The sequence below is a fragment of the Dreissena polymorpha genome, chromosome 5 (assembly GCF_020536995.1).
Source record: "Dreissena polymorpha isolate Duluth1 chromosome 5, UMN_Dpol_1.0, whole genome shotgun sequence".
NCBI classification, from domain to species: domain Eukaryota; kingdom Metazoa; phylum Mollusca; class Bivalvia; order Myida; family Dreissenidae; genus Dreissena; species Dreissena polymorpha.
The window spans coordinates 58,184,108-58,313,009 of NC_068359.1; the positions used below are offsets into that span (position 1 = coordinate 58,184,108).

The 128,902-nt window shown below is 36.0% G+C and overlaps 3 protein-coding genes and 1 long non-coding RNA gene across 5 annotated transcripts in view; 1 reads left to right on the plus strand and 3 right to left on the minus strand.

Annotated features, from left to right (window-relative positions):
- Nucleotides 1-31,003, minus strand: part of LOC127831832 (outer dynein arm-docking complex subunit 2-like) — a 35,023-nt gene extending 4,020 nt beyond the window's left edge. The window contains exons 1-18 of one of the 2 annotated variants that reach the window (XM_052356904.1): nucleotides 30,851-31,003; nucleotides 29,820-30,083; nucleotides 28,526-28,701; nucleotides 26,406-26,481; nucleotides 25,476-25,634; nucleotides 24,630-24,736; nucleotides 23,813-23,955; nucleotides 21,787-21,915; nucleotides 20,561-20,766; nucleotides 19,376-19,577; nucleotides 17,773-17,919; nucleotides 16,596-16,805; nucleotides 15,055-15,282; nucleotides 13,072-13,182; nucleotides 11,465-11,680; nucleotides 11,025-11,206; nucleotides 10,422-10,536; nucleotides 9,243-9,431 (exon numbers count right to left, since the gene is read on the minus strand). In XM_052356904.1, coding sequence (XP_052212864.1) covers nucleotides 9,243-9,431; nucleotides 10,422-10,536; nucleotides 11,025-11,206; nucleotides 11,465-11,680; nucleotides 13,072-13,182; nucleotides 15,055-15,282; nucleotides 16,596-16,805; nucleotides 17,773-17,919; nucleotides 19,376-19,577; nucleotides 20,561-20,766; nucleotides 21,787-21,915; nucleotides 23,813-23,955; nucleotides 24,630-24,736; nucleotides 25,476-25,634; nucleotides 26,406-26,481; nucleotides 28,526-28,701; nucleotides 29,820-30,046 — 2,823 coding nt within the window. In that variant the 5' untranslated portion in view covers nucleotides 30,047-30,083; nucleotides 30,851-31,003. The remainder of the gene's footprint in view (nucleotides 1-9,242; nucleotides 9,432-10,421; nucleotides 10,537-11,024; nucleotides 11,207-11,464; nucleotides 11,681-13,071; nucleotides 13,183-15,054; nucleotides 15,283-16,595; nucleotides 16,806-17,772; nucleotides 17,920-19,375; nucleotides 19,578-20,560; nucleotides 20,767-21,786; nucleotides 21,916-23,812; nucleotides 23,956-24,629; nucleotides 24,737-25,475; nucleotides 25,635-26,405; nucleotides 26,482-28,525; nucleotides 28,702-29,819; nucleotides 30,084-30,850) is intronic. The other variant, XM_052356905.1, reaches the window with a different exon arrangement.
- A 3,454-nt stretch (nucleotides 31,004-34,457) lies between these two features.
- LOC127831851 (uncharacterized) lies at nucleotides 34,458-42,841 on the plus strand. The gene is made up of 4 exons (XM_052356934.1): nucleotides 34,458-34,603; nucleotides 36,335-36,454; nucleotides 38,262-38,440; nucleotides 38,972-42,841. The coding sequence occupies exons 1-4, from the start codon at nucleotides 34,555-34,557 to the stop codon at nucleotides 39,056-39,058; spliced, it is 435 nt and encodes a 144-aa protein (XP_052212894.1). The 5' UTR covers nucleotides 34,458-34,554; the 3' UTR covers nucleotides 39,059-42,841.
- A 10,790-nt stretch (nucleotides 42,842-53,631) lies between these two features.
- On the minus strand, nucleotides 53,632-101,399 carry LOC127831834 (ADAM 17-like protease). Its single transcript, XM_052356907.1, has 22 exons — nucleotides 101,193-101,399; nucleotides 98,045-98,180; nucleotides 94,264-94,394; nucleotides 92,751-92,842; nucleotides 89,661-89,758; nucleotides 86,995-87,071; nucleotides 86,139-86,272; nucleotides 84,690-84,785; nucleotides 79,838-79,939; nucleotides 79,069-79,207; nucleotides 76,510-76,623; nucleotides 72,713-72,837; nucleotides 71,771-71,840; nucleotides 70,814-70,952; nucleotides 68,853-68,957; nucleotides 68,310-68,375; nucleotides 67,556-67,632; nucleotides 64,665-64,783; nucleotides 63,001-63,079; nucleotides 61,634-61,722; nucleotides 58,021-58,074; nucleotides 53,632-55,523 (listed from the first exon to the last, which is right to left on the minus strand). Exons 1-22 carry the CDS (start codon nucleotides 101,245-101,247, stop codon nucleotides 55,227-55,229), a joined length of 2,394 nt encoding a protein of 797 aa, XP_052212867.1. The 5' UTR covers nucleotides 101,248-101,399; the 3' UTR covers nucleotides 53,632-55,226.
- LOC127831857 (uncharacterized) lies at nucleotides 95,340-95,957 on the minus strand. Its single transcript, XR_008026522.1, has 2 exons — nucleotides 95,721-95,957; nucleotides 95,340-95,558 (listed from the first exon to the last, which is right to left on the minus strand). It is a non-coding gene; the product is annotated as an uncharacterized LOC127831857 (long non-coding RNA).
- Nucleotides 101,400-128,902: the final 27,503 nt, after the last annotated feature.

Genomic DNA, 128,902 nt, shown 5'->3' on the forward strand with positions numbered 1-128,902 from the left:
TGACCCCGTGACCTAGTTTTTGACCCGGCAAGGCCCATGTTCGAACTAGGCCTTAAGATCATCTAGATACAACTTCTGACCAAGTTTGGTGAAGATCGGATGAAAACTACTTGAATCAGAGAGCGGACAACATGCTGAATGTTTAAAACGCACTAAGTAACCCCGTTACCTATTTTTTGACCCAGCAAGGCCCATGTTCTAACTTGGCCTACTTATCATCTAGATACAACTTCTGACCAAGTTTGGTGAAGATCCGAAAACTACTTGAATTAGAGAGCAGACAACATGCTGAATGTTTAAAACCCACTAAGTGACCCTGTGATCTAGTTTTTGAACCGGCAAGGTCCATTTTCGAACTTGGCCTAGACATCATCTAGATACAACTTCTGACCAAGATTGATGAAGGTCGGATGAAAACTACTTGAATTAGAGAGCAGCCACTAAATACAGACCGACAGACAGACCGACAGACCGACCGACGATCGACAGACAAGTTCACTCCTGTATACCCCCCTAAACTTCGTTTGTGGTGGTATAATAAACACAATAGTCACAAAGGAGTGTATTAGATATGGGACATGTATGCAATTTTGAAATAGGGAGCAGAAAACAGTCAGTTTCATGTGCATTTGATTCACATTACTTAATGTTGGAAAATGAGCTGATTTTAATCTTGTTTATCTGATTAGTATCAATGCATGAATCCTTGTACACAAAACATTTGCAATTCACTTTGCCATTAAACATCAATTTAACTTTAACGCTACACTTCATACGTAATTATAATTTCTGCCATTAAAAATCAAACCACAGAAAACTATTACTACACTGTAATATGCCGATAAACAACTTCATCAATGTTAAATTTGAATAAATGTATTTTTTAGCATCATTCAGTAAAGAAAAAATAATAAAATAAAAACACCAAACACATTTTGGACTCTAGTGCAAGTTTTTGTAATTCCAAAAGTGTTAAATCAAAACATTCAAATCCTTATGAGTCCATTAGTTAACATGGCACAAAAACTCTCTTTAAGTTAATGTTCAACAAGGGACAAAATTGTCACAAAACCAGGTTTTCATTGTGAAAAAAAAATCTGATAAAGGGAGAAAACTCAAACTGAACTTTTGAAATGACCAAAAAAAATTAACCCCCTTTGTAAGTTTTTTTTTTTTTAAATCTATTTTTAGTCGTGGTGACCTTGACATTGGAGATATTGACGTGATTCTTTCGTGGGACACACCGTCCCATGATGGTGAACAAATGTGCCAAATGATTTTAAAATCTCACAATGAATGACATAGTTATGGCCAGGACAAGCTCATTTATGGCCATTTTTGACCTTTGAACTCAAAGTGTGACCTTGACCTTGGAGATATCGACGTAATTATTTCGCGCGACACACCGTCCAATGATGGTGAACAAATGTGCCAAATGATTTTAAAATCTGACGATGAACGACATAGTTATGGCTCGGACAAGCTCATTTATGGCCATTTTTGACCTTTGAACTCAAATTGTGACCTTGACCTTGAAGATATCGACGTAATTATTTCGCGCGACACACCGTCCAATGATGGTGAACAAATGTGCCAAATGATTTTAAAATCTGACAATGAACGACATAGTTATGGCCCGGACAAGCTTATTCCGCCAGCCCGCCAGCCAGCCAGCCCGCCAGCCAGCCAGCCAGCCCGCCCGCATTCGCCAATCTAATAACCAGTTTTTTCCTTCGGAAAACCTGGTTAAAAATTTTGTTAAACAACAATAAAGAATAGTCTAAGACAAATGTAAGGTAATTATATAACTATTATGGTGCTACATAATGTGAGATTAAATGGTTGTTATAATACAAACAAGTCTTCACTCATTATCAGTTAATTTCTTTTGTAAGATATACTACAGCAAAACCCCATTATTATGCACATTTCCAGTTTCTAACAAACTGAAATGCCAGCAGTTTCAAAAGTGTACCAAAATTTTCAATGCTTTATGCATGTTTAGGGATGACAGAAAATAATTAATGTCAATAAACATCAGCTGATAAAATAAAATATCTATTGCAGTTGGTATGTCAGTCAAATAATTAATAAATCATGCAACAAAATGATTATAATTATAATTGTGTTATAAAACGCCAACAAACAAAGTCAATATTCAATATTGTAATGGCTATATAGATCATCATCTGGCGAAAGAAAAGTTTCAAGGGATTCTTTATTATTAAAAAGACATGGGATGCAATTTGATTGTTGATACAAATGACGTAGGATGAAATTTGATTGTTAAATAGAATAGAAATGGGATGTGATTCAATTGTTAAGTTGCAACCTTGATGGTAGTACGTGCTCACATCATACTTTTCAGTGTGTTCGTTTGTTTGTTGTTGTTGTTGTAGTTTTTTTCTTTTGTGTTTGTGTAAGTTTTTTTTAATCACTATAGTAAAATAAAAGTCACTGACAAACAAAAAGAAATATTCATTATTATTATGGTGAGCACACTATTGAGATTTCGCTGTATTACCTTGTTTGTTGTTTTCCCATACTATAACACATACAAAACACAATATACAATACCAACAGGTGGCACAACACAAAAAACTACTCCTACATAGTACATATGAGCAGCGTTGTGGGAAAATGGGTCTTATGCCGTATGAAGCCAGTTAAACTAAATACCAGCCTGCGCATTCCCACAGTCTGGTCTGGAGCTTCTTTTTCCACTAATGAGACCACCTACCATGCAAAATTTTAACCCATTTATGCCTAGCGTCTAGAAAAAGGCTTTGCAAACAGCGTAGACCCAGATGAGATGCCACAAGATGCGGCGTCTCATCAGGGTCTACGCTGTTTGCTTAAAGGAATTTCTGTAAGAAATATTCTTAATATATAAATAAATATACTAGACATCCCTAATTTTGGAAATAAATTAATCCAATTTAGAAGAATGGGAGAGTCCACTAGGCATAAATGGATTAACAGACAGCTAGGGTAGCTCCTTACCAGACTGCACAAATGCTGGCTGAATATGGCATAAGACCCATTTTCCCATGACACTGCGTTTTATAACAAATATAACATTAAATTGTTACAACCGATGCATATTTCACACACATATTAACATTTTTTCATGTATCCAATTTAGCTATTACTTTTACTTTACTTTTGATTTAACCCTTCACCACTTGGACACACATTTTGATGCAGTTGTGGTCCCTTCGAAAGTTAAATTTAATTAAATAAGTTTCTTACTAGATTCAAGTTTTAAAGACTTCATTTCCAACCCTCAGATACTGATAAGCAGCAAACAGCATAAAACCTGAACAGACTGCGAGTTACTCGCTGGCTGTTCTCGTTTTATGCGGTTTGCACATAGCCATTTTCACTTTGCTTCTGAGTGGGAAAGAGTTAAACAAGTAACCAAGAATGCACCACTTTACAGATAAAATGTGACACTGTACGACTGAAATAAAAACACAAAAAGTTTTCTTTCAAAGATCATATGATGGTTTCAAGACTTCAAATTCAAGAGAAAGGGCATTTTCTAGAACAAAACACATGTGATCATTCTGTCAAGCTTAAACTGAAATCATATGATATTGCACAAAAACTTTAGAGCAAAACAAATTACCATAAACTAATACCCAAAACTATATTTAAAATTGCCGCATCAGCAGTTTTGATTTACAGGTAAGATAGTGTCTTATGTAGCCAAGGTTAAATACCAATAAAACTTAAACACACTCGTGGTTCTTACAGGACATTGTGTCCCTTCAGGTGTGACAGGATTAATGTATAAAATAACATAAATGAATGGACAAAAAAAGAATCATGTGCTTCCTATATATTGTGATCACATGATATCTCAAAGCTAAAACACAGGTGTATCATTTAAGATCTTACAAAAATTTTCAGTTCTTAAAGAAGCTATAACACTTAGAAGATTATATACATTTTTTGTATTAAACTTAAAGAAAACAAGAGCTGTCTCCATTGGAAGACATATGCCCCCGAAATATGCTTTTGCGAAACGTAAACGCAGATTTCGAAACCTAAACGCGGACCCTAAGTTCAAGGTCAAGGTCAAAGGGGTCAAAATTTGTGTGCGTATGGAAAGACCTTGTCCAAATACACATGCAGACCAAATATGAAGGTTACATCTGAAGCAAAATAGAAGTTATGAGCATTTTTCGAAACCTAAACGCAAAAGTGTGACGGACAGACGGACAGTGCGATCACTATAGTATATGCCCACCTTCGGGGGCATAAAAAGACAAGCTCAACTACAAATGACAATCTCAACTTTAACCCTTTGCATGCTGGGAAATTTGTCATCTGCTAAAAAGTCGTCTGCTAAATTTATAAAATTAGCATTTTCTTCTATTTTTGTTCAAAGAATACTATCAGAATAGCAAACAGTTTGGATCCTGATGAGACGCCACGTTCTGTGGCGTCTCATCTGGATCCAAACTGTTTGCAAAGGGCTTTAAAATTTGGTTCCAGCTCTGAAAGGGTTAAATATAAAAAATACTTATCACTGACACGCCTTCACTTCTATTTCCTAAACAAAAAGACTTGGTATTTGAAACTATTTAAATTTCTGTTTTATAGGGAAGTAATAGGTCATCATTTTGTGCATCCCTGGAAGAATCTATGAGTTATTTGATACAATGTAAAGCGTAAATGCAAACACTGGAGGTAGGGTTTGAGATATAAACTGTTGAAGATCTATATGCTAAGATTTTTTTCTCAAAAACAGTAGTTAAACACTAAACAGAACATGTCAATTGTTCACATTGTATTTCCTGGATTCAAATACTCACATTTTGAGACTGACTGGTAGCTACCATATATATCTGATATTTATGTTAATGAATTTTACACCAAAATTGATGCCGATGTAAAAAAGGGTTGGGGCTGGGATCCCCATGCAATAGAAATTTTCGCTTGGTATGTTGTTGATGGATTTTGGAAGGTATTTAACACCTAAATCTCTAAATCTATTTAGAAGTTTAGCGTAAAATCAAAGATAATGCAAGTTGTTTTCATTCATGCAAGCAAAATGGGTTTAAGTCGTCTTTGCACAAATGCACACATGTCAATTTGGCTTTTAAAACGCTGAAATTTTGTAAGAACAATTTCACATTTGGAATCATTCTAATTGTAACTGAAAACAAATAATTAATTTTATACCTACATCATTTTGTCTTAATCAGTAAACAAATAACTTGTAATAATCACATGCTTGTCCCATATAGTGTCAGGCAGCAATCTACTTTGGTGTAAATCAGAAGAAATGATGACTCCAAGAAGCTAGCTAGGCATGATTACCTGCAGCTCTATATGGCAGAACGGGTAGATAAAAAAGCAATGAAAACAAGCAAATTAATTGAATTGATATCCCCCGCCATTATACTTCTGGACACAAGATATGGCTCCGGACACACAAAAAAACATTTTTTTCAAAATACAAAGGGCCATAACTCTGTTATTATTCGATGGTGTACAATGCCATTTGGTGTGCATCATCCTCTTATCCATATATATACTCATACCAAGTTTCAATGAAATCTGCCAAAGCACTTCCAAGATATGGCTGCGGACACAAAAGTGCAGGACGGACAACGCCTAAACAATATCCCTCCGCCTATGGCGGGGGATTACAAGGCAAACATTGAGCAAAAATGTATGAGTAGTCAGATCTAGGGCATTTATCTTTCAGTGCTTTGCTATCCTGATAGTATTCTTTGAAAAAAAATGAAGAAAATGCTAATTTTAGAAATTCAGCAGACAACATTTTAGCAGACGACAAATTCCCAGCATGCAAAGGGTTAAAATGATTGAATGAACTATGGCCAACAGAATGATTTCAATACAACAGAAAAAGCAACTACAGTGTATGTAAGTAGGGCAAATTAAATTAGTATGTTTATATACTTAAATTTTCATGCAAAACATTTCTAATGTTTGAGTTCATACGAGGAAAGTAATGTCCTACTGCTGATGATGGGACGATAATGAAAATGATATGGTTATTATTATTGTTGTTACGATTACGATTACATGTATTACTATTCATGTTATTTATATTATTAAAATAAATATTAGTACTCTATATTTTCATTGTTAATACAAAAGGTTGGTTATCAAATGAGAAAAAGAAAAGGTTTCTATTATAATAATAATACAGTTCTCAGTATATTAGCTAAATGTTTATGATCAGCAATCAGGGAATGGAATGCACCAGTCTTTGTTTGAAGGTCTGCATTTGAAGTACACACAGAATAGATTGAATTGGCAGCATGGTAGTTTACCATTGCAGAGAGTGATTAACATTCTAGAACATAGTTCCAGCACATGGTGCAGGGTATACATCCAAGTTTACCTCACCATTGGTAATATCAACGCAACGAAATGTGTATAACTGATGCCTTCAGTGCGAGAATATGAATTATAATGTGCATTCAGCATGGGCTTAGCATTTTTTGTGCTGACTGATTATAAATAAGACTATTCTTCGGAAGAAAAATTAATTTAATCATTGAAGCGTTTTGTAAATTTAAATGTTTAGTCTTCCCATTATTTAAACATCTTAAGATCCATCACAAAAAATGGGACGTCTTATCTGAAACGGTGTACAAGGGGCAAACAAACAGTTACATGCAATATTACAGATACTTCTGTCTACAATAACTGGTCCCACTAGTCCTGACAATGAAAATTCCAGCAGTTGGACCACAGATACCAAATAAGGAACTAGCAAACGGGACTGTCAGTCTTTAACACTGTTAAAGGAAACCAATTTAAACATGTCAACATTCAACTATATACAATGCTTGGTTTAATAATTTATTTTCAGAAACATAACTGACAATCAATCCTGCTTTTGTCCTTTAAGCAAATCTGATCCAGTTTATTCTGGGAAAGTATTATGGTGTCATTTGATAACTGTTCACGACAAAGCATTAATATTTTGTTAAATTGTCAATCAGTTGTTTATAAACAAAGACCATTTGCCATCTCATTGAATGCTTGTAACTTAAACTTTTCATCAATAAATTCTAACGAACCCCCCCCCCCCCACAGATCCTAGTTTTATAAACCTAACTTTTTTCATGCAATTGCCCTAAAAACAGAATAATTTGTTATGGCCTAAGCAAATGCAAACAATGAAGTAAAAATTTCAACAAGTTAACCCAAACCACAGTTAGAGGACAGATGCTTATGACAGTTGAAAATACTGGGTTACATGACAGTGACAGTAAAATTGTACTTGATCTCTTTGCAAAGTTTTCTTCCTTGTTTCACAAATTTCGTATGTTTCAACAGACTCCAGTCATCACATCGACAACCACAACCATTGAGTATTGAATTAATTCTTTCCCTGTCAGTTTCAATTTGTATTGAAAACGAATAATTTCATAGACGAAAGTCTTGTACAACAATACAAGATCACAATCTAAACCACTATTTATCTAAAACAAGAGATGTGTTTGTCAGAAACACAATGCCCCCTTCTACGCCGCTTTGAAGCCATAAATTTGACCTTTGACCTTGAAGGATGACCTTGACCTTTCACCACTCGAAATGTGAGTTCCATGAGATACACATGCATGCCAAATATCAAGTTGCTATCTTCAATATCTTCAATATTGCAAAAGTTATGGGCAATGTTAAAGTTTTCGGACTGACGCACAGACTGAAAGACAGATGGACTGACGGACAGTTCAACTGCTATATGCCACCATACCGGGAGCATAAAAACATCAGGAAGATAAAAACAGTTCATATAACATAGGATTAATTCATTATTGATAAAGAAAAAATATGATAAGATCAGGATAACTTGATAAGCGGCTATATTGATGGTTGTTTGCAAATGCATTTGTTTGAAAATAAAATGATAAATCTTGTAACATAAATGAATATAATGATGATTATAAAGGCTTTCAGCATGAGAGGAATGTGGAAGGAAACAATTGGTGTAACTGATGAAGAGAAAATTCAAACAAAACAACACAAAATTAACCTAACTTAAATACAACTTCTTGTCTAAACTTTCATGTGGGCTCATTTTAATTCTTTCTAATCACCTTATTATTTGGTAGATTTTGAAACCAAAGACATGATTTAAAAGTATTTTAATTGCCTACAATTCATACTTTCATACCCCGGCTTTATGATCAATACAAAGGGCCATATTACAAGCCAGAACCATAGGACAGAGCTCAATTATCCGAATACTCTATTGTTAGGGTGTCAGCTATCATCTGAGGCTTATTGATAATACAAACTTTTTTTTATTGATTATTGATCAGTGGTGGATATTAGCATGTATGCAAGTGGTAATTGGTTATGATATTATTTTCAACTATGGTAATGGGCTTAATAAGTGCTGATAAAGCAACTAAATGAGCTGCACTCTGTGAAAAAGGGGTTTAATGCATGTCCGTTAAGTGTCATCCCAGATTAGCCTGCGCAGTCCCCACAGGCTAATCAGGGACGACACTTTCCACCTTAACTTTATTTTTGCTAAGAAGAGACTTTCTTGAAATGAAAGTGCTTTTTTCTTCTTATTTTTTCCGTACGTTTTCCAACTCAATTGTTAACAATAAGCTTTCTTTTCTTTTCTCATGTATGCAAAAAACTACTAGCACTTTCATGCTAAACATACCTTAGAAACAGGAAGTTTTAGTACCCATGTTTTTCATTTAACCCTTAAAGCGCTGGAGCCGAATTTTAAAGGCCTTTGCAAACAGTTTGGATCCAGATGAGACGCCACAGAACGTGGCGTCTCATCTGGATCCAAACTGTTTGCTATTCTGATAGTATTCTTTGAAAAAAAATGAAGAAAATGCTTATTTTAGAAATTCAGCAGACGACATTTTAGCAGAAGACAAATTACCCAGCATGCAAAGGGTTAATAAAAAAAAAGATGAAACTTGATAAAGTTTTTCTTGGTTACATGTCTTTGTCAAAATTGTGTCATAACAAAAATGAATATTAAAAGTTCACCATCAAACTATAAAATATATGAAACCTTTCCATTCCAAATACAACAGCTTCAATTACAACCATGAATCTAAACACACTACACAATACGTTTACAAATTTAACAAAACATATAGAAATATAAAACTGTATAGAGACCAACAGAGAAAGTATAAAAATAAAAGCCATCTATGATAAAGACTACAAACAAAAGGCTTGAAGGGCAACGCAACAAAATACATTAAACTTACTGTGTTTGTTAATCGTGCTAGCATGGGAACCACCCCATGGTCTGTTATGACGGCGAGGTTTTCTTCGTCTTTGGCGATATTAGCGATGGCAGCACACACACTTGCAAGGACCTCTTTGTGTTCAGATTTCAGGAGACTGACTATCAGTTCTAGACCGCCCACAAATGATCGTACCATCTCTCCTGCATCCTGGAAAACAAGCAAGCGTTTGAGTCACGATCTTGGAATATATGGGGGTTGAATGCTTGAAAGTAAAGTGTCTTCCCAGATTACCCTCTGCAGTTTGTACACGCTAAGAATCTTCCTTTAAACGAAAAATACCATAAAAGCATGAATTCACTAAATGCAAATGCATCAAATGCATCAAAATTGTTTTAAAATAAAAATAAGCCTAGCTCAGGGAAAACAAAACTTGATGCAAATGCATCAAGTTTTGTTTTCCCTGAGCTAGGCTTATTTTTATTTTAAAACAATTTTGATAGAATTTTTTTAAGTACACAACTATTGATTTTATTGGTCTCTTTTTAATCTTTCATATTTACATAAATGGATTTTAATTCTTTGGATCCTAAATGAAAAAAAACCACTAGAATTTTTAACATTGGAATTGAATAGAACCCAAAGAACATATTGAAATATATGTGAAAATGATATATATTTATCATAAAGCAAGGGACATAACTTGATAATAATGTCAAATTAATCTGCCTGTGCTTAAAGGACCTTCTTGAAGTTTGACAATTTGACAGCATCATGTTTTTTAAGAAAAAAGTTCAGTACATATACAGGTCTTTAACAAAATAGAGTCGTTTTAAACTGAACAAGAGATTGCCAAGCAATATAGTCCCCTACCGGTGAAACTTCAACATTGTCAGTATTTTTTTTATATATGTGTTGCCATAGCAATCAGAATTCTTGACGTAGGAACAAAATGAAATGACGTGCATAATCTCCATATTGCCATCTATCCATGTTTCAAGTTTCATGAAAAATTATGAAGAACTTTCAAAGTTATCGCTGGATCCAGAAAAGAGTGACAGACAAACTGACTGACTGACTGGCTGACAGACTGACTGACAGACAGAGCGCAAACCACAAGTCCCCTCCGGTGTCACTGGTAGGGGACAATAAAAAACAATAAAGTCACTGATGAAGAATCTTATCCCTGAATGTTCATACTTTTGCGTTCTCTATGCATGGACATATAGCCCAAGCAGCGCTGGCCTGCACGTCTGGGTTCTGATTTTTCAGGAGGGACCATAGCAACCGCACACCATCAAGACGATCAATTATGCTGAAATAAGAAATATACCATACAATTTCAAACCCATTGAAAATTAAAATCTATTTTGTTATCGAGTATTGAAATTTGTTTTCTAAGTAGAACGATTACTTGATGTCTTAAGATATCTTGAGTATGGTCCCATTGTGTGGATTGAATATGTGATCATGTTTGCTGTTGCAAAATCAAAAGATTTGTTTACAAAACTGAAATGTATAAACAGTTGCTTTTAATTGAAATTGATAAATCTTTGCTGTCTTTAAATTGAGACTGAGTTATTTTTAATCACATCTGGTTTGGAACAATCATCAATTTTTAGTCCTGAGGGCTTCACCAACTTAGCTGTCTGTCTGTCTCTTGAAAGGCTAACTTACACCATATTCTCCAGCTGCCTAACCCTTGAAAGGCTAACTTACACCATATTCTCCAGCTGCCTAACCCTTGAAAGGCTAACTTTCACCATATTCTCCAGCTGCCTAACCCTTGAAAGGCTAACTTACACCATGTTCTCCTGCTCCTCTGCACACTGCCCTACTGCTTTGGTCACATTCACCAGCAGGGCCTGGTTGGTTCCAGTTAGTAAATTCACCAGTGGAGAGATTCCACCAGCCTTACGGATCTGGTTTCGGTTTGGCATCTCTTTTGCTAATTCTCCAAGCGCACCCACAACATTGACTAACACCTGGAGACAAATCATTGAATTTTTGTAAATCATAATAATAACAATATACTAGTAATAATATTGATAATAAAAGAAAAAAACAAACAAAAAAACCCAGCAACAACAAAAATAATAATAATTATTACTATAATTAGTTTTTTTCTGTTGTATTATTTGTAATGCTTTTTTCATAATCATTATCGTTATTACAAATTATCTTCCAATGTCTGGACAAATCTGGCATTAGTTCATTCCGCGCTAAGTCAATCCAGTTCTCACCTCTTCTGGCTGGTCGTTCAACAGCACCACAAGGAGGTCAATGGTCTTGAGCTCCTGGAACCGCTGCACGTTCTCCGTGGTGATGGCGCACTTCCAGATGGCGCCAGTGGCGGCTGCCAGCAGCTCCTTGTTGTCATTCTTCTGCAGCAGCAACACCAGCGGGTCCAGCCCACCAAACTGACGCACCAGGTCTCGAGTTTCCTTCTCCTCGGCACACTGGAGTATACAGCGCAGTTATATGAGTGACGTTCTGAGAAAACTGGGCATAATGCATGTGCGTAACGTGTCGTCCCAGATTAGCACAGTATAATAAGGGACAAAATTTTCGGCTTTTATGACATTTTTTGTTTAAATGAAGTCTCTTCTTAGCAAAAATCCAATTTAGGCGGAAAGTGTTGTCCCTGATTAGCCTGTGCGGACGGCACAGGCTAATCTGGGACGACACTTTACGCACATGCATTATGCCCAGTTTTATCAGAACAAGACACATGTTTGTAGCAATCTTAGCAGTTCAATAATTGAGTTGTTTTTTTTTAATTGAGTCTTACTCTGGAGAATTTTGCTTAACCCTTTGCATGCTGGGAAATTTGTCGTCTGCTAAAATGTTGTCTGCTGAATTTCTAAAATTAGCATTTTCTTCGATTTTTTTTCAAAGAATACTATCAGAATAGCAAACAGTTTGGATCCAGATGAGACACCACATTATGTGGTGTCTCATCTGAATCCAAACTGTTTGCAAAGGCCTTCAAAACTCGGTTCCCGCACTGAAAGGGTTAATGCACACGCATAATTTCCCAGATTAGGCTTAGCTGTCTGCACAGGCTTATCTAAGGCATTTCTTTCTGCCTAAACAGGATTTTTGCTAAGAACAGACTTTCTCTCAGTGAAAACTATCATAAAAGCCGAGTGTGTCGTTTCTGATTAACCTGTGCGGAATGCACTGGCTAGTCTTGGACGACACTTCATGCAAATGCATTAAGCCCTGTTGAACAGATTGAACCTCTCAGATTGCTTTACCCACTTTGATTTACAGTGGGCTCGGAACATTTTCTTAGCCTCAAGTATTAAAAGAACATTTTGACTTTCAAGTCAACACTAATTTTTTTTTTAATTAATGTTGACATTTCACCGTCCTTAGTGTCGCTGTCTTCTTACGAAAAAATGTACAGGAAAAAGAAAATGCTGCTTAAGGGTTAAGTGATCAGAAAATATAATGTTCGGTAGAGGCATTATGTTGGTAATCAAAAAATGTGTTGCTAGTTGATCAGAAAATGTGTTGCTATGTAAATAGACAATGTGTTGCTAGGTAACAATTTGTTAATAGGAGATCTAACAATATGTTACTAGATGATGAGACAATGTGTTACTAGGTGATCTGAGACAATACATGTATGCTGCCAGAATATCAGACACTTTGTTGCTAGGTGATAAAAATGTATTGCTAGCATGTCGTACAATGTATTGCAAGGTGATTTGACAATGTACTGCAAGATCAAACAATATGTTGCTAGGTGATCAGATAATATGTTGCTAGGCAATCAGACAATATGTTGCTAAATGATCAGACAATGTGATCATCCAACATGTAAAACTGCAATTCAGTTTACCTTAAATATAGCTGCAGCGCAGTGCATCTGCAGTTCAGGATCTGCAGATTTGAGATTCTTCACCAGGTCTTCAATCATTCCCTCTGTGCGAATGGCGAGACAATAACTTGGCTGAAAAAAAATGGATACATATCAACTTAATTAAAAAATAAAAATTCCATCCTTATGCAAAATATTGTATCAGAAAAATGTGGAAAATAGAGATATTTGAAATCTTATCTTAAAAAAATAAAACTAAATAAAAATACATAGTTTAAATTTTCCGTACTTTTTTCCATGTTTTCAGCTATGTAACCTCTAAGTGTCAGGCTGACACAAACATTTAGTTAACTTTAACCCTGTGCTGATATTAATTAAGCTCTTCAGTGAAACATTATTTTCAGTTGTTCTCATGTTTACATTTTGAGATTCAATCTCCTGTTTGAAATCCAATCTTTTCTACTAACACAATGATACAATTGTACACTTAAGAAAATTATAATCTATTAGACACAAGAGTTATCAATTGATTTATAATGGTCGCGTACTTCCATGCTGTTTACACTGTAGCTGGTGTGCAACCTATGTTAACAAATTTATCAACAGCATCACAGCTTCATCATTCTTCAAAGGGATGCAGCACTGCCCAGATAATTGTTTTTGAAATGCAATTTTAACCAAATTTTAACCCTCACCTTCACTTTTGTTGTTATTTTGTGTTTGTGTAAGTAAACTTCATTGTGATTTTCTTTTTTACTTGGTTCCTTACTTTTCAGTGTATATTATATAATATTTATTTCTTACATAATATATATGTTGATATTGGATGTCATACTATACTTCCTGCTTGAATAATATGGCATGTCAAGTTGATATATAATTATCCATATTCTCAGGACGTTGTTATTCGTCCAACTTGTTAATTATTTGTGGACATTGTTGTTCCTCCAACTTTTTGGGACTATTTTGCTCATTTGTAATGTTTTCTTTTCAATAACTGCTTTCTCAGTAGACGATTAATAAATGCCAGTTGGCGCTTCTGCCCCAGCTCTTTTCAGTCCATTTATTATTGTCAAGTTCTTTTGTCCCACAAATATACAAGGAAAGGGGAGAGCAAAAATATATATTTTATTATTTTAAGCAATAATGTTCAAGCTTTCCCTAAGGATTACGATGAAAACAGGCCACGGCTTTTTAAAATAATTTCAGAAATATAACCTGTACCTTTGATATATAGCATCAGTTTACTCTTACTTGGGGAAAAAGTTTTTAAGAAAATTTTGTATTGGTGAAATAATTTTGTTAACCAGTAAATTCCAAACAAAAACATATAACCGTAAGATCTATATTACAATTTCAAAACTCGTATTTTCTATTGTAATGAATAATCTCTATAACTTAACATCGAAAATCAAAGAATGAATTGGTAATTTTTGGACTTGATTTGTGGAAAATAACTTGTTGCAATTAGGAATATGACCCAATAATGGCCATGGAGGCTGTGGGCTAACCTCAAGTGCACACTCCTGTAGTGTTCAGAACATTTAGTTTGCTTTAACCCTGGGCTGATATTTATTAAGCTCCATAGGAAAATCTTAACTTAAAACAAGAGCTGCATTTGTGAAACACAATGCCCACTACTGAGCTTTGAAGCTGCACGGCAGCTATTTTAAAAACAAGGTTATATTTTAAATGTAAAGGTCACAGTGACCTTGACCTTTGACCTAATGACCTTAAACCATGTTTGATTGAAGATTTCAATGAGATGTGAAATTTAAAGAACGTAGACCCAAGAGTTTTCATTTTATGAGCAAGGTTAAAGTTTTGGGACAGAAAGACAGACAAACATGCCAAAAACAATATATCCCCGATCATTTGATCTGGTGGCATAAAAAGCACAGATTAGGGATAAACAATCTTTTTGCCATTTAAACTATAACCAAATAACTATTAAGAAATCAGCCCCCCCTCCCCCCCAAAAAAGCTCTGCAGCCATGGGCTTACCTCTGAAGCACACTCCTGCAGGGTCCCAACAACAGGTATGAGCATGTCCTCATGTGTGGACTTGAGGAGTTTTGCCAGCAGGGGTATGGCGCCTGCCTTACGCATGGCCTCCTTGTTCTTCTTGCTCTTGCTGCAGCTCCACAGAGCCTGCGCACCGCACCGCGCTACCTGCACGTCCTTCTCCATCTCTGAGGTCTGCTGACCTGTGGCGCAGTCCAGTAGACCCACCTGGACAAGAAGAGTGGATGAAATGGTTATAGGGAATTAGGGCTAGCATGAAATGCAATAGTTGTGGTTTGCAGTTACATTTTTTGTAAACATTTAATAATATTGTGCTTCCTCATATTTGAACTACAAATAAACATAAACAAGAGCTGTCACCATAGGATGACTTATGCCCCTATAAATGCTTGAAAGAAGTTATGAGCTTTTTTCGAAACCTAAACGCAGATTTTGAAACCTAAACGCCGACCCTAAGTTCAATGTCAAGGTCACAATGGTCAAAATGTGTGTGGGTATGGAAAGGCCTTGTCCATATACACATGCATACCAAATATGAAGGTTATATCTCAAGGGATATAGAAGAAATGAGCATTTTTCAAAACCTAAACACAGATTTTGAAACCTAAATGCGGACCCTAAGTTCAAGGTCAAGGTCACAGGGGTCAAAATTTGTGTGCGTTTAAAAAGGCCTTGTCCATATACACAAGCATGTCAAATATGTAAGTTATATCTCAAGGGACATAGAAGTTATGAGCATTTTTCGAAACCTAAATGCAGATTTTGAAACCTTAACGGAGACCCTAAGTTCAATGTCAAGGTCACAGGGGTCAAATTTTGTGTGCATATGGAAAGGCCTTGTCCATTTACACATGCATACCAAATATGAAGGTTATATCTCAAGGGACATAAAAGTTATGAGCATTTTTCGAAACCTCAACGCAAAGTCGGAAAGACAGACAGACGGACAGACAGACAGACGGACAATCCGATCACTATATGCCCCCTTTTCTTCAAAAGGGGGCATAAAAAGTCTGTAATAGCTGTTTTGCTTACTCACAACAGATAGTGATTACTTAAATTTAACATGGTACATGTAGTTTTCATTATCAAAGTTATATAAGAAGTTCAGTTTTCTGTCAATGATGGCTTTATAACATGACACAATAAATACTACAATAAATATCAAGCATAAGCAGTGATTTAAAGTGCTAGGGCATCAAACTGCTGTATGATAAACTCAATAAACCAAATGAGTTTATTTAAAAAAAATTGACTTATTTGTTGGAATTAGTGTTGTCCAAGATTAGTCCTCACATCGCAGCCTATCAGTGCCGACACATGCTGCCTTAAGTGGATCTTCACTTAGAAGAGAGTTGTCCCTGATTGATTAGCCTGTGCTGACTACACAGGCTAATCTTGGGTGACACTTTATGCACATGCATTAAGCCCAGTTTTCACAGAATAAGGCTCATGTGATACACAAACTTCAGCCTTATCAAAAAATAGTTAACCCATCTCACAGTCAAACCATCCCGTACCAGTTTTTTGATGCCTCCATGATGTCTAACGGTCCTTCGTGCCCGTCTAAACTTGGCCACGTTGGCGATGGTCTCGGCCGCAAGACACTTGAGATCCTTGTCAGCCTCACGCAAGATCTTCACCATCGTCTGTAGACCACCCAGGTCTGCTATGGCGCGGCGGATTTGGGTGTTACGGGATATCTCCTTAAGAATCTTCAGGGATCCAATCTGAAGATGACAACAATTTACATTGGGTATTGTCTCAATGTGTAAGCCTATATGAAATTTAATAGTTTTGGAGGGGATTTGTGCTTTTCATTTTCTAATTCAGTCACAACCCAAACAGTAACCAAACTTTTGGAGTGAAAATTTTCAGCTATATTGCTTTATTTTCAAGTAAAAAAATATCGCAAACGTCACATTAAATAACATTTTTTAACTGGAAAATAAAAAATTTATTGACAAGTGGTGTATTCAACATAAAATACAAGACATTAAGCATTAAAACTTCAACAATTATGGTGCCTGGGTCAGTATTTATATAACTCTTGTTATTCAGTTCTGCTTAAGTAAAAATACAGATCAAAGTTTCTACACAAAGTTCACTGTTTTCAGATTTCACAGCACTGACAGGGTTAAATTTTAGTAAGAATTACCTGACAACGTCCCAGCAGTCCTACCTAATAACTTATTTTACTTGAAAGTTTGCACTTATTTTTTTAATTAAAGCTGCAATTACCAGCTATTTGGTTATTTACTGAAAACTGTTTTTTCAGTTTGGTGTGGGAGGCCAGAGTACCTGGTTGAAATCCCACCTGTCAGGTATTGTGACAACCAAATGCTTGTAAACTCACTTGCTTCAGGGAGCAGGGATTGAACCCAGGTTGCCTTGGTGAGAAGCAATTGACCAACCACTGAGCTCACCGGACAGCCATTTGTCCATAAGAACATGAAAACACAATTCAGTAGAAGACTTTGTAATGATTTTTTTTTTTCATTTTTTTTTTTTTATTTGGGTAACATTGCACTTTGTTTAACCAGATCTACTTATCTACTTTCATTATGGAGCTGGATGGTTCCCGGCGCTTAGATAATTTCTGGATAAGATAACCCACTTTGAAAAGGTGTAGCTAATAGATAGCGGGATAGCAGGTCAGTATTTATGACATTAAAACGTCCCCTTGACCACACCAACCTTGCACTTAATTTCCTCCGTATCAAGCAGGTTGATGAGCACTTCAAGGCCCCCCACGTCCCTGATGGCCAGCTGGCAAGTCTCCTGGGCCAGGTTGAAGTCGCGCATCGAGCACAGCGCTATGATGGTAGCAGTCTGGTTGCCTCCCTTCAGAAAAACAATGAATGACACCTCTTGAGAAATATGAAAGAAAAATATTTTCACATAAATTCCTCCATTAAGAAATACGTCAAATCATCTCCCAGTAGAAAAGTAAAGAATTGCCTCACTTAAACAAAATCAGGAGTTAAAAAGTTAAAACAAGAGCTGTCACCATAGGATGACTTATGCCCCCTATAGACGCTTGATAGAAGTTATGAGATTTTTTCGAAACCTAAACGCAGATTTTGAAACCTAAACGCTGACCTTAAGTTCAAGGTCAAGGTCACAAGGGTCAAAATTTGTGTGCGTATGGAAAGGCCTTGTCCATATACACATGCATGCCAAATATGAAATTGCTATCAGAAGCGACACAGAAGTTATGAGCATTTTTCGAAACCTAAACGCAAAGTGTGACGGACAGACGGACGGACAGTCCGATCACTATATGCCCTCCTTCGGGGGCATAAAAATATGATGAATTACCTTTTTGAATCTGAAGTATTATTTTCCTTTAAAACAAGAACAATTACAAATAATAGTAACCTCCCTTTAAAGATAGATATGACAATTTTGCTATTAATTAACTGACTGTATATGTGGCTCATTTTCTAAAGGCAACGATCAAAATCAAGTATGCCTTTTTCTGCTCTAATAAGGGGTGGAACATAATATTCCCCAATTTGTTTACCTCTAAAAGGCCGCTAAAATTTGGGGTCGCTCCTTAGATTTTCTGGGAATACTCACAAGACTCCAATGTTGGGAAATCATGGCCTAAAACCGTCTCTACATTGAGATACTTATAAGTGCGCAGAAAAGTAAATATTACATTCGCACCAAGTGCCTTCAAACATCCATAATTAAATGTCTGTCTAAAAAAAGTATTCTGTGGAACATCATATTTATTTTTATAAAAATTATTGCCAGTTTATACATATTAGAATCTACCAGTGTGTCCACCCTTGCTCACTCTCATCATCATTCATTCTTGTGTATAGAATATTTTCTAGTTGCAGACATCATATCCACTAGGCCATGGCCACCTTCATTTTCTCAGGAAGCCTTGTTTTATGGAAAATGTTTTTTATGCATGTGAGTTAAGATTTTGCAAGGCTTACAGGGCCAAAACACCAACTTTGGGGAAAAGGACACAGCCTTTTTTTAAGGGGGGGGGGGGGGGGGGGGGGGAAAAATACTGAGGTAGATTGGAAATTTAGAGGTAAATGCATGATTTTAAAGAACTTTCTGTCGGGAAAGGGCCTTTTTGGTTAAGGAGAAGAAAAAGAGGCCCCTTGCGAAGAAGGTTTTTTTTGGTCCTGGCTTATAAGGGACAATTTTTTCCAGTGTTATTGTTTTTTAGTTTTAAATCTACTTAGTGAAAATCCAGTTCAGGCAGAAATGTCGTCTCTTATTTGCCTGTGCAGACAGTTTTCCCAGTGCATGGCTCGTATGAATTTTTCTCTACCTTAAGATACTTGACGAGTTTCTGTATCTGCCAGTACTCTGATGGCAGGTCAGCGTTGGTCTCGCTCCGTCTCTCTACGGCCTCCTCCTCCTCCTCACTCTCTGAGGAGCTCTCGCTGAAACTGTCCTCCGCATCGTTCGGAGTCTTGTTACGCATACGCGATGGCACCTTCTTCTTCTTCGCGAATTTTTTCTCCTGCTCCCTGTTTGACATTTAAAATATCATTTATTAAAGGGTTCCCTTAAGATCAATAGATATAAAAAAGGCATCTTGATGATATAAAAATACCCCTTGATATGATAATGTCCTTTTATATGATTCTGCAAGATACACACTTTGATGTGTGTGTAATCCTTTACAAAATCAAATTATTGATCTAGGTTTAGTTTAAATGATTGATCTTGATTCAAGTGTAAAAGGCTTGATTTCTAATACTTAGATACTGATGAGCAGCAAACAGAATAAACCTGAACAGGCTGAGAGTTACTTGTAGGCTGTTCTGGTTTTACTATAGTTGCAAATAGCAATTTTCACTTTGGTTCTGAGTGGGAAAGGTTTTTAATTTAAAATTACTTTTTTTTATACGACAATTCAGTAGATAAATATTAACTAAGTGAGCTTTCACTGTTTCAATATTTGTTTATTAAGCATTACATATCATGCTTGTATTTTTGTCATTTCGTTCAAGCTAGATAATGACAAATTGATGCAGCAGGAACTTGCACAAGTTTTTGGGAAATACTGAAATATGAAACAACATGATATTCACCAATTCAATGGTGATTAAAAAAACAAAAACACAACAACAACAACAACTTTAGCTTAAAAAAACTTTAAGAAAATGTCGCACCTGGATTTAATAAAAGCCTGTTGATATTAATACTTGGCTCCCTCGTAACATGCAAAGGCCCCTAATGAAGAAACACTACAAATCATTGATATAATAGTAAGGTCCTTGAAGTTTATATGATAAAAAGGCCCCTTCTGGTACCCTGACTTACCCTAAAGGTCCCTTTATAAAACAAAAAGGCTCCTTGATGTAATACAAAAGGCTCTGAATTTGATATGTTTCTTTAATATGATAAAAAAAAAAGGTCCCTACTTATGATACAAACAACCCGTGATATGATATAAAAAGCCCCTAAGTGTGACAAAATGCCCACAGATATGACAACAAACCCGCACCCTTCTTTGTACTCTTCCATTCCGAGAGCCTTCCAACGCGTTGATGGCTCGAGCTTTTTCTTCTTTTGAGTTTTCTTCTGTTTGTCAGAGTCTTTGGTCGTTTCACGTCCGAACGATTTGTCATGCGCCTTCTCCCTGTAATCGTCATCATCTCGATCGTGTTTCTCCATCTTCTGTACTGCCATTGGGTCATCTTGGTCTTTCGACTGAAATAGATGTGATGAATAAATAAGAAATAACCTTAACAGTAGTGAGGTATACCCCTCTTTGACCTACAGCGCAGGTTGTTATATGCAGCAAGTTGTAATAACAAAGTTTCAGAAGTTGCAGATGTTAAACAAGAGCAACGCATAACAGGTGCCACGCTCAGTTACGGTTGCAGTTTTGAATAAACAAAAGCTTGTCAGAATTTTTTTTTAAAGGTCACAGTGACCTTTGACCTATTGACCCCAAAATGGGTGTGGCGTGTAGAACTCATCAAGGTGCATCTACATATGAAGTTTCAACGTTGCAGGTGGAAGCAATTTGATTTTAGAGCCAATGTTCAAAACCTTAACAAAATGTTAAGGGTTTAGCACGAGGCGGACGTCAGACAGCAAACGTCGGACGACACGACGAGCTGGCTATGACAATACCTCGGGTTTTCTCTGAAAACGCCGAGCTAAAAAAGAGACATGTATATGCAGGAAATACAAATCATGTGAGTTTGAACATTGTTCAAGTATTTTGTCTGACATGTTAGTGTTTGGGTTACAGAGAGACAATTTAACCTCACTAGCAATTCCAAAAATCTATAAACATTTACAACCACCCCTTTATTTCATAGCAGTGGGTCAAAAACAAACACATTAAATTTTCGTTCCAAATGAAGACAGATTTTCACCAGGTCTACTGCCGGGAAAAGGTTTACAAGGTCTACATCAATAATTAAACATGCCATTATGATACCCAGAATGACAGGGGAAGTAGAGAATTAAGAAATAAGTAAGGCTTACAGTATTCCTATTGTTTTTTTCCAAGTTATGATCAAGAAGTTTATTTGTTGGACAGTTGGACACTAATTTGTGTTGGTCCTATCAGCCGATCAACTAATCAAATGCCCAACCAACTTTTTTTTGAAGACATAATACACAAAATCGACCAATTCAAAGACACACATGAATGCCAGATTGTATGTCTCCATGAAATTTCATCTCAACGAATAAACTGAATCTACAATATTTTACCTTTAAGGCGAATTCTTGGTTCTCAATCATTTCCGCAAATTTGGGGCTCTTCTCTTTGATCAGTGTCACCAGCTCCCGATATGAGTCACCTTGCTTTGTGTAGTCTAGCTCTCCCACATTGGTAGGGCCCTGGAAAAGCGTTTGACAACTGTTTATATTTGTTGTTAAACTGTTTACTGCTGAGATACGCATTTTGACTTGTTTATAGTCCATCACAGAAACTTTAATTAAATTAAAGACCTTTATAAATATGTTCTGGATTAAAGGCTTTATTTCAAACCATAAGATATTGTACTGATTAGCAAAAAACAGCAAAAACCTGCACAGACTGCGAGTTACTTGCAGGCTGCTCTGGTTTTATGCTGGTTACAAATAGCCATTAACAATTTTCATCTAAGTGGGAGAGGGTTAATAATGAAATTGGCAGTTTAATTTCAAAACTTTTGGTTCAGTTTTAACCCTATCATGAGTCACCTTTAATGAAGACAGCAGTTTGATATTCACATATACAAATGTATACACATAGAATGCAAACTAAACACTTCTTGTTAACAACCATTTTACCATAATTTTAAAGTATACGACTTAAATTTAAGTGTCATAAAATTGAATACATTCAAGTAAAAATCTGCCAGTTAGAAATCTCAAAACAAACTGAAAGTAGTAAACATCTAATTATATGACAGAAGCAGGTTTCAATAAACAATCCTTTAGTAAGTAAAGTTTCATAAATCATTTGCATTGATTTTGTAAAACATGTAACTAATACTTCTGAATTGTAACTCACAAACAAGATCTAAATGAATCATACTCATGAATGTTTAAGGTATAATCAGACTAATTTTAACCTTTTTATTTTAGCTTGATTAAATTGAAAGACTGGCTTATAGAACCATCCTCAAATCTGTTTAATAAGTTGAATAATTTCGTGTGTCTGTCTTACAAAAATGTCATGACAATGCTCCCAGTGTGGGAATCAAAATCTTGATGTGTTGATCTCAAGGCAGACACCTAAACCTTGTTCTGAAAGGGCCTATTAATGTTTGTTAAGTAAAATCCAAGATTAGTCCATGCAGTCCTCAGAGGCTTATAAGGGAAGACACACTTTCTTCTTAGACTGCTATTTAGTTTAAAATATCCTTTTTTAAAACAGAACATTCCATAATGTTAGTATCATCTCTGATTGCAGAATGCACATGTAAATTTGGGATGGCACTTCACACATGTATCAAGCCCAGGGGATGGCACTTCACACATGTATCAAGCCCATGGGGATGGCACTTCACACATGTATCAAACCCAGGGGATGGCACTTCACATATGTATCAAGCCCAGGGGATGGCACTTCACACATGTATCAAGCCCAGGGGATGGCACTTACGCACATGTATCAAGCCCAGGGGATTGCACTTACACACATGTATCAAGCCCAGGGGATGGCACTTGGGCACATGTATCAAGCCCAGGGGATGGCACTTCACACATGCATCAAGCCCAGGGGATGGCACTTCACACATGCATCAAGCCCAGGGGATGGCACTTCACACATGCATCAAGCCCAGGGGATGGCACTTCACACATGCATCAAGCCCAGGGGATGGCACTTACGCACATGTATCAAGCCCAGGGGATTGCACTTACACACATGTATAAAGCCCAGGGAATGGCACTTCACACATGTATTAAGCCCAGGGGATGGCACTTCACACATGCATCAAGCCCAGGGGATGGCACTTAGGCACATGTATCAAGCCCAGGGGATGGCACTTCACACATGTATCAAGCCCAGGGGATGGCACTTACGCACATGTATCAAGCCCAGGGGATGGCACTAACGCACATGTATCAAGCCCAGAGGATGGCACTTGAAATCACTTCTAAGCAAAAATCCAATTTAGGCGGAAAGTGTCATCCCTGATTAGCCTGTGCGGACTGCACAGGCTAATCTGGGACGACACTTTACGCACATGCATTATGCCCAGTTTTTTCAGAACATGACTCTTATGTACTAAGCCACCTGGTATACCTGATTGCAGTAGTAGCCGCTGGTGTTGGCAGTGACAAACACGAGACTGGTATCATGAGGTTTCACTGCGATGTAGCTGATGTCACCGTGCAGTTGACGCCACGGCTGTGCCCGACAACCATTTTGAAACACGTATCCATCACCTAACAGGGAAAATAGGGACATACATTTTATATCCAAGAAACAAACACAAATTCAATAAAAAAAGAACATATTTTGCAAAGAAACAGTTAAAAAAGGAACATAATTTTTGTAACTGAAGAACACAAATTATAACAAAAGAACAACAAGAGCACCGCGTAACGGGTGCCACACTCGGCTACGGGTGCAGTTTTGAATAAATGAAAGCTTGTCAGATTATTATTTTTTTTAAGGTCACAGTGACCTTGACCTTTGACCTAATGACCCAAAAATGGGTGTGGTGTGTAGAACTCATCAAGGTGCATCTAAATATGAAGTTTCAAAGTTGTAGGTGGAAGCAATTTGATTTAAGAGCCAATGTTCAAAACCTTAACAAAATGTTATAAGGTTTTAGTTCGAGCTGGCTATGACAATACCTCGGGTTTGCTCCGAAAACGCCGAGCTAAAAATAGTCAGAAAAGAAAATTTGCAATAAAACTGTATGTAAATAAATGATAAACAATTGATAATTCCATGTTTTTGCATCTGGGTGATTTCAAAACACTATGGCCTTTAATGATTCTGTCTAGGCAATTTCAAAACACTTCATAATAAAGATTCAATATGATCAATAAGACATTTTTTCTAAACAGGTCACTATTTAAACACTTGATTTCACTTTGATCACTGCCCTTACCCCAGAACTGGATTGACTCCAGGACATGTTTGTTCTCGTCCCTGCCTGACAGCTGCTTCAGAATGGACACCTCTCCGTCCACCATGGCTGGAGTTAGTCTCACGTCCCTGAATACCAAATCAAATATGTTGTATCTAATAACATGTACAGATTAAAAAAAATATTTTTTTTTTGGTTTAGCAGGATAGTACAGACAATGCAAGTCTCTGTTCTGTTCGATTGTTATACTGGTTAACTGTAGATTTGCTAGATATACTGCTTGAGCAGCTTTTGACTTTCTTGACCTATTACCAATAGATGCAAAAAGTTACATTTTTAGACTGGTTAACGAGTGATTTCCGAGATGTAATGTTTCAGCAGCTTATGACTTTCTTGACTGGTAAGCAAGGAATGCAAAGTAAGTAAGACCAAGAAATGTAAAAGGTAGGCTGGTTACCGAACAAATTAAAAAACAGAAACACAATGCCCCCTACTGCGCCACTTTGATTTATTTTTGTTTTTTACTATATCCTTTAATTTTTTTTTACTTCCCTTGTAAAAATGATCTGTACCTGCCAAATGATAAATAGAAATTATCTCTCTTTAAAGCTTATTACCTCCCTTGGATTTGTTTGTCTGACCTTTGACCTTGAAGGATGACCTTGGCCTTTCACCACTCAAAATGTGCAGCTCCATGAGATACACTTGCATGCCAAATATCAAGTTGCTATCTTCCATATTGCAAAAGTTATGGCCAATGTTAAAGTTTTCGGATGAATGGACGGACGACTGACGAACTGACAGACGGACAGTCCAATCACTATATGCCCTCCTTCGGGGGCATTAAAATAAATTTAGACTGGTTACCTGGTGATTTGCTGTATGGACTGCTGCAGCAGCTGCTGGTCCAGCCTGTTGATCTGCAGCTGCAGTTTGAGCTGTAACTTCTTCTCCTCTACCTCACCATGGCTGCCTCCGTCCTGCTTGGCCAGCTGCTCTATCTCCTTAGTGATCTCCTCTATGAACCTGACACAGACACCACACAATTAACCCATTTATGCCTAGCGTCTAGAAAAAAGGCCTTGGCGTCTCATCTGGGTCTGCGCTCTTTGCTTAAAAGAATTTCTGTAAGAAATATTCACAGACACCACACAATTGGGCTCAATGCATATGAGTAAAGTGTTAAAGTGTCATCTAATATTTACCTTTGCAATATGCACAGGCTAATCAGGGACAACACTTTCTGCTTCTTTGGAATGTTTGGTTTTAAAGAAGTATCTTCTAACAAAAATCAACTTAAGGTGCAATTTAGTGTGGTCCACCAGCAAATGGCCCCTTAAATTTACAGTTAGCCCATAGAGTTTCTGAGAAATATCATGTTTTTCATACAGGAAGTAATGAAGCAACACAGGTGGGAAACATGGAGAAACAGTTGGTTTCCATACTTGCAAAATGGAGGGCAATTTTTCTCTCTTTTGTTGTACATATATTACACAAAATGAAGCCTATTTAAAAATAATTTCAAATCAAAAAAGTTGTCTAAACTGAATTATCCATATGATTTCTTCTGAAATTTAATGATATTGTGTCTCCATTTGGCCAAACATAACACAATTTTCCAAAAATGATGCCAACAGACCCAATCCACAAGACTAAAAATACTTAAAATCAGTACAAACATCATTTTAAAGCTACATTTTTTTATGAATTCAATGCAGCATTTTCCCCTTGAATGAACCATTAATGAATGCAACTATTCTCTAAACCACATAGACAATTTTGCAGAACTAATATTACCTGTAAATTGAATTGTCATCACCTTCAACTGTTGCAAATCTGTCTCCAAGCATTTTAGCACCAGGGTCTCTGTTTGCTAAAGATAAAGATTATTCAGTTAAATAGAGAGGCTCAATAAAACAAGCAAAACTAAAATACCTTAAGATAGCGCACCTCTAATGATTTCCCGCGATTTATTTTACGATCATTGCCAATCTTAAATGATCGGTTATTTCCGAGAGATGCATTTTATTTTTTTCAAACTTCGAATTTTGATATGTGTTTACATAATTCATTTAGAATACATTATTTTCACTATAAATATTGACTTTGATCCAATTAGCATCTGAAAAATACGATTTCGCGATTTCTTCAAAGATAGACGAGCCTTTTTACCTGTTTACTTATGGATATCTAATTTAAGGTTGGACTGATGTGAAGTTGTCGTGGCCGAGTGGTTAAGGCGATGGACTAGAAATCTTTTGGGATCTTTCGGTGCAGGTTCGAATCCTGCCGACATAGCATACTTTTTGCGACACGTTTTATTTCTTTTCTAACGTAATTTGATTTATTATAGCATATAAGCTATGTTTATTGTCAAATATGTTGAAAATTGTAAGAACATCCTACAATTTTTAAAATTAAAACAACGTTATGGCTAAATTGGGTAATTTACTGCTGAAAATATGAATGATGCATGTTGCATTTTTATTTTTATTTCAAAAAGTAAACGGTAAATCTGTCTATTTCTTGGTATTTTTGCTGTATATAGTGTTTCTATACAAAAAATAGTTTAAAATATAACTTAAATGATACTATTTTGAATTTTATGACACTTTGTTTTTAACCAACACAATTTTTACTTGGCTGAAATCACTTACATTTCATGGCGCTATTCCATAGATAAAAAATTGTAAAAAATAAATGTCTGTAAAAGAATACTTATTTCATCTTGTTTAAACTTTAAACACCTTTACTGCATCTGTACACACCAACTGCATGCCCATATTTGGAAATCTGAATGAATTATGGAATTTTTATATACCCCAGGGGTGAAAATAAACTGGACAAAAGCCGAGCGTATGGGTGGGTTTGAAAAAATCGGTATATTTTTTTCAAAAGCATGGAAAGCCTACCTACAAATTTGCATGTAGTTCAGTGAAGTGATGCTGATTAGGAAAATAATTAAATTATATTTGGATATGTGCCCATTAGAGGTGCGCTACCTTAAAGTATGAAACTGACGTGTATGTACGATTTTGAAATAAATAAAGAATTCCTTAAGGTTGTTTCAAAGGTCAAAGGCAGGGATATATCAGCTTTGATCAGGGGCAAGGAAGAATTCTTTTTAATTTTGACTTAACGTGACTCTGACTGTTCTGTACCTGACATTCATTATATGTATATGTAACCTCTAATTTTGTAAAGTGCAAACATTTGTGACAAAGTGTCACAAAAATGATTCGAGCTATGATATCAAAATTGTATATGATGTTAATTGCAGTCGATTGGGAACTTCTCACTGCATCCAGAACAGCAGCCATTTGTACTGCATTAAATATTTGCTGACATTCACTAATGTGGGATATACAGTAGCTAAACCTCTACCCTGATAATTATGAATATACATTTAGTGCTATTAGACAAACAATCAATAAAAAGCATAGTTATCAAATTAGTCTAACAATATTATTATGTCAGTTAATTATTGGATTAATTGGATAATAATAGGTCAAATTATTATGTTCAAACATGTACACTATATTGAATATGCAGAATTATCAGGTGCAAAGTCAGTCAAAAATAAATGTTGGACAAGTACTTTCATTATGGCCAAATTTAATGGTTGAATATAACTTTGACCTGAGCCTTTGACGTAAGGATACATATGTTAGATGCAATTATATTTTTCTCATCGTGGACATTAGTCTTTAAAAGAAAGTTATACAAACTCCCACTAATGCTGAAAACAATTATATTTTTCAAATTTAACCAGTACCATTCTAAAAATGGCGCGAAAAAACGCTTACACATGGAAAAAAAACAATTGTAAAAAAAAACATGTCACCAAGTTCTAAATCATTATCAATGCACAGCACAGCTGTCAATACAAAGAAACACCCTTATTCTAGATTGATTACCTTCAAGGCAGCTCCTGACTTCCATAAGTTTCTGGTCGCCAGCCATTCTCAATACATTCTCACAGAACTCCAGTGACAGAACAGACACTGAGTACTCATTGGAGCTCACTTTGTGCAGGGTCAGCATTGGGTGCCCGTCCTTCTCACTGGTTTGTGAGGAAACTATGTCTTCTCCTCTATAAAGCACACCAATATATCCTATTTACATTTTGTCTTAAAACAAGTACATTTATAAAACATTGTTGAAGACTTATAGAAATACTTTGTGGTATGTATGCATTTTGAAATAACATTTCTCATATTTTATGGACTTCTGTCACATTAAAGGCAACACAAGCTGTAAGTAAGATGGACACCTAAACATATTAAATGTGTTGCATTTTATTTTGAAAACTTAATTATTATTTCAAGAATCTGTTACAAATTGACACATAATTCAATATGTTTAGATATGCAAAAATCTATCATCAAATTAACCATTGTTGAAACACTTGAACGTTATATCTGGTTGAAATAATTTAACATTATATCTGGGCCTTGAAAGATGAACATGTTTAATTGATGTTGGATTTTTTATGAATTCTGGCTGTCAGCCGTCCAGGATAATGACATCATGATTCATGCATAGTTATAAAATACATGAGTCGTGTTCTGAGAAAACTGAGCATAATGCATGTGCGTAAAGTGTCGTCCCAGATTAGCCTGTGCAGTTTGCAGTCTGGGACGACACATTCCGCTTTTATGACAGTTTTCATTTAAATGAAGTCTCTTTTTAGCAAAATTCCAATTTAGGCAGAAAGTGTCGTCCCTGATTAGCCTGTGCGGACTGGACAGGCTAATCTGGGACGACACTTTATGCACATGCATTATGCACAGTTTGCTCAGAACACGACTCACATCATCTTTGAATGCCTGCTTTCATGCCATGCCCTCTCGCTTTCAATACAAAAAAATTGGCCTTACTGACATACAACAAAAAAAGGAAATGGCAGATAAATCAATTTTGTTACAAACTCAGTTTTCTTCAGAAAAAAATAACAAAGTACAGATTTCCAAAAATCTGTAGCGTGTCAGAAAAATCTGACAAACATTACAATGTCTGACAGATATGAACATTTTTGGACACAGATAGGCAAACTTTACTTAAAAAAAGCATAAGTTCACAAGTGACAAGTAAACAGGCAGATGGGCACCTTCAAGGTTTTGTCCTACAATTGCCGCAATAAGTTTTCTTTTTATTTATTTATTAAAAAAACATTTGGCTCATGTAAATATTGAGCCGTGCAATGCATACTTCTCTGTATATCCTCCAGTCATTTTCTCAGGTCTTAAACTTGTCTTCCAAGTCAAGGGAGACTTGAAAATCAGCTTTGCTTCATCAGGGTACTTTGTTCCGAAACCATCAACGAATTTCATCACAGAGTTAAGGAGATCCTCGTTCAATTTTGTGAATTCGAGTTTACCGCCTGAACCTCCCTTGGCAGAGGTCCACTGTGCGGCGCGAGCAAGTGCCTGTCCCATGTTTGATCTCTAGCAGTGTATCAGATCTGTTAAAATTCTGGAAAATGTAAAATACTCGCTCACTAAGACTTCTAGCTATTTCAATACTTTAATGCTAACTCTTGGATTCTATATATCAACTGAATCACCGTGATGACAACGTCATGAATGTCACCGACGTCATTAAACAATAAGGAATGTTCTATAAATAGATCTCGAGGATATAACACTGGAATCATGTGATACAATGCTTACAACCAGGCAACAATGCCATAAATTGAGAGTCACAATTTTTTCTTTTTTATTATGTGGACTATGTGACCAGCGTCATGCTATACAGGTCTTATGACATGTGCGCCCAGAATATTTTAAGACCGGCTTGCAAATCAGAGCAGTAAGATCAGGAGCTTACATGTTGGCTTATGAGACTACAAAACCTTGCACAAGCGGACAGAGTAGTTCCTGACAGGATTGTGCGCTTTTCCAGTGTAGTCATTTTACAATTGTCAATGAAAATTATAGAAAATATGCAAGCATTGGTCATTTCATATGTGACTTTAAGGCATTATGACCTTTCAATGTAATAATCTTTTTGCTATCTTTCAAAACTGTCAAAAAGCTTTATTTCGGAAGTGTTTGACATATTGTTGAATTTACACAACGGACATGACGAAACAGTCAATCTTATCCTGGTCTTGAGAAATATGTTTAACTTAAACAGCAATAAAAGCATGCCTTTATACGTCAAGAATAACTTTTAATTATGATAACATAACATCAAATTGCAATTGGCATATGCATTCCAAACTTAAATAAACAACATACCTTCGGTAGCTGTCTGCAGAATGTGTACATCCGTTGCTAAGATTAGTTCGAGCATGCGCACTTGCATTAAACAATTTAAATCAGCACCGAATAGTCCAATAAAGGCTAAATTGTACTAACAACTATGTAGGTTAGATTTTGGACACTTCAAGAGGTACGACTCTCCGTGCGAGACTGTTCTTCAGAGCACGCTAGAGGAGGTCGACATCCAGACCGTCAGAAGAAAAGCCTGATGCACACTGCAAACAAGTAGACATCCCTATCAATGGATGAATTACTCTTAGCAGCACACAGCAAATATGACTAGAGGAGGATTTCCGTATAGTCGTCCCTCATTTCCCCCCAACGGCTTTTTGCCGGTCATGGGTTTGATGATAATGAATGATGAGGTCAGCAAATTCAAAAATAAATTAGCTAAAACTTTGTTATAATAATCATATATTGTCAATCTGATTTTTTTTCTACATATTCAACCCCGAAAATGGTAAACATATATTTTTTATATCAAAGCCTACCTTAATATTTCAGTTATCTATATATTCAAATTTTATATCGACCTTCATCAGTTTATAACAGCTCTCTGACGTAAATCGAAGCGGTTCCGCATTTCTACTCAACAAGATTATGAGTATTTTGAACATTACACGTGCATGTATAGGGATCAAGTGCAGTGACACGAGGATCTTTTTGCTTGGTACGTTGATCGTGCATAATATCGGCGACAATATTGGCTGCTCCGTCTTGAATTCGCTGCAGTCTGTCAATGTCATATTTTGGGATTTCAGTGAAACGTCCGTTGCAAAAGCCTAGATGAGAATGATGTGCCTTGCACAAGGACCTCTGCAGATTGTTATAAGTGCCTACGAATTTTTTTTTCAATTACACACAAGCGGGTTGACATTTTCTTTTGATGTGCTGATCAAAACATAAATTGCTTTTCATTTGTACACCAAGGTCTCGAAGATGATCTACACATTAAATATCAAAGACACCAATATTTATGCCGGAGATTTTTATTTTTGACAATTACTGTTCAGAACCGTAAATAATAATTTCAATTGTGCATTTTCAATTTAAACCGAATCATGCAGTGAATGAGTTCTCTTTAACAATTACCGACAAGTTGTAGTACTGATTCTTTATTTTGAGGATTTACAGGTTGAATTTTGAATTTAAGTTATGTGATCGTCAGCGTAACCACACAGACATGCTGGATATTTTTGAACAACCTTGTTTGGGCATCGATGTACCGCTACATGGTATCACTGGACCGGCACAGGAGCTAGCCCTGGGGAACACCGTACTTAATGGGTTCAGACTTCGAGGAAGGGTTATTCACTTCAACACTCATTGATCTTTCAGTCAGATAAGAGTCCGTCTAATTAAGTGGAGTTCATTAATCAAATCATAAATCATTTCATGGGATTGAAATTGCGGTTGGCATGTCAATTGTTTTGAAGACGCACTAAGATCAGTCATAACAACTAATGTTACTTGTGAGCACTAAGATGAGTCATAACAACTAATGTTACTTGTGAGCACTAAGATCAGTCATAACAACTAATGTTACTTGTGAGCACTAAGATGAGTCATAACAACTACCGGGTAATGTTACTTGTGAGCACTAAGATCAGTCATAACAACTAATGTTACTTGTGAGCACTAAGATGAGTCATAACAACTAATGTTACTTGTGAGCACTAAGATGAGTCATAACAACTAATGTTACTTGTGAGCATTCAGAAAGTCATGATATGCATATTAAGCATAGTTGTGAAAACACTGTCTAAACATAGCTGTCTAAACACTGTCTAAAAAAAGCTGTCTAAAAACACTGTCTAAACATAGCTGTCTAAACACTGTCTAAACATAGCTGTCTAAACACTGTCTAAACATAGCTGTCTAAACACTGGGGTATTTACGATAAGCACTTTGATATAATGGCAGTAAGATCTGTTTTCAGTTTTAATGCAACCTTTTCAATATTTTTTTGGTAAAAATGTTAGATATGAGACTGGTCGATAGTTTCATACGCATAGGGACAATCCCAGTTTCTTTAGCGATGGTTTTATTACAACACTTTTCTATTCGTTTGGAAATTTACCTGCCACCATAAATCGATTTATGATTTCTGTGATAGCTGGGCTCAAAAATAACGAATTGTCTTTTAGCTGTACTGTATTATATATAGACTGTTGAAACGCGCAACACGTAGTCTTATGGTGTTCAATCTGGCGAGTTATTGTAAAATTGGATTGTGAATTTCAAAATTACCGACTTGGTTTCCGGATGTTCCCCCCCCCCCAATACGTTTCCTCCCCCAGACGTTTCCCCTCCCCCCAAGACGTTTCCTCCCCAGACGTTTCCCCCCCCCCCAATTTTAGTTTTAGTGCAGACGTCCCCCCCCAACAAATTAATAATTGTTTGGTTGAAGTATAATCTTGATTTATTATCAAAATGATTATTTTGTTTATGAAGTCTTTAATTAACTTTATCTATGAAGCAGCTTAATTGTTTGTTTGTTTTTTGGTTTTAGAAATCTTTTTTTGTGTTAAACTGTGTAAGGAATGCATGGAAATCATTAGTAAGTGCATGTTGGTGTACTACAGTAGAATAAATGGAATATTCTCAAAATCTTACTGAGTATCTTATACATATGTTGCTTATTTGGGATTACAAATACAACCAAGCATAGTGTGTAATCAAGACCCGTTTTGAATACAAAATTAACACCTTATTTCAGTTTGAGTAAACCTGGGCAGGGGTGTGAAACTGTAGTTGTTTGTTGTTTTACATTCACTTAAATAGGGTCAATTGGTGAATTGAAAAATGGTAAAATCACATTTATATAAATTTCAAAACTGTTTTTCTTGTAACAGTTAAATATGATAAATAAATAAACTATGTTACTGTCAACAATTCTATTTTTCATGCATTCATATGTATATAATCAAATTATTGGATGTCACTGATATTTTAATTTTTACTAATATAAACTAATTAAGACTAATTAAAACAGAATTGCAATTTCCTTGTACAATTTTTTCATTATTAATAATATAATTAGCAAATGTAATAAAAACTTATTGATATTTTAATAATTTAACTCAATGATATTAATAATATTTGATAAACTATTTAAAAATGTTTTTGTATGATAATGTGAGAATCTCATCTTATGAATAGCTACGAATACGCCAAGTAATGGTTGTACCATGAAACTGACACGAAATGTCAATAAGGCTCTCGCTGCAATCGAACAAAAATGTCAATGAATTGGTTTAAACTTACCAAAAACCCCGACCTCACTTCATCCTTAAAATTAATATATAGGTGCCGATTATATATATTGTGAATTATATTATTATTATTATTATTATTATTATTATTATTATTATTATTATTATTATTATTATTATTATTATATAAATCCGGTATAATAATAATATTAATAATAATAATAATAATAATAATAATAATATATAATTCACAAAAATCAAAAATTCATTTAATAATGGCGAAATAATAATTGTTTAGAACACAATTAAAGGTGGGAGCGTTAAAAATCTTTTAAAGAAAATGGTCGTGTGTAGCCTAAATCTTACCTGTTTGGTAGTCGCGCTCAAAACTCGACGTATGTAAATCGGGAACCAGTTGATTAGCCAATATCCACCTGAACGTAAACAATTTCGTATTCGATACAAATGAATTTACTATATTTTGGAATTGTTTTAGCCGGGCTGATTAGTCTAGGTAAATTTTTATTTCTTCCTGATTTCCATATTTTTCGATTGTTTTTGTGTGGACGCTTTACGAAAAACCTCAAGTGAGACATAATTTGTACACAGGTATTTTTCAAAATGGTGGACCAATCCATTTCCTGGTCAATTAATTTTACTGTATTTGTTATCTGGTGAAATATTGCTTAACTGTCATTTTCTAATATATTAAATGGAGCTGTTGTTTTTTTTACAATATTGAGTAACTGTCATTGTGTTTTTATGAAAATAATGAAATTGCTATCTAAAATCTATGTTGTTATTTACATAATGATGCCATGTATAACCAAAGACTTATTTTATAGGTCTTTGATATAACCCAACCAATGTTTATATAAATCTTTAGAATTAATATAAATATTAGTGAAAATCATTTGCTCAAATGGGTCTTCTGAGCAATATCCAGACACTGACCATATCTAATTTAGATCTAGCAAACCAGCAAGGCTGTTTGAATTGACCTTATTTCACGGTATCGGCTCATTTCGCCCTAAAACCTGTTCGCCCTATGTTACTCTCAGTTGTTTCGCCCTGGGTAGTTTTACCCTTGCAAGTGGGTGGTTTCGCCCTTATTTTAGTTTGAATAACAATTAAAGCCGATTAATTAACATACCAATTATCTTTAATTGAATATTTAATTAAAGTATGTTGTATATAACACCTTTCACACCTCTTACACACAACTGTATTTCCCGTGAAACCACAAGTGTGAAAGAGACGTTAATTGTGACAACCATATATTCAGATAATTAAAAAAAGAATATCTGATGTGTAACACGTACTTTTAATATGTCTTGTTGCTGTTGGTAGTTAACTCAACACAATCTTATGCTTTAGAAATGTGCAATGAATGGAATAATAAACATTTTTTTCTTGTCTACACTATAAGCAGTATACTTTTAATATTGATTTTGTTCGTTTTGTATGAATCCATGACTTAAATTATTAGACACATTATTATGTTCAAATTATATGGTAAACATGGAAGGAAACAATACAGAAGATTGCCAGTTATGTGCTTCTTATTATCCCCTTATTAACAAACATTTTTAGGGTTCAAAAGGAAGTATGAATGCAGCTTGTGACAATCTAATGATAAATCCATTTGAATTGCTGTAAACTAGGGCAAAATGACCCAGGTACATGTATTAGGGCAAAACGACCCAGTGCGAATGGGTATTAGGGCGAAATGACTGAGGGGCGAACAGGTTTTTGAGCGAAAAAAAAAACGGATTCTTATTTCACAACAATCCTCGCCCACTCTATGTAAAAAACATACAATCTTTCTTCGTATAATATAATACCATGCACATTATAGTTTTTTTCCATTCGGACAGGTACAGGTTCTTTCCTTATTGGGCCAAAATTATCACTGCAAATCGATGATAGAGACTTGAAAGCTTAACTATTAAATAATAACCATTATTTTTGACAAAAGTGTAAGAGGAAGTAAGAGGGGGAAATAAATAAAGCACTATAAAGTGCTTCTAATTTTTTTGATGTTTGTTTTAAATTTTTTTTTTTTTAAAATAATATCATTAAAATTATTAAAATACTCCATGATGAAAACAGTTTTGGAGCTCTTGGAAGTTGGAAAAATAACATAACAGTATGTATATTTCAGTTTTGTTGTTTGTTATTTAAACAGCCAAGCTATGCGTTATTCTGACAAAAAATAAGGCTTCACTTTTTTACGTTGTCACAGGATCAGCCCTTGAGTGTTATGTGTGCAATGACCAGCCCAACAACCAGGACAAGTGTGTGAAGACCACAATCCAGTGTAAGAAGAATCACGACACATGCAGAACATACATCCACTGGAGACGTAAGAACCTTTACTTTCTGGTTTTGATTTCAATTGCATTGACGCAATTCTTCCTTGGAATAGGTTTTATTTAAAACAACATACAACAAAACAGTTAGTATGCAGTGATTTTTATGCTCCCGGTAGGGTGGCATATAGCAGTTGAACTGTCCGTCAGTCAGTATGTCAGTATGTGTGTATGTCAGTCTGTCCATCCGTCCGAAAAAAACTTAAACCAGGGCCCTCAATCCATTTTAGGGAAAGCGGGTCGCTACCCATAGCAGGGGGAATTTTTGCGGCGTTTCCCTTTTTGGGGGATTTTTAACTTACTCTCTTATTATTACATTTGTACATGTTTGCACTATATTCATTGCTTATTTAATAATTTAGTATGTTTGACATAATTTAAATTAAAATAGAATTGAGATATAGTAATCATGAGACATCTATCTAAAAAAAAAAATTTTTTTTAGGGGGAATTTTTCCCCCCAAAAGGGGAAAAAAGTATACTTTTCAGGGGGGGAATGCGGCCGAATTTCGTCCGTGGATTTGACAGATTGAGGGCCCTGTAAACGTTGGCCATAACTTTTTAACTATTGAAGATAACAACTTGATATTTGGCATGCATGTGTATCTCATGAAGCTGAACATTTTGAGTGGTGAAAGGTCAAGGTCATCCTTCAAGGTTAAATAAATGGCGTCTGTCCGTCCGAAAACTTTAACATTGGCCATAACTTTTTCAATATTGAAGATAGCAACTTGATATTTGGCATGCATGTGTATCTCATGAAGCTGCACATTTTGAGTGGTGAAAGGTCAAGTTCATCCTTAGTGTCAAAGGTAAAAAAACAAAATCCAAGGGAAGTAATAAGCTTTAAAGGGAGATGATTTCTATACCTGCCAAATGATAAATAGAAATTTTATTTCAAAGCAGCGTTGTAGGGGGCATTGTGATTACTTAATATTTCCCAATTTCATGGTTTATCGCATTATTTTTCCCAATTTCATGGTTTATCGCGCTAATTTTCCCAATTCAAATGGCACAGGCTGTTACAAATAAAAGCAAAAATAATCACTGGTATAAAGTTAAGTTAGATGGTTTGAAGTCATAAATGGATTGTCATTAGTAAATTTGTTTGAACTCCCCTTTTTCTGCCTGAAATTGAAAATGTGTGATTGGTGAGAGAAACATTGAATTTTATGTGAAGCCAATAGAATAAAAAGTGATTACACATTCCTTTTATAATAAGACCATTATTATTTTTGTAGGGATAATTTGATTTCCGTCTGGCTTTATAAAAACCTGGTGTAAGATAGGTACGTAAAGTATTGTCCCAGATTGTTTGCAGTATCCGCTGGCTAATCACTGGCAACACTTCCTGCTTGTATTGCATTTTTTGTTTAAAGGGAGACTCTAAGTGTAAATCCATTTTAAGTGTAAAGTGTAATCCCTAATTAGTCTGCACAGACTATTCTGGGACGACAGTTTTAGCACACACATTAAACACCTGTTTTCTCTAAGTGTGACTCAATGTTTTTATGCCCCCGGATCGATAGATCAGGGGTATATTGTTTTTGGCCTGTCTTTCTTTCTTTCTGTCTGTCATTTTGTCCTAAAACTTTAACCTTACAGTAAAGTTTTTCAATAACTTTTGAAATATTGAACATAGCAACTTGATATTTGGCATGCGTGTGTATCTCATGGAGCTGCACATTTTGAGTCGTGAAAGGTCAAGGTCATTCTACAAGGTCAAAGGTAAAAAAAAACAAGCGGCACATTAGGAGGCATTGTGTTTCTGACAAACACATCTCTTGTTTGTCCTTACAGAGCCACCATATTGGACACCTCGAAGTGAGCGCATCTTCTCAATTGACAAGTCTTGTACGACACGTCAGGAGTGTGAGAACGAACAGAGGGTGCTTGGCCTGCGCTGCTTCAGGGACTGGTACCGAGACTGGATGTGTACCGAGTGCTGCCAGGGAGACAGATGTAACTACTATGTCACGGTAAGTTAGTGTTTTGTTTTGATTGGTTTTCTATGGGAATGTCTGTATAAAAACAAGGCAAACAACTCAATCTGCCTTAACCAGGATAAATTCATTAAAGAAAGTGCAAGCTTAGGATTTTTACAAAATTAATACTTTTTCCAGTGTTATACAATTTTTTTTACGATTTTCCTGTTAAAGTTTGTTTATTGGTAAGCACCTTTATCATATAATAAGATATGTTACTCATATCATCAGAGTTTTTGTAGTAATAGTGCCTGCAAGATATAAAAAGAATGGCTCAGAACTAAATTGTGTATAAGATTTTGACATGTTTTTTTTCTTATAATGGGTCGTACTCCTAATGTGAAGTTATTTTTTTTCCAAAAAGTTCAAAATAATTGTTTGTTGACACTCAGATTATTTTAAAAAGAGCTGTAAATTTTAAAGAATAACATGCGGACTGCACAGGCTAATCGGTGACGACAGTTTACACACATGCATTAAGCCCAGTTTTCTCAGAATAAGACTCAAATGTTTAATTGGTTTCAGCTTGGAGCCTCCAGTGTACAGCTGAGTATCGGCCTGCTAGCCTCGGCCCTGCTGTTTATCCAGATGGTGTTGAACGTGCGTCGATGAACCCCAGTCTAACATCTCACAGTTGACATTAATTGGAATCACAGAATTTAACCTACAGGCAATAGAAAAACTACATGAATACAACTTGACAGTAATCGTCAGATGGACATTTTATCAATAGACATATGCGACTGAAATCTAGGCACTTTCATGTTTCTGTTACTTTTTATGCCCCCGGTAGGGTAGCATATAGCAGTTGAACTGTCCGTCAGTCAGTATGTCAGTCTGTCCGTCCCAGAAAAAAAACTTGAATGTTGGCCATAACTTTGCAATATTGAAGATAGCCACTTGATATTTGGCATGCATGTGTATCTCATAAAGCTGCACATTTTGAGTGGTGGAAGTTCAAAGTCAAGGTATTCTTTCAAGGTCAAAGGTAAAAAAAAATATAATAAAAAAATGTTTTATTTCATAGCGGCGCAGTAGGGGGCATTTTGTTTCTGACAAACACATTTCTTTTATCATAAAGTTTGTGTAAGCAATAGCTGGATATGTACATAGGCGCTTATTCCATTTGTAGATTGTACAAGTTTATTTTGAGCAATCTTTTTGAATGAAGTGACACGAATCCAGCGCAATTAACATAATTTTTTGATAAAATAAAATGTGCACTATAATCTAAAAATTTCATCTGTACATGTTGTTTACAAGCAATACACACACACAAGCTACCTATCTTTAAGTTATGTTTTGAAACAACTGAAAAAGAAATTGTTGAAAAATATAACTTCAACACAAATTCAAGTAAATTTTAGTGGCTTGTTTTTGGATATCTGAATTTTATTACAATTCTCTATCAAAAGTCATTGGCTATTTAATGCTTTCAACTAAGAATACTTCTATGTGGCTCAAAGAAACATGAAAACATTTTGATGTCAGAGTATCTGCTTATTTTATTTGAATAGAATTATGAGATTGAAAACCAAGTTTAGATGTGATTTTGTATAGCATTGTATATAATTATCTTTTTCTCATAGATCTTTAACATTGTACATAGACCATTCCTTGATAATTTCAATATGTATGAACATATCATAATTTTGTATTGAATTTCATATTAATTTTAAAAAGATCAATTTTGTATACCCCTTACCCCTTACCCATGTAGCTGACTGACGTTTACCTTAATAGCTAACATTTACCGGACTCTTACTATTTTAACTCTTTCCCACTCAGAGTCAAAGTTAAAATGGCTATGTGCAAACAGCATAAAACCAGAACAGCCTGCGAGTAACTCGCAGTCTGTCCAGGTTTTATGCTGTTTGCTGCCCATCAGTATCTAAGGGTGGGAAATGAAGCCTTTAAAACTTGAATCTATTAAGCAAGGTTTTTAATTTAATATAACTTTCTAAGGGACTACAAATGGGTCAAAATATGTATTTAAGTGGTAAAGGGTTATACAAATGAGTCGTGCTCTGTGAAAAGGGTGTTTAATGCATGTGCCTCAAGTGTCTTCCTAGATTAGCATGTGCAGTCCGCACAGACTTATCATGAACGACACTTGCATGTGCAGTCCGCACAGACTTATCATGAACGACACTTGCATGTGCAGTCCGCACAGACTTATCATGAACGACACTTGCATGTGCAGTCCGCACAGACTTATCATGAACGACACTTGCATGTGCAGTCCGCACAGACTTATCATGAACGACACTTGCATGTGCAGTCCGCACAGACTTATCATGAACGACACTTGCATGTGCAGTCCGCACAGACTTATCATGAACGACACTTGCATGTGCAGTCCGCACAGACTTATCATGAACGACACTTGCATGTGCAGTCCGCACAGACTTATCATGAACGACACTTGCATGTGCAGTCCGCACAGACTTATCATGAACGACACTTGCATGTGCAGTCCGCACAGACTTATCATGAACGACACTTGCATGTGCAGTCCGCACAGACTTATCATGAACGACACTTGCATGTGCAGTCTGCACAGACTTATCATGAACGACACTTGCATGTGCAGTCTGCACAGACTTATCATGAACGACACTTGCATGTGCAGTCCGCACAGACTTATCATGAACGACACTTGCATGTGCAGTCCGCACAGACTTATCATGAACGACACTTGCATGTGCAGTCCGCACAGACTTATCATGAACGACACTTGCATGTGCAGTCCGCACAGACTTATCATGAACGACACTTGCATGTGCAGTCCGCACAGACTTATCATGAACGACACTTGCATGTGCAGTCTGCACAGACTTATCATGAACGACACTTGCATGTGCAGTCTGCACAGACTTATCATGAACGACACTTGCATGTGCAGTCTGCACAGACTTATCATGAACGACACTTGCATGTGCAGTCCGCACAGACTTATCATGAACGACACTTGCATGTGCAGTCCGCACAGACTTATCATGAACGACACTTGCATGTGCAGTCCGCACAGACTTATCATGAACGACACTTGCATGTGCAGTCCGCACAGACTTATCATGAACGACACTTGCATGTGCAGTCCGCACAGACTTATCATGAACGACACTTGCATGTGCAGTCCGCACAGACTTATCATGAACGACACTTGCATGTGCAGTCCGCACAGACTTATCATGAACGACACTTGCATGTGCAGTCCGCACAGACTTATCATGAACGACACTTGCATGTGCAGTCCGCACAGACTTATCATGAACGACACTTGCATGTGCAGTCCGCACAGACTTATCATGAACGACACTTGCATGTGAAGTCCGCACAGACTTATCATGAACGACACTTGCATGTGCAGTCCGCACAGACTTATCATGAACGACACTTGCATGTGCAGTCCGCACAGACTTATCATGAACGACACTTGCATGTGCAGTCCGCACAGACTTATCATGAACGACACTTGCATGTGCAGTCCGCACAGACTTATCATGAACGACACTTGCATGTGCAGTCCGCACAGACTTATCATGAACGACACTTGCATGTGCAGTCCGCACAGACTTATCATGAACGACACTTGCATGTGCAGTCCGCACAGACTTATCATGAACGACACTTGCATGTGCAGTCCGCACAGACTTATCATGAACGACACTTGCATGTGCAGTCCGCACAGACTTATCATGAACGACACTTGCATGTGCAGTCCGCACAGACTTATCATGAACGACACTTGCATGTGCAGTCCGCACAGACTTATCATGAACGACACTTGCATGTGCAGTCCGCACAGACTTATCATGAACGACACTTGCATGTGCAGTCCGCACAGACTTATCATGAACGACACTTGCATGTGCAGTCCGCACAGACTTATCATGAACGACACTTGCATGTGCAGTCCGCACAGACTTATCATGAACGACACTTGCTGTGTAAACTGCATTTTTGCATGGCCCAAATATATTTAGGTATGATGATGATCAGTGTGTGACACATAATTTAAGTATTTAATTCTTGTAAAAATTCACAATACTCCGGTAAATGTTAGCATCTATTGTCAAATGTTTTAGTTAATTGCCATTTGTCAGAATATTATGTTTTTTAACTAGAAAACAGACTGTAATTAGGAGCCCAAAACTCTTTCCAATACATGTTGTTCTATTCAAATCAATGTTACTGCTAATGATTTTATGGACCAATGAAAAACTGCATTTTAGAAACACGGCTGATATTTATTTTGAATATCAATTTAGCAGGAAAAACCCTATGCATTCCAGTTTGGTTGTGAAGCTTTTTCAATCTATTTTATATGCATATAATATTTGTGTACTCTACCACTGTAAATACATCTGGAAATACATTTATAATTTTGTATCTTACTGTTTGTATTTTCTATCGTTACTATATAAAGAAGAAAAACTCCAGCTGCTGGAGCAGTATTGAATTTTTATTATACACAATAAGTTGGTCCTTTATTTAAGGCAAGTGACCGATTGCCAAAACAGTACAGAACAGAACAATACAAGACAACATAAACACATATAAGAATAAAGCTGGGGTCACCACCTTGGAACGGTCAATGCAAAGCATTGGGGGTTTATGTCATTGACTAGACAAGGCACTATAGCACCTGAAATATCCATTCATTCCCATTTCTCAGAAGGCATTGTTAGTTCGCTTAAAAGTTGCATGTATTTTAAGTAAAAAATGTGTTATGCATATATATATTGTATGTCTGAAAGAGTTAAGTCCTTATAAAGTTTAGAAAGAATATTAATAAGAGAATATAACTGTGCAATAATATAAGAAAGAGTTTAAGTTCATATGCAGTACTTTTCCCTGAAAATCAAGCTTTAAAGCTTTTATGTTTATTTGATACCTTGTGTAGTTTCATGCAATACCTGGGGCTTACAAGCACATTTAAGTAACTACTTAAGAATGGAAACAAGATTTATATGCAAACAAGATTAATGGCTTTTGAGCATTGCACCACTTTCCCAAATTGAGATCTATCTACCTATGAAGTTCATATTTTATGCCTCTTGAAGTTTTACAAATAATTCCTTGGGTTTGGCAAATTTCAGAGAAGCTTTTTATGCCCCCGGATCGATTGATTGGGGTATATTGTTTTTGGCCTGTCATTCTGTCCCAAAAACTTTAAGGTTATAGTAAAGTTTTTTTTCAATAACTTGAAATATTGAACATAGCAACTTGATATTTGGCATGCATGTGTATCTCATGGAGCTGCACATTTTGAGTGGTGAAAGGTCAAGGTCATCATTCAAGGTCAAAGGTCAAAAATCAAAAACTTTAATATATTAAAGTTTTGCAATAACTTCTGAAATATTGAACATAGCAACTTGATATTTGACATGCATGTGCATCTCATGGAGCTGCACATTTTGTGTGGTGAAAGGTCAAGGTCATCCTTCAAGGTCAAAGGTAACAAGAAATATCTTTAAAAAAGATATACAGCGTAAATAGTTTAATGAATGAGATCAAGGATAGCGAATGTCTTTTTCTGTGCAGTTCTTAGCTGCATCACACGCAGTACGGGATGTTACGGGGAGTTTTCGCGGCTTATTTTACATTATAACATATTGCTGGTCAAAAACCTATAGATACAAAACAGAAAACCAAAAGAAGAATGGAAGTGAAATTTAAACATATGAGTCAACCGGCCACACGAGAAGTATCCGTATTTATAGGCGCGTTCTTCGAACAAACCTGTTTTAGTGGTTTGTCGGGCATTGCTATTTGATTCGATTATTAACAGTATCAATTATCATCGTGCTAATGCTTAAAGTGATATTATGGGCATTTTGCACTGTAGAATTGAGCTGAAAAGAATTAACACAATTAAATTAAAACAATTTCGTGTCTTTGTGTCGTATGAACAAATCTGCACTAAAACTAAATTTAGGTTCAACTCGTAAACGCATGATGAGTTGTCAAACGAAAGTACGGTTGATATTCAAATGCATTATTTTTCTCTTTCTGGTATATTGTTTTAGTATGATGATGCTGCATTAAATAATATAAGTGTATATGAAGTAGAAACATCAAAAATAATCAACGGTTGCGATAGACACCTATAAACTGTTACATGCTCATAATATCACTTTAGTACATTAAGCAATATGGACGAATAATTATTGTTAAATTTATCAACAATAATATTTATCATTGTATTGTTGAAAACACATTAAGAATCTATTATTTACATACCATAATTATATTGCTGAATATCTTCATTTAACATATTTCTGGTCTAAAGAAAATTCCAGGTCACCTAGTTCACGGATAGCGTCTTTATTATATAACGATTATTTTACTGGCCGCCAACTCCGGTGATGACCTGTATATAAACTCTGAATGTCCGCGAATTGACCCGATATACCTCGCGGGTTGAAATGCAATGCTTTAAAGTGAGGCCTCGCTTCCATTGCTCTTTATACTTTTACATGTTAACATGTTGACAGGAATAAGGAAGTAAGTACTAAATATGAGAACATAGCCTTTTAAGTATAAACGCTCTTGCGCTGGTAATACTCTGGAAATAAAAGGTGTACGCACAAACTGTATTGATGTCAAGAATTGAGTGTAAAACTGTTCTATCTATTAAGCCTTTTCATTCGAGATAAAATTGTTTCATACAGTAAAACAGTGTTACAAAGACGCGGATATGTTTCCAATGTTCTGGCGGTATACTCAAATCAGCCAATGGAATAAATGAAGTGTATTCATTCGTACCTAGCCGCGGGAAATTTTATTGGAATTTTATTGGACACTTACAAAGGTCAGGCTAAGGTGAAAAGCTGGCTTATGCAACTTACGCCGAAAAAAAAAGCGGTGCATTAGGGGGCATTGTGTTTCTGACAAACACATCTCTTGTTTAAGTTTGTTATTAGTCATTATAAATCACGTGACCATTAGGCATGATTTAAACAAACTAAGTTGAGCACCACAAGACCTTTTGGCTGTTCACATCCCAAAAAAATAAAGCATTGACCTTTGTGCTTTAAGAAGCTTTTGCAGTTTCCATTCTTCAAATATATTTTTAGCTTGGGTGAACTGAATATACAATGAACCAGAACAATTTGAATAACTTTGAAAGAGGTTCATCCAAGAATTATATTGAAGTTTTGTTGGAGGAGAAGTCTTTAAAAGAAATATTATGCATGTACCTAAGGCCATGGACAGACAACTCAGTATCTTAAACGCTCCGCATTGAGCACTATAGCCGAAGGTGAGCTAAAAACATCCCGTTTTAAAATTGTTGTATTTCACATAAACAATAAAAGAGTGTATTGTTTTTATTAAAATACAAATACTCATTCAAAAGATGGTACACCAGATGTATTATAAAAGAAAAAATGAAAATAACATCTAAAGGCATATGGGGGTAACTGAAACATAAAAATATGTAAATATATCAAATGGAAATATTGGAACGATATAATATATGCTAGGCATATAGAATTTATGTTGATCACCATAAACAGTAAATGTTTGAAAAATAGGTATTTAAAACAAAGGAATGAATAAGTATAAATGGAAATATTGTAGATTCTAGTACTAAATCCTAAAATCTAAACAATAGTACACGAAACAATTGAGCCATGGTCTGAGAAAATTGAGCTTAATTTAATTAGCCTGTGCAGTGTACATAGCCTGTGCAGTGTACATTGGCTAGCCTGTGCAGTGTACATTGGCTAATCAGGAAAAAAACTTTCCCCTTGATTGAATTTTTGATCGAAAGGAAGTCTTTTCAAACGGAACATTCAGTTCAGTGGAAAGTGTCGTCCCTGATTAGCCTGTGTGGACTGCACTGGCCAATCTGTGACGACACTTTACGCACATACATTATGCCCAGTTTACTCAAAACACAACTCATTTATAATGAGACATGATTAAGACCTAATGAAAAACGTGCATAAGGTCAGTTTGGCATTACATGTTTGACCAGTATATATACTATACAATTCATGTAGATTGAATATGGATATATATAACATACATTTGTTCATATAAATTATACTATTGGTAGTGGTTCATATAGACTTTCTATGAGTAATAGAAAATATTCACACACTTATTAGTAAGAAAGACATTATTTCAAAGAAACTATGACAATTGACATGACGCCTTATCGATGATCGCTCAGCCCACTTAATCACTTGGCTTAGCGGTTATCAAACCTAGACAAGCTAACACCAAAATGGCTTCTTTGCCTATAGACTGCATATAGATTTACGCGATATTCCTGACGATTTTTATGGACTTTGTTAACACCCTTTACACTTGTAAAGGGATTGATATCATTAAGTTATTCTGCGAATGCAAAAAATATATGATTATAGAGAACATCAGCTATTTATAACGTGTAAATCAGTATATTAAACACGCTCTCAAATGCTTGCGCGTTTACCGAAATCGAATCCCTTATTATGTGTCATGGTGGTATTAGCAATAAATTAACACTTCACCGGTATTTACCCATGTTATTTACAAAAATATTACCGAAACATTTCCCCCTCCCTGTGTATTTGACACGAAATAGCGCTCCATTCCTGGTAATTCGGTGAAGTTTTACACGCTTTTCGACGACGAGTACTTGTGGGACATTTATCAATAACTTTAATTGAAAGCACAAAACAACACAATAAGTTTGGTCATTGTCTGATGTAAATTAGCGATGTGCGAAGGGAAATTAGGTCATGCTAATTAATAAAGCAACCAATATCAGACGCTCGAGCAGGTTCCGACTTCCACCTAGTTACCGCATTTATTGGTTAACTTTTATCAGTAATAAATAACTCTTTTACAATAGCATTTATCGATACGTCTTTATTAAAATAGTAACAAAATAGTTTTCACTTGTTTTTGACACACACAAAACTCGATCTTTAATGGGGATTTAGTTAAGTTACACGAGGTGGGTACTAAATGCTCTATTATTTTACATGCACACGTGACATAATTCATATTTAAAAATGCTTAGTTATTGCTTTTATGTTTATATTTCAAGTTTAAAAAATAAATTAATTAATGTTCTATAAGAGGGATCTCGTTAATTCTTGAAGCTTCCACTCGCTCTTGTCAAGACCGCATTTCCGCATTGGAAACGGTATAAATTTTATTCATCTAACTTATCTTTCTGGATACCAAATGTCAGATTTGCATAAACCCTATTTACACTGTTTTTGCCATATTTCATTTCCGTTTTTATCTGAACAAATTAAACGAAACTCGTTTAAAAAATGAGAACTAGGCATTCGAGCTCCAAGTGTGGATAAAAGGCGTTTATTGGTGACACCACATGTCTGCACATGTGTAGATACCGTTAATAAGATAAGATAACATGTGTCACCTTCAAATAACATGTATGATGACAATTAAGTCCATTACTATCAGAGTAATAAAACACAGCATGAATAAGGCTTCATGCTGGGTTTTATTTCTCGTAAAGTAATGCAGATGAATATTGCTGCTATTAATCACCTAGTAACTGGTTAAACTATTAAAAAACATGAACTATTATGCGATGATCAGATCGATAACATAAACTATTTAAATCTGCTAGTATATTCGATAAAAAGATATTGCAATTGTCTTTTACAGTGTTGACATTCGTGGGGACGACCGCATGCATTTATGCATCACTCACACTTCTCAAGATCTCTTTTCGGCTTTGGAAACGATATAAATTCAATGTCACCAACAAATCTTTCAGGATATCGATTGTACAAGTTACATAATCCCCATTGACACCGTTAAACCATTTTTAATCTACGTTTTAAAAGAGGAAATCAAAAGAAACTCGTTACAATAAAAGTGAACCTAGACATAGCTTGTCTAGAAAATGGCGGACAGTTCGTTGATAACTCGTGCGCCCGATTTATCGATCGCTGATTGGTAGATCAATTCTTAGATAAGGATTTGATTGACAGTTGGCGTCATGTCAATTACAAATCCATCCATAGTTGAAAGTAATTTCTTTCCATTATAAAACTTAGTTCCGTAAGATGACAATATTATTGTGATATTTGTACTATTTGAAAGAGCGAAAGTAAAATAATCAGCATTTCTTTTTATAAAGTTTGACATTTTTATAAGACAGTGAAAGCAGAAACGGGCCTTAACATTATCCATTCTAATATACATACTCAAAACTAAACAATATTTAGATATGATCTATAAATAATAGGATTTAATTGCTCTAAGCAATGGTCAGCAAGTGACAATTTTTGTACAAAATTATTGAAAGTCCAGTCTTGATTCGAGTACATACTTTGTAAACTGTGTATCAGTCAGATAGTCATATTGTGTGTTATTTTTATTCATGTTGCCAGTAATTACCGTAGTTAAATAGTTTCTAGTCATAAAACCTGAGCAAAATGTCACTCAGCTACTTACGAAATAAATGTACTAACACTTGTGCACACTATTTAATTTTAAGTTATTAAAAATATTTGAAATATATTATAAAATTTCAATGTGGCCATATATTTATTAAAAGCATTAATTTTAATTGATTTATTTGCAGATTGTGTTGTTTCATGCTTTAACAAGAGCACCGCCTTGCGGGTGCAGACCGCTCATCTATTTTCTTTTTAAAGGTGAAGGGACTCTCATTTTCAATCACAAAGGAGGGAGGGGTGGAGTGAAGAGGGGTGTATAGTGTGGGGACGTGGACATTTATTACATTATCTTCCAAAAATGCGAGAAAAAAAAATGCAAAAAAAATTCGGGGTGGGGGGGGGGGGGAGTGGGGGGGGTTTCTTGGGTGCGAAGGTTGGACGGTATTTCAAACATAAAATAATAAAAATAAATATTTGTGTTTTTAAACCGTTTAAAAATAAAATAAAAATTGGGGGTTGGGGTGTGGGGGGGAGGGGTATAGTGTGAGGGTGTGGTGGTCATTTGTGAGATGATCTTAAAAAAAAAAAAAAAAATCGGGGGGGGGGGGGGAATTCGGGTGGGGGGGGGGGAATTCGGGAGGGGGGGTATTCTTGGGTGTGATGGTTGGACAGTATTTCAAACATAAAATAATAAAAATAATTATTTGTTTTTTTTAACCGTTTCAAAAAAAAATTAAAATTGGGGGGGGGGGGGGTGGGGGGGGGGGGGGGGTATAGTATAGTGTGAGTGTGTGGTGGTCATTTGTGAGATGATCTTAAAAAAAAAAAATTGAGGGGGGGGGGTATATGGGGGGGGGGGGGGGGTATAGCATAGTGTAAGGGTGTGGTGGTCATTTGTGAGATGATCTTAAAAAAAAAATTAGGGTGGGGGGATTCGGGGAGGGGGGGGATGGGGTGGGGGGGTATAGTGTAGTGTGAGGTGGTCATTTGTGAGATGATCTTAAAAAAAAAAAAAAAAATAGGGGGGGGGGGGGATTATTCGGGGGGGGGGGGGGGGGGGGGGAGGTGGGGGGGTATTCTTGGGTGCAATGGTTGGACGGTATTTCAAACATAAAATAATAAAAATAAATATTTGTGTTTTTTAACTGTTTAAAAAAAAACAATTTGGGGGTGGGGTGGGGGCGGTATAGTATAGTGTGAGGGTGTGGTGGTCATTTGTGAGATGATCTTTAAAAAAAAAAAAAAATAGGGGGGGGGGGGATTCGGGGGTGGGGGGGGGGTGGGGGGGGGGGGAGGACACGGGGGATGGTTTGGGTGGAGTCTATTGTGGTATGTCAGGTAAGAGTAGTTTTGTCTATGTATCAATCAAATCTAATCATAAATAAAGAAGTTATGGCATTTTTAGCAAAATTTAATAATTTGACCTTGAGAGTCAAGGTCATTCAAAGGTCAAGGTAAAATTCAACTTGCCAGGTACAGTAACCTCATGATAGCATGAAAGTATTTGAAGTTTGAAAGCAATAGCCTTGATACTTTAGAAGTAAAGTGGATTGAAACACAAAATTTAACCATATATTCAAAGTTACTAAGTCAAAAAAGGGCCATAATTCGGTAAAAATGACAACCAGAGTTATGCAACTTGTCCTTTTACTGTACCCTTATGATAGTTTGCGAGTGTTCCAAGTATGAAAGCAATATCTATGATAGTTTAGGGGTAAAGTGGACCAAAACACAAAACTTAACAAAATTTTCAATTTTCTAAGTATAAAGGGCCCATAATTCCGTCCAAATGCCAGTCAGAGTTACATAACTTTGCCTGCACAGTCCCCTTATGATAGTTAATAAGTGTTGCAAGTATGAAAGCAATAGCTTTGTAGGAATAAAGTGGACCTAAACACAAAACTTAACCAAATTTTCAATTTTCTAAGTATAAAAAGGGCACATAATTCTGTCAAAATGCCAGTCAGAGTTACATTACTTTGCCTGCACAGTCCCCTTATGATAGTTAGTAAGTGTTTCAAGTATAAAAGCAATAGCTTTGATACTTAAGGAATAAAATGGACCTAAACACAAAACTTAACCAAAATTTTCAATTTTCTAAGTATAAAAAGGGCACATAATCTGTCAAAATGCATGCCAGATTTATCTAACTTTGCCTGCCCAGTCCCCTCATGATAGTAAGTTAGTGTACCAAGTTTGAATGCAATAGCATTGATACTTTCTGAGAAAAGTGGACCTAAACGCAAAACTTACAGACGCCGACGCCAACGCCAAGGTGATGACAATAGCTCATAATTTTTTTTCAAAAAATAGATGAGCTAACAAGAGATGTGTTTGTCTGAAACACAATGCCCCCTAATGCGCCGCTTTTTGTTGTTGTTGACCTTTGACCTTGAAGGATGACCTTGACCTTTCACCACTCAAAATGTGCAGCTCCATGAGATACACATGCATGCACAATATGAAGTTGCTATGTTCATTATTTCAAAAGTTATTGCAAAACTTTACTGTAAGGTTAAAGTTTTGGGACAGAATGACAGACAGAAAGAAAGACAGACAAGCCAAAAACAATATACCCCTGATCTATTGATCCGGTAGCATTAAAATATATGCTTTAGTCAGAGATAATTTCACAAATAGCTAACTATGAAATTCTGTGACTCACTAATGATAACATAGACTAAATATTTACGTACAGTGTAACCTATCCCTGTTGCTCCGAGTATGGATTATAGTATGGTGCAAACTAACTTAACTATCACACATGCAAAATACATCTAACATATTGCACATTAGATATGAGGAATATCAACCATACTGCTACGGTGTGAAACTCAAATAAGATGGTGTGCAAAACTAACCATTACACTTTTTATAACTAGGGCTTTGTCACAATGGTGGCAAATACACCTGATGTTGTACGCTGTAATATGTAGCAAGTTTTCATAATCTCGTCATAGAAATGTTAAATTGACAAGAGCATTAATTGCATAACCCGTGCCAACGCTTGGCTGTGAGTGCAGTTTTGAAGAAATGAAAGCTTGTCAGATTTTTATTTTTTTTAGAGGTCACAGTGACCTTGACCTCTGACCTAGTATCCCAAAATGGGTGTGACATGTAGAACTCATCAAGGTGCAGCTACATATGAAGTTTCAATGTTGTAGGTGGAAGCACTTTCATTTTAGAACCAATGTTCAAAAGGTTGAAAAAATGTTAATGTTTTAGGACACGACTAGCTGGCTATGACAATACCTCAGGTTTTCTCCGAAAACAGCCGAGCTAAAAATGGGGTCAACTTGAGCAATTTTAAAAAAGAATAATACAAATTGCACATGCACAATTACATGTTGTAGGGCGTACAAAACAGTTTCCAACAGCCAGACTTGCCACAATGTTTGTATAACAATCCTAATTTTTGTATTATTGGTTCAGTTTTTAGTTATAGCTTTTCCTACATTTGAAACAAGAGGGCCTGGAAGGTCCAAAGTCGCTCACCTGAGATAACAAGATATTATTGGGACAAATCTTCTGACCAAGTTTCAGGAAGATCGGAAAATAAATGTGGCCTCAAGAGTGTTAACAAGGTCTTACTATAGCCATATAAGGAAAAATGCCCTGCCCCCTGGCAGCCATGTTTTTCAACCAACCGGCATCATTTTTGAACTCGTCCAAGATATTATTGGGATGAATCTTCTGACCAAGTTTCATGAAGATCGGACAGTAAATGTTGCCTCTAGAGTGTTAACAAGATTTTACTATAGCCATATAAGAAAAAATGCCCCGCCCCCTGGCAGCCATGTTTTTCAAGCAAAGGTTACCATTTTTGAACTCATCCAAGATATTAGTAGGACAAATCTTCTGACCAAGTTTCATGAAAATCGGAAAATTAATGTGGCCTCTAGAGTGTTAACAAGGTTTTACTATAGCCATATGAGGAAAAATGCCCCGACCCCTGGGGGCCATGTTTTTCAACCAACCGGCATCATTTTTGAACTCGTCCAAGATATTATGGGGATAAATCTTCTGACCAAGTTTCATGAAGATCAGACAATAAATGTGGCCTCTAGAGTGTTAACAAGATTTTACTATACCCATATAAGGAAAAATGCCCCACCCCTTGGCAGCCATGGTTTTCAAGCAAACGTAACCATTTTCGAACTCATTCAAGATATCATTGAAACCAATCTTCTGACCAAATTTCATGAAGATTGGACAATAAATGTGGCCTCAAGAGAGTTAACAAGGCCGCAAAACGCACAACGGACGACGGACAAAAAGCGATCACAAAAGCTCACCATGGACAGATGTTCATGGTGACTCCAGTATTCTCTCTTTTACATAGCTGCGGGGGCATACAGAGAGGTGAAGTAAAAATGGCCATGTCATCCCAAAACTTCATTAAATCTCTCTTATAGCATACAGTGAGGTTACAATATTACAAGGATGTCTAGACTGAAGAAATATAAAACAAATGCTACCCACAATACATGGAAACAAAAGATCACACATTTAAAAGTACAAGAGATCAGATCAGATTTCAAATTCGTACCACATATCACTTTGAGCTGTACTCTGTGGAAAGGCGGTTTAATGCATGTACGTAAAGTGTCGTCCCAGATTAGCCTGTGACGTCCGCAAAGGTTAATCAGAAACGACACTTTCTGCTTTAATGATATTTTTCGTCTACAAAGTCTCTTCTAAGCAAAAATCCAGTTTATGTGTAAAGTGTTGTCCCTGATTAGCCTGTGCAGACTGCAAAGGCTAATCAGGGACAACACTTTACACACAGGCATTAAATTCAGCAGACGACATTTTAGCAGACTACAAATTTCCCAGCATGCAAAAGGTTAAACAATGATATTGAAAGTAAATTCACTAACATGTAAGAATTTCAACCTTTGACGATTAAGAGCATGTCTGAAATTTCGACAGTTATATTATAAATTTGGAAACATACACACTGGCATCAGAATATGTATATTGTCATGGAAGACATGGAATAAACCCAAAATTCATAACTGAATTTTTTAAATAGAAAAGTGTTTCTTTCCAATCTCTTACAGCAACATTCACAAAGCCATGTTTCGTCAAAAGATCGCTTAACAACTATAATAATATTGTGAGTTTATTCCTGTTAAGTCCTCCTGAATATGGACAGACTTCAAAATATCATAAAAAATATGTTTTTAGAGCAACATTTTGCTATCCTTTTTTTAAAAAGCACAAACTTGTCTGCATTTCACTGAAATTGACTTTTCAGTGTTTATATGCCTAATTTTTTAATATCAGATAATAAAGCTTTAAAACTTCTATAAAATCAACGAAAATATCGTAAAGTATTTCGTAAAATAAAGTTAACACCTAAAAAATTAGAGTTCCTTATAGCAATAGCCACAATTTCAACGCTAGATGTGATATGATTACATACATTTTTGTAGATACAAAATGCTCGTTTTTATTTATTTGTGACACAATTAATTCCATTTTAATTTCCCGCGAATATATCTATTCATACGACACACAAACGCCATGTTAGTGTTCATGTGTCCTATGAATAGACAACGTTGCAGGAAATTAAAATGGAATTACCGTAAGTATGCAAAACAATAATAAAAATGAGCATTTTGTATCTACAAACATCTATTTTATTAGACCACATCTGGCGTTGAAATTTCAGCAATTGCCATAAGGAACACTGATTTTTAATTGGCTAAGTTTATTTTACGAAACATTGTACGAAATGTTTGTTGATTTTGAGTAGTAATGTTACTTTAATATAAATATTGAAATTCAATATAAGTCCTTCTGAATTCCATAAAATCAATAGTTTTCTAACATTCCGAACTGCTAACAGCAAGTTCAATTAAATCTTCACCAGAAGTCAACACATGCCATCATTATTTACTTGGTACTGAACACTTACTCAATTTTTTAATTGAACTTTGTTCTCGAAACACTTAATGCTTAATGCATGCGCCTGAGGTGTCATCCAAGATAAGCCTGTGCAATCTGCCTAAGCTTGATTTTTTGTTAAAAAGAGACTTTCTCCAAAGGAAAAATTCCATAAAAGCTGAAATTGTTGTCCCTGATTAGCTTTTGCAAGACTGCACAGCCTTATATGTGGGATTACACTTTATGCACATACAGTCGGCCCAGTATTCCCAGAACCAGAATCCATTATTATACAACACTCGTATCATGGTAATGTTGTAATTACATACATCATACCAAGGTTAAAAAGCTTTCGAATAACAAGTGTCTGCAATCTCTCCGTCATGTATAACTAAAGGCCTATCACCAAAGTTTAAAATCATGTTGCATGACATCTCCTAAAAAACAAACATAAATTGCAATTGTAAAACCTTACTAAACCCTATAAAAACTATAAAAGGCCTTCATAAGATTGTCTCCTTTCCATCATCTATGCCATCTGGTGGATTAAAACCGAAATCTCTATCGCTTTGGCTGTATGTAAATTGTGGCACTACATCAAAGCCAGGCGCTTTAATCTGCAATCGTGGGCTCGTACGTAGTGGCTTTGCAACCACAGGCTCAAGAACAGGCTTATCTCCACTTGGGTTTAGATGTTCGGGCCATCTGGCTTGGTTTCGCACATACATTCTTGGACGCAGAACTGGAGTTGTAGCAGGTTTAATGTGGAAAGCGTCATCAATTGAAGTGAAGTTCGTGTTCTGAAGAAGAAATGAAAACAGGTCTATGCCAGAAGTGCTCAACTGAGTTCAAAGACTCGACCCGGTCCTCTAGATTATAATCCATTTTGAGCTTGATTCAAACATGGCTTTGATTTTATCGAGAAAAACATTGCGACCATGTTTACTTATGATTGAGTCAAAATTGTTAATTTTATTGTTGTTATACACATGTATGTGTTTTGTAAGTTTTGCCCTTGTGACCTTACTTTTAGACAAAGCATCCTGATTCAAACTTGGCTTAGATATTGTCAAGTTTAACATTTTGACCAAGTTTCATCAAGTCATAAACACGGCTTCAAGAGTGATAAAGTTCTTCTAGGATTTGACTTGATGTCCTTGTTTTGTGATATACATGTATACTAGGGATGGGGCCGAATATGCGAATATTCGAAAATCGGCATAATATTCAGATCCAAAATTCACATTCCAACAATCTATTTTTATGCACAGATACTTCTAAAAAGTTATAAGTACATGTACAAAGTCGCAGTTCAGGTTAAGTGCAGACAACTTTCCTGTATAAGTCATTGTTTTGATTACAGTTGCCATCGATGCGAGAGATGATAATTAGCAAAAGGGAGGGTATAAGGAGAGGGATCAATCGCCAATTTACTTAAAATTTATATTGATGCAATATGTACAAACTATTTTTGAATAACCAGTAGAAAATGATTATTAACTTTGTGTAACATCTATGTGTATCGATAAGCATTCAATTTGTTTGATATACCAAAGCTGTATTTTGACAGGTCTTTTAACCTCCAGTGGTATAATACACAGTATCTTTGGACTTGATTGGGCCGAAGTTGGCTTTTATTTCAGTGCGACACATCTATCAATAGCAATTAGCGTCCCATATCCTAAAACACCATGGTGTGAATGCCTGATAAAATCAATAATTTGCAGATGAATTGCTGATAAAGTGTCGTTTTACCACGGAGCGTATATTTAGATCTAAAGTCTGTGGTTTTACCAAGACAGACCTTGTTTAGCGAATTTTATTGTTAATTTACAAAACATACGTCTTATTTTACGAATATCGGGACAAATTTAATCATATCAGGACGTCGGGCCAAAACCGCACTGTCTCACTGAGCTCGAGTCGTATGGCATGTTTGTTTTGAATGCTTTATCCATATATTAAATCAATGTATATTTAATAAGAATTTAGTTACTCAAATATTAACCAATTAAAGTGTCGCTGTTCTTATTTTCAGAAAAAATAGCGAAAACAAAAGCATAAATATTATCAATCAGAAGTAATTCGAATCAATTACAAGGATTGAAATAAATCAGAATTATGGTCGGTAATGTGTTTCCTTGAAATATCTTATGTCTTATGAAAATAAACAGTATTTATTTAAAAGAAAGAACATATATCAATAATCTTTTTCCTAAATTTATTACTCTATCAAGTTTTCCAAAGCTGCACATATGATACGATGTATAGTGGTATTAGTGGCAACATGAACTAGTATGTTGCTCTGGACGGTCATAAGATCAGACATTTTAATATATGGTTTAAAAATGGAATATTCTAATATATTTTAATAATGACAAACGAATATTCAAATATCATTTTCAGTATTCCTTCCCATCCCTAATATATACATTACCCAGATTAAAACATGTCCTAGATATTGTTTACATAAACATTCTGACCAAGGTTAATAAAGATTGGAACAATGTGGCCTCAATAGTGAGCTGAAGGTTGTTTTTCAACCAACCGGCATCGTTTTCGTACTCGTCCAAGATATTATTGAGATGAATCTTCTGACCAAGTTTCATGAAGATTGGACAATAAATGTGGCCTCTAGAGTGTTAACAAGATTTTACTATAGCCATATACAGTAAGGAAAAATGCCCCTCCCCTTGGCAGCCATGTTTTTTCAAGCAAAGGTGACCATTTTTGAACTCATCCAAGATATCATTGAGACAAATCTTCTGAGCAAATTTCATGAAGATCGGAAAATAAATGTGGCCTCTAGAGTGTTAACAAGGTTTTACTAAAGCCATATAAGGAAAAATGCCCCGCCCCCTGGCGGCCATGTTTTTCAACCAACCGACATCGTTTTCTAACTCGTCCAAGATATTATTGGGATGAATATTCTGACCAAGTTTCATGAAGATCGGAAAATAAATGTGGCCTCTAGAGTGTCAACAAGATTTTACTATAGCCATATAAGGAAAAATGCCCCGCCCCTTGGCAGCCGTGTTTTTCAAGCAAACGTAACCATTTTCGAACTCATCCAAGATATCATTGAGACCAATCTTCTGACCAAATTTCATGAAGATTGGACAATAAATGTGACCTCTAGAGAGTTAACAAGGCAAATGTTGACGCCGCACAACGGACAACGGACAAAAGGCGATCACAAAAGCTCACCATGAGCATGTTGTGCTCAGGTGAGCTAAAAACAAGTTGCTTTTACCTTTTTGCTTTCAGTTTGTTATTTTCATAACAAAATATACTCACAGATTTATTCATCCAGTCTCGTCTTTCTTTCTCCTTTTTAACTACCTTCTTATCCTGAAATATGAAAGTGCAGAGTTCTCACATTGCCGTTTATAGGTATAACAAATTTTCCATATAGTATTGTGCGCCAATATTAACCTTGCACTGGCCTTTCTGCTCAAAATTATTAAAATATAATTATGAAGAATAAATCAATTTCATTTCTGGAAGCAATTGTGATTGATTTTAATAACTGCACCAAAAATGCTGTTATGGTTTCATATATCTCGCGCAAAAAGTAATAGCAAATTCATAAAACAAGAGCACTGAATAACAGGTGCCACGCTCGGCTGTGAAAGCTTGTCAGATTAAAAAAAAATAAATATTTTAAAGGTCACAGTGACCTTGACCTTTGACCTAGTGACCCAAAAATGGATGTGGCGTGTATAAGTCATCAAATTGCATGTACATATTGAAGTTTCAAAGTTGTAGGTGGAAGCACTATGATGTTTGAGGCAAAGTAACAGTTTCATAAAAGAGGTCACAGTGACCTTGACCTTTGACCTAGTGACCCTTAAATGGGTGTGGAGTGTAGAACTCATCAAGGTGCATGTACATATTAAGTTTCAAAGTTGTAGGTGGAAGCACTGTGATGTTAGAGGCAAAGTTAAAGTTTTATATTAGAGGTCACGGTGACCTTGACCTTTGACCTAGTGACCCAAAATTGGGTGTGGCGCGTAGAAGTCATCAAGGTGGATGTACATATGAAGTTTCAAAGTTGTAGGTGGAGGCACTATGATGTTAGAGGCAAAGTTAAAGTTGTATATAAGAGGTCACAGTGACCTTGACCTTTGACCTAGTGACCCAAAAATGGGTGTGGCGTTTAGAACTCATCAAGGTGCATGTACATATGAAGTTTCAGAGTTGTAAGTGGAAGCACTTAAATTTAGAGCCAATGTAAAGGTTTTAGCACGACGCCCGGACGGCGGACGACAAGGAGGCTATGACAATACCTTGGGTTTTCTCCGAAAACAGCCTAGCTAACAATGAGTACAATTGTTAGAGGGGGTAATCATGTGATAGTCAAGAAGGCGACGTCCATACCGAGACAATTATTTTTCGCCTTTTTATACCATTTATTACTTCTGTTTATTTTTTAAATGACGCTCACTTTCCAGCTATATCAATAAAAAGGTGATTAGCGTTTATTTCGTATTTGAATTGGCTTCATAACTCTACTTTACTCCCCGCAAATGTTCTTAGTGGAGCCATCATTAGGTCATCTCGCTAAGAAATTTCGCACAGAGTAAAGTCGAGATATAGAGCGAATACTACTATGAAATAAAAGCCAGTAAATTTCTTCCTTATACGGCTGGAAAGTGAGCAGAATAAAAATAATAATACAAGTAATAAAGGGTATAAAAGACGAAAAATACCTGCCTCGACATGGACGTCGCCATTTTGTTTGTCACGTGATTACCCCCTCTGAATTGTTTGTGAATTGAGTTCACGATGCCAAGTCAATGTTGTCTATCTATATCATCAGTCTGCCAAACCTATCTCAGGTTAAACACCTGTTATGTACTTATAATGATTTAACAAAAAATGTCCTTCTTAGAAATGTTAAAATATTCCATGGTTTTCCTTAAAGCGGGTATATACGATTTTGTCAAATATTTATGAATTTATATAAACTGTGTAAAAAACTTATTATATATATATTTCAATATAAATTAAAATAAAAGTTAAGAAGAACATGTGTCGAAAAATGCGAAATAAGCCAGATATTTAATTCTGAAATTGAAAACGGCTGTACAGCCGAATTCGCCAGCATGTATACCATACATGTACGATGTGCATCTAAACTTAGTTTAACGGTTTATTTGAATTCCTGCAACGATATCTATTCATACGACACACGAACACTATCTCCGATCCTAATACAAAGACGAATGCTTCTGTTATTGTAGGAAAATATGTACGTCACTATCGGCTCGGGGCGCTAATTTGTCTTTGCTGCATTTTATGAAATTCGGCTTTAATGTATAATTTTTCTTGCCTATTTTGTATTATTTTGACATATTTTATCAATATATAACAATTAAACACATATAAAAAATCGTATATACCCGCTTTAACTTTTTTTTATTTCTTTCATGTGGCTACGGGTTCCATGGGGCCATAATCTGGGCTTATTCTGTAATTCACCATTCAGCCTTTGGCTTCAAGTTCAGAAGTTTTCATGCTCTTTAAGATAAAAGGCCATAAACCAGACACTAGCCCAAAGCTGACGGACAATTTTGACGAATTACGACACAAATACGATTGTTGTGGACACACGATTTATTATTCAAGGCATAACACATTTCACAAAACATACACACACACACAAACCTCAGCAAGTCTTGTCAAAATCATTTAAGCGTTTAAAAATGGCTATAAGATCTTTTCAACTACCAGAGAAGATCACAAGAAAGTGATCGTCGCAACGGCATGCATTAAATTTGTAATTTAACTGTTTATCATAAGCTTAATAAAGCGATCGCGTCAATCACTTTTTGGTGTTACCGCACGTCTATAATAGACATTCACAGTTTGTTTTACATTCTTTAATCGGCCTTCAATAGCGCAGTAATGACTTGACACCTTTGTGGTATGTTTAATCCGATTATCGATAAATGCGCGAGCTGTGCTGACTAGGTATTGTAATTTACACGCCTCGGGAATCTTGAGATTTGGACCGTCCGGTGTATTTAACGTTAAAAATGAGGAAATTCAAGGAGATATCCGTTCGGTTTCCAGTTTTGAGAGAGTTCGGTTTATTCAACATTTTTTTACAAAGAAATAGAAGGCGAAAATACGGGAATGGCCCGACCATTCGGAATCGGGAGTTTTCCGGTATTCGGTGAGTCCGGTATTGGCAGAGTCTACTGTACCCAGGGTTGTTATTAACTCACAATGCCTTGTTTAATGATTGATAATACAAATGTTTTATACATACAAATACAAAAATTTTAATGGGTAAATATTTGGTGAAAAACAAATGCAATTAATTACATTTTGTCAATTACAAAAAATCCTAATTTGACCAGATTGCTCTCTCCCCGAATGGCCAGGAAATCACATGAAATAAGGCAATTCAACAAAGTCCACTGGGTTAAGGCCATTATGCAAAATAAATTTTAATTTTACTACAACTCTTTCTTCATAAAACCCTTGAAATCACTACATTTCAGAACAAAGAATTCATACAGAATTAATAAACATCTTGAAGATTAATTTTGCTCCAAAAAGATTTCTGCGAGCGGGATCCCCAGGTTAAGGGGGGCAACCTTTCAATAAGTGAAAGACAAGAGAGACAACTTACATGGAAGCTAATGAAGCAGCTCACTGGTATCCAGATGATAAGGGACAGAACTATGACAGAATTAGTGAAATACAAGGGAGACAACTTACATGGAAGCTAACGAAGCAGCTCACTGGTATCCAGATGATATGGGACAGAACTATGACAGAATTAGTGAAAGACAGGGGAGACAACTTACATGGAAGCTAACGAAGCAGCTCACTGGTATCCAGATGATAAGGGACAGAACTATGACAGAATTAGTGAAAGACAGGGGAGACAACTTACATGGAAGCTAATGAAGCAGCTCACTGGTATCCAGATGATTAGGGAGAGAACAATGACTGTACCCACAATGTTACTCCTCATGAAGGCAACTGAAACGGACACAAACACAACATTGGAACAATTTTAAAGACATTGAGGAAATCAACATAACAATTCAATTTACGAATGAGATTTTGATGTCGAAAGACACTTCACGATATACCATATATTAGTTATTTAGCTTCAATAAAAACTGGCAGGGTCTCCAAAAAGGGGCATGGTCAACCTCTTTAGTGAAGAATTGTTGTATTGTAAGTGTTAACATTGTAAGTGCCTTCATTGTACCGTTTTCACAAAAGTATTTAAATTCAAGTATCTATTCAGCATATATTCCATGACGTATGTACTTTATTAAAAATTGTTTGATGTTAACACCAAGTAATACTGTATTCTATAAAGCAATCAAAGCACGTAGGGCATGTCTGTATTTTAGAGAACATTGACAAATAAAAAAGGGACAAAAAAGGCTGGAACATTTTAAAATGGGTTGAATAAAACCCTGCCATTTGCTTTAGCTAAATCCCTAATACATATTAATGCACACAAATAAATACATTATAAATTCAAGTATGCCCTTGCCATAAACTTGTACTTTAATATTACGTAATGCCAATGTTCTTCACTAAATCATGCTTGATCAATCAGTAAAATATATATTGAAAGTACAAACTCTCTTAATTAAAATTTCACAAGCTATTTTTCCAATTCTATACTTTGTATTACTAAACTAAACTGGACTATATATTTGTGCATATTATATATAGGTTACATAGTATTATGCTAGCAAAAGCATACATAATAAGTTCAATTAAAATTATATATAATTGTGCATTGAAATGATTATTGGCAACAAATTCCACCAAATAAAAAAGTTTATTGCCTAAGTATCACATGCAATACATTACATGTGTTTAATGTTTTACGTTTGGTAAGATTAGGGGTTCTTAGGTAGACAAGTTTGTGTCTATGAACAGTCATCCATGGTGAATCAAGGCCCAGTGTTCACAAAACATTCAGACACCTATTTTTGATTGCTTTTGTCATTGCATTAATTTTTTCTAATTCATGTTTGCAATTTGGTGTTCACAAATTAAATTCTGTTAAAAAAGTTTTTTTAATGCCTTCATATCACGCTATACTAAATCAAAGTTATTTAAAGCTAATTTGAGTTTCACTCCAAAAAATGTCATTAAAATAAATTTTGTTATTGCAATCTAAAATTGATTCTCAACGCCAAATGAACTTTATATCAACTTGGTCACCCTCTCATTTGTTGCGCCAGTATACTCCCTGATTCTGTTGAGAATCTGATTACAATGTCTACCTACCAAACTGATCAGGTGTAATATCTTGTATGATATCAAAGAGTCGCTGGACCATATCTTGCCGCTGCTTTTTGCAGGATCCCTGAATTGAAAATACAAACATTCAAATGCTGTGAAAATGCACAGCATATGCTTGATTGAAATTGGTCAAATATTTACCTAACATTTAAATTGGTACTGATCAATTCCGAAACATTTTGTTTACTTCCTTCTGGGTTAATGAAGGCAAGTATGGCAATGAAAGTATGTTTTTTATAAGACAAAATTTAGGTCCTTAAAACTGGACAGGGTTCATACAGATTTTCTCCAATGAAATTCAAGCACTTTTTAAGCACTTTTCAAGGGAAAAAATCCAATTCAAGCACTTTTTTAGTTCAACCTACTGAAAACTGTATATTATTCTGTGTCCAATACTGACAACATTTTCGCTTAATTGGTATCTTCTTGCTTAACATTCTACGTGACTTACAACAGTTGGCACTACCCTGCTACAGTAACAACTGTTTAATCAAAAGTAAGATATTTCATTATGATATAGTATTTGACCAAAGGCATTACACATACCAAAACAAAACCTGTTATTTGTGTTGAATATGTATTCTAAATGTTCTAAATGCACTCTTCTGGTGGCTTTTCAACACGGATTCCCCCAGTACTAGCGATCTCTATATCTGTTCTGCATACTTAAAAGATGCTTTGACTTTAGAATCGGCGTTGTCAACAACCCAAGGGTACTTCAAAAGCCACCCTTTCTGAAAAATGCACTTATTTGCTGGCATATTTCAACTTGCCAGCACTGTATTATAATTTGCATAATGCGTACAAAAAAAACCCGAATTAGACCAATTGGCGGAAGATTAGTAGTAGTTGCCTCCCTTACATTCTAAAACCCGTACCGACCCGTATCGATCCAGTACCTGCCAGTACGAACAGATCAGAACCGTCATATAAAAGTGTGAAAAACCTACGACTTCGGACTAATGGTAAAGATATGAAATTATATTTTTTACCCTTGGTACTTTTTTCAAGCACTTTTGAAGCCCAAAATAAGCACTTTTCAAGCATTTTTAAGTTTTATATGCAAATAAGCACTTTTTAAGCACTCCACAGCCTTTATAAGCACTTTTCAAGGAGAACATTGAAATTCAAGCACTTTTCAAGGTCTGTGCGAACCCTGCTGGAAAGGGAGGTGTAAACTGAAAATTTTTAAAGAATGATAACTCTTTACAAAAGCAGCATATTGCTATGTTCTGTCATTATGCACAACTGGACATGGCAATGAAGAATAAGAATACAAAGCTTCATCCAAATTCAGATTGGGATCTCAGAGGAAAAGTGCATGACAAGGTGTGTTTGATTTGTATTAATTCATTTTTGTCATGCTATACCGACTATACTGACTGACATATGGTATAATCACTTAACTTGCTACTGATAAATTCTCTTAAGGAAATAACAAAGTGAAACAACATATTCTTGACAATCATTTAATTACAAACTAAATTTTACAGAATAAGCTAATATTTTGGCCACCATCAGCCAACCTTGTTCTATCAACAACTCTTGTAGAGATGACATGCAAGCTTTTTTAGAAAATCTAGGCTCCACTGAAAATTTAGAGTCTGTTGGTTACTTGGCTTCTGGTTTATTCCAAGCCTTCAGTTTACCTGCTGACATATTCCCTGGTAGCAAGGTCTCCCATCTGGTAACAGTGTTTGGTTAATACTAGTGCATTGTCCCTCCGAATGCTTGGACTTGCAGCAGCGATGACACGCCTTCTCTGGGTCTGCAATGGCCGGATTAGAGAGGCATATATAAGGATAACAGATTATATGATTATTTCTTATTTCTTAGAAAACTGGGCATATGCATGTGCCTAAAGTTTGTCCCAGATTAGCCTGTGCAACACTTTCCGCTTTTATGACATTTTTCGTTTAAATGAAGTCTCTTCTTAGCAAAAATCCAATTAAGGCGGAAAGTGTCGTCCCTGATTAGCCTGTGCAGACTACACAGGCTAATCTGGGACGACACTTTATGCACATGCATTAAGCCAAGCTTTCTCAGAACGCGACTCATATAATCCCCTTTCTGGGAAAACTGGGACTGATGCATGTGCGTGAAGTGTTGTCAACAATTAGCCTGTACAGTCTACACAGGCTTATCAGGGAAGACACTTTCTGCTTATATTGAATTTTTGGTTGAAAGGAAGTCTTTTCTTAACAAAAAAGCCGGTCTAGGCAGAAAGTGTCGTCCTTAATTAGCAGACTGCACAGCCGGTCTAGGCAGAAAGTGTCGTCCTTAATTAGCAGACTGCACAAGCCGGTCTAGGCAGAAAGTGTCGTCCTTAATTAGCAGACTGCACAGCCGGTCTAGGCAGAAAGTGTCGTCCTTAATTAGCAGACTGCACAGGTCTAGGCAGAAAGTGTCGTCCTTAATTAGCAGACTGCACAGGTCTAGGCAGAAAGTGTCGTCCTTAATTAGCAGACTGCACAGGTCTAGGCAGAAAGTGTCGTCCTTAATTAGCAGACTGCACAGGTCTAGGCAGAAAGTGTCGTCCTTAATTAGCAGACTGCACAGCCGGTCTAGGCAGAAAGTGTCGTCCTTAATTAGCAGACTGCACAGCCGGTCTAGGCAGAAAGTGTCGTCCTTAATTAGCAGACTGCACAGCGGTCTAGGCAGAAAGTGTCGTCCTTAATTAGCAGACTGCACAGGTCTAGGCAGAAAGTGTCGTCCTTAATTAGCAGACTGCACAGCCGGTCTAGGCAGAAAGTGTCGTCCTTAATTAGCAGACTGCACAGCCGGTCTAGGCAGAAAGTGTCGTCCTTAATTAGCAGACTGCACAGCCGGTCTAGGCAGAAAGTGTCGTCCTTAATTAGCAGACTGCACAGCCGGTCTAGGCAGAAAGTGTCGTCCTTAATTAGCAGACTGCACAGCCGGTCTAGGCAGAAGTGTCGTCCTTAATTAGCAGACTGCACAGGTCTAGGCAGAAAGTGTCGTCCTTAATTAGCAGACTGCACAGGTCTAGGCAGAAAGTGTCGTCCTTAATTAGCAGACTGCACAGCCGGTCTAGGCAGAAAGTGTCGTCCTTAATTAGCAGACTGCACAGGTCTAGGCAGAAAGTGTCGTCCTTAATTAGCAGACTGCACAGGTCTAGGCAGAAAGTGTCGTCCTTAATTAGCAGACTGCACAGGTCTAGGCAGAAAGTGTCGTCCTTAATTAGCAGACTGCACAGGCTTATCTGGGATCTAGGCTAATCTTTGTATTAAGCCCAGCTTTCCCAGAAAAATTCTCATATAGTGAAATGGAATTTGCAATGTTGTCATGGATACTTTATCTGTCTTGGGATTCCAGGTAAACCTTGTTTTGTTGTTTATCAAATTTGGGCCTCATTCTAAAAAGGTACAAATTGTCAGTAAGATACTTGAAAGCAAAAATCATGCCACATTCCCAAATTTATTCAAAACAACATGATTTTTTCCAATCCAAAGGGCACCTGTCCCATTCCCGAAATGTTGAAATACATCAATGCATATCTTCAAACTCAGCAGGCACTGAATGGACCTTGACTAGGACATCCAGCACTAGTTTATCCAAGAAAACAGACTTGAGAATGTATTTATCAGCACAATGCTACAGATGTACACAACCTTCAATAGGTTTAAATAAACGGTCACATTCCACAATGCGTAATACAATGATCATCTTAGTAGTGACATATAAATAAATCGTTACAAATTGTTAAAAACAACTGGGTGTTGCAATTAATGCTATTTGTAATTAATATTTTATAAACATCTGTATATACTCATACTTTTAATGTTCAATTTAATTTGGCTGCGCTATAATAACATAATCACATGTATTTCATACAATAAGCATTAACATTATGTTTTTACCCACTAACTTTTCAAAGATAATAAAACATACATAACAACGGTAGTTATTATTTGTTACTGATGTCAAAGGGTGGTTATAAAACTAAAATATTAAAAGAAATGTTCCAAACAACTACTGTCCAGAAAATACCCATTAACCAGTATACGTGTACAAACTACTGTCTAGAAAATACCCATTAACCAGTATACCTGGACAAACTACTGTCCAGAAAATACCCATTAACCAGTATACATGGACAAACTACTGTCAAGAAAATACCCATTAACCAGAATACCTGGACAAACTAATGTCCAGAAAATACCCATTAACCAGTATACCTGGACAAACTACTGTCAAGAAAATACCCATTAACCAGTATACCTGGACAAACTACTGTCAAGAAAATACCCATTAACCAGTATACCTGGACAAACTACTGTCCAGAAAATACCCATTAACCAGTATACCTGGACAAACTACTGTCCAGAAAATACTCATTAACAAGTATACCTGGACAAACTACTGTCCAGAAAATACCCATTAACCAGTATACCTGGACAAACTACTGTCCAGGAAATACCCATTTACCAGTATACCTGGACAAACTACTGTCCAGAAAATACCCATTAACCAGTATACCTGGACAAACTACTGTCCAGAAAGTACCCATTAACCAGTGTACCTGGACAAATACATGGTTGCAGATTCTGATCAAAGTTCTCACAGTAGTTGAGGCAGAGACCGCTCTTGCATGTACCCCTGAAACACATCACAACAACATAAATTTATTGTTAAATAATGAGATACATGTATAATTGCCACCAATTATAAAAGACCAATATGCAATAAATGTGACTTGAAAAATGTTCACAAGCTTTTTCTTTAAATTCACAAAGTGATTTGGAATTTGACCCCATGTAACCTAGTTTTAAACTTGGGTGAGATATATATATATAAAGATTGGTCAATAAAAGTGATCACTAATGTGTTCACAAGATTTTAATACAGCCATAGAAGGAAAACTGCCCTTACCATTGGCGGCCATGTGTTTTTCGATATCAGTACAATTATTGAACTCTGCTGCGATATCAATTGGCAAAATGTTCTGAGTAAGGTTCATGATATTTAGGCAAAAAAATGTGAATTATTAAGTGTCCACGAGCTTTTTTTTTAATTGACCTTGTTATTAAGTTTTTTACCCCACATGACCTAGTTTGAGAGTTTGGCATTCATATTCTGACCAAGTTCCTAGAAGATTGTGCCTCTAGAGTGTTTGTAACGTAAATATTTCCAGTGCATGACTACACAAACAAACTAATCATAAAAGCTCACCATAATAAAATTGTGCTCATGTCAGCTAAAATATTACTGACATAAAAAATATTTGTCTTTTTAAATACAAACTTTTTGAAACTACAGTGCAGCTTTTTACTTACTGGTCAATGCATGGCGTCTTGTCTGGTTTGTTGTTCAGCGTGTTTGGACATGTTATGTTTATTCCACTAAGCTTGGGTTAAGGAACATAATGAGTCATTGTCATACATTTAAGAAATACATTTATATTACAAGGTACGGTAGAACATGATAAAAAAAATACACAAAAAATATTATCACCAATCACAACTTCAACAGTATCTCAATAACTCCAAACAGCATACACATTTGTCATTATTATCACCTATAATGGTTTTATGTTTTCATAGTGTTGACATTATGCTTAACACTGAAATCAATATACAATTCGGCGAGCATTATTAAGCGAGAACTGCACAGTCCATCTCCTTATGGTAGCCATTTGTGGAAAGTTATAAAATTGCATGATGACTAGGTTTCTTCTACCAGAAAACGCAGTAGAGCTGTTCTTTAATAAGTGAACCATTTTGAAAATGTATTTCAAATAATGAAAACTAAAACATAATGTAATAAAGATTCCATATCATATGCAACACACAAATACTGCTTGTGGTTGTCAAGGATACTTGCACTTGATCTCGCCCAGACAGGACTCTTCCAGTGAAGGTCTGCAGACAACACCACTGCTAGCAGGCTGACAGCCAGACGTGCAGCATGGGTAGTTCCATGGGCTGAAATAGTGCAGCATGGGTAATTAGTTGGGCTGAAATAGTGCAGCATGGGTAAATCATTGGGCTGAAATAGTGCAGCATGGGTAATTCATTGGGCTGAAATAGTGCAGCACGGGTAATTAGTTGGGCTGAAATAGTGCAGCATGAGTAAATCATTGGGCTGAAATAGTGCAGCATGGGTAATTCAGTGGGCTGAAATAGTGCAGCATGGGTATTTCAGTGGGCTGAAATAGTGCAGCATGGGTAGTTCCATGGGCTGAAATAGTGCAGCATGGGTAAATCATTGGGCAAAAATAGTGCAGCATGGGTAATTCATTGGGCTGAAATAATGCAGCATGGGTAATTCATTGGGCTGAAATAGTGCAGCATGGGTAAATCATTGGGCTGAAATAGTGCAGCATGGGTAATTCATTGGACTGAAATAGGGCAGCATGGGTAATTCATTGGGCCAAAATAGTGCAGCATGGGTAATTTCATTGGGCTGAAATAGTGCACCATGGGTAATTCATTGGGCTGAAATAGTGAAACATGGGTAATTATTTCGGCTGAAATAGTGCAGCATGGGTAATTCAGTGGGCTGAAATAGTGCAAGATGGGTAATTAATTGGGCTGAAATAGCGCAACATGGGTACTTCATTGGACTGAAATAGTGCAACATGAATAATTCACTGGGCTGAAATAGCTGACCAGATGTACACCATGTGTAATTCATTGCTAAAACTATTTTTTATATACCTAAGTAACTGAAAACTTAACATCCCCTAACGTGTAAAGGCAATTTGCAATTTATTCCTAACTCCGTTTAGGCTGCAAACATCAATGCTTTTATTGATGTTGTGGCCTGCGTCTAATAAGCAGTGATTTTTTTTTGCTTGTATTTGTTACAGCCTGTGCCATTTGAATCGGAAAAATTTGCGCGATAAACAGTGAAGTTGAGAAAAATAGCGCGATAAACCATGAAAATGAGAAAATTAAGCATAATAAATATGATTATAAATAACACAGTTTATATTGTTTTTAATTGCATGTTCAGGGGGGTTTCTAGCCATTTTGGGAAAAGGAGTCTGGTCAAATTGGGATTTTTTTTTAATCAATAAAACTGGCAACGAAGTAAGTCTCGTTGATGCTGTAGAAATGATCTTTTATGATAGGGATCAGTAATAGTAGATTAGATACTTCTTCCATCTTTCACTCTCCAAACCTAACATATCTCTCAAGCCATTACTTGCACTTCATTCCCCTCTTTAAGTTTGCACTTGCAGATGCAGAAGACATCGTTGTCATCTTCCAGAATGGTGCCGTGGCTTCTGTCTGACCTGATGAGTATTGGTATGCGAACCCAATTTACCTTGCCTTTCAATTTTCCAACCTCTGTCACCTTTCCTCTAATTGCCTGTACTTTGTTCTGCACCTCAGCTTACACTTACTGTTACAGCATACATTGGTGTTTTTCTTAGTGCTGTAGCTTGCACCTTATTTGAAAGGGATCTGTACAAAAAGTGTTGTTATCTTCCCTTTGACTCTCAGACCCTTACAAATCTACCTTGTTCTTACCTTCATCTCATTCCTCTCCTAAGTTTTACACTTGCTGTTGCAGCAAATATGAGTGTTGACTTGTTCTTAGAGCTGTGGCCTGCTCTCATATTAAAGGAATCTGTACAAAAACCTGTGTTACCTACTCTTTGACTCTCCCTCCTTGGCTTACCTCCCCTGTTCTTACCTGCACTCTTTGACTCCCAACCTGGCTTACCTCCCCTGTTCTTACCTGCACTCTTTGACTCTCCCACCCTGGCTTAACTCCTCTGTTCTTACCTGCTCTTTGACTCACCCGCCCCCGTTTACCCCCCTGTTCTTACCTGCACTTCATTCCTTTCCTCAGTTTACATTTGCTGTCACAGCAGACATCTGCGTCGTTGTTGGTGCTGTAGCCTGCATCACACTGCTCACCCTCGTCTATGCGTCCATTACCACAGAACGCACCATCTTGAGAGCCCTCTGATACAAATATTAACACTCTTGTGATCATTTTCCTTATCTCTTGATAAGCCTTTATTTTGACAAACAAATGATTTCAAGGTCAAAATTGGAATTAAGGACACAATCTCATCAAGTTGAAAGTGAAAATATTTAAACAAATTCATTAAGAACAGTATCACCTCTTTAAAAGGGGAAATCCCCACAAAAATATTAGTTTCAATTAAAAATCTTTGATACTTGTTGAAAATTATGATAACATGCAAATAACTCAGGGGTGGTATTCCAGAAGCATCTTAAGTTAAAGTTTATTTTTATCCTTAAATTGGGAATTTTTCTTAAGTGTTTCTTTTCATACTGCAATAGTTAGGCATTAAAAATTACATCAAAATAACATCATTATGTCAATGTTATTTGAGGAATGCCATAAAAAACATGCATGTCTTAAGTAAAGAAATACAAAACATTTTAATTTTGAACTTAAGAGAAAATATTTAGAAATGACTTAATATGTTTCTGGAATACGACCCCAGAACTTTGTGTTTCATTATGGATAAAAAAAATTGTCTCAACTATTAATGATGCTGACTCATTTGAAGTTTCAATCCAAATCCTCAAGAAATATGAAAGCTATTCGCTCCACAAGCTTATAACATTTATGCTATTGACAAGAAAGACAACTCTGAAAAGTCATATGCCTGGGTAACCAGCCTTGTTGTAGTTTAAAACCCATTTGAAAGTAAATGTAGCTTATGGATGCCTATAAGATATAGACCCTGACACAAAAGTGACCTCAAACCGGGAAATGTATGACTCAATTCATAGTAGTCTTGACTTACCTATGAAACAATTGAACCCTTTGACTTTCAGAACCTTGAATATGTATTCCCGACTGCAAGGTGAAAAAAACTGAAAGCACGAAGAATGTAAATAGTTGAAGTAACAAGATATAGAAATAAAATTCAACAAGAGCACCACATAACTGGTGCCAACGCTCAGCTATGTTACATTTTTTAATAAATGAAAGCTTGTCAGAATTTTTTGTTGTTGTTATTTTTAGAGGTCACAGTGACCTTGACCTATGACCTGGTGACCCCAAAATTGGTATAGGCGTGTAGAAATCATCAAGGTGCATCCACATATGAAGTTTCAATGCTGTAGGTGGAAGCACTTTGATTTTAGAGCCGATGTAAAGGTTTTAGCGCTGACGCCTGCGGACGACGAGCTGGCTATGACAATACCTCTGGTTTTCTCCGAAAACAGCCGAGCTTAAAACTAAATTAAATTATTAAAAGCAAATAACTTAAAGAGCATTTCAAAGATTTTGCAATTAATGACTGTGTGTAAAGAATATGTTCAGATCTTATGTAAGTTTATTTAGAAAATTAATGATTGAATCTGTAGACAATTTCTTCAGTATTTAATTTTGTTGTTTAACAAAATTTAGAGACCAACAATATGCTTTAATTCACACAGTTTTTCAAATCAGCACATGCTCTTAAGTCTGGCATGCTTACAAATAATAAACCAGGGCACTTTCTTATAAAAGATCTTACAATACATTAACATTTTACTCACAATTAACTAAAAATTATGATCAATTTGTTTAACAGTTGCCTAAGTTAACTTACCACCTCAATACCCTTACATTTGAGTAACAGTTTCATGACAATTCTTCAAATGTTTACAGAGATATCCAGCAGACATGACAATCATACAGACACAGGGGTGAATTCTATGAAATCCATTTAGTGCTTGATGCATATTTCACTTCAACCTACGTTATTATTCTTGTCATATCCGCTGACTGCCCAGGGGTACATGATGTATCTGCCGTCCTTGTACTCGGAGGGGGCACAGTCATCTGTCTCTGGGTCGTGTTCACTGCCCATGTTGTGGCCAAACTCTGGCATAAAAACAGCAGGATTTAATGGGCCTTGCTCTAAAGAAACTGTGCTTAACCCTTTCAGAGCGGGAACCGAATTTTGAAGGCCTGTGCAAACAGTTTGGATCCTGATGAGACGCCACAGAACGTGGCATCTCATCAGGATCCAAACTGTTTGCTATTCTGATAGTATTCTTTGAAAAAAAATCGAAGAAAAAACTAATTTTAGAAATTTAGCAGACAACATTTTAGCAGATGACAAATTTCCCAGCATGCAAAGGGTTAACCCTCTCCCCACTCAGAAGAAAAGTGAAAATGGCTATGTGCAAACAGCATAAAACCAGAACAGTCTGCGAGTAACTAGCAGCCTGTCAAGGTTTTATGCTGATTTGCTGCTCATCAGTTTCTAAGGGTTATGAAAGATGTCTTCAAAATTTGAATCTAGTAAGAACGATCTTCAATTAAGTTTAACTTTCTAAGGGACTACAAATACGCAAAAATACGTTTCTAAGGGGTAAAGGGTTAATGCATGTGCATAAGTGTCATTCCTAGATTAGCCTGTGCAGTCTGCACACAATAATCAACGACGACACTCCCCGCTTTTATGGAATTTTTTGTTTGTAAGGATCTATTTTTAACGAAAATCTATTGATTGCGGAAAGTGTTATCACTGATGAGCCTGCGTTTATAAGGGAGGACACTTTAGGCCTATGCTGGATTTTTGTATAAGAGACTTCCCTAAAAAAAATTAAAAAAATTTCTATAAACACAGAAAATGTTGGCCTGTGCAAACTGTTAAGGCTAACGTGGTATGACACTTTATACACATGTATTTAGCTCAGTTTATACACATTTATTTAGCTCAGTTTATACACATGTATTTAGCTCAGTTTATACACATGTATTTAGCTCAGTTTATACACATGTATTTAGCTCACTTTATACACATGTATTTAGCTCACTTTATACACATGTATTTAGCTCACTTTATACACATGTATTTAGCTCACTTTATACACATGTATTTAGCTCACTTTATACACATGTTTTAGCTCAGTTTATACACATGTATTTAGCTCAGTTTATACACATGTATTTAGCTCAGTTTATACACATATTTAGCTCACTTATACACATGTATTTAGCTCACGTTATACACATGTATTTAGCTCACTTTATACACATGTATTTAGCTACATTATATACCCATGTATTTAGCTCAGTTTATACACATGTATTTAGCTCAGTTTATACACATGTATTTAGCTCCAGTTATACACATGTATTTAGCTCAGTTGTATACACATGTATTTAGACTCAGTTTATACACATGTGTTTAGCTCAGTTTATACACATGTATTTAGCTCAGTTATACACATGTATTTAGCTCAATTTACACATGTATTTAGCTCACTTTATACACATGTATTTAGCTCAGTTTATACACATGTATTTAGCTCACTGTTATACACATGTATTTAGCTCAGTTTATACACATGTATTTAGCTCAGTTTATATTATACACATGTATTTAGCTCACTTTATACACATGTATTTAGCTCACTTTGAACACATGTATTTAGCTCACTTTATACACATGTATTTAGCTCACTTTATACACATGTATTTAGCTCACTTTATACACATGTAATTAGATCAGTTTATACACATGCATTTAGCTCACTTTATACACATGTATTTAGCTCACTTTATACACATGTATTTAGATCACTTTATACACATGTATTTAGCTCACTTTATACACATGTATTTAGCTCACTTTATACACATGTATTTAGCTCACTTTATACACATGTATTTAGCTCACTTTATACACATGTATTTAGCTCACTTTATACACATGTATTTAGCTCACTTTATACACATGTATTTAGCTCAGTTTTCTCAAAAGTCTCATATGTCTAACATTCATCCAGGAAAGGTTTTTTACTTAATAATAATTATAAGCTTGGAACTGCAAAAAGTATTGTGTAACCTTGACCTTTGAACTTGAGAAATGCTTCTTATTTAAAATTCCATGATGAATCACGAGGTTACGTCAAAACATGCTCAGCTATTTTATCCTATTACAAGATGAAAATCGTAAGTATAACAACGATTGTATAAACTTGAGCTTTTTTAGATCAGTTTTGGGTTTTTCCAAAAGTTGGAGAATCTGTTTGGGTCAACTACAGAAAAACCAAATCGACTAAAAGGGCGATATTTGATAATTATAAATGGAAAATAGGGAGGGAATAATAGAACAAGACTATTGCCAAGCAATATATGTCCCCTACCAGCTCCACCATTGTCAGAATTTATTTTTATTTTATTTTTATATTTGTTGCCATAGCAACCAGAATTCTTGATTCAGGAACAAAATGAAAAGAGGTGCATTATCTCCATATTGCCATCTGACCATGTTTCAAGTTTCATGAAAAAATATGAAGAACTTTTAAAGTTATCGCAGGATCCAGAAAGGTGTGACAGACCCACAGACAGCCGCAGAGAGCGCAAACCATAAGTCCCCTCCGGGTGTACTTGTACTTGTACTACTTGTAAAAGTAGTTTTAACAACAGAATTTGATAGAGTTGCTAAAACTACCTTTATCCCCTTATCTTTTATTTTACGTATCTTTTACATTTATTCTTCACTTTTCGGCCAGTTTTTCCCCATGTAAAAATAGTTTTAACAACATAATTTGATTGAGAGTTGCTAAAACTGCCTGTTAAGTTATATTTTTATGTGAATTTTAAGTTATAGACAGTTCTTCCAAAAGGTTGATTAAAATTAGAGTTTCATCAAATAGCCTTCCTAAGCATGAAATTTTAGCACTTGTTTCCACAAATATCAGGACAAACTTCACTTTGTACCATTAGATACAAGCAAGAGTGGCCAAGGGGAGAAAAAATGACTGAGAGTAATATTGCATTAAGATATCTTAATAAGTGAAGGGGAGAAAAAATGGTCAAGTTTGTTTTGTACTGTCTGCTACAAAGAAGCTGCAGCTTATAGGGATCACTTCTCTATCTGTCTGTCTGTCACGACCGTCACACCTTTGTCCGGAGCATATTTTTAAAAGTACTAAAGATATTTTAAAGGGGGGGAAAGATAGGCCTCAGACATTTTTTCCCCAGGGGAAAACTGGCCGGGGGAAAAAATGGACCGCTACAGGGGGACAAGAACTGCACTATATGTACAGTTAATGGAAAATTTTAAAGGGCCATAACTCTGTGAAAAATCATCCGACCAGAACCGGCTGATTATATTCACATCTCCTCTTGGTAGTGAAGCTTCCCATAAAGTTTAATTGAATACCGGTCATTAATTGCTGAGAAATAGCCCGGACAAAAATTGTGCACTGGCGGACGGACACACACACGCACGGACAGACGAAGCGGCGACTATAATTTTGGGGGTGCATAAAAAGCACAGTAGATTATTTCAATGGCACCACTCCAGCGTCTACTTTAACTTTTGGTGGAAAGTGACCCAAGCCTTCAATATAGGAAACAAAGTTTCTGGCCAGAGCTAAATTTAAGGAAAACTTTTGTTCATTTAACTGATAGAGACAATTCATTTCTAAGGGTAAGTAATTTTTTGTTTAATATATCGAAAATTTTCAGAAATTTTCTATGTTAATGTTGCCAATCTTGTCTAAAGGTATACAATAAAAATATCTCAAGACTCACCATGAGCTGTAACGAGCTGAGCCTGCAGTGCCAGGAGTCTGTGACCTCCAGAGTTCAAGGACGAGCTCCAACCAGTGTTCAAACTCATGGTAACACCGGAATACTTTGGGTAGGCTGCACATGGGACAAAGCAAATGCGTTTAACCCATTTATGCCTAGCGTCTTGAAAAAAGTCCTTGGCAAACAGCGTTTACCCAGATAAGACGCCACATAATGTGGCGTCTCATTAAGGTCTGCGCTGTTTGCTTAAAGGAATTTCTGTAAGAAAAATCCTAATATATAAATGTACTAGATATCCCTTATTTTGGAAATAAATTGATCCAATTTAGGATGGGAAAGTCCAATAGGCATTTATGGGTAAATACATATCCCCCACCAAATAAATTTTTGGAGGGGATAACAAAATGGTTTGTAATACTTTGGGTAGGCTGCAATTTCAAACAAAATAGTTTGGGCAGGCTGCAAGTGGGTAAAAAATGTTGTGTTAAGCCTTTGGTAGGTTACAATTACACTATTGGGAAAAAATGGTGTTAAATACTTTATGTATGATGCAATTTGAACGACAAGAAGGCCCGAAAAGCCCAAAGTTCTCAACTGAGATACAATGGAACTGAACTGTTCTGTGCAGACGAATATATCATTAGAACAAATATTCTGACCAAGTTTCAATAAGAGTGAACTATAAATGTAACTTTTAGAGTGCTTACAAGGTTTTACAATAGCCATATAAAGATTAATTCCAGCCCCCTGGCAGCGATGTTTTTCAACAGATCGGAACCATTTTTGAACACATCCAAGATATCATTGGGACTAATCTTTTGATCATGTTTCATTAAGTTCGGACAATAAATGTGTCCTCTAGAGTGTTAACAAGGTTTTACTACATGTATAGTCATATAACGATAAATTCCCTGCCCCAAATGGCAGCCATGTTTTTCAACCTTCCGAAACCATTTTCCAACTCTTCCAAAATATCTTTGGGACAAAGCTTCTGACCAAGTTTCATTAAGATTGGAAATAAATGTGGCCTCTTGATTGTTAACAAGGTTTTAAAATAGCCATATAAGGAAACAAGGGACAAAATTGTCACTAAAACAGGTTTTCGATTTGAAACAAAAAAGTCTGTTAAAGGGAGACAATTTAAATGTGCATTGTTACTAATTGTTCCTAGTTACCCCCCTTGTTTCAAATTAAATCTATTTTTAGTTGTGGCGACCTTGATTTCTACCGAATGATAAAATCCGGACAATATGCCCCAGGGCACTTAGTGACAATTATTTTGTGAAAGTTTTATTAAAATCTGTTGAGAAATGAAGAAGAAGTTGCGCTCAGAAGAATTGTTTCGCCCGCCGACATTCACCAATCTAATAACCAGCTTTTTCCTTCAGAAAACCTGATTTAAAATTAGTGTGATGATCTGTGTGTACCAAGTCATTTTAAAATATGACAATGAATGACATTGTTATGGCCCGGATAAGCTTATTTATGGCCATTTTTTACTTTTGAACTCCAAGTGTGACCTTGACCTTGGAGATATCGACATAATTTTTTCGCATGACACAATGACCCATGAATGTGAACAAATGTACAGAGTTATTTTAAAATCTAACAGTAAATGACATAGTAATGGCCAGGACAAGATCATTTATGGCCATTTTTGACCTTTGAACTCAAAGTGTGACCTTGACCTTGGAGATATCGACGTAATTCTTTTGCATGACACACCGTCAATGATGGTGAACAAATGAACCAAGTCATTTTAAAATCTCACAATGAATGACATAGTTATGGCCCGGACAAGATTATTTATGGCCATTTTTGACCTTTGAACTCAAAGAGTGACCTTGACCTTGAAGATATCAACGTAATTCTTCTGCATGACACACCAGCCAATATTGTGAACAAATGTACCGAGCAATTTTAAAATCTAACAATGAATGACATAGTTATGGCCCGGACAAGATGATTTATGGCCATTTTTATCTTTGAACTAAAAGTGTGACCTTGACGTAGCAGATACCGATGTAATTCATTCGCATGACACACCGTCTAATGATTGTGAACAAATGTGGCAAATGATTTTAAAATCTCACAATGAATGACATAGTTATGGCCCGGACAAGATCATTTATGGCCATTTTTGACCTTTGAACTCAAAGTGTGACCTTGATCTTAAAGATATCAACGTAATTCTTCTGCATGACACACCATCCAATGTTGTGAACAAATGTACCGAGTTATTTTAAAATCTAACAATGAATGACATAGTTATGGCCCGGACAAGATGATTTATGGCCATTTTTTATCTTTGAACTAAAAGTGTGACCTTGACGTAGCAGATACCGATTCGCATGAATTCGAATTCATTCGCATGACACACCGTCTAATGATGGTGAACAAATGTGCCAAATGATTTTAAAATCTCACAATAAATTACATATATACTTATAAGTTATGGCCCTTACAAGCTCATTTAGATTTGTCCCACCAGCCCGCCGACATTTCCCAAATCTCTGCTAACATTCAATCAGACCTTGAACAAGTCTTAGAGACACTCACCATTTGAGCAGATTCCTCCCACAGCAGACTGCCGATCAGAGGCTATGTACGCCAGGCCCAACACACCATCAGAGAACTGTCTGTATGTGAACAGGTGGGCCAGGCAGTACCGCCGCAAGTGGTCCTCAAAACTGAACGCCTGCAGGGAGGATATAATAATGATGTGAGAAAATACTTGTAACAATTTTAGATTTATGACACATATACTTCATTAACATTTTTTATATGGAATATTTTTTATACAGTATTCAATGAAATAAAGTTTACTCTTTAAATCTTATGATTGTTCATTTGTTATTATTATGGTTATAAGAGTTTTTCTTGATTTTGCAAATGTACTTGCATCAAAATAATAAGTACAAAAAAAAGACTAAGCTGAAAGTAAGGCTTCAAGCAAAAACACCATCATCATCATCATAAGAAGACATGTGTTTGTCAGAAACACTATGTCCCCTACTGCACCGCTTTGAAGCTATATATTTGACCTTTGACCTTCAAGGATGACCTTGACCTTTCACCACTCAAAATGTGCAGCTCCATGAGATACACATGCATGCCAAATATGAAGTTGCTATCTTCAATATTGCAAAAGTTCTGGCAAAATGTTAAAGTTGGAGCAAACAAACCAACCAACCAACCAACAGACAGGGCAAAAACAATATGTCCCCCATTTTAGTGGTGGGGGACATAATTATCATCATCATAATTGTCTTCAGCATCCTCCTCCTCACCACCAACACCATCATCAACATGTAAGCACAACATCTACCTCTAGAAGGTCCTTGGTGTCCCAGTATCCAGTCTCTACGTTGTAGTGAGTACGACCCTGCAGTGTCTGTGAGCTGGGGGTTGTGTCATTGTGGATTCGCATCTGCAATCACATTCCAAAGGCCAGTATTCGAGTGGCGTTCTGAGAAAACTGGGCTTAATGCATGTGCGTAAAGTGTCATTCCAGATTAGCCTGTGAAGTCCGCACAGGCTAATCTGGGACGACACTTTCCACCTAAATTGGATTTTTGCTAAGAAGAGACTTCATTTAAACAAAAAATGGCATAAAAGCGGAAAGTGTTGTCCCTGATAAGCAGAGCTCCAGATAAGGGTCATATTTTCGTAATTACAAATTATTTTCAAGTCTGTTACGTATTAATTTTAAAATTATGTTGTACCATTAAGAATTACGAATATTATGTTTTCATCGGTTCGTATCAATTTTATTGAGTTCTTTTTGTGTATTAAAGATCTTTCTGATGCTTATATAGAATGGTTATCGGGTTAGTTTAACAAAGCGCATTTTTTGCCAATAATAGCGACGTGTACAGTCTATATGTAAAAAAAAACAATGGCTTTGCCCAGAGAGCGTGCTAAAAAACTGCAAAGCGTGAAAAAACACGCTTTAAACAAATTGTACGCAATGTGAGCCGAAGTTGAATGTTAAGAAAGACATTATAGAAAAGATCTTATATGATGTTGTATGTTCAGTTGCCAACACTGTCGGAAAAGCTAAAAATAACGCGACACGACGGGTCTAAACTTAAACAAAAAAAATTATTGACGAGTGGAAGGGACAATTCCCATGGCTAATCGTTGAAAAGATTGAAGGGGAGACCCGTTTTAATTATGAACAAGGGACAAAATTGTCACAAAACCAGGTTTTCATTGTGAAAAAAAAATCTGATAAAGGGAGAAAACTCAAACTGAACTTTTGAAATGAACAAACAAAATTAACCCCCTTTGTAAGTTTGTTTTTTAAAAAAATCTATTTTTAGTCGTGGCGACCTTGACATTGAAGATATTGACGTGATTCTTTCGTGCGACACACCGTCCCATGATGGTGAACAAATGTGCCAAATGATTTTAAAATCTCACAATGAATGACATAGTTATGGCCAGGACAAGCTCATTTATGTATGGCCATTTTTGACCTTTGAACTCAAAGTGTGACCTTGACCTTGGAGATATCGACATAATTATTTCGCGCGACACACCGTCCAATGATGGTGAACAAATGTGCCAAATGATTTTAAAATCTGACAATGAACAACATAGTTATGGCCCGGACAAGCTTGTTCCGCCCGCCCGCCAGCCAGCCAGCCAGCCCGCCAGCCCGCCCGCATTCGCCAATCTAATAACCAGTTTTTTCCTTCGGAAAACCTGGTTAAATATGTAAAAATTCATCGAAGGCATGCAATCTAAGCACAGTTCGGGCATATGAAGGTATTTGAAAAATAAAATTGTATAATACTGAATAGACACTGTTGAACTCGTATTAATAAAGTTGCAAGTATGTTTATTTTGATTTTTTGCATGAAAATAACCATTATTATTTATTTTTAGGTCATTTAAAAAAGTTAAGAATTATTTTCCAAAACTTAGTAGTAACATTAAGAATAAAATTTCAGAGTTAAGAATTATTTTTGAAAATCTGGTAGTAATGTTAAGAATTTCGCAAAACCTGGAGCTCTGTGATTAGCCTGTGCGCACATGCATTATGCCCAGTTTTCTTAGAACATGACTCATTCAAACAGATTCTTTTACCATTCTAACTTCATTTAAATAAAGTTACAAGGGACAAAATTGTCACAAAACCAGGTTTTCAGTTGAAAAAAAGTCTGATAAAGGGAGACAATTCAAATGTGTATTGTTAACCCCTTTGTGTAAAATTGACCTTGATTTCAATTAGAAAAAAAGGGCTGTTTGTAAAACATGCATGCCCCCCATATGGGCTGTCAGTTGTAGTGGAATCCATTGTGTGAATACGACTTTTGTCACTGTGACCTTTACCTTTGACCTAGTGACCTGAAAATCAATAGGGGTCATCTGCCAGTCATAATCAATGTACCTATGAAGTTTCATGATCCTAGGCCTTATTATTCTTTAGTTATCACCCGGAAACCATTTTACTGTTTCGAGTCACTGTGACCTTGACCTTTGACCTAGTGACCTGAAAATTGATACGGGTCATCTGCCAGTCATGATCAATGTACCTATGAAGCTTCATGATCCTAGGCGTATGCATTCTCGAGTAATCATCCAGAAACCATTTAACTGTTTCAAGACACTGTGACCTTGACCTTTGACCTTGTGACCTGAAAATTGATACGAGTCATCTGCCAGTCATGATCAATGTACCTATGAAGTTTCATGATCCTAGGCCTAAGTGTTCTAGAGTTATCATCCGGAAACCATCTGGTGGACAGACCGACGGACCGACCAACATGTGCAAAACAATATACCCCTTCTTCTTCGCAGGGGCATAAAAAAGTCTGATAAAGAGAGACAACTCAAAATCAAAATGTGCATTGTTACTGATAGTTCATAGTTACAAAGCTGTTTCAAAATCATTCTATTTTTAGTTGAGGCGACCTTGACCTTGGAGATATTGACGTAACTCTTTCGTGCAACACACCGTCCAATAATTGTGAACAAATGTGCTGAATGATTTTAAAATGTCACAATGATTGACATAGTAATGGTCCGGACAAGCTCATTTATGGCCATTTTTGACCTTCAAACTCAAATTGTGACCTTGACCTTGGAGATATTGACGTAATTCTTTCGCGTGACATACCGTCTAATGATGGTGAAAAATGTGCCAAATCATTATTAAACCTCACAATGAATCACAAAGTAATGGCCCGGACAAGCTCATTTTTGGCCATTTTTGACCTTCAAACTCAAATTGTGACCTTGATCTTGGAGATATCGACGTAATTCTTTTGCGTGACACACCATCTAATGATGGTGAACAAATGTGCCAAATGATTTTACAATCTGACGATGAACGACAAAATCATGGCCCTGACAAGCTCATTTATGGCCATTTTTGACCTTCAAACTCAAATTGTGACATTGACCTCGGAGATATCGTTGTAATTCTTTCGCGCAACACACCGTCTAATAATGGTGAACAAATGTGCCAAATGATTTTAAAATCTGACAATGAACAATAGAGTTATGGCCCGGACAAGCTTGTTCTGCCCGCCCGCCAGCCCACCAGCCCGTCCACATTCGCCAATCTAATAACCAGTTTTTTTCTTTGAAAAACCTGGTTAAAAACAATAGCAATTTTTGTAACAGTCAAGTTCGTGATGGATTCTTAATAGTATAAACATATTAGACAATCATACTTGTTTAAAGCGGGTATATACGATTTTGTCAAATATTTATTAATTAAAATAAAATGTGTAAAAAATATTATATATTTCAATATAAAATAAAATAAAAGTTAAGAAGAACACGTGTCGAAAAATGCTAAATAAGCCAGATATTTAATTCTGTAATCGAAAAAGGAATTCACCAGCATGTATATCATGCATGTACGATGTGATTCTAAATTTAGTTTAATGGTTCATTTGAAATTCCTGCAGCGATATCCATTCATATGACACACAAACACTTACTAAAAAGACGAATGCATCGGTTATTGTAGGAAAATATGTACAAATTATCTTCGTCACAATCGGCTCGGGGCGCTAATTTGTATTTGCTGCATTTTATGAAATTCGTCTTAAATGTATCATTTTCTTGCATATTGTGTGATATTATAACTTATTTGTATCAATATATTACAATTCAACACATATAAAAATCGTATAATCTCGCTTTAAATATTTTGTTGAAAAAACCCCATCAAATTAAAATTCTGATTTTAAACCACCTGCACCACACTCTGGGAAAACAGGGCTTAATGCATCTGTGTACAGTATTATATCCTATTACCAGATGAAAATCGATAGTTTAACAACGATCGTATAAACTTAACCTTTATACTATCGCTATTTTTAGAGCATGGTTTTCCGATCTCTATCTTAAGAACACTTTATGTTTCAATGTGACGTCATAGCAAATGATGACGTTGAAGTAAACAAACACTTCGGAGTCAACTTGGAAAACCAGCACTGTTTCTTGAATTTTAAAGTTGTTTACTCTTTTTGAATGATAAATGACCACAAAATAATAGGATAAATAGAATATTATGTGAGTTTTGGATAAAGATCAAGTTTATCGTGATCGGCACGAACCATGTTAGCGCTCGGCAAGCCTCGCGCTACATCGGTTCTAAGCCTCGCATGATAAACTTGATCTTTATCCAAAACTCACATAATATTCTCTATATCAGAGATTAGTCTCTGCAGTGTGCAAAGGCCTATTAGGGACACCACTTCCTGCTTATAATGGATGTGGTTTTAAAGAGGCTTCCTTCAAACAGAACTCAATACAAGAGCACCGCATAACGGGTGCCAACGCTCGGCTGCAAAAGCTTGTCAGAATTTATTTTTGGGGGGGGTCACAGTGACCTTGACCTTTGACCTAGTGACCCAAAATTGGGTGTGGCGTGTAGAACTCATCAAGGTGCATCTACATATGAAGTTTCAAAGTTGTAGGTGGAAGCACTTTGATTTTAGAGCCAATGTTAAGGTTTTAGCACGACGCCTACGGCGGACGACGAGCTTGCTATAACAATACATCGGGTTTTCTCCAAAAACTGCCGAGCTAAAAATAGAAAAGTGTCGTCCCTGATGAGCCTGTGCAGACAGCACAATCAAATCTGGGACAAAACTGTCGGCAATAAATTTTCCAAATCAAATGTCATATGTTATTATGTATCAAATCGTACTTACCTCCCCAATTTCAAAGCCCACTCCAATCATTTTGTTGTCCCTAGTGTCAAACTGGGTCTTCCTGTAGATGGCATTCACAAATTGGATTGTATTTATCTGCAACAGAAATAAACACATCACAAGTAGAAAGGACACATTTGTGCTAAGTCTGATTAATCTGTTTTGGCCTTCTATTCTACCTTCAAAGAATACTATCAGAATAGCAAACAGTTTAAATCCTGATGAGACGCCACGTTCTGTGGCGTCTCATCTGGATCCAAACTGTTTGCAAAGGCCTTTAAAATTCAGCTCCAGCGCTTTAAGGGTTAAACTTAATCTGTTTTGGCCTTCTATTCTACCTAAGTCAGACTCTTTGACATGTAATAGAAAGCATGACTGACTATAGGTTATTGAAATAAGAAAATAGCATAGAAAGGTGTACTTATCCCGTATCATTTTTTTCTTCACAAATAGAAAAAAAGTCTGTAAATAATGCCCATGGAACATCGAACCAGGTACACAGCTCTATTGGAGGCAGTAACCTACCTTACTTAGACTTTCTAACCAGTAAATAAAAGTATGACTGACTTGGGATGAATCAATTGAAAATAGGGCATCAAAATTAATATTTCATCTCCTAAAAAAAATCAAAATAAATCTGTGAATGATTCATTAAAGTGATATTATGGGCATCTAACAGTTTATAGGTGTCTATGGCAACCGTTGTTTATTTTTGGTGTTTTCACTGCATATACACTTATATTTGTTAATGCAGCATCAACATTCTGAAACAATATCCCGGAAAGAGAAAAAAAAAACATTTGAATATCAACTGTACTTTCATTTTGACAACTGACAACAGAAATAATTCGATTTATGATGTGAATCTAAATTACGTTTTAGTGCAGATTCTTTCATATGCCACAAAGACACTGTTTTGTTTCACGGATCATTTCGACTTAGAGGACTAACCAGTCATGTAAAATATTGGATATAATATATATATTTTATAAACAACTGGAAGCAAGATGAGTTGCAGATATTGGTCAGTAACCATATTTTAACGAACTTTTTTGACCTGTTAATTATTTTCAGTTCAATTCAACAGTGAAAAATGCCCATAATATCACTTTAAAGCAGTGTTTCATTCAAAATCGGGTCCAGTAATCGGCCATATTCCCAATGGAAAAAAGTATACATTTTTCCCAAATGGGAGCTAAAAATTCCTAATGGAAGGTTTCCAAAAAAAGAAAAATCTTTTATTAGATCTCAATATTTTGTTAATCTCTCATCCATACAAGTTCAACCTTAGTAAAAATAATACTGAAAACACTTGTATTCTCAATTTTTAAAGCATTTTTTAGCAAAACAACAACACTAATTTCCCAATTTCAGTCAAAACGCAGCTAATTTATCCAATCCAAAGGGACCCGGCCCCATTCCCAAAATGGTGAAAACAAGCCATCCTACCAGGTACACCGCTGTGTTGGAGGCAGTACCCCCACCAACGTGTCTGAAGAACGTGTAGTCAGCAACCACCATGACCTGGCAGGTCGTCCTCCCACCTAGATATGGGGACTGTCTCTTCATTCGTATTGGAATGTCTGGAAAATAATGTTAAGACATTGAGAGTTAAAATGAAAGTTCCCGTTAAGATAACACGATTTTTTACTGCAATTTTCATGAATGTTTTAAGTTTTCATCTTTCTTTTTACTAGCAAGACAGGCTGGCTAAGTTGGCACTAAGTTAGAGAGTTCACGGCACCTACTGGCCCAAAGCTGATGTATTTGTAATGAATAATTTATTTTCCTATTTTCCAGTTAAGGCACTGCCATAAATATGTGTATTAAGTACTTGTGAAACCCTTTTGAAGCTTGGCTATACTTGAAATACAATATAAATTAAAAAAACTAATTCAAACAAAAAAAGCATCAAAAGACAATCATCAAAACCCTTAAGATCTAAATAATAAGAAAAACATGTACTCTTGAATCTCTTTCTTAAGAAGAAATATAATTTGTTATATTAAGAAAGACCTCAACAATACTATGAGTGGGGATCCCACTTACACATTCCTAGTTGCAAAGGTTTCACCTTTAACTACTACACAACCATGACCTATTGGACATTTTTATAAATATTTTTGTCTGAGACACAAACATGTTTTTAAGTCAGATAGAAATGAAATAAAGGTAGAGTTAACGGTAGGATAGTTGTACCATTCAGACATGCCAGCCTTATCATGACAACCTTGCTTTCTATATACTTTAAACTACTGGAATGGGCAAAATATGGCCACAAAATCCCTTCAAAACTACACCCTACCATGGGGGTTAACTTCTACTCTGCCATGAAGTTCAGCATCATAGCCCTCCCCTTCTTTTATTCCACACACAGGATGCCTATAAAATAAATAAAACATTCATTGGTACCAATTAACATTTGAGTTGTGTTCTGAGAAAACTGGGCATAATGCATGTGCGTAAAGTGTCGCCCCAGATTAGCCTGTGCAGTCCGCACAGGCTAATCAGGGACGACACTTTCCGCTTTTACTACATTTTCGGTAAAAAGGGACTTCCTTTAAACGAAAAATACCATTACAGCAGAAAGTCTCATCCCAGATTAGCCTGTGCGGACTGCACAGGCTAATCTGGAACGACACTTTACGCACATGCATTATGCCCGGTTTTCTCAGAACACGACTCATTTGTAAAAATAATCACTTTGATGAGTTTCTTTTTAGCATATGACATATTTCTGTACACTTTGATGAGTTTCTTTTCAGCATATTACATATTTCTGTATACTTTGATGAGTTTCTTTTCAGCATATTACATATTTCTGTATACTTTGATGAGTTTCTTTTCAGCATATTACATATTTCTGTATCCTTTGATGCATATCAAACATGATGAGGTATTGATTTATTCCTTTGCAATGTTGAAAAACATTTTGCCACAAAGATCGCAACTCCTTACGAGTTTTAAATTCTCGTTCCATACATACAATAATTTGATATAGCACTGGAATTATTTGAGTGTGATTTAACTTTTTGAAAACAGCAAATACCACAACTTAAAACATGTATTTTTCAGACCACCTTTTACTAGTTACTGAAAATGATGAAACTGTTGGCATAAATTACATTTGATTAAAAAATAGGATGGTTTTAAGTTTCTAGAAATTACTGGTCTGTATAAAAAATCAGCAATTTCTGGGACAAACCTTAAGTTTTTAGAGATGATTTTGTGTGTAAAAATTCACACAATTTGTGGGATAAAACATAACTTTTTTATACAACTGTTTTCTGTAAAACAAAATGAACCTTTTTACTACAAGTCCACCACTTTTTTACACAATTACCTGAAGCAAACCCATTCACCTAGTATATATGTTAGTTACTTTGGCCTCAAGATATAATATCCAGATACAACCAAGAGTGTCAGATTCAGTTTGAACAAGTAAATTTGTTGAATTAATATCCGTGGCAAAATAACTTTTGTTTATGGATACATGTACGTGTAAATCGCTTTATGTACGGTACAATCGTAATAAAACAAATCTTCAAAGGGCAATAACTCTTACTTCAGAAAGTGTAGGGTTCAGATTCTTGTGCGTGGCACTTCTAATCATTAAAATCTATACATCCATGAACTTTCATGTTGAAATCTTTAATTGTACCTTCGATATAGCCCTAAAAAGTTAATTCATACAAAACAACAAAGCAGAGCTCCAGATAAGGGTCGTATTTTCGTAATTACGAATTATTTTCAAGTCCATTACGTATTTATTTTAAAATCTTGTCGTACCATTAAGAATTACAAAATCAAGTTACGAATATTATTTTTACATCGGTTCGTATCGATTTTTATTGAGTTCTCTTCGCGTATTAAAGATCTTTGCGGTGCTTATATAGAAAGGTTATCGGGTTTGTTTAACAAAGCGCATTTTTTCCAATAAAAGCGGCGTATACAGTCTATCTGTCAAAAAACAATGGCGGCGCCCAGAGAGCGTCCTAAAAAAATGCAAAGCGTCCAACTCCAAAGAAACACTTTTAACATATTGCACGCAAAGTGAGCCGAAGTTAAATGTTTAGAAAGACATTATAGAAAAGATCTTATACGATGTTGTATGTTCAGTTTCCGACAGAGTCGGAAAAGCTAAACAAAATTGCGACACGACGGGTCCAAACTTAAACACACACAAAAATTGAACGAGTGGAAGGGACAAGTCCAGTGGGTAATCGTTGAAAAGATTGAAGGGAAGACCCGTTTTAAATGTGAAATATGTAAAAATTCATCTAAGGCACGCAATCTAAGCACAGTTTGGGCATATGAAGGTATTGGAAAAGTAAAATTGTATAATACTTAAAAGACACTGTTGAACTTGTATAAATAAAGTTGCTAGTATGTTTATTTTGATTTTTGCATGAAAATAACCATTATTATTTATGTTTAGGTCATTTAGCAAAAATAAGAATTATTTTTCAAAACTTAGTAGTAACGTTAAAAATAAAATTTCAGAGTTAAGAATTCTTTTTGAAAATCTGGTAGTAATTTAAGAATTTCACAAAAACTTATCTGGAGCTCTGACAAAGGGTAACAACTCTTTTTTAAAAAATTGTAGGGTTATGGTCCTTGTGCATGCCACTTCTCGTCATTCATATCAATACACCAATGAAGTTTCATGGAAAGTTTTAGACATACGGACGGACCATGCCAAAACTCCATCTCCCTCTACTACTGTATTGCAGGGCCAAAAAACCCATATTCGCAAGGGGCCTATTTTTCTTCTCCTTAACCGAAAACGCCCTTTCCCCAACAGAATTTTTTTTTAAATCATGCATTTTTTCTAAATTTCCAATCTACCTCAGTATTTTTCATTCCCCAAAGCCAGAAAATTGTGTCTTTTTTTCCCTGAAAAAAAGGCTGTGGCTCTTTCCCCAAAGTTGGTGTTTTGGCCCTGTATTGGGAAGCTACCAATAAGCTTACAGGTGAGTCCCTCGATCAGGAAACTCAAAGCGCACGTCTGACTGCCTGTAGGCGATCATGGTGTGGTTGTCTGACTCAGGGAGGAACCTCAGTGACGGCTGGAAACATAAGTATGACATCCTTAGCCCCTTTCTGGGAAAACTGGGCTTAATGAATGTGCGTAAAAACTTCTCCCAGATTAGCCTCTGCAGTCCACTATACAGTACATTGACGATGACCCAAATCCATACACAATCCTGGATAAAAGGATGCGCCCAAAAGTACAGCCTCTTACAGGCTGTTTCCCAATGGCAACAAGATGTGTTTGTGAAACACAATGTCCCCCTATATGACGTTTGACCTTGTAGGATGACCTTGACCTTGACCCTTCACCACTCAAAATGTGCAGCTCCTTGAGATACACACGCATTTCAAATATAAAATTGCTAGCTTCAATATTGAAGAAGTGACATTACATGCGCAATTTTGACCCATATATTTGACCTTGAAGGATGACCTTGACCTTTCACTACTCAAAATGTGCAGCTCCATGAGATACACATGCATGCCAAATATCAAGTTGCTATCTTCAATATTGCAAAAGTATTCATATAATAAGCGACTTGGGCCACATATATTTGACCTCTGACCTTGAAGGATGACCTTGACCTTTCACCACTCAAAATGTGCAGCTCCATGAGATACACATGCATGCCAAATATCAAGTTGCTATCTTCAATATTGCAAAAGTATTCATAAAATTAGCGTTTGGGCCACATATATTTGACCTCTGACCTTGAAGGATGACCTTGACCTTTCACCACTCAAAATGTGCAGCTCCATGAGATACACATGCATGCCAAATATCAAGTTCCTATCTTCAATATTGCAAAAGTATTCATAAAATGAGCGATTTTGGCCACATATATTTGACCTCTGACCTTAAAGGATGACCTTGACCTTGACCTTTCACCACTCAAAATGTGCAGCTCCATGAGATACACATGCATGCCAAATATCAAGTTGCTATCTTCAATATTGCAAAAGTATTCATAAAATGAGCGATTTTGGCCACATATATTTGACCTCTGACCTTGAAGAATGACCTTGACCTTTCACCACTCAAAATGTGCAGCTTCATGAGATACACATGCATGCCAAATATGAAGTTGCTATCTTCAATATAGCAAAAGTTATTGCAAAATATTAGTTGGCGCAAACCAACCAACCAACCAACAGGCCAACCAACCAACAGACCAACAGACAAGGCAAAAACAATATGTCCCCCACTACTATAGTGGGGGACATAAAAATAGCATTTTTCTCCAAAACCCTGACCAAAAATTTCCCCAAATATGCCATAATTTTCCAATAAACTCAATAATTGGTTTATTGAGTTTATTATACCGCAAATTAATTCCCAAGCACTTTATAATATAATCTATCAGGCTTTTTTCCAAATCCAAAAGGCACAGGTTGTATAATATAAAGCAAAAAAAAATCACTGTTATAAATGTATGAAGTTATAATTACTCAATTTGTTCTCAAAAAATTGAGCAGAACCCCTTTTGCTATTTTCAGTAACATAGATCTTGATCTTTATCCTCATACAAAATCACAAGGCTGGTCTTGCTACAAGGAATCTCCATACTAAGTTTCATAAACATATCAAAATGTTAAAACCTGTAACCTTAGTATACAGCATAACATGTGTATTTTCTAAGCATAAAAAAGCCATTTATTTAGGCAATTTTTAGATATTAACCTTGACCTAAGGGGTCACCTCAATATGGGGAATCCATGTTGTAAGTTAAAATACAATTTAAAAATCCTTTAAGCCATTTATGACAACAAGCTTACCAAAAAACTTTGACCTATGCTACACATACAAATTTTAAGTATAAAAACCTTAAAGGGGCCTGTTCACAGATTTTGGCATATTTTGAAGTTTGTCATTAAATGCTTTATATTGATAAATGTAAACATTGGATCTTAAAAGCTCCAGTAAAAAATCAAGAATAAAATTAAAAAAAGGAAAAAAAAGTAGCCGGTACCAGGGCTCGAAACAGTGACCCCTGGAGTCCTGGAGTTAGCCTGAAGTAAAAACGCATTAGCCCTCTCGGCCATTCCGCCGGGTATACACAGTTTAAGTATTTTATACCTTATATAAGCAATCTTCGTAGTTTTGTAAATTCAAACGAAAACAACAGAACTCTCCAAATTATTCAATCGTTTCGCGTTGCAACGCTTTATAATTTTTAGGTTTTCAAATCGTCAAAAGATACATATAATGGCTATATTGGACTATGGTAAATGTTCAGTAATACTGTTTCCTCACAAATATCATAACTAAAACAAAAATTTGCGAATCTGAAACAACTTTTTTCAATTTTGTCAATTTACCAAACCATGAAAAGATCCCTTTAATAAATAGCAATACTGACCTTGTATGAAGGCTTATAGAAGCCATGTAACTAATGTGCTAACACCTCACAAAGACTTTTCCAAATTCAAATGTCAATTCAATCCATCCCTGCATAATTTTAATATGCCATGACATAGGAACATTAATTCTGATATGCCTATACTTTTCTTATATACAGTACGGGGATCAGGTTACCAGAAAATTCTATTCAAGCGAATAATTGTTAGGCACTTACTAAAAAAAATGTCCCAATTTCACCACCAAAAAATGTTATTGTTTTTTTTAGAAAGAAGTGTCTTATGACATATGATTATAATATTAGACTCTATATCTTAATTTTATTTTTTATTTTTTAAACATCCTACACAATATATAAAACTAGTATAATTTATATGATTTTTCACAGAATGGCAAAGAAAAAGACCTGTTGTGTCAATATTTGTTGATAAAAAATCCAATTTGGTCACTTTTGTTTTTCATATAAAAATCTCAGCATCCATCTGGAATGTTGTTTTTTAAGTAAAGCATGTTTGTACAGTATAATATGATGGGGTAAAGTACATATTGAACCTCAAAGACCTGTCAACTGCCTATGATATTTATATAACATGACCCTTTGCGTGGCTGTGAGCCACACATAAAGCCCAAAGTATTTTGGGATATTGAACCATACTGTAAATACCTACTTCAATGATGTATGTATCCTCTTTAGTTATGATATTAGCAAGGATGGTGCCGCTGTCTTCAAAGTTGACATTTGCAGTGGACTCAGGATCATCTACAGAAAAGAAGCAGGATTCATGCCATTTACACGGTCAGACAATTAACTCTTTCAGTACTGGAAACAAATTTTGAAGGCCTTTGCAAACTGTTTGGATCCAGATGAGACGCCACAGAACGTGGCGCCTCATCAGAATCCAAACTGTTTACTATTCTGATACTATTCTTTGAAAAAAATCGAAGAAAATGTTAATTTTAGAAATTCAGCAGACAACATTTCAGCAGATGACAAATTTCCCAGCATGCAAAGGGTTAAAGAGCAGCAGAGCTAGTTAGCTCCTTAAGGAAATCTTAGCCGCAGCCATGGTTGTACCCTATACAAACTTTCTAGTTACTTTTTCTATGGCAGGTTTAACAAGACTATTGCCAATCAGTATACATGTATGTCCCCCTATCAGCTCCACTATTGTCAGATTTATTTATTTTTTTGTTGTTTTTGCCATAGCAATCAGAATTTTTGACGTAGGAACAAAATGAAATGACATGCATAATGTCCAATTGCCATCTATCCATTTTCAAGTTTCATGAAAAAATATGAAGAACTTTCAAAGTTATCGCAGGATCCAGAAAAGTGTGACAGATTCACAGACAGACGCACAGAGCGCAAACCATAAGTCCCCTCTGGTGAAACCGGTAGGGGACAATTATACCAGAAATTAAATTGTATAGCATTTAATTCAATAAATATTTTCTATGATTGTGATATTTTAAATATTTGTATTTTTTTCCCCTAATTGTTTAGAATGTTTTGAAGGGGTTAAAAAGATAATTTTGAAGGAATAAAAACATGAATTTTAGTGTTTACATTATTTTGATAAAATTCTGGTAAAAAATCACAGAAATCATAATGACAATCTTAAAAAGAACAATACAAATTTAGCAGTACCAGTAACAAATGAAAACAAGTCAAAATAAATGCTTATTTTTAAAAACCAACCTGGTCTGGAAATAACAAAGCTATTTTTAAGTCTTTATTTAAGTTGTACTTAACATCAGATCAAGTTTAAGAAAGTAATTTTTTTCTGCTTTAAAGATCAAATACTATTAATTACAGCAATATTTATCATTTACTCTAGTATAATTAACCCATTTATGCCTAGCGTCCTGAAAAAAGGACATTGCAAACAGCGTAGACCCAGATGAGACGCCGCATAATGCGGCGTCTCATCAGGGTCTACACTGTTTGCTTAAACGAAATTCTGTAAGAAATATTCTAAAAATAGAAATAAATATACCAGACATCCCTAATTTTGGAAATAAATCGATCCAATTTTGAAGGATGGGAGAGTCCACTGGGCATAAATGGGTTAATCTTGTAACAATCTAAGCCAGAGACTTTGAAGCTGAGTTTTAGTAATCAGTATAGAAGATTGTGAAAACATACACATACCTCAAATAAAGTATGATCATTCTGCTTACCACTAACACTACCAGTGAGCAGCCGGTCCCGATCAATGTTGAAATCAGTCGACCTTCCATCTCTACCAATAATGGTGGCCTTGAAGTTTGAAGACAGGATCAGAGACGGTTTAAGAACCAGGTGGAACTGTCTGAAAATATGCAATTCAGCCATGCCATAGGAAAATGGGGCTTAATGCATGTATGTAAATTTCTGTCCCTGATTAGCCCCGGAGACACTTCAAGCTTTAAAGGAAATTTTTTATTGAAGGAAACAAAAGTTGTTTTAAACGAAAATTTTGTCTAGACAGAAAGAGTCATCCCTTATCCAACTTCACAGGCAAATCTGTATCCACACTTAACGCACATGACTTAAGACCCTTTTCCCAGCGAATGGCTTAAAAATAAACATTAAAGCTTCTTCACAATGTTACAAATACATCCCCCATGCTTTGTTAACTGTGTTCAAGGGCAAATCAATCAGAAATGTGTGGACCTCATAGGTTACAAAATGTATAGCACATTTACACTTCATGATGCTGACATATTGTAAGTTTCACTTTGATCCCTTAAAAATCTCCAAGGTCAGAGATGGCTTCAGCGATGCTTTTTTTTTACTTTTGGGGGAAAGGTGACATGACGTTTTCCATAGGGACTTTTAAGACATAAGGATAACATTTTGCAGAAAAGCATGATTTGTCTATTCCACTTTGTTATATAACAACAGTGAAGTGCTGGCACTAACATGCTCTGTGTTGGCACTTACCGGCAGAGTGAGTCAATAACCTGCAAGATGTTGTCACTAAATGGTCATGTGTTGTCAGTTACATACATGTACCAAGTGTTGGCACTAACCTGCCAGGAGTTTGCACTAACCTGCAAGGTATTGGCACAAACCTGCCAAGAGTTGGCACTAAATTGCCAAGCGTTGTCACTTATCGGCCAAGTGTTGTCATTAAACAGTATAAAGTGTAAGCATGCACTGCCAAATGTTGGCAATAACTTGGGCCATTCTTAATCAAGGGACAAAATTGTCACAAAACCAGGTTTTCATTGTGAAAAAAAAATCTGATAAAGGGAGAAAACTCAAACTGAACTTTTGAAATGACCAAAAAAAATTAACCCCCTTTGTAAGTTTTTTTTTTTTTTTAAATCTATTTTTAGTCGTGGCGACCTTGACATTGGAGATATTGACGTGATTCTTTCGTGGGACACACCGTCCCATGATGGTGAACAAATGTGCCAAATGATTTTAAAATCTCACAATGAATGACATAGTTATGGCCAGGACAAGCTCATTTATGGCCATTTTTGACCTTTGAACTCAAAGTGTGACCTTGACCTTGGAGATATCGACGTAATTATTTCGCGCGACACACCGTCCAATGATGGTGAACAAATGTGCCAAATGATTTTAAAATCTGACGATGAACGACATAGTTATGGCTCGGACAAGCTCATTTATGGCCATTTTTGACCTTTGAACTCAAAGTGTGACCTTGACCTTGGAGATATCGATGTAATTATTTCGCGCGACACACCGTCCAATGATGGTGAACAAATGTGCCAAATGATTTTAAAATCTGACAATGAACGACATAGTTATGGCCCGGACAAGCTTATTCCGCCAGCCCGCCAGCCAGCCAGCCAGCCCGCCCGCATTCGCCAATCTAATAACCAGTTTTTTCCTTCGGAAAACCTGGTTAAAAAATTGTTTGTTTGGCATAAACCGACCCAGGTAAATTTGGGTGGGTCGGTAGGTAGGGATTTTATTTTTTTTTTGTAATTTTTTTTTCTGACATTGAACTCCGACATATACCAAACTGAAAGGTAATTATCAAATAAAGCTCCAAGTCTTCTGCCTCATGAAGGTAAATTGGTAAAGATTTTTCTGCACCGTCCATACCACCGCACATGTATTCGTAAGTCTATTTTTTCTATAAAGAGCTTCTTTTCATTTACTTATATTTTATACGACTTTTGCCATCGGCCGTTATATTGAAGGCAGACGACAATATCAACTGTGTATTCCATTATCTGCACATGAATGACCCAATATTACCCGATAGCGAACTCAATGTTGATTGGCCCGCTACCATATGCGCTTCAAATTGGTCATGGAAACAAAGAGAAAAATAGTTAAAAAAAACACTCCGGATTAAAATGGCGGATGTTTTCAATGAAATTTAACGAGATTTAAGCATATTCGCAAATTATATTTTTCTAGAGCCAAATTTGCTATACATTCGCAGATGGCGAACGACAGCGCGAGCCCTGTAGTAGTATCATTTATTCCAATAATAACACGTCCGCAATGCTCGTGCTGTCGTTCGCCATTTGAGTCATTTGCAAAACTATTGAAAATTTGGCTCAAGAAAAATCTCAATTGCGAAAATGCGAAAATCTAGTAAAATTTCGTTGAAAACATTCGCCCTTTTTAAACCGGACTGGTTTTCTATATTTGTCTCTTTGTTTCAATGAAAGTGTTTGCAATTCGAACAGTTAAAGAAACCCGGTCTGTACCCGATTAGATATTTTATTATATTGCTTGACCTTATTGTTAATGAAGTGCACATGGTAGCTGGCCAATCAGCATTGAGCTCGCTTACACATGACCCGACGTTGTCGAATGAAATGTGAGAACGGGTGGAGCTATCGGATAATATTGGGTCATTCATGCGCAGATGTGACCACTTTTTATCTTTCTACCGAATATTTACCGATTTGAATTAAAGAGTAATAATTAATTTATTATTTATATGGTGATAATACTACACATCTCTGCCGATTGCCGAATTGAATTGAACGGTGATCATTAATTTATTTGTTTTTTTAACTCCCAAACTATCCTTAATGACAGAAGCGTATTTTAACTAAAGGGATACGAGAAAAACAAGAGCGGTTTAATTGTATTTAAAGTCTAATTAATCGCATATGCATATGTCAAATAAATAGGCGACTCAAATAAATACCGGTATACGTTTTGTTTATTGCTATTCTAGATATCCTTGTAAGAGCATTCAATTAAATGATGCAAATAACCGGAAAGGATAAAAAGCGGAAAGGACAAATTTAGCGGAAAGAAGTTTCGGCGAGCAAAAAAAAATTTTTTTTTGGAAAGTAACACAAAAAAATTCAGTCGGGCCGATTTAAGTGGGTCGGTCGGATTATGCCAAACAAAAGAATTTTTAAGGATTGCCTTGTAAAGTTTGACACTGACCTACCAAGTGGTGGCAATAACCTGCAAAGTGTTGAAACTCACAGGCAAAGTGTTGGCACTTACAGGCCAACCAGCAATAACCAGCCAAATGTTGGCACCAGCGATAATTTTTGCCTTATTTGGAAAAGTATCAGTACCAGCCCAATTGGGAAAATTGTGCGCGAAAAAACATGAGATAAGGAAAATTTGCTGCATTAAGTCTTCATATTGGGAAATTGGTGCATTTCATTTTTTGCTCTCTAATACTTGAATTGATATAATTATTTATTGATATAATTGTTAACTAAATTTTGTAAAGTTTTAAATATTATTTATATACTTAGGTTAAAGCAAAAAAGCTGCAGAGGGAAACTAACTCAATGTTGCATTTTATTTATAATTTTTTAAATCTATTTTTTTAGAAGCATTCGATTGGGAATTTTTTGGACAGCAATTGGGGAATTTGTAGTTTTTTGCTAATTGTGAAAGTGTCGTTTTCCAGTACTTTATAAAGAAGAAAACAAATCGCTGGGAATAAACCTGCCAAGTGTTGGTACGATCCAGCTAAATGATGGCACTAGCCAGCCAAGTGTTCTCACTTACCTGCCGAGTGTTGGCACTGTGATTTCGTACAAATGAGATGTAGGCCACACATCAGTAGATCTTCGGACACGGTGAGTGAAATCTGACAACTTCAGAGTTTCAAAGTATTTCAGGTGCTTGTGTAGATCAGCATTCACTGAAATAAGGAGCATTGCAGTTAAAGTTTGTTTTTTTTTTTAATTGGAATAAAAAAAATCAACATATAAGTATGGGACGTTGAGTAGGATTGCTTACATGTATGTTTCCAAGTATGTTATTTGTAACTTCATGTTGCTAATGCAATCAGACAGCAACATGCAGAAGTCCATAGCTCCTAAAATTTGTGCTGCAACATATATTTTCTAAGAAAACTGGCTTTTTGAGAGCTTTTTGAGAAAGTTCCTACAGACACAATACATACATATAATTTATCTCCTTCGACTAATTAATTACTCCTTTAAATATATATAATTATAAATCAAATCGCTTATAATCACATTTGTTTTATAATTTTCAGGGTTCCTCAGCAACATCATTCAATTTATGATATATTCTTTATTCTTGTAGAGTCGTGGGTTATTTTCATAAAGTTGTAACATCACAAATACTTCATAAATATATCTATATGACTATGATGGATTACAATATTGGCCTGTTTTTGTTGCATTTTGACCAGCACAACGATAGTGACCTGGTCTTTTTTTCCTTAAGTAACAATGAATGCATAATGTGGGAACATTCTATCACATAATTTCACGAAATCTCTATAACTATGACTCTTAAAGAACCCACGACTCAACAAGAAATGATGATACAAAAAAATGAAGTGATGGAAGTCAATGGCTGAATTCATCTGTCTTTTGTGCGTGATTTGAATGTTGTCAGCATCCTTTAAAACGGCTATTTATCATAGTTCTTATAATATGTGTAAATAGCATCTGCAGAGACAAACGAGAGCGCCGATGGCGCTGAAAGCATAGTTGCAAGATACAGGGAAGTTGCTGCTGAAGTAAATGTTTAGGTCAAATTATACTAAATAGTTTCCTTATATGTTTCGATGTAAAAGAGACAACTTTAAGCGAAAAAAATACATCATTTTGCACATAGAGACCCCCATAACCATACCTTTTCTTGACTGGCATTCTTAGCTGAATCGATTTAAGCAATAAAAAAGATATGTCATGTTCAAACTAAAAAAGAATTTGACTCAAATCAAAATCGACTGTTTTTGCGCCTTTTTTTTCCGGCTGTTTTCTAGTGGATTGTAACCTTTTGCAGTGCCATTTTTTACTTTAATATCCAACTTTATCCTATTTCAGGGATTTAGTAGTGAACACCTATACTTACCCTATCAATATCTCCAAACGATAAAACCAGAACAACAGTCTAAAGTGTATAACATGCCTTCGAGGAAAATATGATGATTTGTTTAGCGAGTACAGCCCTTCATGACTCGTTTATTTAGTATATTGTAACCTTAACCAGGGGTTTTTCAGCACTGTCTGCGCCTCCAGACAACGGAGGCACTCCCAAAGCAAACGGACCCGATCCCAAACCGAAATTATAAAAAAAAATCCCAATTTCCAAAAAAAAAAAAAAAATTTTTTTTTTTTTTAAATGAAGTGTCTTATAACTCGTGTGACTAACCAGTGTTTGTTTTGGTCAAAAATATTTGCTATAAGGTTTTGACTATTCAGTTCTTATCACAGAGTGTAACTGTAACTGAAAAACAAAACTGCAGTACTTCAATTAACGTTGAACATGCCCAATATTGCATCTGTTTACATAAAGAAGACAAAATAACCAAATAAAAACAAATTTATTTGTTAAACCACTGAATTATTTAAGCATGATTAATTCACAATTTTTTCCCAAATAAGCTGTTTCATCGAAGCAAAAATTCCCAAAATGACCAATTTTGTCGATAAAAAATTCCCAATTTGGTCAGACTCCTTTTCCCAAAATAGGCAGAAAAACCCCTGTTAACGGGATTGCTGACATCACGCGTCGCCCCTTTGTTACCAAAATGTTCTATTTTTAGAAACGGGAATTCCAAATAGTGACGAATGTGAATGGTTACAAAATGACATAACTATGAAAATAAATACGTAGAATTACATTATTTCACGCATACCATTATGCAACCATCCGTTTTCTTTTCCGACTTGATACATTTACAGCTTTCCATTTAATATTTTACAGACACAACACTCGTCCATAATTCGCGCGAATCCATTAAATCCGATGCCACATATACCGTAAGCTCTACTCGTAATGTTAATTTCTGGCTCAAAGTAAATCATTTTAACTTCAATTAACACATCTCTATTACTTTCAAACTCTAATTCATCAAATCCATAGACAGGCAGGTCAGAATCTATGTCATAAATCAGAAAACATTCATCGTACTCCGCCATTTTTTACAAATTTTCAAAGAATAAAAGTACTATATGCCCCACTTCCTGCTGAGAATATGTTTTAATTTCTATTTATAATTAACCGATGAAATGTTACATATCCTTAAACCAGGGCCTTATGAATTCAGTTATGTAAACATTTGACCTCTCACAGAACAGTAAACAAAGGAAATAGAAATTAGGTGTGAGGTCACTATCAACAAGAACAGAATTGTTTTACGAACGAAATTTGTTTTAGTTTCTTAGAAGGTTTTTTCGCGTAAAACGGTCTTAGAAAAATTCACTAAAAACGGTGTCAGCAATATTCTTGGAAGAAAATGTTAGAAAAACGTTTCCCCCCCCCCCCAAAAAAATGGAAGAATTACCATATACTAAATTAAATAGATATTTCGTCTGATTTTTGATCAGGTAAGGCTTCATAATGGTCAACCGATCGTTGTGGGGTTTCGAAATGTCGTATATACCTTAAGCATAGGTGCGTTGCACCTATGCTAAAAACTGGAAAACTGACTATTTGATTTATTTCTTCCTTGAGTTAGAGCTTGAGTATTTGAGCTTATTTCGAGTCCTGAACAAGCAGGTCTGGTTTATATTTATGCAGTGCATGCGAAACTAAAATTCATAGAATGCTTTAAGATGACAAATATATGAAATGAATAGCCGAGAAATGACATCAGCTGCCTCAAATGAAATTTTGGCATGCAATCTGCTGTTTATAAGGAGTGGGTGGGGAAACATAAACAAATTATTACCGTTATTCTCACACGCGATAAGACACCATACTGTTAAAATTGAAGGCTTCCACATGTCAATTGATGTTTCTGTACACAAATAGCTGTCCGAGAGTACCACTTTATGTTTAAAGATGCTGTTGTTTAATCCATTACGAAAGTTATGAATTTGTACATATAACCAACAATTTTGTGAACGATAATATTAGAATATCCCGCATGAACGGATTTCCTTAGCCTGGTATTTTCTCGTGATATTTATAGAAACGAAATGCGCGCCAAAATTTAAAGAGGGCATCCCCTCTACTGACCCCAAAATAGATATCTACAGAAACGCCTATTACAGGGGCACGGCCGGTAATCAGGCGCATATATATATCCACATATCATTCGTAATTTTATTAAGTTCGGATATTGATAATACATATTAAAGACATGTCATAATATAGTAGACATAGTAACCAGATTCTACACCAAAAAAGGTCTGATAATGCTAAATTGACCTACTTCACTTGCATTACATGTTACATTGGTTTTAACTGTCCAATAAATACACACTTTAGTAATCACGCGCACCACCTCTTTTTCGGCAAAGCTGTATTAAGCCAGCTTTTCACCTTACCTGACCTTTGTAAGTGTCCAATAAAATTCAAATAAAATTTCCCGCGGCGATGTACGAATGAATACACTTCGTTTATTCCATTGGCTGATTTGAGTATACCACCAGAACATTTGAAGCATATCCGCGTCTTGGTAATACTGTTTTACTGCATGAAACAATTTTATCTCTAACCAAAAGACTCAATAGATAGAACAGTTTTACACTCAATTCTCGACATCAATACAGTTTGTGCGTGCACCTTTTATTTTCAGAGGATTGTCAGCGCAAAAGCGTTTATACTTAAAGGCTATGTTCTCACATTGAGTACTTACTTCCATATTCCGTCAACATGTTAACATGTACAAGTATAAAGAGCAGTGGAAGCGAGGCCTCACATTGCATTCCAACCCGCGAGGAATCGGGTCAATTCGCGGCCAGGGTGTGAATGTCAGAGTTTATATACAGGTCTTCACCGGAGTTCGCGGCCAGTAAAATAATCGTTATATAATAAAGGTGCTATCCGTGAACTAGGTGATCTGGAATTTTCTTTAGACCAGAAATATGTTAAATGAAGATATTCAGCAATATAATTATGGTATGTCAATAATAGATTCATGTGTTTTCAAAAATACAATGATACATATTATTTTTGATTAATTTAACAATAATTATTCCACCATATTGACTTATGTATAAAGCATGAGCGCGATGATTCTCGATACTGTTAATAATCGAATCAAATAGCAATGCCCGACAAACCACTAAAACAGATTTGTTCGAAGAACGCGCCTATAAATACGGTTACTTCGCGCGTGGCCGGTTGGCTCATATGTTTTAATTTCACTTCCATTCTTTATTTTTTTTCTGTTTTGTATCAATAGGTTTATGACCAGCAATATGTAATAATGTAAAATAAGTCGCGAAAACTCCGCGTAACATCCCGTACTGCGTGTTATGCAGCTAAGAACTGCACAGAAAAAGACATTCGCTATCCTTGATCTCATTCATTGAACTATCAACGCCGTATATCTTTTAAAAAGATATTTCTTGTTTGAGATCCATATGAGAAAATGCAACTTCCGAGGTGGCGCTCAGGCCCGGATGTTTTGAAATTTCAATGATAATTTTACACGGTGATTAGGTTATATATATATATATATATATATATATATATATATATATATATATATATATATATATATATATATATATATATATATATATATATATATGTGTGTGTGTGTGTGTGTGTGTGTGTGTTAAAAACATATTTCACATTTTTTTTAAAATCAGGCAATGTAGTGCGATTCAGCGAAGACTAGTCTTATTCATAAAAAAACATACAGAAACATGAATCCTCAACCCATTTAAAAACCTTAGAACCTTTATAAGTCGTGGAATGGTGGAGTTTAAAAAAGCATTTCAATGAGTTTTTCCTGTGTGACGAGAAAATTTCCACCCAATAAGATCGCTAACGGCATCAACAGATTGCGTACAACATACATAAGATGCGGCATGCGCAAACATATTGGCTTCTTGCCGACGTATTAGATAATTTTGCATTTTTCCAGAAGAGATGGAGCAAAGGCTTAGGAGATGGCGCTAATAATAGGAGGTGGCGCCAATGCAGCCAGGATAAATCAATTATCAGTCGTATCGCAATGACTTTATCACATGACGTACATTTGATAGATAATGTTATTTGTTGTATTTAATTTATTTTTCAACGAACATACGAAGGCCCAAATATTGACAAAACATAAACACTTTCTATAATACATAAGATTTTATTAAAATATATACGTTATCAACTCAATTAAGAAGTCACCAACATTAATAAGACATATCCATCCATCCATCCACCCATTCATCCATCCATCCTTCCACCCATCCATCTATAAAAGTGTTAAAAGTGAAAAAGTGAGAAAGATAAAGTATGATAGATTTATCTTGTAAGGTGAGGTGATTTAAAGTTAAAAACTGATAAAAACATGTCTCCCGGAGTTCAAGGGGCAGAAAGGGAAAGCAGGGACTGCTTAAACCCTTCAAGATTAGGATTTAAAACTGTAGTGGCAGGGAGGTTGTTCCACATCCCAATAGCACATGGGGAAATGAAGACTTACAATAATTTGCAGTGGTATGGATCTGTCTGCAGGAGAGGGGGTGCATGTGACGAGTGAATCTGGTAGGTCGCTCGATATATGAAGGTAGGGGCACAGCCACTAAACCTTGAACAATTTTGAAAAATATGATTAATTTAGTGTCATTTTGTCTGTCTTGTTGGGTCTGCCAACCAAGTTCCTGTTGCATGGAGGTGACACTGTCTAATGGGGAATAGTTATGCTTGACCCAGCGGACTGTTCGACGCTCTACATTTTCAATTTGTTGTATATTTTGTAATGTGTGAGGACTCCATACGGAAGAAGCATATTCAACATGTGGTCTAACTATGGTCTTGTACAGCGGTATTACAGGTGCAGATGTCCATACTTTCGGGAGAATTCCGGAGTCCAAGGATTTCTGAAAAAGGAGTGTTATTATTGGAGAAATTTGTGATCTTAATTCTTTTAGCGAGCGATTCAATTGGTTGGGAATATGCTCGTAACACAGGCTAAAAAACATCTGCTTTTACGGATCCTACCATGCCACAACGTATAAAGGTCCTCACGTTTCCAAATGGATTTTGATTACATGTTTCTGTACATCTTTGGGTGAATTTATAATCGCTGTTCAAATCGCACTTCATTGGCCGATTTTTCAAAATAATTCGAAATATGTTGAAAAAACATAAAAAATCTAATTCCCTTTAAAATTATCCGTTAAATTTCAAAACATCCGGGCCTGAGCGCCACCTAGGGAGTAGCATTGGCTCATTTATCAATTCATCTAAAAAAAAGAGGTGGCGCGCGTGATGAACGGTCGTGAGGGGGTTATACTCATACTGTAGCAGGAATGATTTATTTATAAATTACTAGATATATATAACAAGGTATTCAACTCAAAATCACACGAAAACAGAATGCATCGCTTTGAACAGCAATAACTTCAAGATACAAGATATACATTACAAGATATGGACATTTCCAGAAATGTTTCATTTCTGCGTTGAATAGGACCGAGTTTATGGAAATCGCTGCACAATTAATGAAGTTATGGCTGTTCAAAGCGATGCACCCTGTTTTCGGGTGATTTTGAGTTAAATGCCTATAGATATATATTATGCTTTTCGGTGGTTTATAGAGAAATATCAGTGAATTAAAACTGATATTTCACTGTTTCAAACAGTGAAAAATAACAGTGAATATTATCGATTACATATCGTCAGAAAAAATGACGTCATTATTTCAGCGAAACTCTCCAGATAAACTCTTTTACAATGTAAATAAACGGTGAAAGAAAAGCATAAACTAAAAAAAAGTGTTGAATTCGTTGGAATATCGATTCTAATTCACTCGTGATCATAGAAAAAATATATTTTTACTCGTGGCTGCAAGTAAGATACTAATACATGCATATTATTTAGTTTTCTACTGAAGAAATGCGATATGATTTTATAATTATTTACGGTATCAACGTTTTCAAAAATATTTTCAAATGGTATACCCAAAAGTAGTTCGCTTCAGAAAGTATATTGAGTTTAAATCAATTAGTGACGTTCGACAAAATATGTATATGTTTGATAGTTGTTTTACATTAATATAAGTAATACTTGTATGTGAGTCATATATCCTCATATTGACATTGTGCAAATGCATATCAAATTTATTACACGATATTTTAGTTTTAGCAATATTTACATATGATTTATTTGGTTCTTAGTTTTATTTTTAAATTTTAGCGGCGTAAACATAAAACTGTTTCTTATATTTAGTCCAATCATACATGGATTGGGCAATGGATTGAGAAACATTAACAACAACCTAATTTCTAATGATATCAAATTCTTCAATTTAAGAATTGTTATTGCTTATGGTTATTATAATTATTTTTTCCATAAATCACAGATTAACCCAATAATTTTTTTTCATTTTAATCTTATTCAATCTTTCATCGAATACACTTGGTATGTCACGACCTGGTATTGAAAGCTATCCGGTTGATCCATTTATAATTCACAATTGACGTATTGCAGTTCGTATCAATAGCCTCTTCTGCAGAAGAAAGAAAAAGCTACTGACTAACTGGGTTGTTCCAGTAGAGTCGCTCCTCATAAATAAATAAAAGGTTTAAAATGTACATATACCCACTATGTTGGAAATTCAAGGTTCAATGATCAACAGCGAGTCATAACAATGTGCAAATAAATACATTATTTATATTGCAAAATTTACTTTGGCGCTCTTTATACACATTATGTTATATCGTTGTATTATATTTTCTGGTGTATTTTGCGAAAACCCGAATGCTGCTGACAGTGCTATTTAGAGAAAAACAATGTTGACGATTGCTTGTTGGCCTATCACACATAAAGGTTGGACTTAATTTTCTCAAAATGTAGGTAGATCCAGGTTCAATATTTACCAATTAATTATTTATTATCCTGAAGTCTTAAACTTGTAGTTTTGCTTTTGGTGCTATTTTGTTTAGTCTTATTTGGAATTTAACACTCGTCATTATTTCGTTTTTCAATCACAAATGTCAGCTAATGCGATAAGCCTTATTATAAACATGCTTATGTTATAGAGTAGTTTTATTTAGTTTGTTTTTATTTTGAAGTATAAGAATGGATTGATCAATTCGTAACCAGTGACAAGTAAAATACAAGCAACCCGTTGCTCATGTAGGAGTTGAAGTTGGCTACCTTTGCGGATGACTGCATCTTTGATTGCTTAGAATTCTTCTCAAGACAGTACACATTAAGCGCTTGACATTAAGACATCTGTATCTTGTGGGAAATGTATCTTTGTACTCATTGTACTATTGATGTTGATATGGATGTGTTTCGTGTAACAAAGACATTGTAGCATCATATTTTCAGATGCAATATTATCCAAAGATTCATTGTGATCTGTGTGAAAAAAATCATTAATCACACATCGGATCCGACCGTATCAAAATTATTATATCATTACTCACGTTTAAAAGTTTTACATTTGTTATTGTCTTGTATGTTTTGATCAACCAACGAATTTCAGACGGTTAATTAGCATATATTCATAAAGGAATAGTCAAACTCTTGAAACATCATCATGAGAGAACGTTTGGTAAATATCGATTCAAAGTATTTTATTTAAATTCATACGATCAATATGATCAACCATAGGTATAAAATGGAGGACATATATGCTTACGTACCAAACATACCACTCAGTTGGTTTATTGTATCACATAGTACTTCTAACAATGGATGAAGTGCAATTTTGGCACAGATGCACATTATTGAAAACAAAAACGTGCATCACACCAAATCCAAAATTCCAGGATGGTCGTCAATCCAATTTGTTCGCAACGCGCAATTATGTTTATTTCGTACCTTCTGTAAAGGAAAATCTTTTAAATCATACGTGATTTTGTATTATTTCTGCTGACGTTGAATCTATTTTTTACGGGAAATTATAATGTAAATGCAATTTAAATTAAAGCTAATTAAAACTTAAAAAGTTCTTTATATCCTTACATGTATGGCAATAAGATGTACGTTTTGAGGTTTATTTTTTACTCACCTTGTGTAAAAACGCAACTTTGAAGATACCCAGATTGTTTAACTCCGGCTAAAGAAGAGAATTCAACTAGGGTCACAACAGAGAAAGTTCGACCACAGAGAGATTACACATGTGATGTCACAGAAGATACGGATTCAGATGATGAGGCATCATATAGTTATTTTAGTGGGAACGCCCACCACAGAATCCAAAAGGAGGAGGTATATTGCAGAACCAGCAGAACACTTGCTGTTGAAGTTGAAGAGAGAGAGAAAATAATAGTAAGTTAGAAGAAAGCAGTAACGTTTCTCTAGGAATTTCAATAAGTTAAGATGCACTTCCGCAAGATGGTGTAGCAACAATACCAGAAGATTATAATGATGCAGAAGATATAACATCACATCAACAAGAGTACCCTGAAATTCTACAAACACATTCAACTGATGATAGCAGTGATAAAACAACAACTTGAGGTGCAACTGCTTATCGAAATACAAGGGAACCGCCAATTCCGAGACCGCGTGCTGAACCGATGTGCGAAGACTAGTCCCGCCTTAAAGAAGGTCAACACGGAGCAGGAAAGCACCAGCTAGATATGCTGACTTTCACATGTTATGATAGCAGAACAAAGACAGAATGCTTTGTATGACATTTGAACAGCAAGTACTAAAAAGTCTTTGGACCTTAAATCACTGCAAAAGGTATTAGCTGCTCTATGTTTTAAGTTTTCATGATAACTTGAACAATGTTAGTTATATACATCTGTATTGTATGCATGAGATTGAAAGTTTAATTGACTACTCAGTATATTTGTTAAAACACACATTTTATTCTCAACTAATATAAGGTTATTTATTAAATAAGTGGTGTAATAGCTTTAAATGTATTACGGTATTAAAGATGAGTATTGAGTAACTATTTTTATGTATGGGTGTTTCTGGTTGAGTCGTGGGTTCTTGTTGAGTCGTGGTAAAAAGATCGCGTGAAATGACATGATAGAATGTTCGCACACTCTGTAGTACGTTCAGGCAAAAAGTTTGAATTGTAGGCGTTCGTTTTACATCGATAATGCGACATAAACAGGTAAATATTGCAATTTACCATTGCATTCTTTTCAAACATAAACACTATTTTACCCATGTATTGTTTCTAAGTAAAACAAAGCCCTTGTTATTAGTATAATCCATGTTACAGCGTCTGTTTACATTTTTTACAAATGCCGGACTGCGCAAGTGTACAGCATTTGCTGTAAATACGCTATCATTTTCTCTAGTAAGTGCTTCTGATTGTTCTTTAATTGTAAAAATTTGGAAAGAGAAGAGGAAAAATTTTATCAATTAAAAATAAATGTTGTGCTTAATTATATTTTTAGAAAAAAACTGTCAGAATGAAGTACCTGAAGTAGTATACCTTTGATATGATGATAGCAGCATATAAAGCAATTTATATAATTGCTTACCGGTACATGTCTATTGAATGTGATGCAAACTAGATAGAGTTGTTTACTTAAACAACACGAAAGTTGATTATAATTTGTTTAAAAAAATCACGATAACTTGTCACTGTTGTGTTCTATGCTAATGGTAATCGCCATAGAAAGTAACCTCCTCTGCAATGTCTTTGTTACGAGTGTTTACAGCATGCAAATCTTGAAATTGGAACAGCCAATCAAAACCACGACTCAACCAGAACATTACTTTCAATTTGCCGGTTTGACACAGTCAACACATTTGATTATTTTAATGTAAAAAGACGATAAACATTTGGAAAAAAAGGTAAGCAATCATAAGAGGAAAGGTTAATAATTGTTTTGCAATGATTCATGGTCATATATTTATAAAATATTTTAGATGTAACACATTTATGAAAATTACCCACGACTCAACCAACATATAGCCTATATCTTTCATAGAGGGAATTAACTTAAGTGGAAGCTGTTTAGTTCTAGTTTTAGTAGTATTGCAGAAGTCTTATACGTAGGAATGAGAATAGAGTTTCTAGAATAAAGTATAGTAGCATTATGAATGATCAACTTGACGTATTCCTAGTAATATTTGACTTATGACGGGACGTCATTTCTCACAAGGGGGAAGTATGTCACAGGGCTGGATTATTGCCGTTTGTTTTTAAATTGTTTAATCTTTTTAAATAGCCTTTCATGTGAGGTGTGATTTTATATGATTTATTATTTGCATGCACCAAATATCTGAGTTGAGCACAAACGTTTGAAGAGGAGGGACAGAATACAGTTGACGACAGTAAATTTCTTATAACATCACATACGGAGAGAGGTTCAGAAAGCCGGATGTGCTAGTCGAATCAACAATTTGACTTAAGAGAACATCTCTACGGAGTATCTGACTTGAAGATCGTCAGTGTCATCTTAATATTCAAGAACATTATTAAAATGAATGTAAACCGTTAGCTGTCTTCCGTTTAACCACAATATAACCCCAAGAAGTTACACATCGAATGCCAATGTGTCAGATAGAGGATTACCTTTAATTGTCTGTTGTAAAATATTGTTTTTTTCTTGGACCGGTCAACAAAATATGTTACATTGCCGTTCACTGTATGCCAATTTCACAAAAGACATCAGAACATATACCTAGTACTGTGAAGGAATTAAGGCCATCTAGGAGGGACTTCTGTGGTCTTCTTATTCTCAAGTCATTGCAAACTTCGATTTACCCGATTATCATACCAATGCTTGCAACACACTTTCGCAGTAAATAATGTTTATTGGATGCGAAACTATTTACATTGTAATGTGTTTCGTGTGTGTCATTTTGTAACCATTACATGTAAGGTTAACCCTTTCAGCGCTGGAACCGAATTTTACAGGCCTTTGCAAACAGTTTGGATCCAGATGAGACGCCACAGAACGTCTTAGGCCGAGTTTTTCATGGTTTCTGTTTGACTGAATCTCGTATTGACCGACCTTTTTCCGTATTGGCCGCGTTTTTCCACATTGGTCGCCTTTTTCTCGTATAAGGCGAGTTTCGAGTTTTATTGGCGAGGCTCAACTTGTATTGGGCGAACAAGAACACATTCTCGTCTAATATTATAAAGTTAATTAATAAAAATAATGTATTAACCATCGCTGGGTTTTCAAAATAACGTACGCACGATAGTTCGGGCTGTCAGCATATTGAAGGAACCATTGCCCGGGCCATAACGGTAGCCAAATAGGGGTGGGGGGGGGTGCGTTGGATGCGTTCGCACCATACATTTTTGACGAGTAAAAAAGTGTTTTATACGTTGCACCAACTTTATTCGACGCAAAAACGGTTGTTTACCTTTTCCCGGGATCCAGTGAGTCTTCGTATTTAAGCGTTACAGTAATATTGAATTCATTAGGCTACCGACAGGTCACCATATAATAAATTTCCCGATGAAGTCATTTCCGCGATAGCTCGTGATTTTTATGTAAAATTTTTAAACGTAGAATTGTTGAAATCTGAAATAGATATTTGTTTTCTGTATAATGAAAAATTATTAACCTGGCACTCTAATCCGTATAAAATGTATATTTAATTATAGATATTTGAAAGTCAAGTGATTGTTTTGAATCTTTTGTCATCGTTATAAATGTCTGTTAAAGCTGTAAAGTTCTAGTAATAGATTCCATAAGGTAATGATGAAGCCTACTTATTGTGGGTTGAAATCCCAGTCCAATAACCTTTTTCGACAATCATCTAAATGAATGGGAAAATAATTTGATTAACTTGAATAAATAATCTCATAAAAAGTAAGTTTTAGAAGATTATTAACGAAATGTTATGCCAGCTTCCGAAAATGACTGAAATCAAAGGACACCCCTGTCGACTATTGCCGATGACTAATAAGTCATTGGTTAATAATTTTGCATTATACCACGATTTAAAACAATTACACACTGTGCACATCATTTTCGACTGACTGCGTTGTCGTTTTGTTACATCCCCGTACAACCATTTTCAGGATCACTTAAAGGGTTTTTCAGCAAAACAAATATCAGATATGCTCAAGACAGGAAATTTGTGTTGTTGTTTGGCAAGAAAACAAATAATTTTTACAAAGCAAATGCAGCTTTTTTTCTAGTTTACCAACACTTCATGGAATCTGTTCTGCTCCACATACAGAACTTCCCACAATGTTTTAATTATTTCAAACTTGATACTATGGAATATGCCCTACTCTTAAACAGTTGTTATAATGAATTTAAAACGTTATAGCATATGATCAAGTGGACGTTAACGTTTAATGTTCATTAACAGTGACGGATCTTGAGAATAATGGGCAAATAAGTCCATCTTTTTTCTTCAACGTCCTGGTGTACATTGTTAAGGACTTTGAGACCATATGGCCAATATTTTGTGGTTATAGGGTCTTTATTAAGCCTTAATTGTTATATGTTTCTGAAATTCGTTTCGAAAAAGATAACCTATATGTTATAAATAGTTTAAAGTCTCTATAACGCTCAAAATCAACGAAAATTTCGTTAAGTATTTCGGAAAATAAAGTTAACACCTTAACAATCAGTGTTCCTTATAGCAATAGCCAAAATTTCAACGCTAGATGTAGTATAATTACATAGATTTTTGTAGATACAAAATGCTCGTTTTATTTATTTGTGGCCAAAATTAATTCCCGCGAATATATCTATTCATACGACACACGAACACTTTTTCAGTGTTCATGTGTCGTATGAATAGATATGCAAAACAATAATAAAAACGAGCATTTTTGTATCTACAAACATCTATTTTACCAGACCACATCTGACGTTAAAATTTCGGCAATTGCCACAAGGAACACTGATTTTTAATTGGTTAAGTTTATTTTACGAACAATTGTACGTAATTTTCGTTGATTTTGAATAGTAATGTTACTTTAAAACAATAAAAGTAACCAGTTATACCATTTTTATTTCTGTTTAGTATTGATGCAGATTAGAGAAGACCCAGTTTTGTCAAGTAGTGTTTGTTTTACAATACACTATTAGCACGTTTAGAGCAATGCTAGGCCTCTGGTACTATATCCATAGTAGCAGATAAACTTTAATTTGCTTGATTTATGAATGGTAGAATTTTGGAATGGTAAAATACACCAATTTTATCAAGATTTCAATAAATAATGATATTTCATACTGTTCTTATTGATGATTTTACATTCTATAAATGTGTTGTTGCATATGTAAACACAGTACAGTGTGTGGGCGCATACTAGTGTCGGGTTAAAAACCGTATAAAATTATGTATTTCCGTGACTGATCGAAAAACGGTAGTGGAGAATACATGTATAATATATATCATATTCATGTCGATCAGTCACTGAGTATGGTCAATGAAAGTGAAATTTCATAAAAAAATGCTTTATAACTTCAGTCTCTAAATACAGATAAAAAGTCACCAGTATGCAGGATTTTACGTTTCATTTTCAAAATTGTCTAGGGGAAGAACCTTCATCCCCCTCCCCGATTGCAGGAGGGGGACACCCCTTTCCGCACGTACCCCCTTCGCCACTTCGTTGCCCAATAACAATCGTTGATGGGAAAATTCGCACCCTCCTTTTCAAAACCCTGGCTACGGGCCTGCGGTTGTCAAAATAACGTAGAGCCATTGTCGGGTTGTCAAAATAATGTTGAAACAATTGTACAGGCTGTTAAAATATTGTATGAACACTGTACTGGCTTTATACAAATAACGTATAAACAATTGTCTGGAATGTAAAAAAATTTGATGAACCATTGTCCTTGTTGTCAACATAACATAGTGAACATTGGCCGGGCAGTAAAAGTAACGTAAAAGCAGTTGTCCGTTAGCACCTCTATCCCGATACCTGTATACAAAGAGCGCAAAGCAAAGAGTAAGCACATTAACTTAAAGATAACTGAAACGTTTGGGTAACCAAAACAAGTAAACAGACAATACTATAGTTTATTCGAATTGATAACCAATTACACTGTTGTTAAATCTCTTAGACTTTACCAAACAGCAAGTAACTGCAACAAAATCATGTGTGCATATTGGGTGTTCATGTCCAAAAAACTCACAATGCTATTATAAAGATGATGCAAAAAATGTCGGGGCCCTATTTATGACGACGATCTAATACCCAGCGTTTAATGAATTGAGACCATTTGAACTGAGGCCGTTATTAGTAGTGACCATTTCAGCTTGTGCTTTATCGCCACATGATCATCTAACGCCCGACCTGCTCGAGATGGTAAAACGCGGGAAAGAAAAAAACATAAATTCAAAGATCGATGTTAACATTGTTCTTGTGACAGTAAGTAAAGCATATTGGCATTAATTGATGGATTGTGATCACACTGGCTTTTTAATCCGAGTTTGGAAAATTTATTTATTATGCTGAACATTTTATAAAACATGTACAAATGAAAAGTTGCATATTATTATTAAAAGGATCTTTTCACGTTTTGGTAAATTGACAAAATAAAAAAAAACATTTTTTGTCAGATTCGCACATTTTCGTTGGAGTTATGCTATTTGTGAGGAAACAGTTAAACTGAACATTGGTGTCTGGTAATTTCTTCCCCCTGGTCTTTACTCATCCTTGGACATTTCTCCCCCTAGTCTTTTCTCCTACTAATACCCTAGTCTTTTCTCCTACTAATACCCTAGTCTTTTCTCCTACTAATACCCTAGTCTTTTCTCCTACTAATACCCTAGTCTTTTCTCCTACTAATACCCTAGTCTTTTCTCCTACTAATACCCTAGTCTTTTCTCCTACTAATACCCTAGTCTTTTCTCCTACTAATACCCTAGTCTTTTCTCCTACTAATACCCTAGTCTTTTCTCCTACTAATACCCTAGTCTTTTCTCCTACTAATACCCCAGTCTTTTCTCCTACTAATACCCTAGTCTTTTCTCCTACTAATACCCCAGTCTTTCTCCTACTAATACCCTAGTCTTTTCTCCTACTAATACCCCAGTCTTTTCTCCTACTAATACCCCAGTCTTTTCTCCTACTATACCCTAGTCTTTTCTCCTACTAATACCCTAGTCTTTTCTCCTACTAATACCCTAGTCTTTTCTCCTACTAATACCCTAGTCTTTTCTCCTACTAATACCCTAGTCTTTTCTCCTACTAATACCCTAGTCTTTTCTCCTACTAATACCCTAGTCTTTTCTCCTACTAATACCCTAGTCTTTTCTCCTACTAATACCCTAGTCTTTTCTCCTCATAGTATATTTCAGACTTGGGGGATTAATCTGCTTCTTTAAACACCTCTATTGATATAATTGATTAGTCACTGATCAAAGACCTATCAATATACATTGATGTATATTCATGTATATTGATAGGTCTTTGCACTGATTGAATTATCAATGTTAATTTAATCAGTGATCAATCAAGCGCATTAATAGAGAAAGGAGGTTTATCATTGCTTCATTTTCATTATTTGTCAATGAGGTTTGGGTTCTGGTTCATTGTAGTTCACGGACACGTTTAGAGGGTCCACATGATCATTGTTGTCCAACTGGGTGCCCATGACCTCCCAGGGTTTTTTTTTACTAAGAAAGTGACGCCGAAATTCGGAGTCTTCCCCTCACAGAATTTTTCCCCTCAAAATACAATTTCCCCACCAAAAAAATAATTTTTCACCAAAATATAATATTTACTCTCAAAGAAATGTTTATTTTTCCTTTGGGCATTCGACAATTATCCAATTTGCACCATGGACAACGATCTCGCTCTCTCTCTCTCCAGACGAACACAAAAAATCTGGGAATCCCAGTTATTCTAAATATAGCTCTTAAATTACGTCATGTAAACTGGGCAACTAATCGTAATAATCATGTGACTATTTTACTGGATACCGGTCTTGCGCGAGAAGGGTGTTTCGTCAATTAAATACCGGAAACCAGTCGAATTTTCATCCGGGCTATATGCAAGCAAAGATATAAAAGTGAAAACAGAAAAAAATGTCTCACAATTGGCGTTCTTACACAAACAAAATAAAACATTCGGACTCGGAAGATACTGAACGCATCGAGGCATTTTTTAAGAAAGAATCATCGAAAACCGTTATAACCCAGCAGAATTCTGAGGTAATCAACATCGAAAAATGTGAAAGTGAAAGTAGACAATCGGCAGCTGCCGCTCCGTTGACCTTACCCTTCCAATACTGTAGCAGATCAAGATCGTCAACCCATTCATCATGAATTGAAATCACAAAACTGACATCGTCCCCCGGCCCCAGTACAGAAATATAGTTGAAAACATTTCCCATTATTAGATCTACACCTGCAACTTTATTAAGGACTTTGACTTTAATACGTGTTAAATGTGTTTAAGAACAAAAAGGACAGAGACAAGCCTCTTTTGATGAGTTATAGACATTGAAATGAACAGTTTTTATTTTTTCCCCTAATATGTCTCTTTCGCACTCTTTTTTCCCCTTTCACCGAGCGTCCAGCGTCTTCCCCTTTCTCTAAAAAAAAACCCTGCCTCCTCTCATTCTGCAGTGACATCCTCTTGTAAAGCGACCCGTTCTTCACAAGGTATACATACAAATGGGATGTCAGTACTTTCTTCCACAGCTTTCTTGTAGTGGGCACGTGTAATATCTGTAGAAAGAAAATAAAATAATTATTAGAACTGCTGTCAACTAAGAATAAATGCAATAAAATACATTAATTATACATCTGATTTCTGAAAAAATAATATCATTGAAACACTTGTCTCCATCTAAAAGGAAAATACATTAAGTATTTAATTATTAGTTTAACTGATTTCTGAAAACAAAAAATAAAAAATACATTTATATTATATAGTTGAATTCTGAAAAAAAAATTATCACTGAAACTGTTGTCTTCACCTAAGGGGAAAAACATGAATTTCAAACAATTAAACTGATATCTGATAAAAAATCTGAAAAATAATAATAAAATTATCATTGGAACATTTACCATGCTCTTAAAATATTCATTATATGCATCTTTTTACTAATTAAGAACCTATAATATTTTGAGACACTACGAGGATTGCTTATATAAAGTATAAAATAAAACCATCATAGTATGAGCACGGATGGCCTAGTGGTCAGTGTTTGACTTTTACTCCAGGGGTCACTGGTTCAAGCCCAGTTGTGGGTTACTTTTTATGCTCCGCGAAATAAAATTTTGGCGGAGCATATAGTTGCCAGTTTGTCCTTCCTTCCTTCCTTCCTTCCTTCCTTCCTTCCTTCCTTCCTTCCTTCCTTCCTTCCTTCCTTCCTTCCTTCCTTCCTTCCTTCCTTCCTTCCTTCCTTCCTTCCTTCCTTCCTTCCTTCCTTCCTTCCTTCGTTCCTTCCTTCCTTCCTCCCTCCCTCCCTCCCTCCCCTCCCTCCCTCCCTCCCTCCCTCCCTCCCTCCCTCCCTCCCTTCCTTCCTTCCTTCCTTCCGTCCTTCCTTCCTTCCATCCGCCGTCACACTTTTGTTACCGTTTCTCACAGCGCCTTCAATACTTCACCGATCTCTTTTATTTTTGGCATGTAGGTACCTTGCATGGACCTCTACCTTTTGATGAGGTTGGAGGTCACTGGTTTCAAGGTCAAGGTCACCGAGGCTAATAATAGATTTTCCGTCACGCTTTTGTTACAGCTTCTCATAGGGCCTTCACTACTTTACCGATCTCTTTCATATTTGGCATGTAGGTACCTTGCATGGACCTCTACCTTTTGATGAGGTTTGAGGACACTGGGTTCAAGGTCAAGGTCACCAAGGCTAATAATAGATTTTTTATGTGGTTATTAACACATAGATTGACAAAGCGCATCATTGGGGAGCGTCCATCATTTTCAACGATACTTGTTTTTCTTTAATTTTATTCTTTTTTTTACTAGACTTTTTTAGATCCAATGTTTACATTTATCAATCCGGTGAAATCCTGTTTCTATCAACACTAAACAATTAGTTTACCCCGGTATTAAACCAAACACTTTTTTGGCGTAGCTGTATAAGCCAGCTTTTCACCTTACCTGACCTTTGTAAGTATCCAATAAAATTCTAATAAAATTTCCTGCGGCTTGATACGAATGAATACACTTCATTTATTCAATTGGCTGATTTCAAAACACCACCAGAACATTGGAAACACGGACACGTCTTTGTAACACTGTTTTACTGCATAAAACAATTTTATCTCAAATGAAAAGGCTTGAAAAATAGAACAGTTTTACACTCAACTCTTGACATCAATGCAGTTTGTGCGTGCACCTTTTATTTTCAGAGGATTGCCAGCGCCAGTATCCAGGTCACTTCGCGGCCAGTGAAATAATTGTTATTTAATATAGACGCTATCGCGTGAACTAGGTGAAGTGTTTGGGATATCTGGAAGACTTGTGGTCAGCAGCAATAAATCACTTTTTCTGGTTAACCTTCCCAAAGGGTCAATCTCAGCATGTTATCTCATTAACAGCTCCAGACCATTATTGTATTGCTGATAAGAGCTGAAGTCTATCTGACTCAAGAATCTGGCATATAACCTGGACTGTGGAATTTTCTTTAGACCAGAAATATGTTAAATGGAAATATTCAGTGATATAATTGTGGAAAGTCAATACTAGATTCTTAACGTGTTTTCAACAATAAAATGATAAATAATATTTTTGATTTATTTAACAAGAATTATTCCACCATATTGACTAATGTATTAAGCATGAGCGCGATGATTCTCAATACTGTAAATAATCGACAAACCACTAAAACAGGTTTGTTTGAAGAACGCACGTATGAGTATTTAAAATATGTACGGATACTTCGCGTGTGGCCAGTTCTTCTTTTGGTTTTCTGTTTTGTATCTATAGGTTTATGACCAGCAATATGTAATAATGTAAAATAAGCCGCGAAAACTCCGCGTAACATCCAGTACTGCGTGTCATGCAGCTAAGAACTGCACAGAAAAAGACATTCGCTATCTTTGATCTCATTCATTGAACTCTTTGCCTTTCACCAAATCCAACCACAATCAACGCCGTATATCTTTTGATTCCCCCGGTATGGTGGCATAACGCATTTGAACTGTCCGTCAGTATGTCAGTCAGTCTGTACGTCTGTCCGAAAAAAACTTTAACAAGTGGTTCTGGTCCGTTGAAAAACATGGCCGCCAGTGGGCGGGGCAGTTTTCCTTATTTGGCTTTAGAGAAACCATGTAAACACTCTGGAAGTCACAATTTTTGCCCAATCATCATGAAAGTTGGTCAAAACATTGGTTTTATTAGCTCCACTGGCCAGAGGCCAGCGGGGCTTATGTCATGATCCTGTGTCCGTCGTGCGTGCTTCCGTTGTGCGTGCGTGCGTTAACTTTTCCTTAAATCATCTTCTTCTCCTAAACTACTGGTCCAATTCTGATGAAATTTCACAGAAATGTTCCTGGTGTGAACCTTTTTCAACCAATTTTCAACAAATTTGGTATGTAGTGACATCTTATAGTCCTCTTCCAAGTTTTTTCAAATTATGCCCCTTGGGTCAAGTTTGACCCTGCCCCGAGGGTCACAAAATTGAACATATGCTTATATAAGGCCTATTTTGTGAAAACTTTTAAAATATTCTTTTCCATAACTGTATGGCATAGGGCTTCCAAATTTGGTATGTAGTGACATGTAATAGTTCTCTTCTTAGTTTGTTCAAATTATGCCTCTGGGGTCAAATTTGAAACTGCCCAGGGGTCACAAAATTGAATATATTATTGTAAAGGTCTTATTTTTTGAAAACTTTAAAAACTTCTTGTCCATAAACATTTGGCTTAGGGCTACCAAATTTGGTATGTAGTGGCCTCTGATAGTCCTCTACCAAGTTTTTTCAAATTATGCTCCTGGGGTCAAGTTTGACGCTGCCCCGAGGGTCACAAAATTAAACATATGCTTCTATGCCTATTGTGGGAAAACTTTCAAAAATATTATTGTCCATAACTGTATGGCATAGGGCTAACAAATTTGGTATGTAGTGACATGTTATAGTTCTCTTCTTAGTTTGTTCAAATTATGCCCCTGGGGTCAAATTTGAAACTGCCCCGGGATTCACAAAATTGAATATATGCTTATAAAGGGCTTATTTTGTGAAAACTTTAAAAACTTTCTATCCATAACCATTGGGTCTAGGGCTACCAAATTTGGTATGTAGTGACATCTTAAAGTTCTCTACCAAGTTTGTTCAAATTATGCCCCTGGGTTTAAATTTGACCCTGGCCCGAGGGTCACAAAATTGAACATACGCTTATTTAAGGCCTATTTTGTGAAAACTTTAAACTCTTCCTGTCCATAAACTTTAGGCCTAGGGCTACCAAATTTGGTATGTAGTGAAATCTTATAGTCCTCTACCAAGTTTTTTCAAATTATGCCCCTGGGGTCAAATTTGACCCTGCCCCGGGGGATCACAAAATTGAAAATATGCTTATATAAGGCCTATTTTATGAAAACTTCAATAATCTTTCTGTCCATAACCATCCAGCCTAGGTCTTATCAAATTTGGTATGTAGTGACATCTTATAGTCTCTACCAAATTTGTTCAAATTTTATCCCTGGGGTCAAATTTGAACCTCCCCCGGGGATCACAAAATTGAACATATGCTTATATAATGCCTATTTTTTGAAAACTTTAAAACAATTTTTGTCCATAACCCTTAGGCCTAGGGCTACACAATATGGTATGCAGTGACATTGTATAGTCCTACACTTAGTTTGTTCAAATTATGCCCCAGGAGTCAAATTTGACCCTGCCCTGGGGGCCACAAAATCGATTATATGCTTTTATTGTGCCTATTTTGTGAAAACTTAAAAATTCTCTTGACCTTAACCAAAAGGCATAGGGCTACCAAATTTGATATGTAGTAACATCTAATAGTTCTCTACCAAGTTTGTTCAAATTATGCCACTGGGGTCAAATTTGACCCCGCCCGGGGGGTCACAAAACTGAAAATACGTCTATATGGGGCTTATTTTGTGAAAACTTTAAAATCTTAATGTCCATAACCATTGGGCCTAGGGCTACCAAATTTGGTATGTAGTGACATCTAATATATCTCTACCAAATTTGTTCAAAAAATGCCTCTGGGGTCAACTTTGACCCTGCCCTGGGGGTCACAAAATTGAATAAGCGCTTATAAAGCGCCTTTTTTGTGAAATCTTTAAAAATCTTCTTGTTGAAAACCATTCAGACTATGGCTACCAAATTTGGTATGCAGTAACATCTTATAGTCCTCTACCAAGTTTGTTCAAATTATGCCCTTTGGGTCAAATTTGAAGCTGACCGCGGGTCACAAAATTGAACAATATATACGCTTATATCTTGCTTATTTTGTGAAAACTTTAAAAATAGTCTTGTCCTTAACTCTAGGACCTAGGGCTACCATATTTTGTATGTACATGTAGTGAGATATAATAGTCCTCTACAAAGTTTGCTCAAATTATGCCCCTGGGGTTAAATTTGACCTAGCCCAGGGGGTCACAAAAGTGTACATGTGCTTAAATAGGGCCTATATTTAAGTATTTCCACATGCAGAGAATATTTGTTTCAGCCTTTTTTCAGCAGTGGAGCAATACAGTGCCATCATGGCCCTCTTGTTGATTTCTCAGACAGGTTCGAAAATGGTCCAGATCAGTGAAAAAACATGGCCGCCAGTGGGCGGTGCAATTTTCTCTATATGTATATAGTGAAAACATGTCAACACTCTAGAAGTCACATTTTTTGCCCAATTTTCATGAAATTTTGTCAGAACTTTTGTTTCCTAGATACGCGAGTTAAGTTTGAAAATGGTTCCGGTCTGTTGAAATACATGGTTGCCAGGGGGATGTGGCAGTTTTCCTTATATTTATATAGTAAAAAGGCTTGCAAACAATCATGAATTAAGGTCATGTAACATGTGAGACAACTCTTCTTAATATTGCATTTAAGAATACAGTAGTTACTCCCCTTTGATTATTAATGTTTTCATAATAATACAGTGTAGTTGTGTTTCATTTATGTGTTAATTGGTATTCAAGGTTAGATGTTCTTATGCCCCCTTTCGAAGAAAAGGGGGCATTTAGTGATCGGACTGTCCGTCCGTCTGTTTGTCTGTCCGTCTTTCCGTCACACTTTGCAGTTAGGTTTCCAAAAATGCTCATAACTTCTATGTCCCTTGAGATATAACCTTCATATTTGGTATGCATGTGTATGTGGACAAGGCCTTTCCTTACGCACACATTTTTTTAGCCCTGTGACCTTGACCTTGAACTTAGGGTCCGCGTTTAGGTTTGAAAATCTGCGTTTAGGTTTCGAAAAATGCTCATAACTTCTATGTCCCTTGAGATATAACCTTCATATTTGGAATGCATGTGTATATGGACAAGGCCTTTCCTTACGCACTCAATTTTTAACCCCTGTGACCTTGACCTTGAACTTAGGGTCCGTGTTTAGGTTTTAAAATCTGCGTTTAGGATTCGAAAAATGCTCATAACTTCTATGTCCCTTGAGATATAACCTTCATATTTGGTATGCATGTGTATATGGACAAGGCATTTCCATATGCACACAATTTTTTACCCTTGTGACCTTAACCTTGAAGTTAGGGTCCGTGTTTAGGTTTTGAAATCTGCGTTTAGGTTTCGAAAAATGCTCATAACTTCTATGTCCCTTGAGATATAACCTTCATATTTGGTATGCATGTTTATATGGACAAGGCCTTTCCATACGCACACAAATTTTGACCCCTTTGACCTTTACCTTGAACTAAGGGTCAGCGTTAAGGTTTCGAAATCTGCGTTTAGGATTCGAAAAATGCTATAACTTCTATCAAAGCGTTTATAGGGGGCATATGTCGTCCTATGGTTACAGCTCTTGTTTTAAGCTCACTTGATTGCTCAGGTGAGCTTTTGTGACTGGTCTTTGTCCGTCGTCCATCCGTCCACATTTGTTCGTAAACACTCTAGAGGCCACATTTATTGTCCGATCTTCATGAAACTTGGTCAGAAGATTTGTCCCAATGAAATCTCGATCGAGTTTGAAACTGGGTCATGTTGGGTCAAAACCTAGGTCACTAGGTAAAAAAAAAGAAAAAGCTTGTAAACACTGTAGAAGTCACATTTAATCTTCATGTCTTCATGTAACTTTGTCTATATGTCTGTGCTAATGATATGTTGGTCGAGTTCAAAAGTGGTTCTGGTCCATTGAAAAACATGGCCGCCAGTGGACGGGGCAGTTTTCCTTATATGGCTATAGAGAAACCTTGTTAACACTCTAGAAGTCACAATTTTTGCCCAATCACCATGAAAGTTAATCAAAACATTGGTTTTATTGATATGTCGGACGAGTTTGAAAATGGTCCAGATCGGTGAAAAAACATGGCCGCCAGTGGGCGGGGCATATTTCTCTATATGTATATAGTGAAAACATGTGAACACTCCAGAAGTCACATTTTTTGCCCAATTTTCATGAATTTGGTCAGAACATTTGTTTCCTTGATACGAGGAGTTGAGTTGGAAAATGGTTCCGGTCAGTTGAATAACATGGCTGCCGGGGTGGGGGGGGCAGTTTTCTTATATTTATATAGTAAAAAAAGCTTGTGAACACTCTAGAAGTTACATTTTTTGCTTGCCCAATCATCATGAAACTTGGTGAATAGATTTGTTTTATATATATCTCAGATGAGTTTGCAAATGGTCTCGATGGGTCAATAAACATGGCTGCCAGGGGGTGGGGCAGTTTTCCTTATGTGACTATATAGAGAGAAACCTTGTGATCAAACACTATAGAAGTCACATTTTTTGCCTAATCATCGTGAAACTTAGTCAATACATTGGTTTTATTGATTTCTTGGACAAGTTGGAAAATCGCTCAGATCAGTGAAACACCCTTTTTAGCTCACCTGATTGCTCAGGTGAGGTTTTAGGATTGGTTATGTCCGCTGTCCGTCCGTCCACATTTGATTTGTAAACACTCTAGCATTCACATTTCTCAAGCATTCTTTATCAAAGTTGCTGAAAGATCTCAGTCAAGTTTGATGATTAGCAAAATCACATAATTAATGCCATAATTATTGCCCTTAGATTGTCCAAATTTTCATTATATTATACAAAATCCTTGTAAGCAAAGTTTGATGTTTGGGGGTCAACTCAAAATATAGGTCACCATTTCAAATCTTACAAAAACAAAAACACTCCCTACGCCAGAGTTTTGGTTCAATAATGATGAAACTTTGACCAGGATGTTTGTCTGGTCAATATCTAGGTCATGTTTGACATTAGGTACGATTGAATGAACCGACTTCTCTCAGGTGAGCGAACTAGGGCCATTTTGGCCCTCTTGTTCAATATTGAAGATAGCAACTTGATGTTTGGCATGCATGTGTATCTCATGGAGCTGAACATTTTGAATGGTGAAAGGTGAAGGTGAAGGTCATCCTTCAAGGTCAAATGTCAAATATATGGCGTCTATCCGTCCGAAAACTTTAACATTGGCCATTACTTTTTTAATATTGAAGATAGCAACTTGATATTTGGCATGCATGTGTATCTCATGAAGCTGCACATTTTGAGTGGTGGATGTTCAAGGTCAAGCTCATCCTTCAAGGTCAAAGGTAAAAAAATAAACTAAAAGCGGCGTTCTCATGAAACTGCACATTTTGATTGGTGGAAGTTAAAGGTCAAGGTCATCCTTCAAGGTCAAGGTCATCCTTCAAGGTAAAAAGGAAAAAAATAATTTTTCAAAGCGGTGTTCTCATGAAGCTGCACATTTTGAGCGGTGGAAGTTCAAGGTCAAGGTCATCAAGGTCAAGGTCATCCTTCAAGGTCAAAGGTCAATTATTTTTTTTAATTTCAAAGCGGCGTTATCATGAAGCTGCACATTTTGAGTGGTTGAAGTTCAAGGTCAAGGTCATCCTTCAAGGTCAAGGTCATCCTTCAAGGTCAAAGGTCATTTTTTTTTAAATTCAAAGCCGCGTTCTCATAAAGCTGCACATTTTGAGTGGTGGAAGTTCAAGGTCAAGATCATCCTTCAAGGTAAATTTTTTTTTTTTTAATTTCAAAGCGGCACAATAGGGGGTATTGTGTTTCTGACAAACACATCTCTTGTTTAAAGATATTTCTTTTTTAACTTAAGCTGTGTTTGAAAGTATCAACTGTCTTAATCAGGACTATAAGCCTCATGTCCGGTAGGATAACCTGCGTCTGATTGAAACAGGTTTGCGTTAGTAGACTGGACAGTCAATGAAAATTTTCTATACTCAACATCTCACAACAATGCACTGGACTCAATATTTGATACACAATCCCCAATTTTAAAAATCAGAGTTTTATAAATGAGCAAATGATAATCAGTACCGGTAATTTGTTTGGCTGTTTTCATTTTACACCGAAATTAGTTACATACTCAAGGTCTGCGCTAAGGAAAAAAATAGTAGCCAAATTTCAGCGTTATGATGGTGTCCCACATCATAACCTTATTTGCTTTACTATAAGTGTATCTGAAACTGTGAGAGTGAGTCCAACAAAGAATGAAAATCTAAATATTTTTTAGTCAAAATGTATTGGTAATAACAAACATTGTTTTTAATTATCAATAAAACCACATTTGAATAAAATATTTTTATGCCCCCCCTTCGAAGAAGAGGGGGTATATTGCTTTGCTCATGTCGGTCTGTCGGTCGGTCGGTTGGTCTGTCGGTCCGTCCACCAGGTGGTTGTCAGACGATAACTCAAGAACGCTTGGGCCTAGGATCATGAAACTTCATAGGTACATTGATCATGACTCGCAGATGACCCCTATTGATTTTGAGGTCACTAGGTCAAAGGTCAAGGTCACGGTGACCCGAAATAGTAAAATGGTTTTTGAATGATAACTCAAGAACACATACGCCTAGGATCATGAAACTTCATGGGTAGATTGATCATGACTCGCAGATGACCTCTATTGATTTTGAGGTCACTAGGTCAAAGGTCAAGGTCACGGTGACCCGAAATAGTAAAATGGTTTCCGGATGATAACTCAAGAATGCATATGCCTAGGATCATGAAACTTCATGGGTAGATTGATCATAACTTGCAGATGAACCCTATTGATATTGAGGTCACTAGGTCAAAGGTAAATGTCACAGTGACCCGAAATAGTAAAATGGTTTTCGGATGATAACTCGAGAACGCATACGCCTAGGATCATGAAACTTCATAGGTAGATTGATCATGACTTGCAGATGAGACCTATTGATTTTGAGGTCACAAGGTCAAAGGTCAAGGTTACGGTGACCCGAAATAGTAAAGTGATTTTCGGATGACAACTCAAGAACGCTTTTGCCTAGGATCATGACACTTCATAGGTACATTGATCGTGACTCTCAGATGACCCCTATGTATTTCCAGGTCACTAGGTCAAAGGTCAAGGTCACAGTGACAAAAATCGTATTCACACAATGGCTGCCACTACAACGGACAGCCCATATGGGTGGGCATGCATGTTTTACAAACAGCCCTTGTTCACATGAAATTTTAATGCATCATTTTATATAGTTTTATTGAATATTAATTCATTTTAAGTTTCCCTGTATTAACAATAACTGTATATAATGCCAGAGCCTTACCCTAGATTGTTTTCAGACGCTCTGGGTTTTAACGTGCCAGTCTTGGGATGGGTAACTTCTATCTGCCCCCTCTCACCAATATTTGTTATTGTACTTGTCAAAACAACGTAGTCTGATGCTTGAATTGGGTCTCATTATGGTAAAGAACTTCTCAAATTGGTCCAATAACTGACAAGCAATTAATTGAAAACAAAATGCTTTATTCATGACAGTACAGGCACACAATAATTGGTCAAACATCAAAGGCTGTAATATATTCAGAAGCCAAAATTAATAATAGTCATTATCATTGCATTTTGCACACATTCATGTAGTTAATTTTGTTAATTACATTTTCTGTACTTTGTTAGTAGTTTTGAAAGCAGTTGTATATGAATAATATTGATGCACTGTTTGGCAGTCTCTATCAACTTTCATAAATATATGGAACCCACCCACTTATGTTAGTAGGTCACATTGGGTGCAAGCTTTGTGGAGCAAACTTTTTCCACATTTCTCAAGCCATTTTAATTGCAACATAAAAAATGTTATTGACATGAAGTTTAAATGTCAAAGAGATCCCCAATGATCCGCACTCTTATCTAAGTGCATTTGAAGACAATGGTGACAAAGCAGAGCAGGAGATATTTATTAAATTGCATGTTTGACAAAACTCTGTGATTAGAATAAAGCTCTCAATTTACCGTAGGCAGGAAAATCCTTATTGACCTGCCTTATGCTTAGGATATGGCTCAGAGAGTGGTTGTGCTTCTTATGATGATGGCCAAATTCTGCTGCTGCAGTTGCTGCCTGGTGATGCTGCTGCTGATGATAACAGCCAAATGCTGCTGCAGTTTGTGCCTGGTGATGATGTTGCTGATGATGACATACACACTGCTGCTGCAGTTGGTGTCAGGTGGTGATGCTGCTGATGATAACAGCCAAATGCTGCTGCAGTTTGTGCCTGGTGATGATGTTGCTAATGATGACATACACGCTGCTGCTGCAGTTGGAGCCTGGGTGGTGGTGGCTGATGATGATGACAGGCAAATTCTGCTGCTGCAGTTGATGCCTGATGATGGTGCTGTATTATACATCTTCATACCTACGCAATTGCAAACTTAAAATTTGACCATAAAATAACTTGAACTGGAGTATCATTCAATGTCTGGTAAATAATGCAAGAAAGATTTTTAGACTTTTAATTTTTGTTTTAGACTTAAATCTGTTATTTAATAGGAAATCATTTAAATTTGTTTATGATACATGGGTTATTGCATAACGGTCTGAGTGTTGAAAGAATTGCAGTAAAATATTGTTGACATTTGTTATGTGATGGAGAGACTTAAATGATTAGTTTAAACATATTTATTTTAGCTCAATTGCATTGAAAGCCTCAGGCTTATTGAAAGGCTCTAAGAGTTTGTTTCCTGAGCCTAGAACCAGTACTTGGTGTCTTTTGGGGGAGATTTAAAGAACGCTCCAACAGTGGGGATTGAACCCATGATTCCCCGGCACTAGGCGGACACTATATCTATTACACCACGGCGACTGCCTTATTTGCTGTTTTAGGGACATAATGTATGACCTATTATTTCAGGTGTCGTTTTGTCATATCCATGTTCACATGTTTAGATGTTTGATTCAGAAATGCAGCTGACAAGTTGAATTGATTGAACATGATCCTGTCTCACCAAGACAAGTAGCTGTGAGCGAGCCTGATCCTGTCTCACCAAGGACCAGTAGCTGTGAGCTGAGCCTGATCCTGTCTCACCAAGACCAGTAGCTGTGAGCTGAGCTGATCCTGTCTCACCAAGACCAGTAGCTGTGAGCGGAGCCTGATCCTGTCTCACCAAGACCAGTAGCTGTGAGCTGAGCCTGATCCTGTCTCACCAAGACCAGTAGCTGTGAGCTGAGCCTGATCCTGTCTCACCAAGACCAGTAGCTGTGAAGCTGAGCCTGATCCTGTTTCACCAAGACCAGTAGCTGTGAGCTGAGCCTGAGCCTGTCTCACCAAGACCAGTAGCCGTGAGCTGAAGCCTGATCCTGTCTCACCAGACCAGGAGCTGTGTGAGCTGAGCTGATCTGTCTCACCAAGACCAGTAGCTGTGAGCTGAGCCTGATCCTGTCTCACCAAGACCAGTAGGCTGTGAGCTGAGCCTGATCCTGTCTCACCAAGACCAGTAGCTGTGAGCTGAGCCTGATCCTGTCTCACCAGACCAGTAGCTGTGCGCTGAGCCTGATCCTGTCTCACCAAGACCAGTAGCTGTGAGCTGAGCCTGATCCTGTCTCACCAAGACCAGTAGCTGTGAGCTGAGCCTGATCCTGTCTCACCAAGACCAGTAGCTGTGAGCTGAGCCTGATCATCTGTGCACGTTCTCATGTAAGAAAGAAAGCTACCACGAGATTGCTGATTTGGACATTTTGAGATAATTCATTAGGATTGAAGCTCTCTTTGATGTCCATTATTTGAAAAATTATAAGCTTTATGGGAATCATGTTTGTTTTTACATAAAACTGACTATTAAATACAATTGACTTCTAGGTGTTAAGTTCTGTCAATGATGGATCTTAGTTTTTCTCACTGATCCACGTCTTATTTTCTCTCAGTAATTGCTTATAAGTTCTCTATGTTCTCTCAGTGTTAAATTCTCTCAATCATCGCTTCTTAAGTTCTCTCAATGATCACGTCTGAAGTTCTCTCAGTTATCTCATATAAGTGCTCTAAGTTCTATCAGTGTTAAGTTCTCAACAATAGCGTCTTTAATTTTTCTCACTAATCACGTCTATTTTCTCTCAGTAAATCGCGTATAAGTTCTCTCAGTGTGTTTAGTTCTCTCAATGATCGCGTATAGTTCTCTTGAGTACTCTCAGTGTTTAGTTTCTCTTAATGATCCCTTCTAAGTTCTCTCAGTTATCGCGTATAAGTTCTCTACTTTTCTCGGTGTTTAGTTTTCTTAATGATAGTGT

Excerpts from the sequence above, each read along its gene's own strand:
- LOC127831851 (XM_052356934.1), top strand. The coding sequence starts at position 34,555 with ATGAATTTACTATATTTTGGAATTGTTTTAGCCGGGCTGATTAGTCTA. Across the intron at positions 34,604-36,334 it reads AGCCGGGCTGATTAGTCTAG|GATCAGCCCTTGAGTGTTAT; the intron begins GTAAATTTTTAT and ends ACGTTGTCACAG. Across the intron at positions 38,441-38,971 it reads GATGTAACTACTATGTCACG|CTTGGAGCCTCCAGTGTACA; the intron begins GTAAGTTAGTGT and ends AATTGGTTTCAG.
- LOC127831834 (XM_052356907.1), bottom strand. The coding sequence starts at position 101,247 with ATGTGGAAGCCTTCAATTTTAACAGTATGGTGTCTTATCGCGTGTGAG. Across the intron at positions 92,843-94,263 it reads GCTCACTGGTAGTGTTAGTG|ATGATCCTGAGTCCACTGCA; the intron begins GTAAGCAGAATG and ends TCTTTTCTGTAG. Across the intron at positions 55,524-58,020 it reads GAGACTGGATGAATAAATCT|AACACGAACTTCACTTCAAT; the intron begins GTGAGTATATTT and ends TTTCTTCTTCAG.